This window comes from Ammospiza nelsoni, chromosome 2 (assembly GCF_027579445.1).
Source record: "Ammospiza nelsoni isolate bAmmNel1 chromosome 2, bAmmNel1.pri, whole genome shotgun sequence".
NCBI classification, from domain to species: domain Eukaryota; kingdom Metazoa; phylum Chordata; class Aves; order Passeriformes; family Passerellidae; genus Ammospiza; species Ammospiza nelsoni.
In genome coordinates this window covers 51,119,090-51,242,960 of record NC_080634.1, presented here as the reverse complement: position 1 = coordinate 51,242,960, position 123,871 = coordinate 51,119,090, and the positions used below count along the sequence as shown (strand labels likewise).

The following is a 123,871-nucleotide window of genomic DNA, read 5'->3' as shown; positions in this document are numbered from 1 at the left end:
TCCTTCCTTTCATGTGTGGTTTGTCTGGAGTTGCACACACAGTGCCAAGCTTGGCTCTATGTGGTGTACACACACTGAGAGGTGTGAAGCCAAGCAGGCTCCAAGAATGGAAGAAACCTGCAGGAAAACAAATGGTGATGGCAAAACCATTTCTCAGTAACGGCAGAACGTGAGTCTGTTGGAAGGGGAGCACACAGGGGCTGAAATTAGAGTTAGAAGCAGTGATCCCAAACCTCCCTCCACTGATCAGCATGCTTACAAGGTGTTTATTTACTAGATCTCCCTAGCACACTGCCTTTATCAGTCTTACCATCCACCTCAAGTATTCTCTGGGTGTCTTCTAAGAAATTAATTTTTTAATTCAAAACTTTATTATTAAAAAAAAAAGGGAAGGGATTGATAAAATAGACATATTTGATGAAAAAACCCTCAACCTTAAAATAGATAAAAGACAGTAGAGCAAGTCCTGTTATCAGGGAAAAATCAGAGCTCTCTTGGATCACTGTGTCATGGCAGGGCCAGAGGCCCTGCAGATTTTGCCCCACAGGAGAGGTGTGTGGCACTGTCATGAAATGAAGAGATTTGTTTCAAGATGCTGCAATATCAATAATCTGCATCTACATGTTCATGAATTAAAAACAGAGGGACAGGGAAGAATAATTGTAACTGCAAACTGAGAAACAATTCACAGTTTTCAAGAAACACATAAGCATAGTCTTTTTTTTAAAAAAAAAGCACCACATACAGCACACAGCTGTAACACATGCTGGGACATGGGCAATAGTCTAATGTTAACTCCTGCCTTGAGGCCCCCTGGAAATGAAATTCACTGCTCCAGACCCCAACTCAGCCATGGAAGCCTATAGAAATATTTCTTGGGTACAACCTGTGACTGCAGCTTGGAAAGCAATAGGAAGAAAAAAACCTGTATGTCCACTGCAAGCCTGCTAAAGTGTGAAAAGACATGAGAACTACTCCACTTGCAGCATTCAGAGTTACTTTTCTTTAACAAATGATGTTAAATGAATAAAACACATCATGTTGACACAGCAAGATGTCCCCATTAGTGTGTTGAAGGTAAAGTAATAAATCTTTTCCTGAAGCAAGTGGTAATGCATTGATAAGCATTTCTTAGAGCTCCCTTCACAGCCTCACAAGGCCACTGCTGGCATCAGATATCACCACTGACAGCTCTCAATAGGACTGGTCAAAGAAAGCTGGAAAGATTTCACACCGGAAAACCTGAGTCAAATGCAAAACAGTCTTCTGAATGATGGATTTTACTAAGACTTCAGGGCAAAACCTTTGTAGATTCCAGCAAGCCTGGAAGAGAGGCTGTTTAAGCATTTTCAGAACAAAGCCAGTTTTGTTTTCCTTCAGAAATACACTTCAAATTAGTTTTGTAAGAGAAATATGTGGCAGAAGCAAACATACATGTCAAACCCAACCATTGCAATCTATCTTAAATACTTTTCTCAATGTTTGTTTTGCAGAGATTTTTGGCAGCTGGGTGACATTTATTGTTTTCCCAAGCAGCACTTGCCTTTTCCACCAGCAGTCAGTGGGAAGAAGAGTGAATTCCATGGCAGCTACATCTGGAAGTCAAGATCCAAAGCACAGTCACCTCTGTAACAAAGGGAAGCCAGGAGAGTGAGTGGCTATCACACAGGATATCTCCTTTGTAGCTGTGAGGCTGGATGGAAGCAGAGAAGAAACACAAAACAGTGTTTGTCCTCCTGTTTCATTCTTTGGCAGGCTCTCCAGCTTGCTCAGACCATACACATAAATCTGACCTTGCCCCCAGCTTGGTGGGGCCTGATTTCCACCTCCCATCTCAGTTCACAACCATGCAGTTTTAACAGCCTGGCCCTTCCTAGGTTTTTATTATTTCTGTCTCTGACTTTTCCTCCTAGACCTTATGAAAGGCAGGGACTGAGCATCATGCAATGCTATGATTGAATTAACATCTTAACACAAAAATCTCATTTGCCTGAATTAAATCAAAACCAAGTTTTTATCTGTTGTGCCCTATGCAATAACTGCCTTACCCTATGCAATAACTTATTTCTCTAATTAAATAATCCACTCAAAATACTGACCCAAGGTGGACCCTTACCACATTGTTCTGCCAAAGGGCTGACACTTCTGAGCATGAATGGACCTCATCTGCCAAATCCTCATCCACAATTCTGCATTCAGAGGACAATAAAACCTCATGGTGTTTCTGCAAAAATGTACAGACACACCCAGCTCTCTGGGCTGGTTAGTCAAGCTGGCCTCAACAAAATTGCTTCCATCTTCCAAAGTCAGCCCACAGCCGAGCAACTGGGTGGCTTCTCAGTGGGGCAGAGAGGGCAGATGGACAGTTTAGCACCACTTACCCTGGGGAAAGATCCCCGAGGCTTTTGTGTATCTTGGGCACAGTTTTGGTTTCTAGCCCAAAAAGCCAGTTCTACTGGTGGTAGTGATTTTTCATCCATTTCAGTTTTACCAAGCCCTAAACACCAAGTTTGGGTTTTAATTTAAAACAATTTTATATTATTTTATGCTAATAGATCATATCTTTCTTTCTACTTAGAAAGCACACATTTGTTTCCACCCAACAGCCACAGTACACCCAGAAAAACATTCAGGACAGACAGAGCTCTGGATGTCTTTGATTTACCAACATACTTTTCAGAAATTAGAAAGAGTTGTGGTACTTACACATTGTTAATTCAAGTACTCAAACATGAGCAAATTTACCTACTGGTCTCTAAAGGGATGGAATAGTAATAATTTTCCATTCTGGAATTAGTGCTCCTCTTGGAAACTACAGAACCTTATATTGATGCACTTAGTCCTCTGCTTAGCACTTTTGGGCTATTCAAGACTAAATAGCACCAGTTCAGCTGTCTTTAAAGGAAAACAGAAACAAAGAAAGTTTGGATTTTGGAAAGTAGCACAAACTTTCCACTTAAATGTATAGAATCATAGAGATGTTAAGGTTGGAAGAGACCTCTAAGACCATTGAATCCAGCTGTTAGCCCAGCAGCACTGTGCTTACCACTAAACCAAATGCCACATCTACCCGGTTTTTGAATACTTCCAGGGATAGTGGTTCCACCACTTCCCTGGGCAGCCCATTTCAATGTGTGACCACTCTTTCAGTGAAGAAATTTTTCCTGATATCCAGTCTGAAACTTCCCATGTGCAATTTGAGACCGTTTCCTCTTGTCCTGTCACTTGTTACCTGGTATAAGAGACCAACCCCCACCTGGCTACACCCTCATTTCAAGCAATTGCAGAGAGTGAAAAGGTCTTCCTTGAGCCTCCTTTTCTCCAGGCTAAACACCCCAAGCTTCCTCAGCAGGTCTCCACAAGCCTTGTGCTCCAGACCCTTCCCCAGCTCTGTTGCCCTTCTCTGGACACAATCCAGCCCCTCAATGTCCTTGCTGTAGTGAGGGGCCCAGAACTGAGCACAAGAATTGAGGTGTTGACCCACTGTGCTGAGTCCAGGGGGACCGCCACTGCCCTGGTCCTGCTGGCCACTATTGCTTATCCAGGCCAGGATGCCATTGGCCTTCTTGGCCACCTGGACATGTTCTGGCTCATGTCCAGCTGTCACCAGCACCCCCAGGTCCTTTTCCACTGGGCAGATTCCCAGGCACTGCCCCCAGCCTGCAGCACTGCCTGGGGTTGTTGCGATCCAAGTGCAGGACCAAGCTCTTGGTCTCTCTGAATCTCACACCACTGGCCTCAGCCCTTTGATCCAGCCTGTCCAGATCCCTCTCTAGAGCTTTCCTGCCCTCCAACTGGTCAACACTCCCACACAGCTTGGTGCTGTCTGCAAACTTACTTCCCACCCTCATCCCCATCTTCAAGCCCAATAAGTTTTGTTTTCTGTTGAACAGCACAGACAATTCATTTTTTCAGAGCCGTGTCTGACTTGCACACACTCTGTGGGTGGGCAGAGCCAGCCATGGGCAGCCTCAGCCTGCTTAGCCAGGCTGGGCATCTCCCCCTGCTTGCACCACAGCTCTGCTTGGGTAGATTTCTGCTTTCTTTCCAAAAGCCATAGTAAACATTTCTTTCTGAGGCACACAAATGTGACTAATCCCTCAGGAATGTCTCAGAGGAGGAACCTCCCACAGAAAGGCACAGTTACTTGCAATATGAACTCCCACCAGATGCATCTGACCCTGAGACAAGACTTACACAATGTCAGGGAAAACTTCACTTCTGTTCACCTCTTCATAGGTGCAGTCACAGATCTCATCACACTTCCCTTCTGCAATAAGAAGAAAAGCCCAATCCACTCTCATTTATGTCCTTTAAATGATTTTGAGTTTTCCAGAAATTTGCTAACTGCTTGCCCCTCTTCAGAGCATTCAGACAGTGCCTATTGTTGTAACCCCCTCTCTCCAGGCCTGCATCTCTGCCTCCTGCAGCCAGCCTAGCACAGGGTGCAAACACAGTCTTCTCTGCTGCAGGCACCAGCTACAGTGCCTACAGAGGTGTAACCAATGTGAAAGGAAATGTAGCTTCACCCACTGCTACCAAGTCAAACAGGTGATTCCTGCCTCTCTGTGAGCATCAGGAGGCTCAAATAACTGCTTTCTTATTTCAAAATCCCACATTTCAGATGTCTTTAAATAAAATTTTAAAAGAAATTGTAGAAAGTTTGGACTTACAAAGGTATTTCAAAGGTTCTGCTGAAATTCTCACTGCTTGTCCCCACTTTCATACAGTGGCTTTCTTTTCTGTTGAACATCTTGGAAAAGGTGTGTCCATATGTCACCTTTGCTCAGATCTCTGGTCCCTGACCAGTGCTACAATGCTGGCCAGAAGGTGAATAGGATTGGATCTGTTTGTCTAGAGGCTACATGTAAGCAGGCACTGCTGGGTGGACAGGCTGTATCTCCCTGGACACAGTGGGTATCACTGGTGGGTATCACTGGAGAGGACACCCATCACATAATTTGCAAGAGCTGCTCTGTGACTGTGCTCAGAGCACATCCCACCCTCTTCCAGTGAGGGATGGAGACAGTGGTGTTGCTAGCTAGTTTTAAATCTGAGTCCAGTGATTTTCCACAGTCCCTCCTACAGAAACTGCTCCTATTTTTGTGGGAGCTGCTCAGCTGCTTCAGAGGAAGACTGGAAGTCAAGTCATCTCAAGGCGTGGGGACAAAGCCACCTTGCAGGGATGTGAGATGCCAGTGAGCAGCATGCCAGACCCTCTATCCTGTTGGCAGTCCTCCAGGGTTAATCTAGTGGAAAGTGCTGTGGCAGTCTCCAGCACAGCTGCTGGGTCTTATTGCCACTTGAGTCATTCACCCAAGGGAAAACCCACAGTAGGCTCTGGACCCACACAGCGGGGTGGGAGTAGGAGCAGCATAAATAACAGTCGTGTTCCTGGGGGCAGCTGCTGAGAAGATGCAGCTAGAGAGTGGGGTGTTAAATAAGCACAGCCTGTGCCCCCACGCTCCTGAGAGAGGGGGGGAGAGAAGCAGGGAGGGAGGGAGGGAGGGAGGGACTGCAGGCCATGCTGCACATGCCCCAAGGAAGACAGGAGCATGTGGAGCTGCTCAGCAGCAGTTTCCCAATACATTAAGCAAACAGGAGAAAGAAAGACATGGGGCTTCAGTGGCTCTGAAAACTGAGATAAGGGCAATGAGGCTTTCAGTCCTTGCAAGCAATGTGGCCCTTATCTGCCCCTGATATGACAGTCCTGCTGTCATTTTTGAGTTGTGCTCTCACAGGCCTTGCACCCGCCCAACCGCAGGCTTCGGGGGAAAACCACAGTGCAAAAACACCCTCTCTCAGCCCTTCTCCCCAGCTGCCCCTTTTCCTCACTTTTAGAAAGTGAAGAACAAATGTATCCACAGTAACACAAAGGGGTTGCATGCCAGCTGCATAAAAGCAAGCACAGAGCTCGTCCCTGCTTGTCCTTGTGCAAGCTGAAAGCAAGCAGCTCTGGAAGTCCACAGAGAAAAGTGAAAAGAGAAGGAAGAAAAGCTCAGCCTGCCTGGGGAGGGAGGTGGGAAGTGGAGCAAGAAACACTCTGTTCTTTGGAGCATTTACAAGATAAAACTGCAGTGATAACTTCAGCATCTCCCTATTGTGAAGTGTTTGACTTCAGCTCTGCAAATACTCATCTACTGCCAGCAATGGGCATGTGCTTATTTTTTACAGATTATATTCAAATTACACATTCAGATATTAAACAATTTCAGGAAATCTGCATGGAAAAAAATGGATTGTTGTAGCTTTTACAGACCTCAACAGTGGATACATACAGTATTTTATGCAATCAATTTATGACTATATGATTTAGTATCTTCAGACATGTGAAGGGATCTATATGGCTTCTGAACATGCCTGCACATTGGCTGAAGTTAAGCAAAGAACAGCTTCAGGTTAGACAGTTCTTATATAAACCTGTGAGTTTCTTACCATGCCAAGTCAAATGTAATGGTCCCAAGTCTCTCAACACTTGTGTTTTAGAGAGTGAAGTTGTGATGCTTTCCTCAGGAAGGTTTAGCCACTGAAGGAAGGCAGAGGAGCTGCAAGTGTCTGCCTGAAGGAAGCAGCTCTTCCTGCTGGTGAGTTGTGTTCTGTGTCTTCCTTGTGCCTCATCTCTGCCTGCAGCCATCTCCCCATCAAACCTGAAGTCACCCAGGCTCCTGGCATCCCCACTCTGACTGGGACCCAGCAGATTTGTATCCAGGTTTGCAATTGCCCAGGGAGAATGCAGCAGTGCTGCAGGACCCTGCACAGAGCTGAAAGCCCTGTGTACCTTGGGGGAGGGCACCTGTGTGGAAAAAAATGCTGTGGAATTGAAAGTTTAGGGATGAAAAAGAGTTCCAGGCAAGCTCCCACTGAAAAAAAATTGTGTTTCTGCAAAACTTTTCTTTATAGGAGTGATTTTATTCTGGGATTTGTGTGAGCAGAGGAATTGCTGTGTTGAGAGCAAAGAGCTGCTGTGCTGTGCTCTGGGGGGTCTGGCCATGTCTGAAGCAGTGCAACAGAGCCCTGGCCCTGAGCTCACATCAGCACAGACACCAGTGACTCCCTCCCTGCACTGGCAGCCAGGCCACCACAGCTGTGCCCCCAGCTCTGTCCCCAGCTCTGTGCTGGCACTCCACAGCCCCTGGCCCAGCAAGGCAGGCACAAGCAGGCCATAAGCCTTACTGAGCACAAATGCTTTTAGTTCCTGGGGGTTCTAAATACAGTCTGGTCCCCTACAGCTCTGCTTGGAGGAGCTCTCACAGCCAGCCTCAAGGCACCCCTTTTTCCCTTCCTCTCCTTCATCTGCAGCTCAGCATCAGGACACCAATGGGAAACACACCCTGGAAAAGCCTGGAAGCCTCCCTGAGCACAGCCAGGCAGCTGCAGGGCCCAAGCCCCTGCAGTACCAACCACCTTTTGTGATTCCAGCAGTGTGATCCTGAGTCACTACACATTCCTCCTTTTAATTTTAGAAGTAGTTAACTCCTCTCCTTTTTATTATCTCGATGTATTCCTCCTCTCATACCCATAGGATTTCAGTTACTGAATTTCCCACCAGCTGGCACAAAAGTCTTTTGTCCTTCCCTAATATGTGACCACAGCCTCAGCTTCCTGGCTCTTTTTTTACCTTTCTTTGAACTTCAATTTTGTTGAAGCAAGGTGGACTGACTGCAGTTTTGTTGGTGCCTCTGCACATGCAGAGCAGGCACAAACTTGCCTTCTGCCAGCAACCCAGCAGCTCTGGGCAAGGGGGAGCAGCTGGAGACACTGTAGGGACCAAACCTTTCTAGAGAAAAGTTAGAAATTAAGAGAAAAACAAACAAGACTCTCATATCATGCCAAAACCAAAATAATTTTCCTACTACAGAGAAAGAGGAGAAAGAAAAGCCCAGAACAGCTAGAAAGCAGCACTACAGACAGAGCTGAGAGCCTCTCTTGCCCTGTAACCTGGAGGTTGCACAGAGGCAGATATGATATGGCTGCAACCTGCTGCTACCAACAGGATTCCAGAAAACACTGCCACAGAGCAGAAAAATTATCTATAATCTATCTTGAATTAGGCACATTATAACCTTGAATTCTTGTGGGGGGTGAGCAAGTGTATTGTGCATCCCCTGTTTTGTACATGTTATATTACATCATATCATATATTATATCATATATCATATATCATATATCATATCATATCATATCATATCATATCATATCATATATTTTTATTATATTTATTGCTATTAGGATTGCTGTTACTATTATCACTTCCTCTTCTGTTCTATTAAACTGTCTTTATCTCAACCCATTAATTTTACTATTTTTCTCACCCCAATCCTGCTGGAGGGACAGTGGGGGAGAATGGCTTTATGGCATTTAGCTTCCTGCCAAGTCAAACCATGGCATCAGGAAGAGGAACTTTAAGACTAAAAGCAATGGGTGTTCATGGCCAGATCATGAAGTAAAAGTGTGGTTGTGACTGTGCCAGTCTCAGTTCTACAGAAAACTTCATGTGAACCTGCTGCCTGGTGATAGAAAACTATAGGCAATGTGGTATCAGCCTTGTCTCCAGTTACCACATTTAGTTGAAAAAACTCCATAAAATTTTTGACATTTATTGGTTTTGGAGTGTAAATGGACCATTACATTGTGCTGCACCAACAATAATATTTAAGTAATTCACAGGGTTGCTGTTAAGTAACGTTGTAGTTTGCTTTGAGCTGACTGAAGGGAAGCTACTATTCTGGCATATTATTACAAGAAGAAATTTGAGGTATCAAAACAACACCAATTTTTTGTGCTGAGTGCATGGGGATGGAATGGCATAGGGAAAGGGAAGGGAAAGACTGAACTCCAGAGATTTTGGGGTTTACCATGCTCCTCATGAAACCCATGGTGTTTAAGAGGCGTTGCTCATGTGGTTAGTCAGCAAAGAGGGTCTGAAACAAAAGAACAGTAGCCTCATCATAATTGTTGTTCCGGATGACAGTAAAGGATAGCTTAAAGGAAAACATATAAGAAATATTGCACTACTAGTTAATTTGCACTATTTCCAACAATTCAGCTAAGCCTAGAGAAAATAAATATATGGGTTTAAAGATGGTTGCTATAGAAACCAGAGGAGATTTTATAGTTGCTTATGAGAGTAAAGAAGGTTCTGATTGATAAGACAATCACATTCAAATAGTCACTATGGAAACCCAAGGTGACCTGGAGGAAACGTGATTCCTCTCATTTTGTTCCTGTGGGCAGATGAAGACAGCCTGGATGGGGGAAGGTCTGGGCTGAGTGATAAAGAACACCACAGCAAGGCAGCACTGACCTCAGTGTGGCGCTAGAGGTGCTCAGTGCTTCACATCACAAGGCTCTGCGAGCACTGACATCTAAATCTGTGAAATAAATTTACTTACTTACCCATAAACAGTGTTTGCTTCCCCCCCCCCCCTATTGAAATCAATAAGAACTCTGTAATTGATTTCTTTGGGGGCAAAGCAGATTTGAGAGACCTTTCTATGTCTCCAGTGCCTCAAAGCAAGGAAGGTCATTGTCACATCTCCTGTGGGGCTCAGGAGCTGCCTGTGCTGTGCAGAAGCAGGGCCACGGAATTGCTGAGCACTTTTTGCCTTTGCTAACAACACCTTCTCCCAGAAGTAGGACAGAAAAAAACCTGATTATGCAAGCCTTTTTCTTGTAGATAGATAGGTTATTTAAGGATCAAGGTGGGTCAACCTGCACATGACATAAGCCAAAAACTGAGTGGTAGCTTTATAATGCCTCAGTAACCACTTGTCATTTGCTTCCAATATTTATTTTTTCTGACAGTGATAGAATGTTAGTATGAAGGGCAGGTGCTCAGCACTCCTGGACACAGATGGAAACTGAAGTTATCTCAAGAGGGGGTTTTTATGGTTGTGGGTTTTTTTTTTTTTCCTTTTTTTTGTTTTGTTTTGTTTTGTTTTGTTTTGTTAAAGCCATGGATATCAGTTCCAGGTATTTGAAATACACCAATTCCTCAGTTAGGATTCACAAGGGGCCAGACCCTGCCTGGTTCCTCTGCCCAAGCTTAGCCACACTCTTCTCCTCTATTGTTTAGAAAATCCTTGATTCACGCTACCCACATTTGATCAAATCATAAAGATATTAATAATCAGAGATTTTTATCTTTTATCTTAATAATTGTCAGTGAGATAAAAAGAACTAGCTGTCAGCCTCAGGAAAACACCAGTATTTCTGTAATTTCACCAAGTTTCCAGTCTAAACATGCTGGTAGGGAGGAAAAACATATTTTGGAGAAAACCTGAGGACTGAAAGAGTAGAGCACTGAGCAGCACAGCTTCCCTGAAGCTCTCATTCTCGGGGGTTAGCTGCCAAATCTGGTAAAAGTGGTCAGAAAATTCATCCAGACCAGCTGTCAGATTGCTGACTTTTCTAATAAGCTTTGCTGGGTTTGGAAATTGCCCTCCCATGTAGAAAACCTAGCTGGGTTTGTACATCAGGTAATCCATAATGAAAAAGAAAATTAAAAAGAGAGTACTTCAGCATGCATCATCAAATGAAAGGTTTAAACCTGAGGCTGCTCCTAGAAATGCAGATGGCACTGACAGACACTGTGCTGGGGCTGGAATCAGGAAGAAATTGGACACACATTATCTTGAAAGAAATTCCTACTGCTTTTAAACATAAGCAAATTTGTTACCTGTTACTAAAGCTGTTGGCTGGTGGCTGGAAATAGAAATTACTGCTTTAATGTAGACATAACGATTCAGCTACAAGGAAGAGAATGAGATTAATATTGAATAAAAGATGCTCACAGAAAGATGCAGTCTGCCAGGTAAGTTCCTGTTTTGATTTGTAGACATAGAAAGGAAATACATAGGTGAAATACAAAGGTAAATAAAATGTACAAGTGAAGCTCTTTCACAGAAGAAATGAGTGCAAATGTGTAACCGAGCCTTTTATCCTCAGCACTGCTGCTCACACTCTCCATCACCACATAAGAGAGCACCACTGCTTTTGGGGTTTTTCTAAACCATGTAACTAAACCTCTCTGCACCTTTCAGCAGATATCAGCCACACTGGCAGAGAGAACAGCTACAGAACAGCTGTTCTGGGAAAATATTCAGGCTGTAAAAGTCTCCCAAAGCACACGTGGGAACACAACACTCATCAGTGGGGATAGATAGTGCTTCTTTACCAGTGCTGGGGATGGGTTGGGAAGATGCTTTTCTGAGAGCTTATTACCCTTTTTTTCTGGGCTGAAGAGGTCTCAGAGCACCCCTCCTGGAAGCACACACTCCTCAGTATTCCCTGCAAATCATCCCAACTTGAACTGGCTCCCCTGGGCCTCAGCTACCCTGTACCATAGGCATAACCTGTCCCTTAGAGCTTACTTCTCCAAGCTCCACTTTAAAACCCCTCCAAGGAGATGCTATGACTCATTATCTTCCTCACTCTTTCCAATTTTAAGGAGAGAAAACTCCCAACAACAACACAAACTGCACCAATTATTGTGATAGCAGCAAAGCATCATTTTGAGAAAACAGTTTGTGAAAACATCCAAAATCGTAGGGAGTTGAAATTCTAAAGCTCTCAACATTGTGGGATCTGTCTTGCTTTCAGAACCCAATTCTCCATCTCTCAGAAAAGTGACAAATGGCTCTGAGCCTTATTGCTGTTCCCTGGTAAATACCATAAACGAGCTGGCAGATAATGTGGGGCTTCTCCAAGAAATGTGCAAAGGCAGTAAGCACCATCTGCTGGCTTCAGCATGAAAGAAAAAAACGGGAGTTTTTCATCCAGTTTCACGTCTCTTCAGCTCTTCTGCCTCCAGTTTTAGGGCAAATTCAAAGAAATTGATCCCACAACATCAAAAAACCGAACCAGGATGGGTATAACTAACCAGAGAAAGACTGCCCAGGGAACATCAGTAATCCTGCAGACAGATTAAGGTAAGATAGAACAAAGATAACAAAGTTAAATGAAGTGAAAATTCACAATAATTTTGTCAGTATTCAAACTGAGCCTTAACTTTTTACCTGGCTTTGCACTGTGTTTGAAACACAAAAGCTTACCCCTGTAGAGAACGTGAGCCAAATGTTAACACAGCCTTTAAAAAACAAACAGCCAGGAAATGTTTTGCAAGAAAACCATATATGTAGATATGTTTTGCCCCCTCAGTCTCTGATCTCAAATAAGGATGTGGGGATTTGGCACAAATAGAGTGGGGCAGCATTTTGCAGATGGTTAATTCTCATTATAGATGTTTGTTACCAAAGGACGAATTAAGCCAGTGAGAGCTGAAGTTTTGCCACTGGTTTGGCAAAACTTCTCAGCAATTTGCAAAAATTGAACCCAGAGTACCAATAAAAGTAAAAATATATGAGGACTGCCCATTTTCAAATAACCAACAGTGCCAGCCTCAGCCTTTACATTCAGAGCAAGACAGAAGATGCCACATTTCTGGTTAATTCACAGGATGGCCCAGTCCTGCAGCACCAAGACCATGGCATGTGCCTGGCAGTGAGCATGCAGAGTCCCTGCCTGTCCCTTGGCTCGACCTGAGTGGCAGCAGTGCCCCTCTGAGTGAGGTGCCTTGTCCCCCTGCCATGGGTTTGAGGTGCCTTGTCCCCCTGCCATGGGGCTTGCACATGCCAGCCAGGCAAGCAGGCAGAGCTCAGGAGAGATGAAGGGCACCTGTGTGTATCAGAGGGGTATTCCCCACTCCATCCCTCCCCAGCAGTGCTGGGCTATGTGCTGGGAGCACTGATGGAGCAAGGCTTGCCCAGGTGCACCAGAGCAGTCCTTCCCACCTTGCTCACCCTGAGCGCTGCACACTCGGCTTGCTCTGCCAGGCAGGGATAACAGGAACATGACACCTATTTTGTTGGCTCTAATCAGGGATAATTCTTCCTCAGAAGATGCTTCAGTTAGTATTTGGACCCTCAGACCACAACTGCCATATGAAAATGTTGAGTTTTAGTTGCTTTAACCTACTCTACCTTTGACTCCAAGATGAAGCTCATGAGCAATCCCATCCTGACTAGGTTTGTCCTGACAGGCAGCCATGGAAAATGGGGCCAGTGGGCAGTGGCTGTCCTGTGCTTGCACAGCAGGAAAATTTAGGAGATGACTTAGCTCTCTGCATTGCTGTGGTCAAGTCAGTGATCTTTGTAACATCACTGCTCTCTGGTTTGATTAAAATGAATCTTTCGGAGTTCCTTGTACCTACAACCTCTGACTGGTCGATGACAGTATGAATGACAGGTGTTTGAGATTTCTCCTCAGCACAACACCCTCAAGCCCCTTACTTTAGTCTTTAATCTGCAAATTAGAGAATTTAATGGTGAATGTTGAATATATTCGTGTGACCAAAGTCCACTGAGATAGCCTTACTGAGATCATGAGCCATTATTTCAGTGTTAATCCCAGCACTCAGGACATCTAAGGCATCATTAAATACAGCTTAACCATACCAGTATCTTTAAGCACCCTTTGTCAGCAAAATCCAGCTTGATTAAAGTCTCTGCTAAAGCCTCCTCATCACTCCCTGACTGTAGCTCCGCCACAAAGTGTTCATGCACTGCGAGGTTTATTGCTTTATCATCCCACTAACCCAATCTTTTGTTTGGCAAAGGTCCTACCCTTGCACTTGTTTACAAACAAATAACACTAAGCTTCCCAGGAGCTTAATTGCTTCTCTTTGCAATACTACATCTTAATATGGGCGGTTATTTGTAGGTGCTTATTATGTCTCCTCATAGTACCTGGTAATAAACCATGGAACACCATGTGCACAATCAGCTGGAACGCGGCTTGTTAATTACAAAAGGTGTCATAAAGTACATGTTTCATTTAACAAAATGATTAGTTAGAAATATTTTATTGCAACAGCAGGCTGTTTGGTGTAGCACACGGTAGTTAACAGGGATGTTTTCTTGTATTGGGTCCAACCCTGTTTTTTGTCATTTGAAAGAAAACCCACTTACCCACTGCTCTCCTCAGGCAAATGGCCTCCAATTCTCACAGCAGAAGGCAAAATGCCTTTATTTGGGAGAGGTGAAACATTTTCCTCCATCCCCAGCATAAAGCAGGGAATGGCTAGGCACGAGGAAACTGGTATTGTCAATCAGTGTCACTTCCCATTTGTACTGAACATGCCTAAGTGCCAAATATTTTGGAGGCAGGCCCTCAAAAGGCATTATCTGGATTTCACATTCACTCACATCAAGGGCAGGATGCAGCCATACACTACCATTTAGGTCTGACTTCAAGGTCAATAAACACCCAAGCACATAATGTGAGTAGAGTGATAAAATTAAGACTATAATGAAGAGAGACAAAGTGACCTATTTTATGCTACAGCTTCATACATCCAACAGCATATTGTGGAGGAACATCACGTAAGACCTGAATTGATATCAAGGCCAGGGGGATCCAATAGTGTCACTGTCATATTTTCTAGAAAAATCCCTTTGCCCAGGATTTCTCTCCTGGGAAGCAGAGAAGCCTCAGAGAAAAAGGAAAACAATATTATCTCATTTGCTTCTCCTGTGTTTTGCTGCTTTGGAATGTGGTTGGAGATTGATTATCCAATATGTGAATTGTTTTTACTTATTGGCCAAGTGGGGCTAAGCTGTGTCAGTATCTGAAGAGAGAGTCACGAGTTTTCCTTAGTATCTTTTAGCCTTCTGTCTGTATCCTTTCTCCATTATTTAGTATAGTTTAGTATAGTATTCTTTAATATAATATAGATCATAAAATAATAAATTAGCCTTCTAAGAATCTGGAGTCGCATTCATCATTTCCTTCCTGCCACAATACCACACAATAGTGCAAGCACAGACCACTTTCTCTCTTCCCAGAAGGAGTTTGCTGCACTGTCAAACAGTGAGAGCCAACACCCACTTTGGCTTCTCCTTGGCAGCCTCCTAAAACAGCACATGAGGAGTTGCCACCCCCATGCTCCATGAGCAGACAAGGTGCTGCTGCCACCTCAGGTCTCTGTGTGTGGCTGTCCCCTCACATACCTGAGGGGACACCCCTGACACCTTGCAGAGGGGGAAGGCAAACAGAATGTAACCCTCACCAGGCTGAGTGCAGCACAGCAGCTTCCTGTTAAATACAAGGGAGAGGGATGAGACATCAAATCCACCTGGGATCAGCATCCTGCTCATCGCTTATGGCATGGACAAATCAAGGGATAATTCCAGGGATAATTCCACAGCTCCCTTTTCTGGCAGTGAAGCTGACCCTTGCCTCAGGTCTTCACAACATATGGCTGCATTTGGGAGTGTCATGGAAAGGCTCCTGTGGTTTTTAGAAGAGTGTCCAGCAAGTGATTATTGCTGCACAAGGAAAGAAGCAGGGACAGTGATGTGGATCCTGCCTTTGAGCCAGTTTGAGGAGGATCAGGAAATAAGGATAATTTTCCAACTATATTTCTCAATTTGTACAAAACCCAAGCAATATCTTGGGTAAAATAGAATTAATAATTCCATATTAAACGAGAATTTTAATGTGAAATTTGAATATCATGTAATACTTCCTCTCTTTGATATATTGCAAACCTTTACTAAAATCCTATTTATGAACTTCTGAGGCTGCAGCTCTTATTCCTGTTTTTGCTTGAAAGACTTGTCCTCCAAATGAGAAAAAACAAACTACAAGACCCCAAAGCTGTCCCACATGCATACACACACTGAATTCTTCCTGTTGCAAAGCAGAATTTTCCATGAAAACTTTTTCAACTTGACTATGACTCTGAAAAGTGTGTATGATACAACTTTGACACAGACATTATGTCAAGAGTAATTGAATTAGAATGTTTTATTTTCAGAGCAGATTTTTACTCAGCTGGAAATAGTATGGTTTCACAGTCTTTGTCTTCATGCTAATGTCTGTACGAGTATCAGAATTTTAGGAATTAATTTTTCCCCCTAATATAGATCAGATTAGGGTTCATTTTACGTTAAAATGTCATATCTGTCATGACAAAGTAAATACCAATGTATCTCAATTCTGTGTAATACTCTTTGCAGAGTTGTCCTATAGCTTTTACTTAAGGCAAACACCTCACACTCCCACATTCCATAACCATAAAAAAGTAACCACTCTGGACATGGAGAGAAAATCTATGTTTAAAATATACTCTCTCATATTTTTAAATTGCTAATATTCTGGGGTTCAGAGCATTCTGGGCAATTCAGTGTCTCCAATATTGTACTGCTGTTGAAAGATCTCCTGTCCTCAGGATTAGGTGCACAGAACAGAGCTATGCTTTAGCAAATAGCAGTCCTGCTTTTTAGGCTTTTAAAAATTGTAGTTCACAGACAGTGCTATGTGGACTCATGCACTTCTTTATTACCCACTTGAACTTCTCCACAGGCACTGACCTATAGCTTTTTTTTTTCCAGCTCCTGGGAGTGGAAGACACATTTCTGAGAAAGGTTATTTTGGGTTTGCTTAAGGATCACTCATAAATGAGTGTGTTAATGTGAGCTTGCACTTCTGAACAATTCTCTCTAGAAATACAATAATTTTATTAAATCCATCATGAGTTGATTATTACAGTAGTCGATAAATTCCAGCTTAGTATTACCTTAGGATATTGCGAAGGATCCTCTCACCTGACTCCAGCAGATCATGGCAACAGGGCTTAATTCCCTTCTTCTTTTAACCTGGTTATACTATTGAATAAAATGAAAACCTGTTTGGCTACTTTTTAGACATCTGGATACAGTAGTATAATTATTGCTTAATAATGATGGAAAACAAAAGCCAGGAAAGAAGCCCAGGGCTTTTTCTGCAGTACAAAACAAATTACGGTAGTTTTGGGCTCCTTAGAAATACATTGTTGAGAAAAGCATCATTTGCATCTTGTGAAAATTCTACACAAGTATGGTAAAGTGCTTTAAAGGTGTCAGGTGAAGTTATGGATCTTGTGTACACAAGAGTGGGACAATTTTTTCTGGATACCCACAAAGCCCCTCCTGGGACTTGAGAGCAGCTTTTGAGCAGTGGTTGGCAGGTGGAAATGTCCCCAAGCACCTGGAAGTGCAGAGCAGTGCTCCACTGCAGCCCCCACAGCCCTTTGAAATGTGCAAATGTCCTTGTCAGGACACTCTAAGCTGAAAGTGGCCCACTTGTTCACACCTTTGCACTCTTCTGACACCTCTGAGGCTGGCTTTCTGGTTTGGGCTGATTTTCTTCCTTCTTGCACATCTTGTTTAACTCCTGACTTTTCCTCCTCCCTGGCTCCTTGCACTTGCTCCTTTCTCTGATCTCTCTGTTCCACATTTTCCCCATTCAGGTCCTCATTTCCACTCTTTTCTCCTTCCTGAGGCCCAGCCTGTTGCAGAGTCCTGTCCACAGAGCAACTTCCATGGAAAAAGTGGAGAAACTGAGCGAGCACTGCATCCTCTTCCCCCAGTCCTGCCCTCTGCCCAGGCTGTGTCACCTTCTCAGGCAGCCCTTGTGTCCTCCTGTCTTTCCTGTCCCTTGTGACCCCCAGGGCAGACTAAACCATGACTCCATGTGCCAGTTCTGAGAGATGTGATCATGTCAGGTCTCCCAGAAACCAGGGCTGTCTGTTTATTATTTAAAGGCTAACAGCACTGTCACTGTCATACTTTCTGGAAAATCCCTTCACCAGGATTTCTTCTCCTGGGAAGCTGAGAAACCTCAGAGAAAAATGGAAGCAATAATTATCTGATTTGCTTCTCCTGTGTTTTACTGCTTTGGAATGTTTGGACATTGTTTACCAACTGGTCATTGTTTGATTGGTTTCATGTGAATTGTTTTAACTAATGACCAATCACAGCCAGCTGTGTCAAGGCTCTGGAGAGTCACGAGTTTTTCGTTAGTATCTTATTAAGCCTTCTGTCTCTATCCTTTCTCTATTCTTTAGTACAGTTTTAGTATCTCATTCTTTAATAAAATATAATATCATAAAATAATAAATTAGCCTTCTAAGAACATGGAGTCAGATTCATCTTTCCTTCCTGCCACAGGGGACCCTGAAAGTACCACACAGCACTATCCCCAGGACTCCACAGCAAGAAATTTGCCAAACTAGAACCTTGCTCTTTTCATTTTTGCCAAAACTGCCATGCTGGATCAGCATCCTGAGCTGGGGCTTGGTTGGGAGCACAGGCAGAGGTTTTGATCACCCCTGATCCTCCCCACCCACAGCCATGTGGGAATCTCCCAGCACAGCTCCAGCTTTTCATCTTGCCAACAGCAGCAGGAAAAGTGATGCATTTTGCTGCCTAACTTCAGTTTGGAGGGGGAGCAAAGGAATAGCACTGCCTCTTTGGCAGTATTGCGGCTGCTTTGTGTAGGCTGCCCAACCTGCTCCTGCCTTTCCAGGCAAGTGCCAGCCTTCCAGCTCCAACAGAACAGAACTTTGACAGCTCTTTTCTCTGTCCCTCCTTGGCCCATTCTGGGCATTTTTTCTCATGCTGTAATAGAGATAGCCATTTTGCTGGCAAACCCACACCTGAAACACAGAATTCAGCCTCTGAAATACTTCAAGAGTAATTTTTTTGTCCAAAGTTGCAAAGTAACAGAAGAAAGCAAGTGTTAAAGACAGAAGTCACCCATGGGGCTGCCAGTCACACCACAGTGATGCTGTGCAGTGCATTGCCCCAGAGCCTGGAGCTTGTGCTTCTAGAAGGGGCAGCTCTGGATCAATCAGCAGACAATTCTCTTCCACTCAGATTATTTTCTTAAATAAATTTACTAAGCTTATGCAAGCAAGATCCCATTTATACATACTCCCCAAATAAGACAATGAGGATGCAATGCTTTGAAGGAAGCATCCTATATTTAATCCACTGCTGTCTCCTCATTTCAAGCTGAGTGTCTCCTGATAGCTGCTGGGAGCTCACTACCCTCACAGAATCACAGAATGGGTCAGGCTGGAAGGGACCACAGTGGGACATCTGGTCCAGCCTCTCTGCTCAAGCAGGGCCATCCTGGAGCACATGGCACAGGATTGCATCCAGGTGGTTCTTGAGTATCTCCAGTCAGGGAGAATCCACAACGCCTCTGGGCAATCTGCTCCAGTGCTCAGTCACTCTTTAATATGAACATAGCTCCTAGGAAAATCATATATGATCAGAGAGAAGCAAAATATTTTCTGTACCTTTGCAGTAACCTAAGGAAAGTGCTTTTGTCTATTTTTCCCTCCCTTTCTTCAGGTCAGGGAGACATGGTGTTCGCTGCAGGTGTTCATGCACTGTTATTCATTCAGGAGAATGACACACAAAAATTTCAAATTTTCACAGAGCTGCTTTCAACAATAATTTACTGCACAAATAAGCTCCTTGAGCAGTAGTAATTAAGAAGATTGCTGAGATGGTAAGTGATGGGGGCAGAGCAGCACTTTGCTTCATTATCAGCACACACACTGCAGGTGGCATCAGCAGGGATCGATCCAGAGCCACACTGTCACATTTGTAATGTTGCACACACAGCCCAGAGCCAGGATCCAGCTGCTGAAGCAGGAACTGGGTAGATCCTGCAGGAGAGGCAGCAGGATGAAAGCAGCAAAAGGGCTGGCCACAGCAGACATTTTTGTATTCTGCACAGGAAACCTTTGGGAAGGGATTTGAGGAGAACAGGAAGTAAGAGGGGCAATACTGAAAGGGATGGAAATTTGCTCAGCTCTCTTGGCCTTCCAAAGGCAGCCCCAGCAGGATTGTACAGGCATCTCCAAGTGACTGCAAAGCCCAGCCCTGACAGCTCCAGCTGCTGCTCCTGTTAGTGTTATCTCTATCTCCCCTGCAGCAGAAGGTTCCAGCCAGACTTGACTTTAACTTTCTTTTAACCCCAGGTTATATCCATCCCAGTCTTGACTCCTTCTCTTGCTGGTGCCCTGACGAAGAGCTGCTGCCTGGCCCTTTACCTCTCTTTCTTGCACACCTGACTGCATCAAAGCCAGTTGTTGGCAAGGCAGGGCCCCACACCAGCAGCAGCAATGCCTACTCATGCAGCCATTGTAATAGGAGCATGCAAAATCTTTATCTTAAGAATTTTGCCTCATGAGTAAAAGACAAATTAAAATTAGAATTTTACCCTTGAATTCCAATGTCTGCTGGTATTCTTTCTCTCACCCCATCCTGCTTTCATGAAAGTGAATAAATAATTGGCTGAAGAAAGAGATGACATTTCTTTATTCAGAGAGATTTGACTTGTGGAAATCTGTTATTCATGTCATGCACGCTCAGGTTCTGCACACAGCCTCAGCATTGTCTTTCCCCAGGAAGCAGCTCATGTCACTGTGTCCTCTCAGAAACCCAGCCTGACTCAGAAGACAAAGCAGCCAACATCCATGGGCAGGAATTTCTTCCAGTTAGTAGATTCTCCTATGCCTGTCTAGCTGCACTTGCTGCCAGAGGATTCGCATCCTCAGCAGCTTTTGTTTTCTTCAAACAATCCTGTAGGCTCCAGCATCCCAGCTTCCCTTCCTCAGTGTTACATTCTGCCCATCCACACATTCTTTCATTTCTCCTCCAACACTTGGAGGCTGAGCTCAGTCAGGAAAAGCAGAACTTCACCTCAGCTCCTGACTTGGTGGGTTCACTGCTGGCTTGTGGCCTGACTGACATGGGGAAGCGTCTGGGAATGGCTTGTCTGAGCAGCAACCCCCCTTTTGGGAAGCTCATACTGTGAAAATGAGAGGTTTGATTCCTCTGTCAGATCAGAGCTGCTCATTGCAGAGCCAATATCCAGGGCTATGTGGAGTTAGAACTGCAGAACCATTTGGATGTTTTTGGCTTATACTCCATCTTCCATCTGAACAGCCAGCCATGTAATTCAGCATGCCAAACCCATGGTTTTTTCACACATTACTGGTAATTAGGTTCTCCCAAACTGCCTGTGACAGCTCTGTGTCTGGCTGTGTGGCTCCTCTTTGCCAAGTCCCATTCACAGAAGAGACATTTAGGGGTTGAGGGGTGTACAGCGCAGCATTCATCACACATTTCCTTTCCAGAAGCTCTTTGCAGGCTGGAAGTGAGGCTGAGCACTTGCACTCTCTGATGCATTTACCATGAGAGACAATTCACAGGAGCATGTAGTGACAAGATGAGGGAGAGTGGTTTCAAACTGAAAGAGAGCAGGCTCAGACTAGATATTAGGAAGAAATTATTTACTGTGAGGGTAGTGAAGCACCAGAACAGGTTTCACAGAGAAGCTGTGGATGCCCCATCCCTGGAAGTGTTTAAGGCCGGGATGCATGGAGCTCTGAGCAACCTGGTCTAGAATAGTGTCCCTGTCTTGGGGGAGGTTGGAACTAGATGATTTTTAATGCCCCTCCCCAACCAAGCCATTCTATATTCACTAAGCTTGTTTTATTTGTATCCCCTCCTTTACCATATTCCATAGACTTTCTTGTACTCATGTATTTGATATGTACCTATTGCACACACTTCTGGTGTAAACTCCCACGGTGTAGCTCATCATTTCCTGGGTTTATGGAGTCACTACCTCAGTGGGAACCTGCTACAGATTCAGGGCTCCCACCTGTCACAGCAGCTACTATCAACAGGAGCATGTTACTAGTGAAAGCAAAAGAATGATGCCCTGCTTGGTGTTTTTCCAGCATATACTCTATCTGCATCTATGAAAAACACAGGTGGAAGCTACATTAGGGAAAGAAGAGAGCTGTAATACAAACCACAATCCTGAAGAATTCGTTTTCAAGTGACAACAATGTTCATGCTGTGAGACTGCAGAAAAGGATCGGTTTTGCCAGAAGAAGAGCTGGTGATTTCTAAAATGTTAGTAATCTAACATGCTGTGTAACTGAGAACAATATGCATGTAGCTCCAATCCCTATAATCAAAAAAACAGCTTGTCTCACCCAGGCTCCAGCATGCAGAAAAAGAAAACCCAAACATCCCTGCTACACACTTGAGCAGAGATTACAACTAGCAGCACACTTGCAATCCCTGCCTCCTGTAAATCATGCCCGTGAGCATCCTTACAAAATTGTTTGATGGAGCAGTGGTCCATACTCCAGGTCATATGTGAGGCCATCCTGGACACAATGTCACTGCTGAGCTTGAATCGGTGAGGGGTGCCTGGTTCATGCATTGCAGGGACTTTTTTGTTATCTTTTGTTATCTAGCAGCCACAGAGTGAGAATTATTTCTCCTAACACACCAGCAGTGGGGGAGGAGGTGGAGGAAGGCTGTACGTGACTGCCACACTGAGTTGTTAGCATGAAATTCATGCACAAGACTACAAGCAGGGCAAAAATCCTTGAGTCTTAAGCTGTTGTCACACAGGCTGGAATTTGTGTCATGTCCACACAGAAGCCAAGTACCAGAGACTGCTGTAAGCCAAACTGAGTGGTACCAGGAGCTTTATTTTGTCTTTGAGAGTCTGTATTGCCTGAGGTGTTACAAAGAGCTTACAAAATAAAAACAAGGCAGGACTATGGGGACAAAATAAGGGAGAAGAAAGCTGGTCCAATATTAAACTTTTTAGTGTTATGAAGTTAACCAAATAGCACAAAACCCCAGAAGCGCCTACTATGAAGTGTGCTTGTCTGCTGCTACAGTGCTTCAGCAGAAGTAATGGCCTGGAAGGGTGAGGAGAACATTCCCTATCAAGTTAAGCACTGGAGAGCAATATTTTGTCCTGTACACATCAGAAATCCTTGCAAATTTAGGATTTTGAGGAACAGAAGAAGCTACTTGCAAAGTCTCTGCATACCTTTCTTCTGTCCCAGTGCACCACTTCATTTCACAGTTCTTTGGTGTGATCATACGCAGCATAATATTTCCATCTGAATAATTTACAAGCTAAAAGCACTTAAGAAGAGTATGACAACATTTGCAGAGATACAGATGCAAAAATGGTTTTCACCTGGTCATTGCAAAGTACTTTTTTTTTGAACTTGTTGCCATAGGAAAGTATATCTTGCAATGAATAGCTAATTTGAATGTAGATCAGTTTAGTGAAATAAGAAGTGTATTTCATGCTTTGTTTGGACCTCCAAATCTGCCTTGCTGTTTGCTTAAATCTTCAGGGCATGGGAGAAACAGGTGGCAAAATGTAAAATAGCTTCAGATCAAGCAGTCAGCATTCATGATAACTTCCAGCAAATGGCAGAAGAATCAGGGGAACTAGGGGAGACACACTGCTGCAGCCCAAATGATCAAAAAGCCACACTCTGACTGAGACAGGGAGCACCAGGTGGACTATTTATTTTTGTTTGTTTGGAGGTTTTCTGGGGTTTTTTTTGGTTTTTTTTTTGTTTTTTTTGGTTTTTTTTTGCTTGTTATTTGTTATTTGTTTGTGGTTTCGCTGTTTTTTTATTGTAACAATTTTGAATGCAAGAAGAAAAAAGAACAGGCAATACATCCGGGTATTGCCTTATGTACTGTATTTTTTTTTTTTTTATCTAGACATTTTTAAAGAATACTAATGGCTTGCTTAAAATTATTTTCTCTGTAGTCTTCATACCATGGGAGGTGGGCAATAGAGCTCAGGTAAGCAAAATATCATTGGTACTGCTATCAGCTATTGCTTTGGAAGAGAATATTTTTCTAGGTTTCAGGGTGTGGCTATTTTTGTTTTTTAACAGGGGTTCATATTTTATGAAAAAGGAAAAAACATATAGGTCAGTTTCTGTTACCTAAAGCATCCCTCAGCCAAACTCATACAGAAATAAAGAGGCTTAAAAAATAATTTAAAGTTACAAAAGTATTCTTTCCAATTGTCAATACAAGAGCTAAATAGATGAATAAAAGTCTTTTGATGAAGCTGTCTTCCAGCTTGATCCATCCGCCCTTGAAAATCTTGACAATACTGTTAGTTTTTGTTTCCAGCTCTCAGGAAGTTCTTGTTAATATGCATGCAATGTATTCAATTTTTATCCTTTAGTATCAAAGGAAAATGGAATAAAACTCCACTGCTTCCATTGGAAAGCAAGTTCCTTGTCCTTTTACCTAGAAGGAAAAACCTTTAAGCATGATCCAGATTACTTTAAAAGGAAATAAATTTTCAGCCTAAATTATTTGGAAGAAATTATTTTTGATCCAGTGTTGTGATTTCTGTTAACTAATTCATGTTGTAGAAGAGCTGCCACTGTCATTACCAAGTTTAGTTTTAGATAATCCAATAACTCTTTACAAAAAAAGAAGTTCAGCTAAAATGAGGGCAGTGCGAGAAAACTTTCTCCTTTTCCCCTCTCAACAAACAAGATGCAAAAATGAATCAAATAAGCAATGCTTTAAATGTAAAAGATAACTGGCAGAAAAAAAGGCTTGATGGCTGAGACAATTTAATATAATCCTATCTATTGTATTTTACTTGTAGCTTATAGTTCACTCTGAAAAAAAGGTTGTAACTGTTTCTCCGTATCACTCCTGCACAGACTGTTATTAAAGCCAAACAGAATAAAACTTCAGAAAAAAGCCTGTAAAAGTGCCTATACTAAAACAGTCTGCTAGTCTCACTTTGAAACAAATAATACTGATAATGTCATGTGCTGTATCATTTGTTCAACATTTTCCCAGCAATGTACAAGCTTATCATGATAAGCAGTGATTTTTGTAATAGTATGTTCTATAAGAAAGAGTAAAATTAAAGATTCTTGCCCATAAAATACTGATGTGGTGCAACATGTACACCTTTCACTGACAAACCTGTAAGAGCACAACTGAAAAAACACAGATTTCCTGTGCAACACTGCCAGACTCTCTCATTTCCAGTAATTCCTTAATGGTTCTCTGTAAGACCAATTTCTCAATGCAAGGAAATTTTGGTGGTGAGACAAAACCCCAAAATAACCTAGATTCTTGGAAAAATCATCTAGAGAATGATAATCCTCCTAATGAGACACTTTTATTTAAATTGCTGTTGAATGGTGGTAGAATATTGACTCCTTTAAGAAGAAGGCTGTATTAATGGGCATGGGGATACTCAACAGTGAAACTGAACCTGTAAAAGCTCCACTAATGATGACTCACACTTCTGGAGCACTTTGCTGTGAGACTGTGGCTTTCAGGAACCAAAGCACCAATCGAGGCTGCTCGCCTGTGCACACAGAAAAGTGATTGCATGTTTAGGTCTCTTCAAGAAGCGCCCTCAGTTTCAGGACCCAGAAGTGCCCTTAAGGCCTGAGTGCCCATCACAGTCACATCCTAGAGTGAGCTGTACTGTCTGACAAGTTCTGGACAAAGGCAGAACCTCTCCTGACTTGGGTGAGGCTCCCACCAACCCTGACCTCCTGCTCTTCCTCCCCACTGTGTGACTTCAGGAAATGAAATCCATTTAAAAAGTTATTTACAACTTGTTGTAGCTTAAAACAACTGGCCTGACCTTGCTCTGTGTAACTGCTGCACTATGATGGCAGAATTAAAACACAGCCTGCCTGCTTCCCTTCTTTACCACTGCTAACAGAAGCAATTTTTCAGGATGTGAGGGTGCCACTGCAGAAGATGGAACACAGAAGAGGAAGCTGGGATGAGTAGTGAAGCACAAATTGCACGTAGATTTGCACAAGTAGAAAATTCCTCTGACCATGCTATTTCTACCCAGCTGCCAAAGACAGGATCCAACCAAGGGAAGGGGCAAGGAATTATTTTTCCTTTTGAGACTTCATTATATCATTGCTTGCAAGAAACTGCTGCTGTGCTCATACCATACAAGGCACAGATATAATGCCTAAACTAAACTTGTACACCACAAATCACATCTATGAAAAAAGCAGAGTCTGAAGAGCAAATGAAAATAGCAATTATAGGTTTAATATAAAAGCATTTAAATATTTCATGACAAATTGAAGGAAAACAAATCAACCTACCCCACTCCAAACAACTCTGTCTCTCTAGCAGGATCCTAATGCCAAATGTGAGTGATGAAGTGCACATTTAGGGGCCGGATTTTCAGAAGTACTAAGAAGCCACAAATTCCATTAAGTCAGAGGTATGTAACAGCTTTGAAGATTAAGCTACTTGTATTTAAGAGCTTTAATGGATATTTAGCAACCTAACTTCATGAAACAAACCTTGAAGGTTTCATTTATATACAAAGGGCAAACGATCCCAGTTTCAGGAAGAGAAAAGCCTGGGCAGCAAGATGATAAAGGAGTTGCTCATCTCTGACCTGAGCAGATGGAGTGGCCAGTGCAGGGCCCTCGGCTGCCCCCAGGCATGGGGCTGCCTGCATGCAAGTGTGCAGCTGCAGGGTGCAGTGGGTGAGCAGGAGAAGGGGCAGGAGAACAGCTCCTCATCAGAGAAGCAGTGACAGCCCTGAGTCTCTGAGCATGCTGCAGCAGAAGTGCTCTGTTTCCCTCTACTGGTAAAATTTTAAGTGATCTTTTAAAAATTATTTCTGCAGGAGGTTTTCTGCTGGAAGTGTCCCAGGGCCACCATGGACTTTTTTTGCTTGTGAGCCCTACTCAGACTCCTGTTGTTCTTCCTAAAATTCCCCCTTGGCTGGTGTCCTTCACTGAGCTCTGTCTTACAACCATGCCTGTTTAATGTTGTTAGCTTCAGTGGGGTTGGGCAGGAGTTTAAATTATTGAGAAATATTTCAAGGTGATTTATGGATATTTGGAAAGGCTTCATTGATTTCTTAGCTCGAAAGCCATCCCACAACACTGAAAATATTCTAGTCAACTTAACAAGTCCTTTAATGAATTGCTGCTCTTTGGCTGTGTTCAGAAGCCAGAACAGAGGTTCTGTTGTTGGAAAGCCTCAAGATTATGAGGTGGTAAGAAGATGCAGTAATTGTACACTGAGTGCATTATCCAGGTATTTCAATTGCTGAGCTGAACCACATGGCCCTCAGCTGGCTCCAGTAAGACTTCATGCATGATCTCCTATTTGCAGCTGCCAGAGAAAACATCGGTGTTCACATCCATTAGTGGCTTCTGGAAGTGTGCAAAATTAATTTGAGAAGGAGTTTGCTGAGCTTTCACAGAAAGCATCTTAAAGAGGTGCAGGTTTCCCATCTTACAAACTTCTGCTGCCTTGGAGACTTCCAGGATTTTCCTTCCCTTCCACACAATTTCCCTGATGCCAGAGGTTTCCCATGTACTGTCCAAGCAAGTGCAATTTTGGACTGTGGTAGCAGTAGCAAGGGTGGTGTTTTAAATTGAGAATACACTTCATGTGTAAACTTCAGTTTGTAACAAGAACAAATGGAGAATTTTAACTCCAGAAAAATTAACTTATGGCTAAATTTACTCAGATACAGAAATGCCAACACTGCTCTTGAAACATCCAACCATTCATGCTCAAGTACTGCAATTTAATGTGACTGACAGACTGATAGAGCTATTGGACATGTCTTGGCAGTATGTTTAAACCAGCTTTGGTTTGCCAAACTGGCAGGTGCCTTGAGTAAAACTGAAGCCAATGCCATACCACCTTGTGGATCTTGTGGGGAATAGGAATTCAAATTACAGTTTGAGAAAATTATGGAACAAGGAGAGGAACTTGAGGGCTCTGGGACAAAATTAGCCTGCAAATGCTTAAATACCCAATTACAACTTTCCTGATAATTTATGAACATGTTTCTGTTACAGCAGCAGTTGGAGTTCTATGGAGATACATTTATAGCTTTTTTGTGCACACTGAAATGTTAAAAATGTATCATAGGTTTTAGGTTCCACTGATTATCCCAGTTTTCACATCAATTTGTAGTTACTTTATTTTTTCTTTTTGATTTAATTGGGATATATAATTTAGGAGTGCAAATTACCAGCTCAGATGAAACAGCAGTTTAACCTAAAAAAGGAACGTATTTAGTGGTGAGCAGTGTACACTTCCCTGCTGGAACTCCAGTGCTGTCCTAGGAAGCCTGCAGCTGAGGGTTGGGAGGTACAGGCAGGTGCTGGGGTGGGAAGCCTGAAGTCTCCATGCATGAACAGGCATTTTTCCGATCTGGGGTCACTTTTGGAGGCTGTCTGTAGTTGAACAGCAGTCTGGAGCACTGCATTCTTGCAGCTTCATGAAGGAGGATGGTTACATCTGAGCTACCCCCACTTCAGCACCGAATTTTTCTAAAAATCCCATGTGCCGGGACCTGACTGATCTAACTGTTAGAGCTCCAGTTTCTGGCCTTGCTCATGGTCAGTTTTGATCTGTCCAGTGATGGCTTGTATTGACCATCTTCAGACAGGTACTTCTGCACTGCTGAAGCTCAATGGAAATGGATTTTGTCTGCTTGCATTGCTGTCAACGCCCCACCTCTGGGGTGAGCACACGTGTGCAGTGCCAATGTAGCCAGGAAAGCCAGCACTTCACTGAGGCACTGAATCCAAGCTGTGCTGGAAAGTTGGTAACACTCTATATCAGCCCTGAAACTTCAGTACATGGTAGAGGAGGAACTTGATAGCAAATAACTGCTTAAATCAGCCTAATCTCTACTGCTGAAGATAATGGGATTCCAGTGACATTAGTCTGAGATTAGCTGGAAGATCATGGCTGCCTGCAATAACTGTGGGCACAATTTAGCTTCCTTCTGCACTGTTGTTAATGTGCAGGAAAGCGTGAGCTCAGATGGATGAGCTGATCTCTGTTTGATTTGCAGAAGAAGCCATTAGAAGAATAAACAATGATTTCATAGTAAACTGAGCACAATTAACAGGCATTTGGGGACAACAGACATTTTTCCAGAGACCCTTCTGAAAGCAAAAAGGGCCACAATGGCAAAATCACATGATTTAGAAATTCTCTAGGGAGCACAGTGTGAGAAAGAATGGTTCTTTTTGTTAACCCTCGGTAAATGACGAGAAAATGGGCAATTTCAGATCTCATTGCAATTTGGAAATGAGAAAGCTGACTGATGCTGGATCATACATCTCATTACTCACAAATTCTCAGTATTTTATAATATATTTTGCTTGGCTGGAAGCCTCCATTTTTGTGCTTTTTCCCCACTGTGATGTTAATGAACATGAATGCTTTAATAATGGCAGAAAGACTGTTACCTTCTTGTCTGATTCTGCTCCTTTTGGGGGTCAAACATTTGCACAATGTGATCAAGCCTTATATAATGAAAGGGGGAAAGGAGACATTGGGTCTTTTGCATTTAACATGATCTGATCCCAAACATGCCTAAGTGAAGTGTCCAGAGCAGGATCCCCGATGAGAAGTGCGAGACAATGGTAATTTGAATACACATGCAGTAGCTTATAACTTATTTTTCTCCACTCTTTTCTCTTTATTGCTTCTGTGTTTTGGTGCCTGGTGCCTCCATTAAATTATGCAGATTTCTATTAGAACAGGAAAAAGACAATTTGCAGTTAAAATTTGTCACAGGACATCAAGACCTGGTGGGTGGATATGACAAGTCATGCGGTCTTGCTCTCAGTTTTGCACTGATTTTCCATGTATCTGTTGTCTCTATTTTGGTGTCTGGAGAAAGGCAGCATTACCTAACCCTGTCTGTGAGGTGCTTGGTGCTAACGGGGAGAAAACAAGTAATAGGAGCTAATATTCTCCATTTGTCAGTAACAGTAGAACCATAAAATGAACCAAATGAAGGAATTTTGTTCCCAAGAACTTGAAGGCCTCTTCCACCATGAGGAATAGGGCAAAATTCTTAATCTCTTTCATGGTTTGCTATTGGACCTAAACTACTGAATATCAAAAATAACTTCTTTAAAAATTGGCTGAAATATGATTCACTAACTCTTAACTAAGAAAAAAATGTGGGGGTCTATGTGTGAGACAGGAATCTCAGCTCTTATTACAGCTGATGGAGATTGCTTGGTACCATCAGCATAGTCTAGACAGTGATGCAAATGGCCGCAGCTGCAACCTGCCTTTTTTGCCAGGTAGGTTTTTTGGGTGAGTGCTTGGTGCTGCTGTCAATTAATAATGAAAGAATGCAATGGACTTCGGTTCAGGATGGGCAGCAGATGTCCTACAGTCAATTTATCTGCTCATTTGATGAGTTAATCTTTTTAATTTCAGCCTGATATGCCATCTAGTTATTTTTACACCTTTTAGTCACAATTTCATTTAGTCCATATTTTCCTCTCCTGCCAAAGAAAGTTACACATAAAACAGCTGAGATTTTGCTGAACTCCAGATGTATAACTTATGTTATGTTTCTCCTTTACTCACAAGACCTATCACACAAAAGTGATGCAGTATAATTTGACAGATTGTCCTTGACAAATTCATTTTATCTATTACTCATTTTCATATTTACAAATCGTGAATTTGTTCCAGAAATTTTTCCCCAGAATTCAAAGCTTAAAAAACTCTGTCCTATTATTCTAACTTCAGCTGGGGTTAATTTTCTTCACAGTATCTGGTATGGAGCTGTGTTTTGCTTTTGTGCTGGAAACAGCATTGATAACATAGGGATGTTTTTGTTATTGCAGAGCAGGGCTTACACAGCATCCAGGTCTTTTCTGCTCCTTATCCCACCCACCAGTGAGTGGGCTGGGAGTGCACAATGGGTTGGGAAAGGCCACAGCTGACCCCAGCTGACCAGAGGGATATCCCAGAACACGTGGCATCATGCTTAGCACACAAAGCTGGGAGAAGAGGAAGGAAGGGGAGGATGTTAAGAGTCATAGCTCTTGTCTTCCTAAGCCACTGTGATGGAGCCTGGCTTTCCTGGAGATGACTGAACACCTCCCTGACCATGGAAAGCAGTGAATTAACTCCTTGTTTTGCTTTGCTGTGCTTGCATGCACAGTTTTTCTTTATCTAATAAACTGTTTTCATCTTAACCCACCATATTTCATTACTTTTACCATTCAGATTTCCTCCCTCCATTCCACTGTGGTAGTGAGCGAGCAGCTGCTGGGGCTTAGGTGCTGGCTGTGGTTAAACCATGACCTTTATAATTCTGTGTTCCTTTTCCTTGCCTTTTTTCTCTCAATGACAAACCCATATAAATCAGGATCTACCCTACTGAATAAGTATAAATAATTGGGGAAGTGGCTGTGTGTGTACCCTGTCATAATTACAGCAACTGAAAAAACTTCACATGAAAAGCAATTTACTGAAAAATCATGATCTGGAATACTTTACAAGAAGCTTTAACAGAAATGAATTTGCTATATAATGTGTTAGGAGCAACAAGAAAATGCATAAGCTCAGCTGGCTGCTATCCTACAGGAAATCCTGTAATGTTTTTAATGGGATCAATGTGAATACAGGGTGCTGGAGGAGCAAAACACAACTGGGCTTTCTTTGCCAGCCATTTTGCACATTTTAGTCTTCCAGTTAAAAACCCATACAGTTTTGTTCACATAGATTGTAGGATGTACCCACAACAAGGTAACTGCTAGAAATATTTTGTTTATACTTATTATTCAATGTAAGTTGAATTTGTGCTAAAATCACAGTTCAATCCCATGGTGTTTTTGAGATCAACCATTCCAAGATGGTGCAAAGTAGAAGACACTGGGTGTTTTTTCACCCTAACTTTGATGGGTATTCTTTTACAATTTTCTGTGATTTGAGTAAAGCAGCTCAAAGTCTGTACCTAGGAATATGAGACCTTAGGGACAAATGTTCCATTTCCTCCTTTGCATGGTGGGTCATGGGAACAAGAAGGACTTCTGAGTGTTGCTGTCATCATAATTGGGGGCCAAAGCCTGGCCCCTTCAAAGGGATTCCCTCTGCTCTGCTTGCTCAGAGCAGCCTCACAGGCATCACTCACTAGGGTGTATAAACATAGAATGCTGTATGTTTTCATCTTGGTAGGATCTATGAGAGACATGTTTCTGCGTTAATTTTTCATAAGGGAAGGCTAAGGAAACAACATCCTCCAGCTCTGGAACTCTCGTGTGGGTGAAACTGCAGCAGTTTTTGTTCATGTATCCCTCCTGCAGAGTTCTCACTACATAGCAGCATGCTGATAGCTTTCTGCAGGTGTACGCAAGAGAGGACAGATTCTTTGAACATTCAAGAAAATTTTATTTATACTGAATATTACAAAGTATGCTCTTATATGTTTATCATTGTTAACTCATCTTGGGGGGGGAAATTACAAAATAAAACCACAAGAATATAGAGAAAATATTATCTTTTTTATTTTTTTTTCTTCATACCACAGGAGTTTGTCACCATGGAGATCCTCCTGTTTTCTTCAAGAGTGATTCAAATCTTACAGATGGAGCATATGTGACAGCAGCAAAACAAAATCACCAAGAATTCACATTAAACATTTCAGAAAGAGGATTTGAACATCAACCAACATCCACAGACTGTTCATGCAGAATAAAATTGTGCGTCCAATTTTTTTCTTCCTAATATTAAATAACTGAAAATTTTCTTTCTACTGTTAAATAACTGAAAATTTTATTTCTAAACATAGCTGAATTTTAAGGAACTTGTGATACATGAGCTAAAGGCTGGAGCACTTCACTATTATGTTGTGGTTTTATACAAAGAGCTACTCTTTCTAAGAGCAAAATACCTTAAGGACATAATGAAGCTAAAACTCCTTGGAAAGCTTGGTTTTAGTATTGCTTATGTAAGCAGAGTTTTTAACTGAAGGCAATGAGAGCAGGCATGAGATGGGGCCAAGAGCAGGACAAGGTGCCCCTGCAGCAGCTGGGGGCACCAAGCATGGGGAGGCTGCAATGGGCTCAGCTCCAAAGCACTGGCAGCTCCAAAATCGTGTCCTGATGGTCAGGAACAAATCTACAACTCCAGGAGCACCTCTGGGAAGGAAGAAAAACTGGATACATTCCTATTGTCCTGCCTCCTGCGGCATATCAGGCTGTGCCGCTCCACTTTAGTCACCGCTCAGCCTACAGAAATGTATTTTTAAGTGAGCGTGGAAGGCATTGCAATGACAACCAAGGACAAACTAAATTAGTCTGAAAATGCAAGGCAGACTTTCTCCCTAGCCTGCCTTTCTGCCATGCTGCCCACCTGACTTTCTGCTCTGTGGCAGAGGTAAAGCTGAGCCCTCCCCTTCATTATTTCCTCCACCAGGGTTGCTGTGAGGCCGAGCTGGGCTTAGCTCTGGTACTGCCACTGGTGCCACAGGGCAGTGAGGGGAGCACAGGGAAAGTGCTGCTCAATTCAGGGCAGAAAAGAGCCCACTGTGCCTTCCAGGTCAGAACTGCTGCTCTTACCCAGATTCCTGAAGAGAGTAACATCCTATCAAACATCACAATGTGTTGGTGGAGAGGGGGAGAAAATGCAGTCACACACTGTTAATCAGAGCAGTGCTGCAGCTCTAAGAGACATAAATCTGTGTTTAAATGGCCCAATAATGAACCAAAACTCCTGCAGTCGTTGCACAAGGAATAGCGGTGTGCACCCACCCTGATGAGAGTGCACACTTTACACGTGACAGGGTTTGCTGTCAGCCACTGTAATTTCATGCCAGAAAAGGCATTGCTTGTCCTTCCACAGCACACCAGAAGACTGATTGAAGCATAAAGTCAGATCAAATATCCTGATGGGCTCAGGATAATGTAATAGAAGGGAAACTGGGTATTTAGCTTGAATCAGGATCAGATTTGTCCTGCTGGACCATGTAGCATTAACCAGTGAGGAGGTGCAAGAATAATAGCGAGATCTACTGTCCCAGTCCTAGGGGAAGCCTGGGCAAATCCATGGTCCGTGGAGCTAGGCAGCCTCACAGAGAACAGAAGAGTGCAGGGCATCATTCAAGTGGGACAGACTTTTCTGCAATGGCTTTACCCTAGGAATACCCAGGACACAGTCCAGATGCTGAGATGGGACTCTGCTTGGGTTTTTCCCCTCTTCGTCCTCACTTATTTTGATGATAATGCAAAGGAAAGGTTCAAGATATTTCCATTATCAGTGAACAAAACAACTTTCTGGAGAAATTGAATGCCTTTGAATTCACAGTGTTGCAAGCAATCTACTGACGATGCAGGCAACTTGAGCTAAACTTGTGCATGCAAACACTTGTAGCATACATACATTTTGAAAAAAAAGTGAACAAAAACCAAATCACTGCAGTTAAGAGATTTTTTATAAAATTTGTTAGACCAAACCAATGCTTTCTCTATTTTCATGAAAGTCATCTTCATGAAAGTGAGTAGTCTGGTTGTACTGGACATGGTGAGTGAAAACACTTAATATCTTTTTCATGAGTCCAAGATTTTTTTGTGCTTTGCTCATTGGGTTGAAATACTTCAATAGAAAAAAAGTATCAACATGATAGCTCTATCTGACATGTAGTGAAAGCATGTAAAAGTGAATATAGTGTTTCTTTTACTGGAAGTGAGCCCCCTTACAATCGGTTTGCATAGTTTTATTTGCACTGATGATACTCCTTGCTCTGCTGCAGCCAGTGCTCTGCCCTTGCAGGTGCCAGAAATGTACTGTCTGCAGCATGTCACTTTCAGGAGTACTTTGAAAAGATTTGCATGAGCTAGGTTCAAAATTACTTGATCTACTTTTTCTCACTACCTTTTCTGAAAAATTCTTACAGGATCCTTCTTTTGCCCTCAGATATTCAGCCAGGATTCTCTGGAAGCCAGTTTCCCATTTAAAAGAGCCCTTCTCTCTCTTTCTATTTATACCCTATACTTACTTCATTTCAGATGTTGCCTGAAGCTAATCTGTGGGTATTGTACACTGTATACCAGATAGTTTCTGAACACAAGCCTATAAATGGGCGTTCGTTTTGGATGCTATACATGGGTAGTCTCTAGTCTTTATCCTGTACTGATTGTAAATAGCTCCCTTTGCTCTAAGAGCTTTTTGCCATATTTTTTGTTTTGTTGTCTTGTTTCTAACTTACTTTGATATTTGTCAATGCTTATTTCTTCCCAGTACTTCTTAACCAAGAAGAAATGGCATGTTTTGTTGTCCATGTCTTCCTTTCACTCACAATAGGCTCTTTCCTTTTTCCTGGTGGTTGTATTTAAAATTATAACTTTTCATCCTGTTGACCATGGTGATCTTCCTTGTGCTTAAAACAAGAACTCATCATAGTTAATGCTCACAGTTTTCATTTCTTTAGAGTAAAGATAATGCCAGCCTTTTCCACAGTCAAGACCTTTAGTACTTAAAAGCATCCATTAACTCCTCATTTTATCAAAACTTATCCTGCTGGAATTAATGGCACTACTTGTGTTCATACATCCCAAAATTCCAGCTGTATCAGTTCAAAGTTATTTGCCTTGCCCAGGTATTCTGAAAGGTCCCTCCTATTTTCAAAATCTTTATGTTGTTGGAAAAAATATGTTGACTAGCACATCTTGGAAAATAACACACCTGAGTGTTGCTAGCATTTTCTCAAGGGACTACCTCTTAAAACTGAGAGTTGTGGGAGACAGTGATTTCAGCTGTCCTGGTGTGGCCTGAAGTAGAGTAAGAGTGCTTAGTGACGTCAATAATTATTAAACTGTAATATCCTATTTCTGCCTAAACTCTGCTCCTATTGCCTGTGTGAATATTTAAATTCTTTCTCAGAAACCTGGACCAGTTTGGGCTCTATCACTTTTTTTATCATTCTGCAGAGAGTTCTGGGATTTCAGAGGGATATGTACATTAAAGGCTTTGTTGTCCTGCTGCTGCTTTTCCAGCTGAGATTGAAGACATTGCAATGACACCTACTGACTTGTTTGCACAGATCCCCATCTCAGGGCAGTCAGGAATGACCCTTCCTAGAAACATCCTCATGGGAGCTGTTTCTAGCTGACTTCAGTAAGGGGAGCATTTCATCTGCTGGCTTTTCCCTACCCTGCCTTCTTTTTTCTAGGGCACTAAGATCCTCAGCACTTTCTTGTGTTGTAGCCAGGCCATTTCCCAGTTTTCCATCTCTGAGTGCAGCTTACCAATAAAAAGCCACAATCTTGGCGATCAGTCTTAGCTGTTGAACCTGACATTGAAGATAAAAAACCATGGACTAGGATTTAATTAATTGCTGAAATATTTTGGTTTTAGAGCTCCTTAGGGCATGAAGAGTGTGAGGCATCTTCCAATCTCTTCTGCTGGCCAACTTGTATTAAAATTCCTGGTGTGCATGGTGTTCAATTGCAAGATACAACAGGTGAGCAGCCACAGGAGATGGGGTATGAGCAGGAGAGAAGGTTCTGAGTGCAGCCAGGATGGGAGCTGGCCTGGGATCAGCAGCAGTGAGGTTCACACATGGGCAGGCTGAGGGCAAACTTTGGCTGCTGGGGCTTAGGCAGCAGGGATGAGAGATGCAGACCAGCAGTACAGGAAGGCTGATGTCTGCAGACTGAGGCTGCTGAATCATGTTTCCCACTAAAATCTTCCAAGCAAGAAGGGTGTTCATGGGATCTAGACAGCTTTATGATGGGGAAATGCAGACACAGGCACATAAGGGGTTGTCTTCCTCTTCTCCCAGCCTGCCCTCAGACATTCCCAGGGAGCCCCAGCTCTCAAAGCTCCACTGCTCTGAAGCTGACTTGAAAGACGGCTTTTGGGTGTTTTTCGATCAACAATATGCAAAAGGGACTGAGGAAAGGGAAGCAGAAATTCCCCTAGTCCATTGGCTGCTTTAGGCTGAAGCTGTAGCAGTGAAGCCCAGGCACTGAGAGTTAGGAGTTAGGCCATTTCGGGACCTGTGCTGGTAGGTGGGTGTGGAGAGGCAGGGTCCTCCTTGTGTAGGGCCCTTCATCTCCTGGGGACATTGAGCTGGGTATTTCCCAGAGGGTTCTGACTTGGGAAATGTCTGTCTGGCTCCCTCCCTTTTGCAGATGCCATCTCTGTGTCCAGCATCCCAACCCAGCCATGACGAGGCTGTCCCAAAGATTACTGTCACCTATGGCTGAGGCTCATGCAGGGCCAGTGTCCCCAGGAGCCTGTGCTGGTGGCATGTGCATGAGCACACACTCCTGTGAGCTCTGTTTTTAGGACAAGCTGCAGCTCCCTCTCCATTGGCAGGGCTCTCAGCTCCTTGGGTGGGCGGCAGTGACAGCTGTGCTGCCTGACTCATTCCCTGTGGGCATTAACTGGGCTCTGCAGGCACTGCCCAGCCCCCACAGAGCAGCAGCCCCAGTGAAGACCCCAAAAGGGGGGGTTCCAGATAAGCAGGTGCCATTCTGGGAAGGGGCTGGCACAATCGTCCTGCAGGCAGAGCTGCAGCAGAGTCCATAGCCAGGCTGGGCAGGCAGGCCAGGCAGTGTGGTTGCTCTTGGGAAAGATGGATGCAGCCACAGGTAATGTGAGTCAACTGGTACTGAGAGGTGGCTGTGTTCTGAGTGATGGGCAAGGTGTGAAATAAGGACAGTTTGCACCACACAAACCATTTTCAGCCAGGACTACAGCCTGAAAGATCTGCTGATAATCAAACCAAATTGTTCAGCTGTCAAAGAAAAAACACAAGGTACCATTAGGAGAAAGCAGTGAAACAGTTCATCACTGTGGGGAGAGTCTCTCCCAGTGACTTATTTTCATACCATGATCAGACTTTAAAAAAAACAGTAGAATTAAACTGGCACTTGAAGCTGCTCTCTTGAGACTTTATTTGAATGTAATATAGTTCAACTATTGTGCATTCGAAGTTCCCATGCTAATATACAATCTGTGGAGACTTATAATGTGTGTTGGTTGAAATCTGAGCTAAATTAATATAATCGTTTCATTAAAAAAAAAAAAAAAAAAAAACAAAACGAGAGAGATAATCTACTTGGCTGCAAGTTCCTCAAGGAATATTGAGCAGAAAAGAGACAGAATAACTGGGGAGTGATTTGAAAGGAGCCCTCACAGCCAATTGCTCAGAGCTAGTGCCAGGAAATAAGGGAAACCTTCTTTTATTAAACATGATTGGTGTGACCTTCTCTGGTTAACCTACAGAGGGGGAAATGAGCTATACACTGTGCATGATTTTTTTTTTTTCCAGCTGGGCTGCATTTCAGTGACTCTGTGGAAGCTGGGATGTTTATTTTGATTTATTTTTGCCTGATTTTTGCTCAAAAGAGTGAAACATCTTCTAGGGCTGCACATTTCTCTTTGAGTACTGTGACTGCACACCCATTTCTCTTTGAGCACCGTGACTGTGACTGCGAGCCCCGCTGTCACCTTCCCTGTGAGCATCAGAGCCGTGCACATCCCTGGCTCCCTCCTGCCAGGTATGGACAGCCAGGCCCTGCCATGGCCCCTGGGCACTGTCCTCCTCTCAGTGCAGAGGTGGGACCTGTACCTGGCCCTTGAGGGAGGGCTGGTAAGGTAAGTTTTCTCTTTTCTTTCTTCTGAGGCAAGCACCACTAGTGCTCCCCTGGGGATTGCATAAACGAGATGGAGAGCAGCAAGCTGGCGTGCTTATGTGCAGCAGAGTCAAGAGAGCCCCTTTGTGCCTGGGATACTCATGAGCAGAGCTCCAGAAGGGTCCCTCGCTGGGGCACACAGGGACAAAGCACAGGCCAGTGGTAAGAGCAGAAGGACAAGGACAGTGCTGTCGTGGCCGTGCTTGTGTATTCTCGTCAGCCTCCGAGGTTTTTGCAGGGCTACGCCAATGTATGCAGCAAAATCAAGAGCGCAAGAAAATTCCCACAGAATCCAGACTCGGTGAGCTAATTATGGATTAGGTCATCTTCTATGAGCCTTCCAAAATGACTGCACATACCTAATTAAGTTGCCTAGTGTATTTTGTTTAGCCCAAATGGTGATGGAGGAGGAAGGTTATTGGTCTGGTGTCCGGGGTATTGGCAGGGCTGACTTTTATGTGGACTGGAATTAAGCAGGCTTTCAGTTTCCAAGGAATAAAGTTAAGAACAAGGCTCAGTCACACAATTACTTTAAGGAACAGTGAAATTACAGAAAAACATTTTCTGAAATCATAAGATTCCACTGATTCATCTTTCTGTGTCATTCCTTGGCTTCGGCTCTCACTTCAGGAAAAATATGCATTTGACTTTATTTTAAAACAAGGTTATTTAAAGAATACAACAATCATAGAATGTTTGAGAATGGAAGGCACCTGGAGATTATCTAGCTTGAGTCCTTGTCTTGCTCAGGCAAAACCACTAGAGATGGCTGCCCAGGACCACATCCAGATGGATTTTGAATACCTCCAGTGACAGTGACTACATGACCTCTCAGAGTAACCTGTGCCAGTGTTGGATAACTGTTGGATCGTAAAAAGAAATGGTCTGTATTTCAAGTTGTTTACATAACCTCCCAACCATTCATTTACCACCAATAAGAAAATCTGTCTCTGTCTTCTTCACTGTCTCCCAACCTTAGATTTATAATGGCCCCCTAAGCCTTCCCTTCTCTGGGCTGAACAGTCCCAGGTCCTTCAGCATTTCCTCATATGTCAGATGCTCCAATCCCTTAATTACCTTCAGGTCCTTCGAGGGACTCTGTCCAGTGTGTCCATTTATCTCCTGTACTGAGGATCCCAGACTGGGACACAGCAGCCAAGATGTGTCTTACCAGGGCTAAGCAGATGGGAATGTTCACCTCCATAGCCCTACTAGGGACACTCTTCCTAATGCAGCCCAGGACGAGTCTGGCCAACTCTCTCACAAGGATACACCACTGGCTTATGGTAGGCTAGGACCCCCAAGTCTCAGGGCCATTATTCTTGCCAAGGGGAAAAGCTTGGTGCTCCTCTTTCCTGAACTTGGTGAGATCCCTGCCCCTGAACTTGGTGAGATCCTTTTCTTCATCTCCTGAGGTCCCTCTGAATGGCAACACAGCCAGCTGGCATTCTGTATCCTCCGTCCCATAATCAAGATCATTAATGAAATTGTATTGGACCCAGTAGGGACCCTGGGGTACTGCACTAGGCCCTGGCCTCTGACAGGGCTTCATGTCATCAATCACATTCCTCTGAACTCAGCAGATCAGCTGGCTTTCAGTCCAGCTCAGCACTCACATACCTAGCTTGAACTTCCTCAGTTGATCTGTGGAGAAAGACTTGACTAAAATCAGGGTAAAAAAAGACCACTGTTCTCTGCTCATCCACCAGTCATCTCATCTTAAAATGCTCTTTGGCCAGCCAAACATGATTTCACCCTCATAACCCTCATAAATCATGCTGACTTCTTGCAGTCATGGTTTTCTTCCTCATATATTTGGAGTTAGTTTCCAGGATTATTTGCTCCTTTATCTTCTCAGATATTAATGTGAGGCTGACCAGCCTGTGGTTCCCCAGACTTTTTCATTGCTCTTCTTAAAGGTAGGAGTCATATTTGCTTTCTCCTTATCCTTAGCTACTTTCCCTGGTCACCACAACCTTTCAAGTATATTTAAGAGTGGCCTTGTAGCTACATTAGCCAGCTCCCTTGGCACTTATGGGTGCTCCCATCAGATCCCACAGACTTCTATATGTCTAGTTGATTTAAATTCAATTCAGTTCCCTAAACTGTGCCTCCTCCAGAGAGAGTAACTCTTCTTTGCTCCTGACATTCACAGGAGTCTCAAGAGCCTGGGACTGCCGAAGGAAATCTGTACTGGAATCACCAGGACCAAGTCAAGGATGGCATTGGGTATGTCAGCATCTTTCATGTCCATTGTCACCAGATCCCCTTCCCCCTTCCGCAGCAGGCCCACAGTTTCCCCTTTGCTGCCTCCTCCCAGTAGCATTTGTCCTGTCCATCCCCATGCCTACCCTTTCACCATGAGATGTGCAGTGACCACTGCCCCAGGAGAGGCACGTCACCATCACAATGCCATCAGGAAGAAGAAAGAGAATTCAGCCAGGCACAGTCAGCCCTGCAATACCCAACTTCTCAGATCCACTGGATTCCTGTCTCAGTGTAGTGTGGCAGGCCAAGGAAATATTTTGGTACACTGTCTCTAGCCCTGGGGCTGTATGTTGCACATACAGCAAAATGTGTACAAGATGGGTGAGGACTGTTGCATAACCACAAAAACATTGCTTTTATATCACTGGTGTGCATGGACAACCTAACTACACTTGTAAAATAAAGAGCAGGTGTAAAATGTGAGTGCTCTCAAAGAAAGAAAACTTTCATGTGAGGAGATTGAGTTTCAAGTGGTTTTTCAGAGGGAAAAGCCTGTGGCAGTCGTGAATGGCCAAATGCTTTTACATGACAAGTGGCAAGGAGCCAGTGGAAGTGAGAAGTGCCTGTGGTGTCTGACCGAGAGGACCACCCACACACGTTTTGTGACAAGTGCTGCTCTGCAAACACGGTGGAGGCAGTGCCTAAATAAACGTTACATAAACCATGCAGAGTTCAGGTATGAAAAACAGTGATGCTGAATGTCAGCTGCTATGCAGCTTGTGGGGCTGTGCTGTTTAATGTCTCTGACAGAGCTCAGCTGTGCTTTCTAAGGCATATGCAATCCCATTTAAGTCATCCAACCCCTAAGCAGTGGAGACTGCAGCCAGTCAAGACTTTTTGTGTTTCATGGCCACTTGGTCTGTTACAGGGGCATTTCTTATGCCCTTCTGGCCACCAGGCTCATCAGTGAGGTCGGGAGCATCCCAGGGAACCTGGCGACCATGTGCCTGGATGAGAACAAAAACTGCATCAGTAGTGCCATTATGAATAGGGCTGCTGCCATCTGTTGGTTGAAATCTCATGGGGAGCTGGAAGAATTGATGATGCCATATCTAAGATGTGGATATACTGAGAAAGGACATTTTAGTTTTTATGATAAGAGTAATAAGCTCATGTGTTGGAAGTTATAAGAAGGGGACAAGATTCTTGGTCTGCATCACTTTACGTACCTGCTGACCTGCATATCAGTTTAAGTCCTTTGCTGAAGTACTGGCCAAAGTTTTAACTTTTCAAGATATGGGTATACAAACATTTCTTACTGCAGCACTTCCACCTTCAGCAGCTTCTGCTGCTAATTGCTTGTGGACTTTCTACAGCTGAATATTTATTGACATCTCTGTGTCAGCACACTGATATGGACCAGGAATAACCTCTTACCTCTTTTTTCTTAAAATTATTAGTAAGCTGGATCAGTTTCCAGGACTGGTCTCTGCATCCTGCCACAAACGACACAGCTGAGGGAAGAGGCTGCCCATTGAGGCTGCTGAAGGATGCCCTGCTAGAAAATCCTGCCTGTGTCATCAGCGCTCTCAGCAGAACAGAATTCTGTAGACACTGCCCAGATTTGTAAAAGTTTGAGACCAGCCTATGAAATGGCTGTCTCTCCAAAGGCTGCAACTATCCAGATTTCTGCCTCTCTTTCTCCCAAGCCCAGAGCAGCTCAGTATTAACATTCACCTCACGAAGATCTGCTCTATTCTTTGCCTGAAAGTCACAGCTACAAAATAACTGTTACAAGTAAATCCTATAGATTGAGCAGCCCTGAGCGATGATAAATGTTCACTTCTCAGCTTTCCCCACAAGTTTGTTAAACAAATCGACATGCAGCAAACATTTCCAGAGTGAGTGAAGGGTTTTTGCAGTGAGTTAAATTGAACCTGCAGTCTCCTGTGTCCCCAGTGATGTGAGTATTAGAGGTTAATGCTCACATTAAACATCTTGAGCTGTACAGCAATTTCTCCTCTCTGCATTCTGCCAGCTCCACTTGCAGCTCCATGCAACCTGCCTGTACCTCACCCACAACAAATTTCTTACAGTGTTCAGGAATAGCTGCTGAGCATACTGAAAAGGCAGGATAATTGCCCCAGGGTGTTCCTAGGCCTTTCACTGGAAATGTGCATGAGTAGAAGCACTAACATTTCTAGCAAACATGTTTCCTTTAGGCTTGACAAATTTTTTGTTTGACTTGGAGTGGGGGGTGGTTTGGCAGTTTCCAGATTTCTATCCATGTAGGTTGGAAAGAACCTTGAATGGAAAGTGGAGTTCCCAAACCACTCCAGTGGCTGCCACTAACTTGGGTGGATGAGGAATTCTTCCTCATACATGACCTAGCAACTGTTTCTTCTCACTGCTCGGGTCACACTGCAGCTAGAGGTCCAGTTTTTTTTGCAGTCAGCTGTGCTGGTAGATTATTGCATCAGTGCTTCCCACTAACTTGCAATGGCTACAGCATGTTCTTGAAATTTTAGGAAGTTTGTTTCAATTTCTGTGTGATCTTGGCAGAACTGGTGGAAACCAGACAAAGAATCAACTCCCCTCAGTAATTTGAAACTCCAGCTGAACTCTTGTTCAAATTGTAGGAAATACTGAAGAAAGGCTCACTTTCTGGAAGCCTGCCTGTGGCTTTCAGCAGAGATTTAAAGAAGAATTAGCTGGCTAGGTTAAACACTGCTTTACTCACTCTTGTAAATCACAGCTCTTAATTCTTATTTTGCTTTCTATGCAAGAATTACAGGCTGAGGATGTGTTCTTGCAACAAGGCAAATACATGAGTGCCTACAAAGCTTGTATAAAATGTATTGATGAATATACAGTTGAGATGTACATATGGTTATGATTAACAGAAGACGAGATAATGGACCCTGACCTTCTCTGACCAATGCACTGCTCAGTTTCTGGCTCATTCCTTTGTTCAGTTTTGCATGTGGTCCATCCAGCTCTTTCCATGAGGAAGCTCAGAGAGGGCTCTTAGGACGGCTCACTACCTTAAATGCAAAGAAGCACTTCTATCTATCTTAGACTGATCTACCACTAGTTTCATCATGCTTCTCCGAGCTCTAGGGATGAATAAGCATTCTGCAATCACCTCATCCACTGCCTTCATGATTTTGCAAATGTCAGTCATAACCCACAGTTTCCTTGTCTCCAGAGCCTTCCTTAGAAGTTGCTTCATTACCTTGATCAATTTACTTGTCCTCTCTGCCCTTTCTCTTCTCCCTTCAAGTTCATTGAAGAGGACATGGCTTAACATCAGTAGGAATGCTTCCTGTATGGGTTATGAAGTGGAATTCCCTAACTCAGACACAGTGGCACTCTCTGAAATGTCCTTCAGCCTTTCTGTCCCACAGGCCACCTCATCAAGGAACAGTTTGTCTGTTCCCACCACATTGTCCTGATAACCTCTTACTGCTCAGGTCTGCATGGGCCAGCATGGACCCTACGCAGAAAGTCCTTTAAACCGTGTGAAAATTTATGATAAATATAGGTGAGTTCACCCCCCTTATTCCCTTCTGCATGCAGTGTGAAGTGACCCACAAAAACACCCAATGGCATAGAAAATAGATTGGCTTTCTTTCAATGCCTGTGCCTTTCTGTGAGTGCAGGGCAGTGGCAGCAGTGTCTGTCTGGTGGCTCTCTGAGGAATGCTCCTCTGAGGGCTGTGCAGCAGCAGAGCTGTGCTGCATCCACAGGGCCATGGGGACAGCTGCCTGTTCAGTGAGGCAGAACAGGTTTGGCTGCTAAAGGCACAGGTTTTCTGGGGTGTTTCACAGAATCAATTATTTTCACAAGGTAGTATCAAAACCAAAAGTCAACAGGCCAAAGAAATGGGAAAAAAAATTCCAAAAAACAATGAAACAAAGTCTCATAGGACCAGGAAAGCACTTGGTGGTTACTGAGGATTTTTCTAGTAAGTCGAATGACTAATGTCTTTCCTGAAACTCCTGGCCCCCTTCCAGCAGCCAGCCAACTACCACGACCACTTGACAGCCCTGCCTTGGCTCTGGGGGAGCAGCTGCTCCACAATGCCCCTCAACAAAAGCCAGGGACAAGTGGACCTCCTGCCAGCCAGCAATATGAAAATGTTCAATTTTGCAGAGAACTCAGAAGCCCAGCGTGTGGCTGGGGTGGGGGCAAGGGGAAGATGCATTGCCAAGCCTGGTTTGCTGGCTCCACTGTCCTTCCCCTTCCTGTGGAATTCCAGCAGAATCATATTCATTTGTATGCATGAATCCATCTGTGCATTTTTAGAAGCTTCTCTATTACCCTTGCTGCAAGGCTTGAGCCCAATGGAGAAAAGAAAAATGTGGTTAGGAGGAAATAGTAATGAGTTCCTACAGATTGCTTTTGTCTGACTCAGCCCATTAGAGTCTGTGTTTAACAACTGAGTGATGCAAAATATGTCCATCAGTAGATTAAACAGGAAAAGCAGTGCTTCTCTACCTGCTTTACTATGGGAACTTGCTGGTGTTCTACTAAAGATCTTCAGAAATACATTAAAGGTCTTTAAGAAATACATCTTGCACATCCTGTGTCTGTCACCTTTGCCCTGGGTCAGAGCTGAGGCATGACATGTTGGGCCAGAAGCCAGTGTCTTTATTTGCTTCTCTGGCAACACAACCATGAAATCAAGTTTATTGATACAGAAGTGAGTTCAGTTTTCATGAGAGAGGTCAGGTGGACTCAGGTCCATACTGCTGTACCCAGTCTTTGTTGTAGGATTCAGTAATGGTCACAGGTCTTGCCCATCCCTCTTGGTGCAGCTCCATTGCTTTTAGCTCACAGCAGCACCCAGCTGGCACACAATGGAAGGAGGATCAAGTGTGGAGAAAAGAGTCTTTTGGGTCTTTTGGATCTTCAGAGTTTATGTTTCTGTTTGAGTAAGAATCAGTCTGCTCCCAGACAACACTTCCCTCCACACATATCCCAAGGAGAGGCTAATTACTGTGGGCTGAAAACTTCCCAGAAGAGACTTTGGCTAACGTGGGAGAGGAGTGAAGACAGGGAGAGAGGGTAAAGCTGCACCAGGGATTTGCAGTGGTGGAAATTAAAATGGGGCCAGAAATGAAAATGGCTGCAGCGCTGATGAGGGGCAGTGCATGTGCTGTACAAGGCAGCAGAACTGGGTGGGGGAGAGCAACAGCCCTGATGGCCTCCCACGTCCTCCTTCCCACAAATCTGCCTCAAGCTGATGGAAGGAGATGTGCTCATCTATTTCCAGTGCTGAGGGTGCCTATCCTCTTATAAATCTAATCTGATGTCTCTTGTCCTGTCCTGACTGTAAGTAGCTGTGCAACTTCTGGGCATGCCAAGAATGAAAATGGGAGTGGTGTAAAATTCTGAGAGGTGAATATATTGCTCATGCTGCTCCTTGTACTTCTTTATCCCTCACTTTCTTATATGCTTAATATATGTCTTCTAAAACCAGGTCCTGCGAGGATGCAGTGCTGCAATAGCTCTTTCTGTCTTCCTATAAATACTGTATAAACATTAACCAACAGCTCTTCTGCAGGGTTTGAGTTTGTTCTTGGGAATCACTGCTTTTGCTTTAAAATGCTCCTTCACTGGGACAAGACAGTCTGCCATAGCTCTGCCATATCCCAGCATTCACTCAGGGCAATCAGATGCAATTTAGAGCAACTTCATAATTTCATGATGGGTTTCTGCCTTGAGCTGACCCGCTTCTCTGTTATTCTTTTTGTATGTGTGTTTGTCTCCTGTTTTCTTCTGGGATATAGATAATTTTTTTATTAGTAGCTGGTAGAGTGCTGTTACAATTTTGGATTCAGTATGGGAATAATGTTGGTAATACAGTGATGTTTTGGCTATTGTTAAGCAGTGCTCACCCTAAGTCAAAGACTTTTCAGCTTCCCATGCTCTGCCAGTGAGGAGCTGCACAAGAAGCTGGGAGGGAGCATGGCCAGGACAGCTGAGCTGAACTGGCCAAAGGGATATTCTTGGAATGGATATGGAATGGATATTCCATACCATAGAACATCATGACCATGACATCATGACATGACATCATGTATAAACTGGAGGCTGTTGACCAGGGGACAGACTTATAGCTGTTCAAATATGGGCTGGACATTGGTCAGCAGGTGGTGAGCAATTGCATTGTGCATCACTCATGATTTTTTTTCAATTGAGTTTTATTTTCCTTCATTGTTTTTGTTACTGTTGCTGTTATTGTTTTTGTTATCATCATTATTATATTTTACTTTGTTTCAATTATCAACTGTCCTTATCTCAACCCAGGGGTTTTTTTTCCCTTCTTAACTCTCCTCCCCATCCAATGGGGGTAGAGAGGAGTGAGCAAGCAGCTGCACGACGCTGGGGTTAAACCACAACAGTTTGTGTATGTGAAACATCTCCAACAGAGTGATATACACCTATACAGATGGAATAAGTGTATTTCTGATGAAAGACAGGTCTGATAATTGCAAAAATAAAGTACAGATAATGGAAATGAAATCAATGTACCCAGGCAGTAAATAAGCAAGTGTGATATGAAATGCACATTACACCACCGACAGGTATTTTAATATAGCTTGTGAATAAGGGATTTATTTATAAGGAAAAGCTAAGACAAAACCTCAGAGTCTAATTATTTATCCAGCTATGCAATTATTAGTTATAAATCTCTAGAATGGCTGAGAAACTGTTTGGGGAAATGCCAAGTCTGGCTCAGTGTGAAATGCTATTGCTAGGAACTGTGTTATTCCTAGCAATATATTATGGTCAAAGACACCAGAGACTTTCCATTTTCTGGGAGCTCTGCCTTTTTGCAGCAAAAAATGTGTTTTCAGTGATGGCTTTAATATCATGTTGCAGGCTTCAGCCACACAGGGGAGGAGGAATGGAGGCAGTTCCATTTAATCCAGACCTTTCTGGATTAAATGTCTGTTATGTGGTTGTAAGGGACAACAGGGGACCGGGTTTAATGGCCCAGGTGGTCCCTTCATATTCTGTACTCATATCCTCTGCTATTCAAATGGTTCCTTGGGGATGTCTGCCTGATCAAATATGAATGGCACTAAATCCTGAGACCTGTTGGAAAGCACTGACCTGAGTGATATAATATGTGCTGAGGCAGAAGAGGAGCGTGTGAGTTAGCCCAGTTTGTCTTACCCCAACCCCAAAACTACAGTGTTTGAGGCGCCAGACAGTGACAGATCCTCAGGAACAGGGGACACAGCTCTGCTTCCCTCACAGCTACTGCACAGAGAGGTCCTTTGTGAGAAGCTGACTCTGTTTCAGTGCTCTTTGCACATTCCATCCAAGGCACACCTAATCCTGTACCTAAAATCTCAATGTCACTAGACTTTTGTTAGTGGTAAAGCAACAAATGTCATCATGTAATCAGTAGGGTCTCCTGGCGCACTGAGCACAGTACTTTGCCCCCAGAACTTCGGGTATGTGTCATAATTTCATCTTTACCCACATATATGATGAGTATAAAGAATGAGTTATGTACCCTTGTATAGTTCTGACAGGGCTACACCACGACTGCACTTATGGTAGGGATGGATACCTTAAGCAAATCTCCCACAAATTTCTGCTGTGTTTTATAAGGAAAGACCAAGAAACTGGACTAATAACCAATGTTAGGTCTCTTTTTACTGTAAAATCTATCACAGTATTACAGATATTACACTAGCCAAACGTGGGGAAAAGCCAATTGGAATTTGCCATCTGGGTTAGAAAACCCCACAAAGCAACAGTAAAAAACACTGACATGTTTGGAAACTTTTAGGAAAAGTTCCCCAAATGACCCTGGCCAAAACCCAGTGCAGGCTGGTTTGAACTAGGGTTAGGGAGCTGTCCACACACAAAGATTTCCTGGGGTGTGCTGCCTTCTCAGGCTTGGTACAACGAGCTGCAACACAGGCTGTGCTGAGGAAACAATTGCTGCATCACCCTCTGGATTCTTTCAGCCCAAAAGGGAGGGGATGAAGCATTAAGGATCCTGCCAAATGTTGTCCCAGGCTACAGCTGCTGGAGCCACACATCTGACCTGTGTCTGCCCTGAGCCTGCCTGCATTTGGTGGCATTTTTGCTGAAGGAGGCTGAGCACAGTTTGCAGGAGGTGTGACTCTGCAGGCTTGTGTGAACTTCCTCAAGTGGACAGGGGATGACAATGGGATGCTTTACTCTGTGGGCTGCTGGTCCCATCACCACAAGTCCCAGGACATGTCCCCTTCACCCAAGCCTTGAGGAGAGTGTTTGCACCCACCTCGATGCTGTTATTGCCCTTGGGGCTGCAGCTGTGTGGAGCTCCTGCACAAGAGCTGTGGCACACCCCAGGCTGCAGAGAAGTCTCATCCCCTGGGAAATGTTAGGACATGACTACTTCTCCACTGCAAGCTCTGGAGCAGCTTGGCACCATCTGGGCTTGAGGCTTGTGTGTGACTCATGGTCATCAGATGGTGGAGAGAGAGAACAGGCTATGGTTGTGAGGGCCTGTGGACTAATCTTTCTCTCATTTACAGTGGTGAATTTTTCATGCTACACTAATAAAAGCCATTTGTATCATCCTGTAGTCATTTGCTGAATCGTTTGACAAAGAAACAAATTTGGCAGGGTGTCTCTTAATTGGTTAGCAGTGTGCTTGTCAACGTGATCCTACCTCTGCTGGTGGCTGAGAGTGAGATCGCTGTGACTAAGTGTAAACACAAGGCAAACAGAATGATACTCCCTAGGCCTCCTATTAATTCTGGCTGTATTTAAAAGCAGCATTTGAGCCTGCACAGGATAAGCCTGTGCTGATCCCAAGTTCAACACCATCTTCAAGTGCAACCTCTTCAGCTACACTGAGGAGAACACACTGCACAGAGATGAACACAACTCCCCACCTTGCAATTACCCTAGCAGAAGATCCAGTCTCTCAGGCTCCTTCTGCAGACAGGTGTAACCCACAGAAATTAGAGGTCTTCTGCCATTTGAAGGGATAGAGCAGTTCAGGGAGAGATTTGCTGACTGCTGGTGCTGAAGCAGAGGTGGTGATGAGACACTGGGACCTGGACTGGGAAAGCAAGGGTTGGGATAAGCACACAAAGTTATAAACCCCTTCCTTCCAGTGCCTGCAAGATATCAAATGTGCTCAGTGGCGTGTGAAACCACAGTGTTCTCATGTGATGTGCAGCCTCACAACTCAACCTTCCTTACCCTCCTAATTTGCAGGGTGGCAGCATGTGGGAGACCCACCCAGATCCCCTCACACCCACCCAGCAGTGCAAGAGGTCTCTCTGGGGCTGCTCTGTGCATCACACAGCTGTTGGTGGGTCTGCAATGCCCATGGCCACAGATGAGCATCTCTGTCTCCCACAGGAAGCAAACACCCAGCACATTGTGCCCAGCGCCCGATGAGTGCTGGGAACACAGCCCTGGTGGGACCCTGATGCTCCAAATGAGCACGTTGACTATGCTGTCATCTGAAAGCTCCTCAGACCTCTCAAGGCAGGGGAAAACCAGAACATGTCACAGGGGATCTGAGAGATAAGAGGGAAGAGAGGCAAGGGGTGATTCAGCATGCCAAATCAGCCCACCACAGAGTGAGTGGGGATGCAGGACACTCAACACCTTGGAAACCAGGTCAACCTCTTCCAAACACATTTCACAGTGAAATCCTGGAGGTAGCTATTACTGAGGTGCAAATGTGATAAGTCATGAGCTCTGGGCTTGCAGCATCTGAGAAATGTCAGGTTTGGGGAAGCACACACAATCCCAGAGAGAAGTGGTGGCTCTGGTGGGATGGGGACTTGTCACCTCATGGGAGCAAACAGCCTGCTGGCTCAGGGCACCTCACTGGGATGGCTGGGATGGCTGTGAACAGGTAGGAGTGTGTCACTGTTTGTCCCCCTTTCTGGTTTTAATTTCTGCTATAAAAGACCGTTTCCAAGGCCGTGTGAACTGTGTGTGAACAGGAAAAGTTCAGCTGACTTTTGCCAAGGAGTTGGAGCTAATGTGTTATTGGTAACCTCTAAATTTGAGCCAAGTCTGTGCTGCTGCCAGCCCTGTCAGAAGGGCTCCATCCTTCTACTTCAGTCAGAAAAGCCCCCACAACCTTACAAACCAAAGACCCTGTTTGGGAAATTAAAGTACTCTTCTGAAATATAGCAGCCTACAAACAAAGCCAGCCATGGGTGGGATGAGCAATGACCAGCAGGGTTTTGGTCCCCATAACAAGCTTGGGCAGAGTTTCCTGCTGCTATTTCACACCTGTGAGTAGTGTCACTCACTGATATGTCATGGGTCTGTGCTGCCAGGGATCTGCAGCAGAAGTTGCAAGCTGGGCAAGAGCCCCAGGTCAGTGATGTTTTCTGTGCTGTGTGGGATGCTGTGCCAATCCTACAGTGTGAGGGGAGACAAGGAAGGTTGGCCCCTGGGTGACTCTGTGGTGACTTGGTGTGAACCAGGGGAAGGACAACCAAACCCCATAGGAGCACCTCAAGACTGATTCAGCAGCACAGCATTTACACTGTGCAGAAGGGACACACCGTGAGCCTCACAAGGACCTCTGTTAAGGTCTCCACATGCAGAAATGGGGACCAGAGAGTTGAGGTAGGCTAAAAACAAACCAGTAAAGGGGGGGAAAATGTTGTTTTCAGCCAGATCAGATCCCTGTATGGCTTATCAGGTGGCTCTACCAGTAGATGCATTGATTAGGAGGGATATGGAGGGGACAACAAACACAGAGGGGGATGAATGAGTGAAGCAGGCACTGAAAGGAATGCTTGGGATGCAGCCTGAAGGGAGCAGGGAGAGTGGGCACATGAGATTTGGGGAATGAAGTCAGAGCTGTACCAAGCAGTGGGGTCATGCCATGAAAACCATTATTTTCTGCTCTTCAGCAATGCCTCTGCTGAAGGCAAGTGGAGCAAGACACACTCCAAGAAACCTCAGTATTGTTAAACATAGCTCAGGACTGAGCTGTAGCTTGAACTGTGACAAATGACTGCCTGCTTTGGTTTATGTCTGAAGCTGCCTGGGCTGAGAGAAGGAGGTAAATCTGTCCACCAGCAAAGGTGTGGTCCCCACAGTGGTGGCAGAGCACAGGGACACACAACTGCAGCCTCAGAGCTGCTGGCAGAGACTTCCAACATCCCCTCCCATCTGCTGAGGGCAATGGGAAGGCTGGCACTGCCTTTTGAAAAGAAATTCCTTTGCTGCAGCAAAAGGCATAGCAAGAAGCAGGTGGCCAGGAGATACCACGCTGTTCTGTTCAATCCCAGAGGATCAAGGGGACTCTTGCTGGATCAGACTGACACCCTCTGAGGTGCTGTGCCAAAAGCACAGAACACATTGTTTGGGGATGAAGGCAGCAGTGGCACTCTCTTGGGCAAACACAGGAACAATGAATCAATGGTATGCTTGTACAAGTGGTGGCCAACAGCAGCACAGCAGGCAGCAGCCTGCTGCTCTGAGGCCTTCCAAAGCCTCCCCTGCCTTGCAAGAGGTCATGGCACACAAGCAGGTCCCTGCCAGTTCCCAAATGGCAGAAACAGCACTGCCATAACTGCAACATCATCATACCTTCATTTCTTTAGGTGGAAAACACATCCCATTTCCTCCCTGCACCCCGTGTCACAGCTGCCCCTTTGGTGTCTGGTTCCTTTCCCCTGAGGATGAGCAGGAAGCTCCAGAGGACAGCATCTGAGCAGCTCAGTAGGCAGCCAGCACCAAGCCCCAGGAGCTTCTCTGTCTGATGAAATCATCTCACAGTGTGAAGATCCTTGCAGATGAAATTGAAAAGTTATTTATTTCTCCTCTAAAGGGGAATATCATCTCACTGTGGAGGCTGTTTGTCCTCTGGGGCAGAATCTCACTTTTGCCAGCTTCTGTGTTTCTGTGTGCTGGCTGGGAGCAGTGAGATGTTCTGGCAGGCAGGATGGAGCAGAGCTGGTGCTCTGCTGCCCACAGCCTCCCTGTGCCAGGGCAGGCACAATGAGGAGCACAGTTCAGCACTGCTCTCTCCATGGGGATCACAGCAGTGCTGCTAAGAGCATCTCTTGCTCCACTGCAGCCAGTCAGCAATGCAAGGGCTGATTCTCCACCCTCACCCCCTGAGGCATTGAACTGCCTTGATAGGAACCACGGCTGAGGTGTCCTGCATGCTCCCTGGAAGCTCCAGAGATAACAGTCCTCTTCACCCAAAGGGATTGTGAAGAGCTGGTATCTGTCCCCCACGTGTTCCAAAGGAATATCATGGTGTACAATGTCCTTCCCTCTCCCAGGAGTCCTCATGTTCTCTGCAAGGGTGCTGGTAGGCTCTGCTGGGCTCTGCAGAGCCCCTCAAAAAGGGTTTTTTTCATGGGAATGCTCATCCTGCTCACTCCAGCAGGAACATGAGACCAACTTAAAATCACACAATGCATGGGTTTACCACTATTTTCAGTTTTTTACTGCCCTTTCACTTATCATGGGTGGACTATTTCCAAGCATGGCCTAGTCTTGCTCCCAGTGCCATCTGCAAGTGGCACTCCACTGCTTAGGCCCAGTGCTCAGTGCCTTGCAGTATCCCACCCCAACAGGACATTGGAAAGCTTTCTGTGAATATTAAACCTACTACTCAGCAGGTGAGAGTTGAAGAAAGTGTCCAGTGCCAGTCTTTTCTCCGTGCCAGCAGAATTGCTTTCCCAATCCTCACACATTTGGAAACCTCACCTGGCAGAGGTGTGACTTAGACCAAGCTGATACTGCACAATATGATTTTTCAAGCTCTGGGAAACTAGGAATATAGGAACTACTGCAGGAAATCCTTGTGGCTGGTGCACACAAATTTCTTATTTCACTTGGATTTTACCTGCTTGCTCAGATCCTGTACTAAGCAGGACTGCTTTCTTTGGCACGGGTAGGGGATGGGTCCTGCTTCAGGGCTGAGCCTCCTATTTAAAAGAATAATAAAAACCAGCATTCACTAGAAACAATACACCTGTTCAGAAATGTGGATGCTTTTGCATTGCTGTCAGGCCTCAAACCCTGAGGGAACATCTCATGCCAGGGCCAGCAGCACCAGCGTGACGATGGGGCCGAGTTTCCACTAGAGGGTTGTAGTGCTGTAAGGAAGCAGACGTGGTTACTGTGGCAGAAATATTGCAGTGCATTCCAGGCCTTTGTCAGCAGATCAAAAGCAACCTGCCATACCCCGGCTTCCAGCAGGCTCTGCAGTCTCTGATGTGCACAGCCAGCAGGCTGGGAGAGGGCTGCTGCCTGAGCAGCCTGCTTCCCTGCCTTCCCTGAACAGCCTCAGCACCTACAGCATGGCTAGAGACATAGATAGATAGATAGATAGATAGATAGATAGATAGATAGATAGATAATAGAGAGAGAGATGGTAAGCAAACACCCTGTGCCTATGCATTTGCACTGATGGACAGAATGTTTGTTTGTGCATCTGGGATTCTGATGCACAAACAGCCACGAGGTGTGGCAGTGGCACGCCGTGGCAGTGAGTCAGGCACCACTGGTGAAGCAAAGCCCACAGCCTGGCAACACTGTGAGTGGGACAACTAGCAGCCTCAGCACAATGAGAGAATCACGGCGTCATTCAGGTTGGAGAAGTCTCAGAAGGTCTTTGAGTCCAACAGTTATCCCAGGACTGTCAAGTCCAACACTAAACCTTGTCCCTCAATGCCACATCTCCACAGCTTTTAAATACCTCCAAGGATGGTGACTCCATTGCTTCCCTCGGCAGTCTGTTCCAATGCCTGATCACCCTCTCAGTAAAGAAATTTCACCAAATATCCAATTTATATCTCCTCTGGTGGAACTTGGGGCTATTCCCTCTTGTCCTATTGCTTGGCTGTTTGGGAGACCTTTTGGGTAGCTGTAGAGAGCAATAAGATCTCCAATGCCGCATCAGTGCTGACTACATGGGGTTGATAATTTCCCTGGTCCTGCTGGCCATGCTGCTGATGATCAGCAGAATTGGGAAGCATTAGCTCTTCACATACAGCTGTGGCTCCAGGTCAGGATCTGCCATACTGTGCATTGCACAAACATGTGCGCTCGCCCCTGGAGTTTTCAAGCCAGTCTTAAGCAGGAGCCATCAGAGGGGACTGCCACTTCTACCACCAACCACATCCCCAAGTCCAATGCAGCTCAGTAGGTCCTCACAGGTTCTTGTGTATGTAACCCCAGCATGCATGTTTACAGTGGTGTTTGTATTTTTGCATGTTTATCTGTAGAATCATAAAATCATAGACTGGTTTGGGATGGAAAGGACCTTTAAAGGTCATCTAGTCCAAACCCCTTGCAAAGAGCCTGTGTGTGCAGCTTTCTGAGTAGATGGTGTGCTAAGTGCTGACAACTGTACCAACAAGACCAGGGTAGATTTGATGCTGAAAACAAAACTTGGAGCTGTGTAAGACTGTAAGAAAAGCCCAAATATCACTGACATCGCCTTCTTTTCACAGAAAGAGTGGGAAGGCAAATGCAACCACAAGGCCTGCCTGTAATATGGAAAATACACCATGATATTCACCAAGAATTTACATAGTGATCAATTTATGTTGCCCCTGTTTGTCTGATACTGTCACTATTTCCATTTACAAATAGATGGAAAATGGATTTTGCCTACATTTAAATCTCTTTCATTATCAGAAAGGTTTTGAGGAAGCAAGTAGGAGACGAAGTAGGAGACGCTCTTGCGAAATAAAACATTGCAGCAAAAGATAGGCTTTGGTTCCTCTGATCTGATCATACCTAAGTACAACTATGTAAAAACCAACCATCAAGTTGACAAAGAATCACAGAATATCTTGAGTAGGAAGGGACCCACAAGGACCATCAAGTTTGATGGAAAAGCCACAGAGTGCTATGATAGCTTATCTGACCCAAAATAGACACTTGAATCTTCTTCCCTTTATAGCTGGCTGGTGGAGAGTCACTTCTCATGCTAACAGGGGAAAGTAGAACTTCAAGTGAGCTGTTTCTTGATATAGAGGACAAAAAAGCCCCAGGGGAGACTCAGCCATCTGAGGAGACCTGCAAAGTGGACACACAGAGTTGGGAGAGTCACCTCCCACAAGTGATGGTTTCCATTAACAAGTCCCAGAACTCAGGGAGACCAGGCTGGAGAGCAGGGACTGGTGCTGGTGAATCTTCTCCTGCTCTGAACTGGCTAAAGGTGGTGGCAGCATGAGCCCTTGCTGATCCCAGCAATGCAGAAGAGCTCTGTAGCTCCAGAGCCCTGGGGTTACCCCTCTCCTCCTGAGGTGCTGCCATCCCTTGAGGGGTTGACGCCATGGGGCAGAAGGGTAGTGCGTCTCCAGCATGGATAGGCAGCTGGCATCAGCTCTGAAGAGAGCTATGGCAGAATAGCATGATGTGAGGAGTATTTGGAATGTGTCATGAGAAGGATGGGAGGAAACAAACATGAGTGCCCTGCCTGGGAATAAGGTGTCTCAGCAGCCATAGGTTGGAAGGCTAGATTAAATAGTTTTAATTACCTATTCTAACCAGTGAGAACATTTATAATCATCATGCGATAAATGTGTCTGTTACTAATCTTTCGCATCTAAGATTCCTGTATAACACAAAAAAAAAAAGGAAAAAAAAAAGAAAAGGTGTCGAGGAGATCAACCATGCACAAGCACCTTTGCCCCATGAGACAGCACCAAAACCCTCCAGCCTGGTGTAGTACCAAGGCAGATGGCTTTCTGCACCTTCTTTTTTGAACAGCTCTGCTAATTCTCTTCTCACATAGCGAGGCGTCTCATTCCCTCCCGAAGGAGTCATAAAATACAGTTTTATCCTTCCTGCATGCAGCAATCAGACAGGCTTAAGCACTTAAGCACTCAGAGGGTAGCAATGTTTAAAAAGATTGCACAGACCTGTTTGCCTGCCTCGGTCTGCACCACTAATCAAAGCTCTCTTCCTCAGCGTGGACCTGTGGGGCACACGGTCAGAGCTGGGAGCAGAGCACAGACCGTGCTCATAGAGGGGGACTTGTTCAGCTCGGTCCTCTCGGGGCGATCAGCAGCTCGCACAAAGAGCCCAGTGCTCCTGCCCTGGCTCCACTCTCCGGCTGGATGCTGAGCCACGGAGCGCTGGGATTGCGCACCAAGCAAAGAAGACAGCAGCAGACACATTTCATTGCTTTAGACTGTTTTATTAAACAAAGCAAATCAAAACAAACCCAACCCCACCGGCGATACACCAGCTCCTCATTTACACACCACTCCTTTTCCCAGTTCTGGGAGAACAAAGAGGCTGAAGCGCAAATGAGATCAGCGTGGTGAGTGTTACGCACATGAATATTTATTTATCAAGGAAGACCAGAAAGGGGCCAATTTGCCGCCCTCCTGCACCAGCAAGAGCTTGGTCATCAACAAGTCGGAGGGAAAGGGTAGGTGAAGAGGCTGGTCCATGCCTTTGTGTGGGCAGGGCTGTGGGGAATGCTGGTGAAAGGCTGTTCTTGCATCTGAGGGTGACTGGGGGAGCCACCAGACACGAACGACACCGGGAGGATCCTGGGGTTTGGGACAAAAGCTAAGCACGACACAGTTATGAAGCAAGCATACAATGTCCCTTCCAGTCATGCAGGCAGCTTGCAAGATGCCCTTTAGGGAAAAAATTCTAAAGAATTAACTGAAAAGTTGTTACCATTCCTTGGGTGTGCCAAGTGCTCATGATAAATCTTTTTGCCAAAGAAAAAAAAGCAAGGCTAAATCAAACTACAGAGCTTGTCAAGCATGAGATTTACAGAAATCTCACTGGGTTATGGATTCATTTCTTAAACAGTTGAATTATAGCAGCTTTTGGGCATCAATATAGGAAGCGTGCTGACCCCCTCAGTGCTCTGGGGAGTTAGGGTATGAGCAGCAATGGAGAGATCGCGCTGGTTATTGTCTTAATGTGTATTTCAAAGTCACTTCCAAAAAAGAAGACAAGATAGTAGTTGAGTATTCCAGCCACAGACATGAGGAACAGGAACAAAATTATGCGCTTTCCAAACAGGTAACCAGGAGTGCTGAGGAGACAGAAATGGGGGAAAGCAATTTGTTATTGTGCATCATCTCACATGAGAACCCTCAGACTTCGGACTCTATTGGTGAGACCAGCTGAAAGACCTCAGGGGCTGTGAGAGTGGGGAAAAATTTCTTTTCTGTCTTTCATTCCCAGGAAGTTGAGAGGACTTAAATGTAATTTTCAGGATCCATTTGGATCTGGATTTGGCCTTCTGTTTTCAGTGTAGGCTGCTGATTACAAAAGTGTCTGTTTGGAGGTACTTGAATGTGCTCTTGTCCATTACAGGCTGTGGGACAACTCTGTTTCACATGTGTGTAATTTGCTTTATTAATATAAATAAAATATAAATATTAATATGAAAAGGCAATCTTGTGCAAATAGTGGCACCAACATGCAAACCTGTGTTTCCAGAGAATCCTGTGAGCAGGAGCTGCAGGCCCCTGACCCCAGTGCTGCTGCATATCCAACATCTCCCACAGCAACCCTCATTCATCCAAAAGAGAGGGGCTTTCCTGCACTACCCAATACCAGCAGCTCTTGCAGGCAGCACCAGAAGCCAGTGGCTCTGCCTATGGAAGTGCAGCATCCAGCTGTGCTGCTATCACATCCTAGATTATTTAAAGAGGCTCTGCAAGTCCTTACCTCTGAGTTCTCTCCCCGAGGTAGCCCACAAAGTACTTCTGCCTCACAAACAGGTACATCAGGCCAGCAAAGGCAGCAGGAGCTGGGCAAAGGACAAAACAAGGCATTAACAACACCAGCCCAGCTCTCACTGTACGCACTGTCCCCATCTGCTGGCAGGGCTGGAATGGAAACGGGAATCTGCAGTCTTGGGTGATAGGACAAGCACTGGAACTGGGATAGAGACCTCTGCATGGGAAACAGCACTTGCCTTGCCTTCACTCCAGCTTTTCTGAAAACTTTGTGGGTGTCATCCTGCACACAGCTGTGCCCACTGCAGAGCACTCACTCACCACCATCCTTCCAGTACCTAAAGGGAGCCTACAAGAAAGCTAGAGAGGGACTTTTCACAAGGACATGAACTCACAGGAAAAGGGGAAATGGCTTTAACCTGAAAGAAAGCAGGTTTAGATTACATAAAAGGAAAAAGTTCTTCACTGTGAGAGTGATGAGGCACTGGCACAGGTTTCCCAGAGAAGCTGGGGATGCCCCATCCCTGGAAGTGTTCAAGGCCAGGCTGGAAGGAGATTTGAACTACCTGGTCTAGTGGAAGGTGATCCTGCCCGGGGCAAGGGAGCTGTAAAAAGATAATCTTTGAGATCTTTTCCAACTCAAACCATTCTATGATTTTGTGAAACCCAGTATGGGCTGCACCAGGCTCAGGAAAGAGAGCCCCAACTCAGGCACTGTTCTCACCAGAAACGGAAGGCCGTTGGTAGATGTACTTCACTAGGAGCAGGTGGAGGATACATTATGGTCCAATGCTAACTTTTGAGCATTAAAAAAGGACCTTTCCCCCATAATTCTAGGCTTTCCCACCCCCCTTCTTCTCCTGGTTAAGAAATTCAGGTTTTTTTCCAGAAAGAATACACATGTACCCCAGGTAAGCACGCATCTCCATTTTATATAAACTGACATTGCTGCATTGGAGGGGATAACAATTAGAAATGCAGGTCAATAGTCCCACGTGGCCCTCAGCACAGGGGAGAGGTGGCAGGTCTGGCAATTTAATAAATTGAGCTCATTTTCTGTCCCTAGATGGAATAATGTGGCAATAATCCAGCAATCAAGTACTGAACCCTCCACCCAAAACAAAGGGAACTCATCCATAGTGCCAGTATGGGAAATGTCCCTGGCCTGGACTACCTTGAATTAGGTCTGGGAACACATCTGTTGACATAAGCCAAGCCATGCCACGAGTGTGCTGCTACTCCAGCAGCATGCTTAGCTCCAGGACAGGGGGGTAAGAGAGGCTCCCCTGCTGCAGGAGGCTTGATTCCTGAAAGTGTAACTTCCACAGTGCTCACCATCCTCTGCTGAATGTGGTGCCAGGCTGAAGGAGGAAAAGAAAACAAACAAACAAATAGAGTGTTACCTTGGCTGCAGAGAAGGCCAGCACACCAAAGCACAGCGAGGAACGTAGGGTATGCATGTCCACAGTTCTGACTGGAATGGAATTTACAGGAGAGAAATCAGAGCACAGGCAAATAGAAAAAAAACAGTATGTTTCACCAGAAGAGACTGGTGGCAGGTGAATTTGAGCTGCACTAGGGCCCTTGAGAGCAGGCTGTTACCACAGAGCAGTGGGAGGCCCCTGACTGCCAAGGGCTGGGCTCCTCACCCAGGTCTGCTTCCCTGTTTTCTCACTCAGATAATGGATGCCTTTGTGCTGCCTGATGAGGAAAACAAACCATCCTGCGCATGCCTGGCACCTGTGAAAGCCACTTTCTCCCTAACCTGTTTGATCATGATAGACGCTGTGAACTTTACTGGACTAAAGTCCTTTTAACTGAGTCATACTAATAAAGTTATAGGATGAAATCAACAAATGTAGAAGTGCATCACAACTAAGAGTGTCTCACAGAGTTAACACGTGTCTTTGCAGGGGAACAGGAATGGTGTCCAGCTGCCTCCTTCAGCTGTGAATGCTTTCTGAGGGGGAGAAGTGAAGAAGCTGAGAGTGATTCCATGTGGCCAAGGAGCAGAGAAGTGGAGAGCTGTATGCCAAGGGAGGTGCCAGAGACCAAGGGATTTGTGTCAGCTCTGCCACCTACCTGCTCCTCAGCAGGCTGATGTCTCTGCTGGCCCTTTCCTTTTGAGCCCTTGACACCCTGGCTGTGCCAGGGAAGAGTGAACTGGTTCCCAAATGAAGGGACACAATACTTGTGATGGCTGCAAAACCTATACACATGCAGCACATGGTGGCAAGAAGGGTGCTGGATTCAGCCAGCAAATATATCCAAAAACCTCATGTCTGAACACTGAGCACAGCTAGGGATTAAGTATAAAGCTCTCATCTGAGGCAATCTGGAATCCACCCCTGGCCCTTAAAAGGGTTTGGATTTAATTTTAATGCACAGCATGATGAACCCCACTCTGCCCACACCAACTCCTCAGTTCTTGTCTACTCACTTGGCAGTGTAGACACGGTCGAAGGAGGAGGATCCCTGCCGCTGCAACACCTTCCCATTGCAGTGTCTGCTTTCATGCTCCACTTTGTTTGCAAAAAAAGCTGTTAAAAAACCACAGAGTATTCAGTCTGAGATGTCACCTGAAGATATTGCAGAAGCTGGGCATTGTGGGCTCAGCTCTGTTCCCATGGACAGATGGCAGGAGAAGACAAAGACACAGGTGCATGAGGGTGCAGGATGTGGCCAGTGTGCTCGCTCTGTCACCCAGGTTTAACCAAACCCTCCATGCATCCCCACATGTCTGTATGTCACAGGTAACAGGCTCTCACCTCCAATCCCTCCCTCATCCCAGCTTTACACTTTGGGCAGTCTCTGCACCTCTGCTGCAGAAGCACTGCCCTGACCCAGCCCTTTGACCTCCCAGTGGGAAAAGAGCTTTCCAGTAAGAGCTGCCAACCCCAAATCTTGCTCTCCAACAGAGTAGGGAGACAAGGGAGTCTATTCTCTTTTAGTGAAACCCATTTGCCAAACCAAGGACATCCTTCAGGGCTCGTTCTTTACCCAGAAAGGCCCAAAGAAAGCCTGGTCTTAATGGCTGATTTCTGTGTATCCTCCTTTTAGGCAACAGAGTTGTGTCAGAATGTTAGCTGCTGCAAAAATGCAGCACCTCAAGATAATGCATCATGCACTTGACAAACACGTTTTATCTGATGACACTAAACCAGAGACCATCAATCATATGTTTAAGTACACCAGAGAGAGCTCTGGCAGGCTACAAGTTGCAAGCTTTCTGCTGTCGTGCACCCCATCTCAAGTGCTTCCAAATCACTCTATGGCTTGGAATATTAACCTAATATATACACATGAAAGATAGCCCATCAGGAAATACATTATTATAGCAATAAAAATTTAGCTAGATAAGCTGCAGGATTTCATCCCTGCAATCTGAAGAGTTGCCTCTTTTTTCCCCCTTCATCGATACTGTAAATAGGTCCTTTGTACTTTCACTGTCTTTAACAAAAATGACTGGGTTTTTCAGTTCCCAGTGTTGTGGGATCCCCTAGGTACATACAGCCCTTCTGCAGAAAAACCCACAGTGCTTTAAGCCAGCACCCCTACTCTGAGCCAGGCTGCAAATCCTCCCACAGCCACCAGCACAGTGCACTGGCTCCTGGGGGACCCAGACCAGACATCATCCGGTGGCACAGAGTTTTCAACATCTCCATCTGCACACCAGCACAGCCTCTGGCAAGAGGTTACCCTGCCTACAGCCACTAAGAGGACCTAATTGAAGAGGACAGAGTTGATCAGCACTTTTTTGTCAAGTGCTGAGCTGCAGCAATGGACTTCCTGCAGGTCTGCAACCCCATGGACTCACTGGTAGCACACCTCTTCCCTTTCTTTTATCATGCTTGAAAGTCTCTAGAAAATACCACATACTTGGCTTTCTTTTTTCTGAGAAAGCCAAGTAAGCTATTTATCTCCCTCTCCACTGCTGCAGGTCCTGCCACTTCCCAAATATCAGCTTGCTGCTGCAGAGAAGTTCCACTGTGCTGGGAGGCAAGAGGGTGCTTTCACAAGCCATCATGAGGGGAGTGAGCAGAGCAGGGCTGGAGTGGAGAAGTTTAATTCACCTCAGTTATCCCAGGAGATAATTCCCTGAGGCTCCAAGGTTCCACAGACTGCCCAGAGGCTGAACAGTGGCAGTCCCACTCTGATCAAGGTAATGTGCAAGTGTTCAATATAAGCCTGGTTGTTTCACAAGTCCATGCAAACAGAAGCTGGGAGCTGATGATCCCATATAGCCAGTGCTTGCAAACATGCCCCTTATTTCTCTCCACTCTGCTTTCTCTGTCCTGATCTGCTCATCAATGACCCCTAATTTGCCCTGAAATTATGCTGGATTGCAACATATCTCCGGTAAAAAGAGCAAAACTTCAGGCTGCGTGCGTCACTCAGTGGTACGCGGCCACCTGAGTCATTCTGTAGGATGTAAAGATTACATCATTAAAATGACAGTAAATGGACACCAGACTAGGGCAGCACCACAGCCCACCTCCATCTTCAGGAACAGCAGCATTCAACCTGTTTTCTAGTCCTGCACCCTTTGCAGAGAAGTATTTAATCACAAATATACGTGGTACTGACTTCATGCGCTCAGAGACAGTCAAGCAGAAGCCCAAGTGCTTTGCTGAATGACAGCCACAGCAAGAGTTCAACATTCCTGATACCCCTTGACAAACATTTCTACTGCTTTTATAATTGCAATGTGAAGCATAATTCACTGCAAGACTGCATATCAGGTCTGGTCTTTCTAGAAAGAAAGCTTGGGAAGAGGAAACTGGATGACGCGAAGCTTGAAATCCTGGTTTAGGGCTGTCAGCCTCACGTGCTTGGCAGACTCTGCCAAGCATCCTACTTCCCCTTTTTAGCAGTTGGGTCCATAATCTCACAGACAGATAAAAGCACATGGATGGAAGTCTGACATGTCCAAGTGAGAGAAAAAACCCTGTCTATAAAGTCATATGATTACATAGCAAGAAATGTATATTTGTCACATTTTCTTAATTACGGTATGTGCTCTGGTCTTAATGTGCCATATTCTGGTGATGTCACACATTGTTCATTTTCCAGAGAATAGCATTGGGTTGAATGATGTGGCATTTACTGCCTATGTTGAAACTAAAGCAGTCTGCATCTACGTTTTTTTTTTTGCTCCTTGGCAGCTAGGATCCCACTACTTCCCCCTCTCTGCAGCAGCCCAAGAATAGAATAATAGTTAATTTCCTAGGACTTTGTGTTCAGTGGGAATCTCCTATTTGTAATAAGAAGCCTTCACTACAGATTTCTGGAATTTTCACCAGCTGCCCAGCCCACTGCTGAATCTCCTTGAACCTGGGCAAACATAGTGCAGCTGAGGCAAAACTCAATCTTTTCTTTAAATTCTGGGCAGAATTTCCTTCTAAAAAAAGTATTTGTAAGAGAGGACGAAGAAGTTAAAATCAAATTTGCACAGGAGAGATACTTGTTTTATTTAAAAAATCTTGAAGACTATACAAGGGTCTATGCAAGGAAACTTCACCATCTCAGGAAATGTACAGTGTTCTTGGGACCACAGTAAATTGAGATTAGTTATACTGCAGGACTTGGAGATGCAGGAAAGCAGGAGAGCTGCCTGCCCACAAATAGCCCACACAGACTCCTCCAGTTCTGTTCCCTTCACCCAGCTCCCCTTGCCACCCCTCAGGGACTCCATCCCTGCCCATGGCAGCATGGCTCCAGCTTGAATGCAGTTCTGCCTGACCATAGCAGGGACCTAGGTCAGAAAAGGAGGTCTTAATAATCAAATCAAAATGCATATTGCCACAGGGTATCCTAGCATATTAGTCCTTACATTAGCTGAAAACTCACTCCAGAATGTCAGAGAGTAAGATGTGACTGTCAGGATACTGCCACAATGTCATACAAAATTTCATGCCTAGATGGCTGTTTCTAAAGCCAAAGCCATGCCTAAGCATGCATGCACTTATAACTAAATATTATCAATCCAAAGATCAGCTCAGCATACATCATCCTGAACTTTCCTCAGCTCCCTTCTATCCCTTAAAAAAAAGTTCAGTTTTGTCTTACCATTCTGGATGACACTGATCAGGGTGACGATGACAAGCAGGACAATGCTTCCCAGGGTCTCCTGGTCCATTTCGTGAGAGGGCTCTCGGGGTGGATGGTGCAGCCTCAGTGGCAGCTCAGTGGTACAAGCACAGAACGAGGAAGTGAAGGTCTTATCTTGAATCATGAAACACTTCCTATGGTTTCACAGGAGAGTGGCAGCACCCTCTGCTCTGGTGCCTGTCAGACCAACAACCGCAGGCTCACTCACTCACTTGCACAGATGAAGCCCAGGGAAAAAAAGAGATTACACGTCTGTGATCTAAGATGATACATAATGTGGAAAGATACCTATTGCCCTTCCTACACACAAGAAAACCTGGATATCTAAAGCATGTCTGAGCATTTGGCTGGCTGTGTGGAACAGCAGAAGGCTGGAAGAAACCAGTCAGGCTACCATGGCATTGACAGCAAGTGCCTGGACACTCCACAAGCAGCTGGGAGGAGAAATAATGTGGACAAGTCTCAGCAATGGTGCTGCTCTCATACAGATACTCTCCCTGGTCACATCTCCATCAGTCCTCATCATCATGCAGATGCTCTCCCTGGTCATATCTCCGTAAGTCTCACCAGTGAGGAGACCCCAGGCCTGCACATCACAAGCCAGAGCTCCTGAACTGCCTGGCATTTTGGAATGGGCAGTACAGCAGTGCTGTGAGCATTGCTGCTGAGCACAGAAATATGTCTTTTGTTACCAGGCATGGATCCTGCATCCTGCCCCCTACGAATAACTCCTTGGAAGACAGTGACAGCTACAAGTATTCAGTGTTTTACAGGCTCAGACTTCACAGTTGTGCCCCAATTTTAGTGCTTGAAGCCCAGTATACCTGAGTACAACTGCTGCAGCATGTTCACAGCCCAGATCCAACCCCTCCATGAAGCTGGCACAGAAGCACAGGCTGCAGTGCTGGACAGAGGGGTGGGCTGACCTTGGCTGAACATCAGGTGCCCACCCAAGCTACTCTATATCTTCCCTCCTCAGCTGGACAGGGAAGAGAAAATGCAACAAAAGGCTAAGGGGTTGAGATAAGGGCAGGGAGAGATTACTCACCAGTTACTGTCACAGGCAAATCAGACCTCACTCTGGGTGGGACACAGCCAGGCAGGAGTTCCAGCAGGAGCCAACCTGCATTACTTATCGTTTTCAATGGGGACACACTTACTTACAATGGTGTTTTTACCCAGTCTCTCTATCATGCAAATTTTTATCATCCATAGTCTTACATATGGAAAACACTCATACACTTTGGGTATAAACAAATACACAGAAATGAACTGGCAGAGGTAGGTGATTAACTGTGAGCTGTGACATATTTATCAGCATAGGAAAAGGCTGTCTTTCTGGGATGCCTCCCCTAGAGTCCATACAGATACAGCTGCGTGAGAAGCAAAACCATAAAGAATATCAAGGTTTAGATTCAGCCTGTGATTTTTTTCTTCAGATTTTTAACTTTTGCCAGATTTGCTTTAGGAAAAAGCCCAAATCCAAGAACATAAAGAGAATGACAACAGCTCTTTGTGAATGCTTTTATTCAGGCTAAAGCTCTCTTTTCCCCAGAATATGATCTTTTTCTACTTGAACATCAATGTTTATGTTTTGTGGTCTATGGAGCACAGGTATTTAGGAATGGTATTTAATGTAAAGCATCTACTAGTGCTCTGAGAAGAAGAACCCATCACCTAAAAGCCATGATGGAATGAAGTCAAAAGAAGAATATTGCCTAAGCAGAGATCAGTGCTATGACTGTAAAGAGAGGAGCTGTGCATGGGCATGGGCAAGCAGGGGGAGCTGCTGACAGGAGAGGGCAAAGGGGACAGCAGAGGTCCTCAGGGCATCTGTGGTAGGAGGATTCCCACTCGTCCTTCTGCAGCAGGCATTCTCCTTCTGCTACCTGTTTTGTGCTGGTGCAAACCTAGCAGGCAGCCTGCAGCTTGCTTTTGATTTACAAGTGGCAGTACAAGCACATGAGCCTGCTCCACCTTGCCAAGGAAACACACACACTTCCCTGCTATAAAAGGCTTCCCAGAGGTGACTTCTACTCAGCAGAACTCTTGTATAAAAGAGGGTAGGAACCAGGCTGCTGAGGTGTGAAGTTGCCATAATGCAAAAAACCCCACAAGACACCAGGAGTTTGTGCCAGCAGGCTTTCCAGCTGGCTGACCCAAGCTCCCATCCCTGTGCGCTGGCCACATCGTGAGAGATGAGCTGCTGATGCCTTTGCTTTCTCCTTGTCCTGCTCTTTGTTTTGCAGCTCTTTGCTTTGCTGCTGCTCAGTGCCTCTCAGCACAGACTCATCCCCACTTTGCTCTTCTGCTCTGCCCTTCTGATTTCCCCCTGTCCCTTGGAACTGCTTTGGCATTTTGGCACTTGACATCGCCAGAGCTTTTATGGAAACCCAGCCTGTTCCCTCCTCTCACCCAGGTTTGCTCCAAAGCCATCCCATATGTATGTGTGGAGGAAAGCAGGGTTTCACACTCCTCCCTGTAGTAAAAAAAACCCCATAACATCAACTCCAGGGCTTGTTAAAATGATTTCTTGGTGTGCAAGGAGAAAAAAGCTTTGCCAGCAAGAACCACTTTGGTATGGCTGCCTTAAGAAAGGAACTGCAGGGTTTTGTTTTGTTTGGTTTTTGTTGTTTGTTTGGTTTTTTAAGTCAGCATCACTCTGAGGGCTCTGCTTGAGGAAAAACAAGGAAATTAAGATGGTACGTGAGACATTGAAGAATAATTCCCTTTATCATGGCAAGGCAACACTGTTGTGTAGCCAGACTGAGCAGAAACCTCTTGTGGGAAGGAATATTACCTTCCATACCCCTTGGCTGGGGGTAATAGCTGAAGGGTAATAGCTGAAGGGTAGAAGGAGATTCTGGCAATATTTTTGCAATTTGGGGAATTGCCTTGGCAAGGGAGAGCTAAAATGACTCTGCAGCAGCTTTTTCCATATCTACACACTAAATTGTTCCCTCTCCCTGAGACCTAAACACACACGGGATCAGTGTCTGGATGAGACAAAGTTGGCACCACTGGAAAATCCCATTCACCTGGGAGAAACAGCAGTGCAAAACACCTCCATCATATCTCACTTGGCTGCTTGAAATAAGGAATTCTCCTGAGCAGACAAAAAAAAAATGAAAAGGGGGTATGAGGGGAGGGATACACACCTTGGGGAACTGTGCCTGCACCTTCTGTAACCCCCAGCTGTGGCCAGACTTCTTCAGGCACAGGCAATTCAGCACTTCAGCAGCTGCTGTCAGATGCCAGCCCTTTTGCTTGCTGCATGGCTCTTTGACATCCACATCATCCTGTCCAAGGAAGATAACCTTGACACAGTGAGCCATGAAGCTCACGAAAATGTGCAAAGCCAGCAAGCTTTTCCAGTTGCACTGTGAGGCTTCCTGCACATTAATCTCCTCCCCTGGAATCTTGAACAGCCAGTCAAAATAATCCCTTTGTAGAATTGCTTTCATGGTGAAGAGGAAAGGAGTGGGAACGCAGATCTATAAATACCTCTGGGGATGCTCATCTCTCCTCTCATGCACTCTGATCAGAGCTCAGGAGAAAGGAGTCCAATGAAAGTGTGCCTCTTGATAAAATAAAGGCTGCTCGTGTGAAGCTCCCACATATGAAAGCCAGGTGACACTCAGCTGTCATGCTTTGTCACAAATGCAAGGGGACACAAGCCCCTTGGACTGTCTGGTTAATACGAGCAGTGTGCTTTGCAAAGATAAAGCGCCGCAGCCCCATCAGCTGTAGCGCACAGGCACACGTGTGGGTGACTCCCTGCCTGCCTCAGCATCCCATCCTCACTGAACCTGACAAAACCCCAGCAGAGAGCATGAACAGAGCTGGAACTCTGCAGCACAAAGAAAAGGGCAATGCTGCAGGTTTTAAAATGCTGCCTTCATTCTGCACAGCCAAGAGAATGAGCCGACAGAGCACCGCCTCAAAAACCCCTCCTTCTCCGCATTTCACAGGCTTCCTCCTTTCACTCACTGTTTTCATATTCCTTTGGTACAAATTCAGCTCAAAACAGAGCTGGAAGACAGAAGCAGTAGTCCCTTCAGGTCCCTTGGCACAGCCTCCCCCTCCTCACCCTCTTTGTCCCTTTGTCACAGTTCAACCGCAGCCACAACTTAGCCCCACACAGCCACTTGCTCACTCCCCACCAGTGAGATGGGGGAGAGAATCAGGAGGATAAAAGTGAGGAAAGGGTTAGGAAATTCCACACATGCAGGCAAATAAAAACAATAAATGCATTCCCCTCTTCCCACAGGCAGGCAAGTGTTCAGCCATTTCCAGGAAAGCCAGGTTCCATCACACATAATGGTTACTGTGGGAGACAATGCCATCACTCCAAATGTTCTCTCCTTTCTCCTTCTTCCACCAGCTTTATATGCAGAGCATAGTTCCATATGTTACGGGATAATCCTTGGATCTGCTGGGGTCAGATGTCCCCGCTCTGTCCCCTCTCAACTCACTGGTAGGGTGATGTGAGACACAGAAAAGGCCTAGACTTTGCATAAGTCCTGCTCAGCAGTGACAAAAACAACCCTTTGTGATCAGCAGTGCTTCCAGCACCAGTCCAAACCAGAGCTACATGCCAGAAGCTAGGAAGAAAATTAACTCTACCCAGAGTATTTCAGATCTGGCCTCACCAGAGCTGAGCAAAGAAGCAGAATCACTTTTCTTGACCTGCTGGCAATGCTTTGTCTAATGTGACCCAGGGTACCACTCACCTTCTTGACCACAAAGGCCCACTGCGGGCTCATGGTCAACCTGCTGTCCACCAGGACAACCAAATTCCTTCCTGCCAGGTTGAATTCTAGACGGGTACCCCCAGCATGTCCTGGTGCATGATGGTTTTTTTTGTCTACTTTGCACTTCTCCTTCCTGTACTTCATGAGGTACCCATCAGCCCATTTCTCCAACCTGTCAAGGTCCCTCTGGATAGCAGCATCACCTTCTGCTCTGTCTGCCACTCCTGTGGGTCTGGTGCTGTCTGCAAATTTGCTGAAGCTAAACTGTGGCCCATCATCCAGATCACTAATGGAATGTTGTGCAATATTGATCCCTGATGGCATCCAACTACATCATGCCACCATACTCTGGACACAACAGTTTGGCCACTTTTCAGTCCACCTCACTATCTGCTTATTGAACCCACACATGAACAGCTTCTCTGCAAGGATCTCATGGGAGACAGTGTCAAAGGCCTCACTGAAGTCCAGGCAGACAATACCCCTGCTCTCCTCTCCTCTACCAGGCCAATCACTTCACCATGGGGGTTTACCAAACTGTCTAACATGACTTCCCCTTGTTCAAGCCATACTGACCAACTGCTGGCACTTCCACTGTCTTTGATGGGCCTGAGGATGGTTTCCAGGATTAGCTCATCCATCACCTTCCCAGGCACTGAGGTGAAGCTGACCTCAGTCAGTAGTTCCCCCAGTCATCCTTCCTGCCCTTCTGGAAGGTGGGGGTGATATTGCTTTATTCCCGTCCTTGGGCACTTCCCCTCATTGCCATGACTGATCAAGGCTGATGGAAACTGCAATGGATCTACCATCTGTCTCAGCACCTGTGGGTATATCCCACCAGGGCCAATGGATTTATGCACATGCAGGTTGCTTAAGTATTCCCAGACTTGGCCCTCATCCATCTAGGATATATCTTCCTTGCTGATTTGTTTTTTGTAACTCATGTTTGCTGCCATTATCACCTTATCACCTTTTAGGGGGCTGCAATTTGATTAATAATTAGTTTCAATTCATTTTATAGAGAGGTGAGGCTGCCTGGGCAGCAGATGCACAGGTCTTTCTCTCCACTCTGCTTTGAGAAGACTCTCATCCTGTCTCATTTCTGTTCCTGCTTTCCATTGGCTCTTGCAAATAATTATCAGAGGACTATGAATCAAAAGTCACTGTGGAGTTAATTTTGTCTTCTGTTCTTCAAGTTGTGAAATATGCATATTTTATGATTGGCTTTTAGCAAATATTAAAATGAATATTATATATGTTGTATAAGAAAGTTATGCTGTATTAATTTTCTTAAGTAGTGTGTTAAATATAGTTTTAACATAAAGTTTTAACATAATAACATAATGTTAAAATAGAAACTATGCTGTGTAAGTTACTTTTTTTTAAAGGAAAGGACTCACAGGGAGATAGCAGCCACAGTACACCTAAATCTTTCAGAGAAAACAAATTTATTGCTCTCTTATCGAGTTCTTCCCACCTAGCTCATCCCTGAAGATGCCATTAGGATTAAGAGGAAGTTGACACTGACCAGACAGAATCCTTTGTTTGAATGGAATTTACGCGTCATGTATGAAGTGTATGAATATGCAACAGGCTATTGCTTTTAAGGGTTAATCCTCTATTAACAGGTGTCCTTTTTTGGGCTTATGCTGCCCAGAAAAGGTACCCAGACATCCATAATTCTTTGTTTTTATTGTCTCATATTGCCCTAATCCAAATTGTCCAAATTATTATTACTCTAATTATATTGTTATTTTTATAACCATTTTATTATTATTAAACTTTAAAAAATTTAAAAACAAGTGATTGGCGTTTTTCACAAAGTCTGTGGTCACTACTACTCCTTTTGGAATTATCAGAAGGAAAGATGTTGGATCCCTTGACCACCTTAATAACAGGGCAATGCTAATTTTTGCCTTCCTCATCCCTGGCACATGGTGTCAGAGTGTCAGAGCTTCCTCTTGCCAGCTGAGCTGTCTCGGAGAGCAGCCTTCCGGCTCCCATTGGCAACCGTCCCACCAAGAGGCAGAACTTCAACCGCTACATTTTTCTGCTTGTCCACTCTTCCCCAGTCTCCCAGGAAAACAAAGGGAAAAGGCCACGGAGGAAAAAAAAAAGGGAAGAAAAGGAAGGGCCGTTTTTCAGATTAAAAAACCACTCAGGCCCCACAGCCGGTGATTAAAGCCCAGCCCAGGCCGCCCCCGAAGGAGCGGGAACGGGAAGGACGCGAAGGAGCGCAGAGGCCGCCCCGGCCGCCGCGGGAGCCAGGTGTGGCTCGGCGGCGCGCCTTCACAGCGCGTCTCTGTGGCGCAATCGGTTAGCGCGTTCGGCTGTTAACCGAAAGGTTGGTGGTTCGAGCCCACCCAGGGACGGAGCGCCTCTGTTTTGTGGCGTACAGTGATTTTTTCCTTCCTTCCCACAAGAGGCGGCGGCTGTAACCGGCCCGCGCCGCCTTTATAGCGGCGGGAACTGCCCGAGACCCGCTTTTGGCTCCGGGACCTCGCTCCTCATGCTCGGCCAGGAGGAATTCCGCCCACACCGCGTGCTCACAGCAGGGTTGCGGGTGCTCCGTTTGATTGGTCAAGGGGGACTGCAGGACGACAGTCCTCCAACGGGGTTTCCGTAGTGTAGTGGTTATCACGTTCGCCTAACACGCGAAAGGTCCCCGGTTCGAAACCGGGCGGAAACACGAAGTTTTTTTCCTTTCCCGTGTCACCGCGGATGTGTTTCCTGGTTTCCTCTTTAGCCGCGGGGCGCATCCCCCGCCCCGCAGTGGGAGAGGGCGAGCGGCCTCCTGGGCTGCCGGGGACCGCCAGGGAGGAGCAGGGGCAGGACTGGGGGCTGTGCTGAAGCTCTGCTTCATTCCCATGCCCGAGCTCCTCAGCAAACGTGTTTTTTCCGGAAAGATCGCCCAGAGGAGGGGAAAGAAGCTTCAGCTGAAACGGTCTGAACATCAGAAAACTTGAGACAAAAACTACAAACACTCGCCGTGGGCATTACAGAAGGCCCATCAGCTATTAACTTACATAAAAAGAGTAATATAGATCCACGTCGGGGGAGAAGCTTCTTCTGAGGGTTTCTCCAGCCTCTTCCTCAAAAACATAGCTGGAGACGCCCAGCCCCTTCTTCCCTACACTCCTTTCCCAGCATTTCCTCTCTTTTGTGAGCCCTGTGGCTCCCCCGTGTTCTCTTGGGCTGTGCAGCATCAGCATCTCCCTCGCAAACAACCACAGCGTGTTTGTGCACAACAGTGTAAAACTAAAAATGCTGCAAATTCCATCAGCCTTCTTATCCCACTAAACTTCTCTTCTCTCTTGCTCTGCCTGCACCCTGTCTTAGATCAATACTTAGACTGGAGTTTCCTTCCACTCCGAGACCGAATCCTGGCAGACTTCAAAGGACAGCACACACTTTTGAGTATAAGCTGCTCAAAGGCAATGTGTTTTGCTCTGGGCACGAAGGGGCTCACACCAAGAACAGCTCTTTAGTTTTGCAAAAGGAACACAGACAACACACAATGGCTCTCGCGGATATGTTGTCAGGAAGTGAGTAATTCTTTAAAGCAGAAAACCAGTGATGGAAGAATAAATGGCAATACCCAGCCATGAAAAACATCAAGATCAAAATCATATTTGTAGTCGGCACCACAATAGATTTCTTGAACAGTGCTCTAGCAGGTATATGGCTAGAAATACATCCAGGCAGCTCCTATGCAGATGTGTTGGTTTATTGTAGGCAAGATGCTAGAGGGCAGCCCTGTTTTTCACCCTTTACTGTGTTATAAGAAGTGTTTGAATGTATCATCAAGTAGTCAGATCTGAATCACAGCACCTTTTCTGCAGAGCTGATTCCACACTCTGAGTGCCACGATTATGCCTTTCCCAAAGCAGAAGACACTGACTAACAAGGCTCTGCAGAGGGCTCTGGACAGGCTGGGTTGACGAGCCAAGGCCAATTGTATGAGATCCAACTAGACCAAGCACTTGGTCCTGCCCTTGCGTCACAACCCCAGGCAGTGCTGGAGGCACTGAGGGCAGTGTCTGGAAAGCTGCCCAGTGGAAAAGGAAATGGGAATGCTGGCAATGGCATCCTGGCTTGTGTCAGCAGTAGTGTGGCCAGCAGGAGCAGGGCAGGGATTGTGCCCCTGTACTCAGCACTGGTGAGGCCACACCTCAAGTTCTGTGCCCTTCTCAGTTCTGGGCCCCTCACTATAAGACATTGAGGGTCTGGAGTGTGTCCAGAGAAGGGCAACGGAGCTGGGAAAGGATATGGAGTGCAAGACTGATGAGGAGCTGCTAATGGTGTTTAGCCCGAAGAAAAGGAGGCTCAGGGGGGATCTTACTGCTCTCCACAACTACTTGAAAAGAGAACGTAGCCAGGTGGGGGCAGGTCTTTTGTCATGGGTAATGAGACAGGATGAGAGGATATGGTTTCAAGTTGTGCCATGGGAGGTTAGATTGAATGTTAGGAAAAATCTCCTCTCTGAAAGGATGGTTAGGAATTGGAAGAGACTGCCCAGGGAAGTGGTGAAGTTATCATCCCTGGAATTGTTCAAAAAATGTAGATGTGGCATTTAGGGATATGGTTCAGTGGTGAAGATGACAGTGCTCAAAGCCCTTAGACTTTGAGAAATCTATCCTAGAACACTAATAAAACCTCCATAATACAGGGGCCAGTTTCTGATCACTACCTCTACTTCCAATTGACAAAAGATGACTACAATACTTTGTATTCTCTTCATGGCAAATTAAGAGCTGCATTTAAAAACTACTCTTAATATAAAACAACCAGTAACATTTCAAATTCCAAACAATTTCTTTAGTCATAGGATTTTCATTCAAACTCAGCTGAATTCTCACTTGCACAGGATCAGAGGCAGTAAAACATTTATGGAAACAAGCAAATCTGCACTGCGTCATCTTTAGTTTTCTGTTTCAGAGAAAAAGGCAGCCAGGAACATGCAGCACCAACAGATTTATTTTCATACCTTCTTTAATCTCAAGTGCTATTTGTTTGCTCTTGGAGCTTCTATATATACCTGTACCCACACTGAATCCCACGCAGCTGCAGACCAAACACTCCCAGCTTCAGTTTGTGGAGGGGGTGCCAGTGGTGACCAGACGTTCTTGCTTCTGTCTAGGTGCATGTGTACAGCAGGTGTGCCCCCACACCCTCCCTCCTCTGCCTTGAAGCTCATTATAAATCTCTCCACCAGGATCTCCACATCTTCTAGCAGGGTTTCTTCCTCCTGTTTCGCCCCCCTGTGCATTCTGCATCACCAACGCTGGGCACACTGCTTTACTCACCCCTGGGTCTGTGTTTGTGTCCCAAGCCAGTGGTGAAGGAGCTCCCATGTCACAGCTGCAGGTCACTGCAATCCATTCATGGATAAATCAAACTCTCATTTTGGTCAGCTCTTTTTTTTTTCTTTTTCTTTTTTTTTTCCTCTTTTTTTTTAATTAGGGAATTCATAAATGGGCAAACATTTCACAAGCAGTACACCAGCCCTTAACATTCAGAATCCATTCGTTTTCTATTTTAACATTACCAATTACAGTATTTAAAACAAAGAAGAAGCTCAAGTTCTTCACAATAACTTAAATTTCAAAAAATTCATTGCCTAAAGTACCAGTTTGATAACAATGTATCAAATTGCAACAAGTTCAGGGCCAATGATAATTTTTCAAACACTAGTTCAAACAATCCAAAACCATTAGAATCTGTAACCATGCCTTGTAATAGCATCATGTTTAATTGCATCTACTGGAAAAGTAAGACTGAGCATTTAATGTTTTGAGCTTGGAATCTGAAACAATGAAAAAATGCAGGACAGTTCTAATATATATAATAATATATGCCTGATATAAAGACTTGCTGATAAAATCCTTATTTCCAAGAACAAGAAAAGTGTACAGCTAATCTAACTTGGCATATAATACCCTCAGCTTTGTGGCCATGCATTTAAAAAAAGACTCCAATCTGGCAAAATGAAAGCTATACATATCCAGAAACACCAAGGTGTGAATCCCTCTGCTTACTCACTGCTGTCTTGCCACATTTTTCCATTACTTTCTTCCTACTGACCTTGCCTCTTCTTGGCACCTCACATACAGTCGGGGGTGCACTGCCTGAGTCATGAAAAACTCCAAGTGACAACAGTAATAGGCATTAACTTACAGTTAAATTAATTCTAAGAAACCTCTAAGTTCATATCAGAGAATGCAAAATTCCCTACTTACAGAAGGTACTTAATTCTTTTTTTAAATGTTGGACAAAACTTCAGGAGTTGAGTGGTTCTGTAAATTCATTACTATATAAATAGTATTTCTTACACCATTACATCATCAAGACTACAGAACTTAATTAGTTCTCAAACACACTAGAGTATGGAAGATTTTCATATTAAAAGCAGCAAAAATTAAGACTCTTAGGAGCTTTTAATTAAAAATCATTGTCATATATGACAGCTAAAGTAACTGCTTCTCAGAAGAATAGAATACATTAAACCCTGATTTGCTTGTTACAGTAAAATATTAAGGAAAAAAAACTCAAATGTAAATTGTTCAAGTACAGCCAGTGTGCAATTAAACTAGTTATAAAATATAATTTAGTAGTGCTTTGTTTCAAAATATACATAATACTGAAAAAATACTTAAACTCAAGAAACTGAGTATTTACCAAGTTTCAAACAGAGTTTCATCAAAATGAGGTAAATCCATGTCATCTGCCATTGAGCTTGGTGCTGAAATGGAGAACAGGTCTTCGAGGATATCATCTCTTGTAGGACTTTCAAAAGAAAGTTTTTTCCCACTGTGTTTGTTTATTGCATCAAGCTCCGAAGTGGTGTCCTTCACAGGACTGTAGTAATTGTGGTCCTCACTTGTCACTGCTGCCTGTGGCACAGTGGTGTTCTCCTGGGGCACGGTCGTTGCCGCACTGCCGTGCACCATTTCCATGTACATGCACTCATCTCCGCTCTTGGGCTCCTCCAAGGAGGCGACAGTGGAAATAGGGGACAGTATTTCTGCCAGTATTTCATCAGCGTTATCAGGGCCAGTGCACCCTGGCACAGCGTTTGCATTCAATCCAGGTCCATTCCCTGTGACATCAATCTGATACTGCAGCTCCCTTAAGCTCTGCAATAATTCACTGTCATTCTGAGATTCAGTCGGCAATGGGGTGCTCACGTCTCCACTCACAGGTTTTTCCTGTTTCATCTGTTCCACTGCTAATCTATCCAGTGAAGCCAACTTCTTCTTTTTAGCATTAAGTTTTTTTAACAATTTTAGGCGAAGTTTTTTTGTTTTGTCACTCTCTGACTCTTCTGCCTTGCCAGAGTTATAGCCAGGTGAGGGGAACTGAGTCACTTTACCTGAGGTACCCAACATACTTTGTGACTTAAACCAAGTTGGACCTACAATAGTGGTATGATTTGCTGTTGGAAGACAAGTGCTTTGAGAAAATCCTTTGAAATTTGATAAAGGATGAGTATTATTACTCTGAGGAGCCAGTAACTTTGGGGTCTCAGTTGTTTTCTTTGTACCTCTGCTCTGAAAGCCACCGAAGTTATTTGCACCCTTAACTGGCAGCCGAACTTCACTTATTTTTTGCAATGAGGGAGTTTTGCAATTTCTCTCATTCTTGAGAGCTGAGGCACTTGAAGGCATAAAAGAAGTACTCTTGCTTAATTTCTTTACCCAGCTTCCTACAAATCCTCCTTTTCGGTCTTTGTGCGAGGACTGAACTGAATTACTGGCACCAGAAGAACTGCCAACTTGAGAATTAACTACAGTTTTGCTTGCATCTCTCAAGTCAGGTGGTTTCTGTATAGTATTTTCTACTGCTAACCAATTCTTGCTTAGCAGTAGTTCTGAATTTAATCCATGTTCTCTGTTAGCTAAATTAGCTGTGTCATTTAATTGAGAAGGTGATGAGTCAGATGAATCAGGGTCATGTTTTTTGGGCTCAGGAGCAGTAATATTTACTGGGTTCAACTCTTCTAGAGGAAAGCAAATACTGGAATTTTCATACAACATGGATTTATTGTTCATAGCTAGACTAGTTCCAGCAAACTCTCCTGCATAAGGAGTGCTAAGTGAAAAAGCTGGTTCCAGCTGTTCTGGTGTGCCCCATCCATCAAGAAGGTTATTTCCCACCATCCATCCGTTAGGCAGCGATTTATCTTCTGAGTCAACCAGAACTTCTTCAGGCATCAGTGTTACAAGATCACCATCTGCCAGATTTTCTGAACCATGATGAACAATACTTTTGTCCTCAGTTACTTGCTGCTGTTTCTTCTCTGGAGTCCTCACAGAATGCTCTTTGTGAGGTTCTGCAGGTGGTTTGCCGACAGTGTTATCAAAACAATTCAACACCGTGGAATTTGAATGTACATTATTAAGACGAGTATCTTCACTATTTTTACTTTGGAACTGTGAATTCAGCTCTTGTGGCACATGGGATGCTTTCTTTTCCCAGATAACAATATGAATCTCTGAAGGGGGAACTTCAAATCTTTTACGTCTTTTGCAATACGGACCCTTTAAATCATCGCATTCAAGCCAAGTTCCTGAAAAATAGCAATCAGTGCAGAGACTCAGAGACTTTTAAAATTGAAATCACTATCCTCACACTTGTCAAGTATTTTTATTAACCCATGCTCCTGGCAAGCAGAAAATAGAGTTTGGGTTTTTTTTTCTCCAGAGAAAACTAGGAGACTTCCACTGTAAAAAGAGCAAATACAAGAAGATGCAGCAATATTATTACAGGTCAGAGTAGGTCAACCATAAAACAAAGCTAGCTAAGGGATTTTTTGGCTGAAACATCTTGTCTGAAAATACTCTCACAAGTCTGAGGTAAGAACCACCTCTTAAATTAAGTTTCTCTGTAGACTTTTTAATTGCCTGGGTAAGCACAGGAGCTAAAAAGAAACTGCTTATTTTAAGCAGTCTCATCACCTGCAAACTGTTCATAGATCATGAAAGAATATTTTATAGCTTTAGGAATTTTAAAACAGATATATATGGCATATAGGAGCTTCTTAACTAGGCATTTCCCAACTGCTTCCTCTTCCCATTTCTTTTTTATCTCTGGCAGTATGACTTAGACAATTTTCATGTTGTCACAACACTTCATAAGACTGTACCTCATGCTCTCTACAGAGGCATGATTATCAAAATATCACCTTTTCACCTTCTCTATTTATGGATCTTCCATCAGTGGTACAACCATCATACCATTAGTAATATTTCCAACATGGATTTCTGCCTCCCACCCCTGAGGTGCCATAAAGTTCAGATATAAAAAATAACTTCATTAATTGCTCATAGTACCATAGGTTACCTTGTTTCCAGCCAAGAATGGATGAATCACTGGTTTAAAAATAAACAATACTATTTGTTCCACAGTCATGGTCAGACTGCATTTTTTAACTTTTACAAAGTTATGAAGGGAAAAAAACTCTATAGCCAAATTACTTTTTCCAGTAAGTGCTCTGTAAGACAGTACAGTGCAGTAAAACCAACCGAAAACCTTCACTCTGAGAAACCCAATTATTTGCAACAATTTAATATGAAGTTTAGATTGCAGACAAAAAAATCTTTGTTATTATATATCAATGGTTGAGACTACTGCAGTAACCCATAAAACGCATGAAATATTATGGTAGATAAGAACCATAAACTTTATCTTATCTCTCTCTTTTATGAGGAAAGACTAAGGGAGTTGGGCCTGTTCAGCCTTCAAAACAGACAATTGAGAGGGGACCTCACCAGTGTCTGTAAGTATCCAGAAGGAGGTGTCGGAAAGGCAGGCCCTGCTCAGCAGTGCTCAGCAATAGGACAGAAGGCAAAAGGCAGAAACTGATGCACAGGAAGTTCCACCTGAACATAAGGAAGGACTTCCTTACTGTGCAGTGACAACACAATGGAGCAGATTGCCCAGAGAGGTTGTGGGCTTTCCCTCATAGGAAATATTCAAGAACCATCTGGATGTCATCCTGTGCCATGTGCTCTGGGATGGCCCTGCTTGAGCAGGGAAGTTGGATGACCCCCTGTGGCCTCTTCCAACCTGACCCATTCTGTGATTCTTACCATCAGGATTCAAAGACCAGCTTATGAAGTGCTTCTTATCTGTTTGATACTGAACAACAGATGTTATTTGGTAGGTATCTTCCTCAAATTGAAATGAGTATTTCTCCAGGTTGTTATGTGGCAAGCCTTCCACAAAATGTAATGTTAATATTGAGGGTACTCTGACAAAGAAACAATAAAGAACGAGTTTATTACAACAGAACAGTGGCAAAAGTTCCTAATGAAAAAGTAAGACATCTCTACGAGTATTTGGTTCTGCCCTTACTATTCTACTTCCTCACAGACTCTTCAGATTGCACAGTAAGCAGAAAGGAAAAAGAATATCCCAACTGGATGTTTCATTTAATTATAGATTGGGGGGGGAAAAAACCCAACACCAAATAAGAGATTTGGGGAGTGGGGAAAAGTTGAGAAAAAAAACATTCCTATGCCATAAACACAGTAGCAAGGGACATTGTTCCCAGGTCAATTAAGTAAACAAATGATCAAACAACTTTTATCCACAGCAGGAGCTGTGAAAAGGCTGACATTGGATATCAGTTGTCTGTATTTACTACTTGATAGTTAAGTATTTATGACCTAGTTCAAACACATGCTGGTCAGCATGTTAAACACTGCTCTGTTTCATCTTTAGTAAACACTACTTGCTATTTCAGCTTATAAGAATGATCTAAAAATCTTTAAAAGTAAGTAGTGATCAGAATTTAAGGTTTAGAATCTCTGCAAACCCACAGTAATAGTTTGGTTTCAGAAGTCATAGGTTCAATAAATGAAGTCTCAGAACTTTATGTATTTTACTTTCAAGTTCACATATTCAAACTTACTTTTCCAAGATCATCTGTTGTCTTTGAGACGTATTTCCGCAGTTAATACACGGTCCAATATGAACAGCATTGAGAGGATGCCAATCAGGGATTACATCTGTAAACGTTGTTAGGGTTTTCTTCAATCTGGACACACACACACAAATAAAGAGTAAGCTGAGTTGGTGATCAGAAAGCCATGAATATACATACTTTACCAGGAAACAAGTTATAAAAACATTATAAAAACCCAAATACTATTCATGCTCATGCCATTTGTGTGGAATTCACTGTGACAGCATCACATCCAAGTCAGCCCTGAATTCAGTTCTGTCAAACAGCGTCAGTCACAATTTGTTTTCAGCAGCCCTGTGGCCTTCAGTTTCACAATATTTGCTTTTTCTTCCTTCTAATGTTATCTCTGTTTCCTTTCCAACATAAGACAGAGCTTGTACCAGGATCTGCATAATTTACTAGGTAATACAGATGTTTTTCAAATAAAATGAGCTGTATTCTGAAGGTATCTTTCTTTACCTGCTGACTCTAAAAGGAGCCTAAATTACAAGCTTGTACCTGTGGCTACACAGAACTAAATCAATTCTCAAGAAATTACTCCCCTGTAAAACTATTTTAAAATAGACAAACTATGTTAGAGAATCTCTGATTCTTTGTAGCCCAAGTGAATATTCCAGGTATTTCTCAACAGCAAAAGTGTTCTAGGCATACATTCTTTAGAACCACAGCAATTTGCATACTCTCAGCAAAATCTCACAGTAAGTATGTCCAGACACTCACGCAGTTACCTATTGTTTCTTTCTTAATTAATTGATAACATGGTTGCTTAAGACATGGAATAGCAGTAAACTATTTGCAAATGAAAAAGCAGATGATGTAAAACTTCAACAACAACCTTAAACCTGGAAATCTGAAGAAAACCAACTATTATATGCAGATTTAAAAAGGTAAGGTAGAACAGCTATGTAGAAGCTATTTCTATAAAAATCTCACCGGTCCTGGTATTTATGGCCACAATGTACACATTCAAACTTCCATGAAAATGAATGCAAGAATAGTTTCTCAGCTTGTTGATCCACTTGTAGGAGTAGCTGAAGTGCAAACACTGGATTCTTCATATTACCTTCAAAGATGGGGCAGAAAAAAATGGCCACTAAATATCTGAAATCACCTTTCAGTACCTCAAAAAGGAAGTAATAAGAAGGCTTATTACTTCAATTTAAATGTCAGTTATTATTTCGAGGCTCTATTTGCAATTCTCACAGGAAAGGGATTGATCCATGTTATTAGATGGTTATCAATGACAATTTTATGACTACAGCAGAATTACTTGCTGATTATCTGCTCTCTAAAAAGTCAAAATGGGCAAAGGACAAACCAGCTGATCATACTGTAAAGTATGTGTAAGTCACCAATAGAAAAAAATGTATTTCCAAACTTTTTTGTATGCATTCCTACACACATACTTTTATGTATGACATAAAAGGCTTTATATCTAGGGTTTCCTGAAAGTAATTACTGAGATGCTGCACTAATTACTTACCCAATTCACATGTCAGCTGAGGCTTAAGTTCTGTAAACATTACGTTTCTGATTTCATTGAGCTGAGATTCTGCTTTTGGAAGAACATCTAAAGAAAAAAATACGTATGTGTTCATGTAGTCATGTGTAATAGCCCCACACCTTTTCACACACATATGTACCCCCAGCATGCACTCCCTCTCTGCAAACCAATGCCTTTCATATTGACCCATACTTGCCTAAGGCTTGTTGGTAGAACAGCCAATTCTTGGTATTAATGGGTTTGAAAATTGCAGAAGAATTTACACAAGTTACTCAGTTTACTGCAGTCTGCTGACTAAGAACTACTTGCTCTGACTTATGACTAAGAGCCTGCACCAACAGCTATGTAGTAACAATTTTTAAGGATAGTGTGACCACACATTACAAATCCTGAAGACTCAGAGATTAAAAGAAAAATTTAAAACTTAAGCATTAAGACCAAAAGCACAAAAATTTGCTTACATGCATTTTAAGGCTATACAATTCAAATAATAAAACACTTTAATGTATTGTTTCAGATTAAATACCAATTCCCTAAGTGAGCTTTTCAAACAGTAAAAATAATTTTAAATTTAAAAATAACTTTTTACTTTATATATCTTAGTATTTTAATTTTGCATGTTGTCTAAACACAAATACATTCCTCAAACACAAGCAAGAACATAACTTCTACTACACAATCATGATCATAACCTGCAGAAATTAAAGGAAATATTTAGAATAGCCATTGAAACGGCTTAATACATATAAACCGTGTATAGAAAAAAGAAACAAAGTTTCTTGCAGCTATATTGCTTTGGATTGTTTTTAAAAATAGCTGCATGCAAAAGATATGGTAAAATTACACAAAAGAACAGAATGAATTCTACACCTATTCTCCACAAAAATACTCTTCACCCAATCCCCTCTCCACTGTTACCCAAATAAACTGATTTGTTTTGCAGCAATTGAAATGAAAAGGTTTAAGTACTTTCAAACCAACACTGTATTCCAACACTTAACATTCCCATTTAAGGGTTACTGCACACCAGCAGAGCTCCTTTGCAAACCCAGCCCAACAAAGATAAACATCTCAGACAGGTTCTAGGATAGCAAAGGACTTCCCAGTAACAGCTGAACTCCTAAACTCAAGCATCCTGACTTCCTGGCAAGCACAGTACATGAACTAATTCAGAATATTTGGGGGTTTTCTCCCCGCTTTGTAACATGGATTAAAGCACTTCTGATGCACATTATTTTTCCCAGTAAAGATAGGACCTTTCTCAATGTACCTAGGGCTGTTCTGTGACTGTGCTTTTTATATTCAAATACACATAGTACAACAGAGTGTCCACTGAAATTCAGGAGAGGTACTGGCTAACCAGAGAGCTTTATTCCTTCTGTAACAGACCATATCTTAGAAGTTTAGACTTATGACACCAATGGTCCAGTTCAAGAGAAATAAAAACCCATGATCTTAGTTTAGGAGTCTTAAACAGAATCCACAGAACAGAGAATGACTAAAGGCCACACCAGCAGAATACAGTGACACATCCTCCTCAGTTACAATCCTCCAACGTGTAAAGCTAAGCTGACCTGCTAACCCCTTGTTAAGGGTTACTAAGTACTAACTAATCCTTTCCAGATCATAGGATCCAGGTTCATGTGTTTGACTACTTCAGGCTGAAGCAGGTTAGGAAACACTGTCATCTACAGCAGCTTGCAGACCTCAGGGGAAGCACTCCTCCAATGAGCACAGCTGGAGCCAGAAAAGAACTTATGTTCCCAGCTTTACTATTTTCAGTGTGACAAGGCAACTGCCCATTTACACAAGGATATAAACCACAACAGAAATTGTTTCAAAGATCAAGCTTATAACAGTATCCTAATATGTTAACCTACAGAGGGGAAGGAAACAAAGTAAGGGTGAATTACAAAAATAATTCATAATATCTTTATGTTGGATATGACAAAAAAAATTAAGAGATGCTTGGTGTTTGATGTCTTCAGCGTGCATGTTTGCCCAAGAAAAACAATTTCAGATGTTACCAAGATTTTGCTAGAGAATGCACACTATTCTGCAAATTCATGGTAATAGTTGTATTTTTTGCCATCTTGAAATAGAACAGAGGCATATATAAAAATTCCACATATTTGTAGCAAATCAGTATGACTATAGAAAACAGCAGCTAAATTTACTCACCTTTTACTTTACTCCTTTTACAGGTATTCAGAAGAACAGACGCTTGATTATACTTTGTTATAAGTTTCTGGAGTAAACATTTTCCATTGTTACATTCTTCTGCTAGAGCAGATTTTAATGTTTCTAAGTGTACCAGTGCTGACAAAATACAATCTAACCAACAAAGATTATGTTTGTTTCTCCACTGAAGACACAAATCTCTGTTATTAGTAGAACCTTTATCCTCTTTGAGTGAAATTTCAGATGCTGTTGACAAATTCTGAGAATTTGGCAATAGTTGTATTTTGGGACTAGAAGTCTTTGGTGGACTTTCTTGGTAGTTGTTGGTCTTGGTGGTTGTTTCAAAATCCACGTTCTGCATGCAAGACCCCACATGATTGCCAGGGTTTTGCTGGTCATTTTGTAATACACTGTGTAGGCTTGCCTTGGGAATACACAAACTATTCTGGCAGCCTTTCACAACTGAGTCTGCATTAATGGCCTGCTCAACATTGAGCACGTTGTTATTTGCTTTTTTTGGATCTGATCCAACAGCAGAAAAGTCACTGATATTACCAAATTTCCTCTTCTTGTGAGTAGATGGAGCTTGATTATTTTCTGAACCCGTAGAAGTAATTATGCTGTTTAATGGTTTATAACCAAGTGGGTAGATACACTAAAGGAAAGAAAAAAGGTTACAGTGAAATCTACAAAGCAATTTCAGGTGAATGAGAGCTAAAGAAAGTGCAAAACATATTTTTAAAATGGAGTTGAATCACAAATCATAAAATGGCTTGGTTTAGAAAGGATGCTACAGACCACCCAGTTCCAAACCCCCTGCCATGGGCAGGGACACCTTCTACTGGACCAAGTTGCCTAGACCTCCATCCAACCCAGCAATAGGGACTCCTGTAAAGTGATTTTTTAATTAAATCAATACATATATTCAACATAGGTATGACAGAAAGGGCGTGTTATGCCACCACTGTCTTATAAGCAACTATGAAATAAATACATCAGTAGTGATACTTCAACACTACTTTTCCAGTAAATTCTCCCAACCTCTGCAAACAACTTAATTTTGCTAAGGAGAGTCCTCTTGACTTATTCTGCTAAATCCACTCCTTTAGGGTACAGATTTGACATTATTATCTCATGCCTGAGAGACTACTGGCGCCCAAATTGACAAGGTATTTTTCAGGCTAGCTCAATGAATATAGACAAATCCCTATTACCAATCTCCAGAACTATACCATAATTAGTTAAAAGCAGGAAAGAATGGGAAAATCAACTCTGAGACCCATATCTAGTCAAGTTTCTACTAATTTAAGGGCAATTTAAGTCTGTTTGCGATTGCTATACCCTTCCCACATACATGGAGCAGTGAAGGGAGAGGTAGCAAAATCACAAGTCAAATATTAAGCAGCACAGAAATCCAGCTAAGGTTAAAATTAAAAATGGGGGAAAAAAGAAATAAAAGCATAGTAATTACAATTACAAACCTATATGCATTACCCAGACTTATAGAAGGGAAAATGGGAGACTCAGATCTGCTAGTTACGTACTAGTTCCATGGATCATCAAATATTCACCTTCTAGTCTGACTTGTACAAAAATTCATTTAGTACCACTTGTGATCCCTTGCTATCGAGAAGAACCTTCCTTTATTTCATTATTTTTTTACTCTTTTTAATCCTTTAGGGGAGCTACCTATGCCTAAACACTGCATATACACAGGTTAGTTCTGTTTTTCCCTATTTGCAAGCAAACATCCTGCAGCATACAGACTCAGAGGGGTCCTATTTCAACAGTCTGCTTACTACCAACAAAATCACAGACTTAGAGAGGTGTAACTGCTGAAGGTAAGGGCCTCTGCAGGGCCAAATAAAACTCTTTATTAGTGTAATACCTGAGGATTTTCACAAAGGAAAATGGACTCTTGAAAATTAAGGCGGTAAGTCCGTAAACCTTGGATCTGACCCTTCTCTTTGCAGACTGGACAATACCCATGTGCAGTTGTTTCCACAGGATTACAGCTCTAAAATAAAAACAAACCAAGAAAGATAAAGCAGCATAAATTTATGCATTTCATACATTATCCCAAGGTAAGACATTCTTATACAAAATCACTGTTCAATTTCTAGATATAATACAATACAATATAAAAAGCAAACTACATTGGTTTCTTTTTAAATATTTTAATATATTTGTATGGTAGCATGATTTAAATAAATTTATCTTTTTAGTTAAATATTCAAATAAAGTGTCTTTAACAATACATTTTATTTTTGCACATTTTATGTACTTTTATGCATGTTTTATTTTACTTGAACTAAACCACAGGACCCTTATTGCCAGGGAACATAAGCTCAGATCTTTGAAAGGCAAATCAATTTTCATAGGAATGCAAACAGTTGTAAAAATAGTGCCAGTAAAAAACATAGGCACATATTTACTTAGAATAATCTTTCGCCATTGTTATAGATTTCCGTGGAAAATAAATTTGAATTTTTTGGGGGGTAAAATTAAGACCAATTAAAAATTTCTCAAAACAGAGAAAAATATGAACTTTGCACATATGTAAAACAAGTTTCAACTGACTTTTCCCAAATACCCCACCATGTGGAGTGTCGATTTCCCTATACCAGTCCCTTCTCCAATCACTTGCAAACCATTTGTAGTCTTCTGGGTATCCATCATTCTGAGCCACTGGCTAATTTATGTCACTTGTAACAATGTCATGACCACTAAGGATTTTTCAGACTCCTGAAAAATAAGAAGTGAATAAAACAATTAAAGAAAAATTAGACTGAAGTTTGGGAAAAAAAAACCAGCAACAATGCAGCTTGCATAGTTTGTGGAAATTAATTCAGAAGAGTATTTCCTAAACTGAAAATACTTTTTTTTGTTCTAGTGCAGATTGTGAACTCAAAACTTTAAACTAAGAACTACAGGAACCCAATCCTGCTCCTGTGGACTTGAAACTGACTAGAATAAATATACATCTCTTCAAGATGCATGATGAAGTTAGGTTGACTTGCAAAGTCATCAATGTAGTATCTTTCCTTCAGCCACAACTGCTCCCTTTTCATTACTTCAATGAAAAACATTTTCTCCCACACCATGATGTCCTTTCAGGCCTTTATACAGTACAGCAACAACTCCTTACAAAAAAAAAATTTCTCCAGGCATTCTTGAGACCAGTATAAATACTCATTCAACCTAAACCTACTTACAATGCTTGGCAAGAAGAGACCCTACAGAACTGCATGGAATGCCAAAAACCAACAGAGCATGAACTAAAAAAGTGCAACAGAAAAACACAACCACTCAGATTTCAAATCAAACCCCCATGGCAACTTAAGAGTGGGTCAAAATGAGATGATATCCTATCTAAACCTTCAGTGTGTCCAGCAGCCCTTTTCAGAATTATCAGTCTGCAGCATGTAGAGGCAGTATTCCCTGACTGATGAAACTAATGGTTGTAATAGAAGGCAAGAGCATAAAAATAAAAATCCATGTCCCTTGGAGCACATTTAGCTTTCCGAGTAATGTTGTAGTAGGGTGCCCATGAAACAGCATGGGCTCATACAAACTGAAAATTAATGAATTAGCTCAAGGTATACAAACTTGTTGGAGTGTAAAGGAAAGACAAGCACCCCAACTTTTCACACAGCAGCAACAGCACTATCACAATGCAACTCAACTCTGTTATCATATATTTAGTCTAGCCAGGAAGTTGACTTGTTTTATACAATTACAAGCTGTACAGATAAGAACTTTTATCATAGGCTATATCATACTATAATACATAACTTTATTTTTCAAGGGACTTTTAGTTGATTCCTTGGCATGAAGCAGTCTCAGCGCTCCAGAGTAAATAAAAAACAGATCACATGACAGAAACTCCTGAGAAATTTCTCACCACAAAAATTCACCACACACTCAGAAGGTTAGTAACACTAAGAACCTGCAGGTTATTCTGTTTTAAGCATGCCCCTTGGTTTTATAAAACATATGTATTTCTTTGCAAGGCCCTGTTTATGCTACCAGCTCTCTCAAAAGGAAATCAAGTTGCTTTTTTCTGGTTGTGTTCAGTTTCTGTTTCTTCTGCTCTTCTTTTTAAAGCTTAAATACTGAGTTTATAAGATGTTCTGAGACGTACAATACCTCCCTCAGCTATAGTCACCCAAACAATAGTACCACAACATTGAAATAAAGACTTTTATTTCTTACTAAAATAATAACATTTAAAGAAAATTAATTATCCTTTTAGTTCAAAGACCAACACAATGAGCAAATAAAATAGGTCTGCCAGTGCTAGATATGTAGAGTGGTACCAAGAGGCCTGCCTTTACTCTTCAAAGCTTCTAACATTAGAGGAAGGTACTGGTGATCTTTGCACAATGTACAAACACTGGGCTTCAGATCAACCCTGCCAAGAAAAACAGCCAAGTAAAGACTGCTGCATCAAGTACTGCAACAACTCATTGCAGCCACGGGCAATAACTGCATTACAGATGGGCAAGTGCAAAGGAAGGCACACTCAGCTTTACTAGGGCATGTTCTTTCCTTCTTTAAGTCTGCACATTGAAAAATGTTATGCAAAATATGCTATGGATGTGACTAAGTTATCATCATGCTGTGGCTACACTTCCTTGAGTAGATCTAACAACTTGCTGCTGCAAAATAGGGGCATCACTTTTCTCTTTATTTCCCTTCCCCCCACTTTTCCTGACAGCTCACATCCTAATCAGACTTTTTATGAACTAAATAAACTCACAAAACAGCAGTAAACTTAGTAAAGAACAAGTTTTTTTGCTATTCCATGGAATTAAATTGGCCTGTGAGAACTCCAACGACCTAGGGAGGGCAGAAGATGGAAAATAAGGAAAAGATGAAGTAATAGAGACACATGGCCTTGAAATAGAACTGCTAAATGCCTGAGGAACTGGCTGGATGGCCACATCCAAACACCTGCAGGTCAATGTACCAAGAACAAACCTGTGGTGTCCCTCAAGGACCAAGACTATTTATTATCTTTAGCAGAGACACAGACTGTGGGATCTAGATTCTGCTCCTCCAGCCTGCTCTGGTGAGACCCCTACTGAAGTGCTGGGAACTGAGTAATGATGTCGACCAGTGGAGCAAGTCCAGAGCACCGCTCCTATGCAGAAATGCTGTGAGAGCTGAGATTGTTCAGCCAGGAGAAGAGCAGGCTCTGGGGAGACCTTACTGCAGCCTTTCAGTAATTAAAAAAAGCTTTTGAGAGATAGAGGCTTTTACTGAGATCTGTGGTGATGGTACAATGTGCAGCAGTTTTAAATTTAAAGAGGGCAGATTTAGATTGGATTAAAGGAAGAAATTCTCTACAATCAGGATGGAGAGACACTGGGAGGGGCTGCTAAAGAAAGATGTGGATGTCTCATCATCGGAAATGTTCAAGGTCAGGTGGGACAGAGCTTAGAAGAAACTGGTCTAGTGCAAAGCATCCCTGCCCACTGCAGGGGGGTTGGAATTAAATGATCTTTAAAGGTCCCTTCCAGCCCAAACCATCGCATCAAACAATTCTACAGAAAAAGGGACCTGGGCCTTATGAATTAGAATCAGTTACCAACTCCAAAAAGCAGGCAACAACAGTGGTTACACTACAGTGAAGAGGACATCTCCTTGTTTACAGGCTAAAAGGACATTTAAAAATAATCTTTTTGTAAATCACCTTACAAGTCTTTTTATCTTCATCAATGGGACATTGAAAAGATTAAAAGAAACAATTGTGAAGAAAAAGAAAGTGGTGTTAGTTACCCTTCCATTCTTTACACAATAAGAAATCAGAGTACTAAGGTTTTTCTTTATCTGACATCATAACTACAAATATCCAAATTCCAGTCCCTCGCTCAAAAATTGACAGCTTTGGCCACAAAATATATTTTGTTAGATGCAACAGTAACACTGTTCCTGTGAGAAAGCAACTCTCTCTCCAGCCTAGCCTGTGAGTACTGGGCAGAACTGCAAGGCGCCATGGTGTAGGGGAAAACATGAATTCCCTTCCTGAAAATAGTCTAACATAGACTAAGCAAATAAAGATAAATCTGATAACATTGCAAAACGAACCAGCATGCAACATCATTATTCCACTGTTCTAAGAGTTTCTTCTGCAGGCAGACTTCTCTGAGATGCCCACAAATTAAATGGGTGTATGACAAGGAACAGGGACTACGTTTTGCGGGCAAATCATTCAGTCCTTTCGAAACAAAAAATGGGAATGTACGAAAAACACAGCCTGAACTAGTGCAGTTTATTCTAGCTGCAGCGAAGAGGCAAGATTTCAGGAAGGCAGGCGATCTGTGTCCCCAGGCAGTGGAAACGAGAGGCACGGGGGTGTGGATGCCACTTAACGAAGTGTCAGGGCAGAGCCGGCCCAGTGCGGGGCTCCCTCCCTCCCTCCCTCCCCGAAATGTGCTCGGCTTTTTCGGTAAACCTAGGGGTAAACTGCCTCCTGAGCTCTTATTCCACATCCAGAGTGATCCACACGCTACTGCAGAGGGAAAAAGCGTTCAGAGTTAATCGCTGAGCACCAGAGAACCGTGCCGGGGGCAGACGCGAGCGGACACACACACGCGGTGCCTCCCCGGGCGCCTCTCTGAGGAGCGAGGCGCGGAAGGCCCGCACCCTTCCTTCCCCGCCATGCTACTGACATGAAATACTCAGTCGGCATTTCGGGACCCGCGAGATCCCCCCGCCCTGCGCCCCGCTCGCACCGAAGGGACCGGGACAGGCCGGGCCCGCCGCTCCCGGCGCCAGCCGAGCCCCGGCCCGCTGCGCTCGGCGGCCCCGCTCTCACCTGCGGCCGCCGCCACTCCCGGCTCCCGCCGCTGCCCCGGACCCCGTCGCGCGTGGACCTCCGCCGCCGCCCGCCCGGTCGCGGCCGCTGCGCAGCTTCCGGCGCGCTCCCGCCTCCATGCGGGCCCGGCCCGCCCCGCTCCCGGCAGCCAGCGCAGGCGGAGCCACCGCCGGGCGGGCCCTGGGCTGCGCCGAGCGGGGCCGGCAGCGCCCGAGGTATTTCTCGCTCCCTCCCCCTCTCCTCCGCGTCCTTCCGCCCCGCTCCGTCACTCACGCGGCGCGGTGGGAGGGCCCGGCGGCGAGGGCCGGTCCCGCGGCGCCTCCCCAGGCAGGGAGGGGCTCGCTCCTGCTCCTGCTCCTGCTCCCCCCCAGCCGAGGCCTGGGGGGCGGCGGCCCCGCGACGCTCGCCCCGGTAGCGGGAGGGGGCGCGGTGCCCGGCGCAGGGAGTTGATGATTAACCTGCGGGCCATTGAGTGCCTGCCTAAAGTCGCGCCCAGGGTGGGGTTTAACCTTGTCCGGGGCTCGGTGCCTCCCGTGTGACTGCCCGAGACCCTGGGGCGGCCAGTTCTGCTGCTGCCGCCGAAGCGCTACAGGGATGCGCAGCTCCCTGTTGAAAATCTCTGCTCTAAATCTCAGCCTAGAGCGCGCCTCGCAGTCGTTTTTGGAAGTTTCAGGCTCAAGAGGTCGAGGTGATGTGGGGGTCTCGGCGAGCGTGTGTGCAGCAGCAGCCTCGGGCTGCAGGAGTGTTTGTGGCTGGCGCTTGAATCCCTGCCGGCCCCTTTTCCTCGGGCTGGGCCGCAAGGAGCTCACAGCTGCGGCATTTAGGTCAGTGCTCCGCGTCTCTTGCGTCAGGAGAGCTGTCAGTGCGGCCCCAGGCTCTGCTCCCCGCGGCTGCGGAGCCAGTGAGTTAGGAGATTGTTCCAGTGATAGCACAGAATATCCTTCTCTCCTCCTGCCTCTGCTGTCCTGACACGCTGCTCCTGGCTGCGTTTTTAAAAAGCGCTTAGCCCTGTATGATTTGCATTGCGAAATGATGTGTTACTATAACGGGTCCGTCGTAACATCCGTAATCTAATTTTTTGCTGTAGTTATTCCTTTAATTTATGCAGCAATGTTCTCAAGGTTGAATTAATGGTTGGGAGTATTTTGTTCTATTTGGAGGAAGTTTTATGCCTGACTGGAGAAATACTGCACTGAAATTTGTGAAGAATTATGTCACGAGTGCTTATTTTTTAGATTGATATTGGGGTTTGCTTCATTAGTGCTTTGATTTTAGTGCAAGTTTTACCTTTTCCCAGGACTGGCTGGAGTCTGCCGTTTTGTTTCCTTCCACAAACTTTTGTTTCAAGTGTGTAAAGCCTAAGAGATAATGTGGCAAAAGGTGTTAACTTATGTGTATTTGTGCTCTGGAAGGATTAAATAGATGTTTTTGCTGCTTGTTAGCAGGGGCTGATTTTGAAAAAGCTCTAGTGCTAAATCCCAGTTCTCTGGTAAATTAGAATTCATTACTCAATACTGTTAAGACTTTTTAAACTGCCTAATGCCTCCATTCTCTGCTTTGTCTCCTCCCTTCCACCTCCAACTTTCTTGGTCAATTAACTTATATTTGGGGACAGGCATTTTAACAGGGTCTAGGAAGAAATACTTTACAGTGAGGGTGGTGAAAAACTGTCAGGTTGCAGAGAGATGGTAGATGCCTCATCCATGGAAACATTCAAGGTCATTTGGGCCAGGACTCTGAGCAACCTGGTCTTGTAATGTCTGTGCTCATTGCATGAGGTTGGACTAGATGAGCTTTAAAGGTCCCTTCCAACCCAAAGTATTCCATTATTTCAGGCGTTTTTTAAATGGTACCACAGTAAGATTCAGGTGTTTTTTACTGGGTACCACAGTAGGATTTCCTGTTGTCCTTTATCTTCTTTCCTCCCTGACGTTCAAGTTGATTAAAGGAAAGCACAGACAGAATCCAGAACCTGAGTTTTTCCATATGCTTAAGGAACAGAATTTGTGTGTTGGCAAAGAAAAGAAACTGATGTTTTCATCTCATTTTACCATAGAACTTCATTTGTCCTGAACAAAAGAGTCCTATAGTAATAGTTACTATGTGATGCCAACTCTGCAGTCACAAGGAATTGATTTGAGTGTTCCAGATGTGGACTGGTGATGATTTTGGGATCTAGTTAGACTGCTGTTTGCTCAAATGGAGTTTTGTCTTGCATGTTGTGTCAATTTGACTAGATTTGGTTTCAATTTAACTAACAGTGCATGAGCACATGGCTTGTTTCTTGTTTTATCAATTTCTATCTGCCTTTTGAAACTTTTTTCACAACACAGAAAGAATTAGGAGGGTTTTAAGGTACAATTTTTGAAGTTCCTTTGGTTCAGGCAAGTGAATGGGCATCCATGTCTGATTTAACTTCCTGAATCAGGGAATCATCCTCTTGTTGCACTCTGTTCAAGCATTGTTTTCCAACTTTGTGATTACATGGACACAGGGAAGACTCAGTCTCCCATCAAACCCCAAGATGAACTCTTGAAATGAACATTGTTTAAGGCTTTATTTATTTTTATATATATATATATATACACACATGTGTATGTATCTATGTTTATATGGGTATATATATGTCTGGTGCTTTCAAAGAGTAACAAATCTGTATGAGAAACCATTATCTGGAACATAGTTAAGAATGTTGGGAAAACAATATTCAGGGCATTTATTTAGAAAATTGTACTTGGGCTGAGAGCATATGCTATTCATGTGTGTCTTCTAAAAATATTTTCACATGCAAATTACACACCCGCTGGCTGCTCAGTTCTAACCATGTTGTTGCTGCATGATGATCTCTGAGAAACTGAGAATGGAGTGGGAGGAAAGAGCTGAAAACTTTTGCTTTAAAGGTTTTGTTTCTTGGATTTTACTTCTGCTTGACTTTCCCCCTTTTTCCAAAACCTAACATAAGAACATTTCCAAAATGGCACTTTGCAAGTTTAAATTTTAATGTAAGAAAAATAAAGTAGCTAATTATATATGTGCCTCTTTTTCTCTGTTTAATTGCTTAAATATATTAATTATGTTCTGTTTTTCAAGTACAGGTCACAAGAAAACCATTGTTTCACTTAGATTTTTTTTTTTTTTTGTATATGAAGTCCAGGTGACTGTGATTGTAAATTTTTTTGCATTCCTCAACTATTTTTAAGCCCAAAAATTAGTAACATTACTGACTATGATATATACACGTAGTATCCTTTTGCTATTGCATTGCAGTACTTTAACCAAAGGGAAGGAGATCTTTTCTAAGAGAGAGATTCTAAAATAAGAGACCAGATTTTTTTTTGTCAACTGCTGCCTGTTTAAACCCTTTATTTTTTCTGGAGTAAAATCCTCTTACATTTTTATGACTCATTTTCAAAAGTACAGGAAAAAAAAGAAGTGCTGCATTTTTTCCCTACTATGGTGCCTGTAGCCTTGACAGAGCAGGAGAAATCTATATATTGCTCTGAGGTAAAGGTAGATTTCTTTTTTCTTCTTGGATCTTATGAGAGTGCCTCTTATTTTGTCATCCTTAACAGGAGTGTGTTTTTTGCTGTGTAGAAAGAGAGAAGCTTGACACCTGATGCAGTGCTTTCAGAAATCACTGCAAAGATTTCCATTTGGGAATTGCAGCTGGCCTTCAAAATAATTTCTTATTTTTCATACTATTCTTGAAGTTATTTTACCTCCATTTTCTACAGCCTGTAGGCTTCTGACCCCCTTCTAGTAGGAACAATGGCCAAGAATTAACTTAGTATCTCTTGTGTTTCCAAAAATTAATTATTTTCAGGAATCTTTCTAGTGGGAAAATACCAGTTATGAAATGTTGTTACTGAAACCGTGGAAAGCTGATTGCTGTCTGATATGATCATGGTGGTTATGTTGTGCATTTGTGTCCTTAAGAATCTTCCAGTAATTAGGTTTCTGTGGTGTTGTATTGCTACTCTTGTGAAAATCAGCAAAAATAGAAAATACAGCTTAATGTTGATGGAAGGATTTGGATGGGACTCAGAATGAGGTAATATAGCAGTAATCAAACAAAATTCATGTCTCTGTAGGGACAAAGATATTGGCTAGCTTGATGTTAAAGACTTGAAAAACTGATGTGGAAGTTTGGAGTTGCATTGGTTAAAAGACTTACAGAGTAAGAAAGGATTACAGCAAGCCAAATGCTTTGAAATTAAATGAACAAATAGTTAACACTTGCCCAGATGTGATATGCTGGTTTCTGGTTTCATGCATTAATTGCTCTTTTAAGGCAGGTTGTATTTGACTCTCCTTTTTGTTTGGCCTTTGTACTGTTTTTCTCTTCCTCTTTATGGAAGTCTGGAATTTCTAAGGTGGTTTTAGGTTTAACTGATTGACTTATAGCAGAATTCCAAGATGTATTATCAAGTAAAGATTCATTCATTTTGAGAATAGTGATTTTCAGCAGTAGTTGCTAAAGATGGTATTGAACAGGAATTTAGGAAAACTGTGGTGATGTAAAAGGTGCTATCACTCTTTTGGGTGTGTTTATAAAAGGGAAATCAATACTAAGTTATATCTATGCAAGTAAACAATAATTGATATAACGACACTTTTAAAAAGAATCTTAGTTGTTTCATTCTGTTTTCAAAGTAACATTAAAGGCTGTTTTGTCTTCTTGAAAGAAGTAGTGGTAATCAAACATATATTAGTTAAAGTTGAACCTTTGTGACTCTTGAGAAAAAAATTCTAAATATCTTGGCTGCAGCACCCAGTTCCTATGTTAGCAGAGCAAAGAATATTAAGTAACACACTCGCTGTCCAAGAAATTGGCCTGTTATTTTTACACTCCATAGTGTGCTTGAAGGTATTTTTCATGTATTCTGGTACTTTGAGAAGGAAGAAGTCTTTTCAAGTGGACTGATCCTAAGTTTGTAAGATGTCAGTTGGTACTGACAAAGGAAAAAGAACAATGATCCATTTTGTGAAATTTGAAAGTGACAGATGATCCATTCTTACTTACTATTTAAACTTGCACTGATGTAGCATTACCTGTCCATTAGAGACTTCAAGTACCCTCTGGTACTTGAAGCACTTGAGCTACATTTTATCACCATTATCTTGTGGTTCTTTTCTTATTTAGTCTTGGAGGTTTTTGCTTTCTGCAGTCCCATTTGATTAAACATGCTGTGTAAGGACCCTGGTATTGTTACAGCCACTTTACACTGTGTGTGAACAGAGGCTCCAGGTTCTGGCATCTCTTTCCAGTAAGTGCTGTGTAAATTCAAACAAAGACTGATGCTTATTCTGAAGAGTTTCAACTGCTTGTCCTGTCTCCTCTTTCTGGAATTGCTAGAATATTGCATACTTCCCTAATATTTCACAGAGTTGCTTGAGTCTAAAGAGTTTGTTAAAGTTGGTGGAACTAATTTTGTGTGTGCTTAAAGCCCTTGCAAAATCTTTCTTGTTTCTGAGTTATCCTGTGGTGGTTTTGTTTGGCTTTCTTAATGTCTGAAAATTTTATTTGTATATTAAGTAATTCCTTAGGTAGGGCTAATGAAAGAAAAGAATGTCTTTAAATAAAGTATAGGACCCAGATATTTTTATGTGACAGTTTTGATTTGCTTCTGGTGCTGAATCACCACATGATTTTGTTATGCTAGTTGCTGTAAGAATGCATGTAGCTCTTCACCCAGGAGACGTTTTGGGCCTGGAGACCACTACCCTTTTCTAAATATTTTTTTTTTTTAATCTCCAAACTGTTTTTAGAGCATTTTTCTGTAATTCTTGGATCCTGGATTGACAAGGGGTTTAGGGAGTGGATGAGTGGGATCATGATGGTAACAAAAAATGATTACCTTTTTTCCCTCTAGCCTAAAATATCAATAGTTCAACTTCTAGCTGAAATGAAATATTGCTGAGTTCTGGTTCGCTGATGTAAATTTAGCACTTCTTTCTTCAAGTGTTGCAACCCATTGGCCTGTTAAGTGCATCTAATTGCATGTCCTCTTCCCTGTCAGTCTCTCAACCTTTCTTTGTACTTTAAAATTAGAGAGATGTTCCAAAGCTATGGTAGTGTTCAGTACTTGTTCTATGTAAAGCATCATTTCTACCTTTGCCTTTAGAACAGAAGGGAATGGCTGTAATTGTCCTTTTCAGCCTGATAGTGCTTTTTCTGTATATCAGAAATGTTATTAACTAGGCGGACTGGTAATTTTTATATAACCTGTGTGCTAATGGAGAAGTTTTGAGGTGTGCTGATGTCATTCTCTGTACACAATATGGTATAATTGACAAAACTCTTTCTCTCTCTCTCTTTTTGTTTTGGTTGCCTTTTACCTAGTTAAAGTTTTCAGTAAAGTAATTTTGCACCTTGGCTAAAACTCAAACCCAATCATCTGCTTTTTACATGGCAGCAGCACCTAGCAATGTGTGGGCATACCTGTGTTGGCAACATACCATGGAGCATCTCCTTGCAATTTATTCTCTCTTCTCTCAGACAGGGTGCCAGGACAGGAATTTGTTGCTTGATAGTCAGGTATTGCCCTTCCTTTCTCAGCTAGTATGCCAAACACCACACTTCTAAGAAGGGTTGCAAACCTGGAATGCAGTTAGTTTTGTTGCAAACAACTATTCTAAAGTAATTTTTTTTCTTTCTAAAACACAAAAGCAATTGAGTTTGTTGTTAAAAGGGAACTTAAATGTTTAGTAGAATCAATTACTCCTCTCTATTAATCAGAAAAAATATTGAAGTTCCTTAACACAAGTATAAAATAAAGATATCTAAGGTAGGAATTTGCTGGTGAAGATGCTCTGTCAGTTTGAGAATCTGACTGACCTCTTATTTTTGGCTTTAGAATTGCTGGCTTGATTGTTGTCTCTTCCTACCTGCATGTTTGAACCATGTCCCTTACTTTCACGACCTTGTGGTTGATATGGGTGCACCATCCTGTGACCTAACTTCTGCCCCTTAAATGCTGGTGGGAAATTTAACTCCTTCCGTGGATGTTGTTGGAGTGAACTGTAGTTTGAGTGAGTGAGGTCAAATAGGGACAGGCCCTCTATGCAACCTAGCAAACAGCAGTGGCTACTAATGAATGCTTGGAGAAGGCATGTAAACAATGTCTGGAACTGTAGAATTTAAACATTTTTCAGTGTATTTAAAAATACCCTAGAACCCAGTGTTTTAAAATGCCTTTTGAATGGTCCTAAGACTGAGGTTAGCAAAGCTGCTAAAGTAAATTTTTTTTTTCTACACATTCTGCTATTTATTTCTTGTTTCTGTTGTTACCACTTAAATAGTGCCTATATTGTTTACAGTAGTGCCCCAATATTAATATTTGAAGTTACTTACAACATCAGGTATTAAATGTTCAAATGAAATAATTATTTAGAAGATTAACTTTTCTTTACTTAACAGTACTGATTAGAAGACATTTGAAGTGAAAAGCAGGGGTGGCACTGGTTCTGAGTACAGCTGGAAGTGCTATAATGTTCCGTGCTTAGGAGTAGTGTGTGGCAAGTGACTGGTCCCACAAACCCTTCTGCAGATAAGTAATCCTATCAAAGGCAGTTGAGTGCATTTGATTAAGGATTACATGTGATTAGTGGCCTGCAAGGTTGAGAGTACAACTTGTATCATTAGTGAGTATTCACATATTAATGCTGCTTTGAGCAGAGATTGAACTAGATGACCTCTGAGGCCTGTTCCTACTAGTATGGATTTTTGATTATCACACTTGTATTATGCAAATAGATAATTTCCTTTATAAAAAAAATCATTTGTTGGATAAGCTAAACTCTAGTAAGTCACTGCCATTATTTTACCTAATTGCATCATGTTGTAGCATGGAATTGCAAATTGGATCAAAAGGCATGAGTGTATTCCTCTTACTATTTTAAATCTTAAACAGTAAGAGGAATACACTCATGCCTTTTTTGTGTATTGGTTCAAATTCTTTGTATACAGTTTTATGTCAGATTGAATTCGGTTGACTTGTTCTAGAATTAGTCCAGAGAAGAGTGGCTGAAAATTTGGTGCTTTATTGTGCAATTGAGGTGTGTGAATGGATTTAAACTTACTCTGCCTAATTCAGGTACCACTAGTACTGAGACTACAGTAACGAAGGCATCAGTGCATATTAGCAGCTTAAGAAAGGCTTGAGACCCTAAAAACTTTCCAAAGCAAGGACTCGGAATGTGAGAGGGCATTCTTATATTAAAAAAAAAAAAAAAAAAAATCCCAAACCCACTAGCACCCCAACAAACTCCCCCACTGTATGTAGAATCTGAATATATCTAGATGTTGAGACACAGCTAGTTGAGTTTATTAAACAATAATCCTTCTCAGGTGCAGCGAATCATATGGATTTTCTTCCTGTGTCTGGATAAACTTTATACCCATTGATACTTCTATAACTGTTCTCATTTGGTATTGTTAATTACTTACTTTTAAGCAAGAAGTTGATGATAAGAGAGGAAATCCCTTATCTGCTGCCTGTAAAAGGCCAATCACTTTCACTTCCATGCAATTAGAAATGTTTTTATGTAACATTTTAAGCCTCCCAATAGTTGCATTAATCTCAGTAACAGGCTATGGTTGTTGTCATGTCTTATTGGTAGCAGTGTATTTCAGGAAAACACGTTTGTGTGCTTTTATTTAAAAATACAAGGAGTATGGTAACATCTCAAGTAATGTGTTAAGGACCTGGCAGGTCTCTTGGGCTTTTAGGGAGTATAGAAAGCAATTAAAAGGAATAAGAGGTGCTAGGAAGGAGTGGAGTTATTTCTTTATGCTGCTCTTCACCACAAGGATGTTGTGGGCATTTTATTCTTTTCAAATAATGGTGATTGGATGTTATCTGATTATGAGATTAGGAAAGACTGAATGCTAGAATGAAGTGCTAAAGACTCCTAAGTCACCAGGACTCGATGCTATTCATTCCTTTAGTGGTTCTAAAGGATGAAGTGGCTGATCTGCTAAGAAGAATGCATCTCGTTAGGATGAGATGCTGTGCCAGGAGACCGGAAGCTGTCAAGTGCTGTACATACTGTACTTCCAAACTGAACACAAAGAGCAGAGCTGGAATTTGCAGACCAAGGACTCTTATTTTAATGCCACTTAAGTAGCTTTGAATTCTGCATGGGTAGTCTAGTAGTTCTGTGAGCACAAGATACAAGAGCTTTCTATGCAGTTGTATCTTAGAGGTAATGAAAAATACCAGCTGCAGCTGGGTACTTGTCATGTGTCCCTTGCTTGTGTGTTTGTTCCCTAATAACAAGGGCATAGATTGCGGTCTGTACTTCACTTTGGTCTGTTTGTGGGTTGGTCTTCTGTATCTATCTGCCCAGTACTGGGATTTCTGAAATCTCTGAATTCTTATTAAACTATAAATAACTTTTCAATTTTCCTTTTTGATAAAGTTTGAAATCAGGGAGTGGATTTGAAAGTTAGAAAATGCCAGGCCTAACCTAAGCAGACATGTTTAACTGCATTAATCTCTTCTGTGTTTAGCAGTCTAAAGAATGACTAAGTTGCTTCTGTTATTAGTAGACGAGAGAGGGATGAATCTATATACTGATACACTCACACACCCTGTTTAGTTCATCCCACCTTAAACTTGCAGTGTGTGGCCTTTGGCAGGAAATTGTACCCCACGCAATTTGGGTGAGGCTCTAGAAGTTGTCATTTTTGATGTCATTGTGGGGATGATGACCAGTGATGCAGAGGTGGAACTGAAAGTTAAAGCAGTCCAGGAGTATGCTGTGCTGCTTTCAGTGGCAAAGCTGTGATGTACCTTGTAGTTTACACTCAGGTGACAACAGCAGTTTTTAAGTACTGACTTTTGTAGCTGCAATTAACTGTGTGGTCTTGCTCCCTCAATTTCCCTCCTGCTGTATTAGCACAGTGATTTGTGCTATCATGCAGTGACTTGAATCAGAAAATTGATCCTGACTTCGAGGAGTCTGTGGCAAGCAGCAATTTCTGACCCAAGCTAGTTCCTCACTCTGGTCTAGTGGGTGGCTCCACCAGGAGATGAGAACATGACCTAAGGATCAGAACAAGCAGCAGGAGGGTCCTCTCTTTGAACTGGCATTTCACCAGAATAGATGCTCATCAGATTATGCCTCTAGAATCTGTGACTCATCTTGCCCTCAAGTAAGCATCCCAAGCAGTACAGAATACATTCTGTAAAATCAGAGAAACTTGAAGTTGTGAGAAACTTGAAGGCAGTCTTCTAAAGCTGTCTGTATTAGCACGATGGTGGTAGATGGCATTTGGTAGTTTTAGTTACAAAATAATTCATGCTGGAAGGGGTAACTTCAACTACTTGAAGATAATTCTATATTACAAGCAAAATATTCTGCAAAATACATGTATCATTATAGATACCCAGGTGAAAGCCTCTTTGAAGAGAAGAAATATATAATGTATAAAAACATCTTTAAAATGTATGGAAGTGGTGCTCTGCAGTAGCATTAAATGGAAGTTCCTTATCTGGGCATCTCTGCTTAGATGAACTGTCTGGTTTAATGAATCAATTTATACTTTATCAATCACTGCATATACATATCCTTTATGTATTTTAAATGCTATTGTTACGTAACAAGTTCTTGAAAACTAAGTAAAGTATTTTCAGTAAGTTTAGACCAAATCAAGTTGCTTCTTGCTTTCAGTTCAATTACTTCAGATGATCTGTAAATTTTCAATAATGGCAATACATTCATTCTGCCATTTGGAGGAGCCTGTGCCACAGAATAATGATCTGAGGAAAGCTCACTCATTTGCAAGGAAGAGTCTTCATTTGGGAATTAGCACTGATGCAGCTCAAGGGTGCTTTTTCAAGTCCAGGTACGTTTTGTTTAATTATTCTTACTTGGGTTTGGTATGCTGGCATTTCATTTACATGAGCATGTATGCTATGTCCTGTCAGAGCCTTTGTGTTGGTCATTTGACACATGAAGTGTGTTGAAATTAAAAGGCACATGTAGGAGCAGACATACGAGATGAGTAGAGAGAAATAGTCTGGAAAATATTTCTGGCACCATTTATTATCCATGGAGTAGCTGTCAATGGAGGTTATGATCTTAATGACACAATTCCCTTTTGCTGCATGCTTTTTCAGACTTTTTGTATGTGTTTATCATATAAATTCAGTACTTGCTAAGCCTGAGTTGTTGTTTTGTATCAAAATGTTATTAGGTCTCAAGTCACTCAGAGGCAGTAAAAAGGAAGGCGCAGTTAGGTTTTCACAGCTTGGAAAATTTTCTACTTTAAAAAAATCAGCCTTGGAATTTTAAAAAAAATATTTTAATTTTATTTTTTCTAAAGTGTGTTATTAAATCTTGGCGTTGTAACACCTGACCAGGATTTAATTTTAGACTAATGGTTTCTCTATGCAGTGTTTAGTTTTTTTCAAGACATCCAATTATTTTAATAACTTAATCATGACGTCACAGCACAAGTTGGTTTCTAGTAATATTCTGTATGAGAGCTATATGCAATGTACATTCAATAAGAACTATTAGCAGTAAATTAATAAAATAATTGTGAATATTTAAACAGGCACTTGAATTTCTTGTGTTCTCATTGCAAACTGTGGGGATTCTTTAATTGCTGATGGGTTAGGTGTTCCAACCAGCAGACAAATAAATGATAATGTGGGAAAAAACCCAACAGCAAATGCTTCTTATCAGGCAGAGTACAGTTAGTGAGCCTTTTCAGTGGTACACAAATCAAGAATCTTTTAATGATATCTGTCTACTCCGTTAGTTAAATTATTAGTTTAGTTAGTTAAATTAGATTTATTAGTTAAATTACTCGATCGCTTGTCTTTTCTAGATGCATATATGATCTGAGAAGCCTTAACAATATAATTTGTCATGCTAAAAATCCTGCTGAATTAAATGGATTTCAAATTTCTCAGGCATATTGTTGTGGTATGTTTTGGGTCTGGAAACAGAGGCTCCTGTTCTGCATGTTTTCATGCACGTTTGACTTCCTGTCACTGCCTTCCTGGTAGAGAACTGATGCTGAGAACTTCAGTGACATAGAAAGAGCATTGCTTTTTTTAAAGTGTAAGCCTTTAGTTTAGTCCCCTCATTCTTGTAGGAATCATGAAGATGATGTTTTAAATAAATGCTTTATAATGTAATGGATAATTAGAAGTCAGAGACTAGTTTAAAATACCTTTTGAATTGTTTGTGTACTCCAAACAGGAATAGCAGTAGTGAAAAGGAGGCTGTTGCTTCAGTGTACTTCTAAAAATTGAAATACATGTCAATATAATCCCCACAAACCAGAATTATCTGGTCCTATTTTGCAGTATGAATGCTATGAATAGTGTTCACTAGATATGATTTTAATTATTTTTTTTAATGACACAGAATTATAAAAACTGAGGGCTTTGGTGTATCCAAATTTATTTTTAAGGTAATTGAAGGACAATATTTATTCTTAAGCTTATTAGGTCCTGTTGGTGAGAATCTATTCCAGCTGCACATGAAGTCAGACTTTATTGGAACACAGTTCCATTGAACCCAAAGTAGGACAAGAGTAAAACAGAAACTAAGTTCCATATTATTCATAATAATGCTTATGGTGTCTGTAATATGGATATTGAGAGCAGCAAGTGTATTTTTTTTTCAGACTCTTTCAGCAGAACTGTTATTTTCCTAACACAACCTCTGGTACAAGGATAAAATTGGGTTTTTGTCAAAGAACAGAGTCCTGTATCTGAAGATTAAGAAGGTAAGGTATTTGAGATTATATCATTTCAGCAAGCAGTTAACAGTAATTTTGGTTATTTGTTACTTTGCACAGAAATATACAAAAATACTTGATTCATCATGCATCAACAAGTCTCAAGCATTTTATATCAGTTCCTTTTTGCTGGCTGGGTTTTTTTCCCCTTTTTATCTCATCAGTGGAATTTCTGAAAGCATTCAGCTCTGCTTTCTAAATGTGTTTTCTGTGAAATCAATGAGCTGACCTGAGTGGGAATGAAGGTTGGCTTATCTTTGGTGAGTCAAAGTTAAGTTGTCAATAACTGATGTTGAAATACCATCCTTCAAATGCTAGGTCCTTGACATTCAGTGGGATGAGAATCTCAGAACTGACTACTGGGGACTCCCAGGCTACAGATCAGGTAAATAACTTCTTTGGAGGAGGAAATTAAAGGTGTCTTCTTTTTAAAATTATGACAATTAAGTAGCAAAATGTGCAACTTAAACTATAAATATTTCCCACTTAACATTTAATTTAAAATAGACATGTCTATATTTGTGAGAGGATTTGTTAGTTGCAGTTTGAGCCTTATATAATTATCTAACATTCCAGCAGTACTGTTTCTAAAGAGGACTTCTATACTGACACAGAACATAAATGTCTAGTTCTAATCCCATTTTCCAATGTGAACCTGTGTGTAGTTGGTTCAACTACTGTGGTTTTTATTTTGCAAAGACAGAGATGTCTTCTCATATTGAATGTATGATTTAGAACTAACAGCTTCCATATTAGAGTAAGTGATAGGGGCTCTGTTCAGATCATGGGATTAACTTGGTTTGTTTCCTGCTTCGGCTAGTCCCCACTTTCTCCAAGAACAGGGTAACTAAATTTTGTTGTGACAGCTCAGTATAGTTGGTAACAAAGAGCTTTAAGGTCCCCTAGAACTGGTGCTGCTGTGGTTTATTTCTGCTCTTGGAAAGTACAGTGGTGCTGCTGCCTCAGTACTGGGAGCAGGAAACTTGGAGAGGAGCCCTGTGCAATGGCAGCAGGAGCTGTTATGGCTATCTCTGGTGGCTTCTCCTAGTTCATCTTCCAGGGTCCTCTTTTGCTCTGCTTTTTGGGAGGGATGGGCAGGAAAAAGGTGGAAAATAGTTCTGTAATTGTTAAAAAAAGCAGTAAGTTTTCCTTGTTAAAAACCAAAAAGTTTTTCTTCTGTTGTTTCAAAGAGAAAACATGACAGATTTGGGTATTTGTTTTTAAGACTTACCCAATTTCAACTATAGACTTACTTCCTTGCCACCTTCAAAACCAGAAAGATAATATAAAAGTGTCAGTATTTTGAGATCAAGAATAAAAATTGAGAGTATTTTAAGATAAAAGATTACAACAAATCAAAGAAATACATGTATTACTTTTAAGAAATTTAACTTCAATGGGCTGTTAACATCAATGAGATATATTTAGGGTTTTCTGTGTTCAGTTCTATAGGCAATATAGAATGTGAGAGAAACAGCTGCATCTGAAATAGATCATCTACTTTAAAAAGTAAGCAATAATTCCTTCCAAGCAATTGGTTAAAAAAACCTATTTAAATACAAATGGCTCTGTAGTAGCTTCCTAATTCATTTAAGTAAGTAGAAGGAGAATTGCATGCTTGTAATAAGTTGTGTGTTCCTAAGTGGTGAAGAATACAAGGTTTGGGGTATTTTTTCCCTGTAGAAATGAGTAATCCCTGTAATTTTTGCCACAGGATATACTAAACTATTGGGGGCAAGTTCCTGTAGCTCTTGAATTTGTAAAGTTATAGAAAATCTGATCAACAGTTATTAAAGGTTCTTTATAATTTAAAAAAAATCGTATAGCACACAGCACATTCAATCTTAGAGAAGTGACATGTTTTAAGAGACAGTTCATACCACTGTAGATAAGTTTGTTAGCATTTTAAAATAGAAGTCTCTGAGCAACACATCAGCTGTGCATGTACCTCTCTCTGTGGGTAACCCACTGATATATTAGTTTTATGGAATATCTTTGTTCCAGTGTTCTTTAGAACACAGCTTCCTGTCTGCTCAGAAGGACGTATCTTAACTTGTTCTTGGGACTTGTGTTCCATGAATGTCTAAGAGAGGACTCATGTGGGAGCTGATGTGTAGCTTACCTTAGGGCTTAGCAACAGTGGCAGGACTGGATACCACCCATAGTGCTACACTGATTTTGGGTCCCAACCTCAAGCCTGTTTTTTGAGAGTAGGCCCAGAAATTTGTTATCCTGATCATGAACATCTAGCTTAAATGATCTCTTCTTGGATCCCAGTCTTTTATTGTTGTCATATTGAACTGGTTGATTATATTTTTGGAGGAGGAGAATCTGTTGCCTTATCTGCAGTATAGCTATGGGAGTTTCAGGGTCTTCCAAAAGAAAGAGGATATCTCATTCCTGACATGCTTACCAAGAGGAGGTGATGAAGCCTATGCAGTGCTTGGACGATTAACTTCATTATCATGCTGTGGAATGGTAATTGTGTACATTATGGAATACTGTCAAAAAGAGCAGTGAAGTTGATTTTTAAGGAGTAGATTAAGTATTGCATCCTTCAAAATGCTTTCTGTAAGTTAAAAGTATTTTAAATTAATTTTTACAGAATTTCAGAGTATTGAGAATTGATAAATTTTGCATATAATAGACTACATTTACTGGCAGGTCTTTAAAGTGTTCTATTAACTATTTGCAATGAGATTTTTTCTAAATAGAGACAAACAAGTCTTGTTTGTTTAACAAGATTTTCTATATAAGTATGCCCTTCCCATTAGTTTATGATAGCATGCTATACAAGAATTGTAATGTTGAGTTTTATTTTCAACTTTTTTCTTCTTGCTGAGGTTCATCAACTAGCAAACAAAAACCCCCTACTTTCAAGCACCTCACTTTTTAACACAGGTCGATCCCTGGATGAGAACATTCATGCTATTAAAAGTCAATATTTTACTATTTTTTAGTGACTAATGTACCTATCAGTACATGTGCTAGATTATGGTTGCTGCAGTTCATGTTCTTAGTGAGGCACATGCAGTTCACCTTTGATAGGTAAGTTACAGTTGTAGATATTTCACTTTATTCTAAGATTCCTGAGAGCAGAGATCTTATTTTAGGGGGAGGCAGAGATAGGGAGACAAAAACAATGCATTTCTCTTGAGTCTCTTTTGGAAGCTGTCATAAAGAAGTCACAAGTAAAGAGGAAAATGCATTCTTGTTTTATCAGATTATGCTGGTGTCTCAACTCAGTTGTCTGGGAGTTACCATTCTTAGTGTCCCAGGGACAACACAGTAGTTAAAACTTTTTTTCCATTTGTTTTGTCCTTTAAGGAACACTGGGATAAATAGCTAAACTTTATTCCTTTAGAAGCAAAACATTTGCATTTTTGTTTGGTTTTTGTTTTTTTTTTTTTAACAGCACAGCTGGAATTGGCAGATGCTGTTTCAAACAACCAGGTAAAGTGCAGGTAGTGTGGAAGTACTATTGTGCAGCTGAGCTAAAGGTATTTTGATGGATAACTACTTGCTTGTTATTGTCATTGGCAAGTTACAGGTAATTTCCAAAGCTGTAGTCTGGCAGAGAAGTAATAATTGCTTTTATGTGTATTTTTCAAGCCAAGATACACACTTCACTTTTACCAGTGTTTTTACAAAGATTCAAAATTACCACAACATTGTTGCTTAAAAAAAAAAAGTTTGTTTTAAAAGAAAAGGAGATAGGAAGAGAATAGTGACACTTGAGTGGCACGGAGAAAACTTTTGTCAGATGAACTCCTGACAGAATCTGGCAGTAATTCAAAGTCTGGTTTGTCTCTAGTAATTCCATTAGCATTTCAAAGGTTGGTGGTGTTCTGAGAATGACACAGGAGGGATTATTTTTTAAGTTAAGAATTAGTACTCCAAAGTGTTGCCTGTGCTAGGAATGTTGTTACTCTCTTGCAATAGGTAAATGGACTATATCTGAGACACCTGGTTTTCTATCAGGCGTTTCTCTTCTTTATCTGTACTGGCATAATTAAAGTATCAGCCACCTTTCCCCAGTGTGAATAGAGCTGTATCAGTATAAAACTGTATCTATTAGTAGCTTATTTCCACACAGAAGGAAACAACCTGGCAGCACTGGCCTAATTCCAGGAATTGTTTTTAATTATATTGCAGTTGCTATGCCAGTATAAATTATTCTTACTGGGGATCTTGCACCAGATGAAAGTGACTTCAATCTAGTTTATTTGCCCTTATCCATACAGCCCCATAAAAAATTACACCACTTCAGTTTCACAGGTTTGATTTGCCTTTGTAGGCAGACTTGCTCTTTACACTGACTTATCTCCATTTATGCTAAAGGATATAAACAATGAGTGTTTTGACAATGAAAATGCATCTTCTGTTCTGATATAAGCCTAATCTATTCAGTTAATGCTAGAACAAGTACAGTTTACTGTGAAGGTTAGAATATTTCCATCTGGCTGTGCGCACCAGAGCCTATAGAGCAGCTGTCCCCATCCTGAATCCTAACAACTCTGTTTTCAGCATGAAGTACAATGTTTTATCAACTTTCAACTGCTCTTTTATAGAACAGTGTCTTGCCTCACTTTTCTACTATCCAGTATGTTACCTAAGAAAGAGTTAGGAAGGTTGAAGTCAGAATATAAGAACTTGGATCACTTGCAAATAGGGCTGATCTGCATGTGCTTGTTCTATATAGATACTGTTGAGTAGATTCAGATCATCTCTGTTTTAAAGCTACAAGTAAGGGAGAGGTCTTTAATATGTGGGGAGGGGATTGTGATGGGGAAAAGAACTGAAAATAAGTATAAAATAAGTCTAAATATACTGCTCTAAGCCTGGGAGCAGTAAAGAAGGGACCTTGCCAGAGACTAACTCACAGAAACAGAAAGAGCCAAGAGCCCAGGGACCTTTGACCATTCAGAGAACATTCACTAACTTTAATTAGCTGTTCTCTGTCCTGTGCTTACTGATTGTTTTTTCCACCTCTTGCTGTCTGTTCTACCTCTTCACTTCTGCTTCGTTCCTGCATACTACATATGCTTCCTCCCACCCAATGTGCCCTCCTTACCCTGTACCTCCTTCTATGTTGTTTGCAAGCAAAAGCCACCTGCAAAGTAGAACTACTGTTACATTTACTGCAGTCCTGCTGTTTGTGCTGTGTGTGGACTTTTCCCCTGTGCTGTCCTACCTGTTTAGACTTGTTCTTTTAATGTGGTTGGGGACCTTTTACTGTTCTGTGTATTTGCTCTATCCAGCATAAATGGAACTTCAATTTTCATAAGTCCTTAGAAAACCTTAAGTATAGTTTAAGAATAATGTTCCTTTATCCTGTTCTTTTATAAAAATCATTCACAAGCAAAGGACCACCCTTAATGAGATGAAACATATGAAATTCCATGGGATAAAAAGGAATTTTGCTCTTGCAGTTTTTCTATAGGTGAACCATGATTTAAAAGTATAATGTTACAGCTGTGGTTATATTAGTGTCCAGCATAATAGGATGAATGTTTCAGAATGAATTTTCTATTTGCTGTGTTTGCATTGCACTTGCAGTGGTTTGCAAATTGCTGGTTTGTTTTCCATGTCTTACAGCTATATAATTTGCTTTCTAGAAACCGTTTTGGTAGGTGTGGGTTGCTTGTCAGAAATCCGTTCCGAAGCTTGAGTGCAAAGGAAGCAGGGTACTAATGATGAATAAGAATGGATATCTTGAGGATAACAATGGATATGGCATCTTCAAAAGCAGTGGCATTCTGGTAAGAATTTGCATGTAATTTATTGAACACTACGTGATAATTCTCAGTAAAATGTGTTTGTGTCTCTCTCTGAGGATTTGTCTGATGAAATTTTCTTCTAAAATGTGAAAAGTAGGAGGATTGTTCTATATCATGAAGTATTTTAAATTCTGAAACATTGTACAACAACTTTACTTAGCATTGAGTTCTTGCATATAAAAATAGTGAAAACATCTTTTTAGAAAAGTTATTTTAGAGAGGGAGTTAGTGGCCAATTATGGCTCACTGTTTGTGAGCCTCTTTCTCTGAATATTTAGAACTGAATATTTTTGAACTGTCATTTAAAAGAAAAACTGCTTTTTTTCACTCAGAGTATACTCTCTCATGGTATATTTCACCACTATACATGAGAATGTTCTAACAGGAGTTGCATCCAGCTTTGCAGGACATACAAAACACATAATTATTGACAAACTAATCATAGCTGGAAACTTTTAATCCTCATATTGGTTAAAAAAATATGGCCGCATGCTAAGTTACTGATTGGTACTACTTTGTTGGAAGTTTCACACCATTTAAATAATGTACACAATTAGAAAGTGCAAGTAAAAGCACCAATTAAAGTTTTACTGTAACTGCAATGGAGTACAAGTGATTCCTTTAAGTTTAGTATTTGAAATAACTTAGGCCAACAATTCCCTAAGCAAAAATTTTTGTTTTCACCAAAACAAAGTATATTCTTATCTTTGTAGATAATGACTTCTTGAAATTAACAAGGAATTTGTGCCTCTTTTCCATCCTATTTTTTGAATCCCACTGGTGGTTTATATTGAAGTGGAACTGTTCTGTGGCAGCTGGCAATTCTCAAAGCTCCTTGGTTAAGGGTATTTTGAGGTGCTGGATGTGCCTATGCTCTGTAGTAAAGAGCAGCACAGACACTGCACGTTCTTCTGCTGAGCCAGTTTCATAGCTGAGATAGCTGTTCCAGAGCATGCTACTTGCAGCGAAGTCAGGGTTTAGACACACCTCAGGAACTCTGAATTTTGTCATGCCCTGCAGCAAGCAGCGGTGGCTGGGAGCCGATCCACAAGCGGATTAGGTGTTAATCGGATAGTCTGTGTTGGGCAGAGGGTTGGTGGCTCATGTCTGAGTGCTAACAGCGGGCCTGGCAGAGGCCTTAGCCCTGCTCAGAGGCAAGGATAAGGAGCTCAGACACATCCTTGTGCCAGCACAGATACTTCCCATGCACACACAGTGAGAGCAGGAAAACGGGTGTGTTCTCATGGGGATGAGCGCCAGCCAGGCTGGCAGAGCCCAGCTGCTCTGGGCTCCATTGCACAGTGTAGATGTACATCATAACAGGTACCTAGGGCAGCATTCATTGAAACAGAGCATCCTCACTGAGATACTGAGGGAGGAAGGACAGAGAATGCCTGGTAGGTGAGCTCCTGAAAGGTCTGTGGCCACACTCCAAAGGTCTCATATAAGTACATAAGTTAGACCTAAAAAGATTAATGTAAACAGTCTCCTTATTTGAAATTAGATTGGCAAGCAAGGTGACTAAGAGTGACTATTTAATATCCCTTTCTCTAACACTCAGTTTTTCATTCTTATTTTTGAGGTGGGAGTGAGATAAAATCTGGCCCTCAAAGTACTGTGTACTCATTCCAGTGCCAAAACATGAAGCACAAATCAGCACCTTAAATTTAGGGGCATACCAGGTTCCCTAGTGCACTTGGACAAATATGCATGTTAGACATATGAATGTAAACTTAGCTGCTTTGATGTACTTATAAATGGGTTTTTTTTTGGACTGCTGTGATTCTCTGGGCTAATGTAGTAAGAAGCTAATGGAGAGGAAACTAGGCTGCTCTACAGCTTTTATTTTTCTTGCCAAGCTAATCTTTCACTCAGGTTCATTGCACATCAAGTGTTTGGTTAATTATTTTATCTTATTTATATTTTAAACCAACTTTTTTCAGGGGGAGGGGTGGAGGGAGAGAGGGCTAAGGGAGTGGTGTGAAGTTCTGAGTTTTAAATTCCCTCAGATTCTGAAGGAGGATACCAGTGAAGAAAAACCTACTTTGCAATTTCCCTATTGTAGAGGTACCTTATCTGTGGGTGCAGTAGTTATAAAAGTCAAGTCTGGAGTGTCTTTTTTTGTTGGTCTTTTCTAAGATGACTGTGCTGACTGGTATGGTTTCAAATAAAAACAGTTAAGTTATTGACTTGTAAAAGAGTTGACTGTCATTTTCTGCTTAATTCCTCTTTTGCTGAATAATTTCTGTGATATTAACTTCATTTGTGACACTTTACTAGGTGCAGGCCTGAGGGGGAAAATGTTATAGTTCTTTCACAATTCATTGGTTTGTGGATATTTCTGTTATGTTGTTTCCACACTGAATGACTCATATGTTAAATGAACATGCCAGCCCCAAGGCATGCCCTCGCTATTGCAGCCCACAGTGAAACTTGATGCCATTGCACAGAAAAATGTGGAAGATGCTCGTATCCGTTTGAATCCTTGGGAAGTTCTCTGCACTTTGGACATGTGTGCTAGCAATTACTCAATGTATGTCCTTTCAAAAAGCTGTGGTTTACCATGTCTGATTGCTCTTTTTCACACTGTTGATTTGCTGAGTTTGTAAGCTACATCTGTCTTGCGAGCTCAAGTTGGAACTGAGAAGTGGTATTTTTTAGTTGTTTTTTTGTTTCTTTTAACAAGGTGGTACAGTTTCATTGTATTCATTTCTGGACTGTTTGATGAGAAGCTACAGAAGTATCTGATTTGCATTGCCACCTGTGCATTTTTTAAAGTATTTTGACAGATTCAGAAATTGTTTTATTTTGGAAGTTGATAGCGCAGATCTAATGCTCTCCACATTGTGAAAACACTAAGTATTAGTTTGAACAAGCTGGACCTGATTACCTTAGCTCTCTTTGAATTTTGGCTTTCTTACCCATTTGATTTTTCATTGTTTAATAAGAATGCGAAAGGTGAAACAGATTTACCTATTGGTGAAGTCACAAAAATTATCACATTACAGAAGCTTCACATCAGAATATTGCTAGGAGCAGGCTCTGTGGTATCTGTAATAGGGAGAGATGTGCACTCACAGCAGTGAGAGGAAAGGCTTTGAAAAGTATATGAAGTAAAACTTTTTTGATACTGTTTTGAATCTTTAGGACATTTGGGCTTTTTTTCATGTGCCATATAGTGGTGTTAACTCTAAGTCTTCATTGATTCATGTAGTGAAAGTATGTGTATGGCTCCAGAATTTTTGTTCTGTGGTTTTGTTTTGTGGTTTTGATAGGAGTAAGACAGATTGCTGTGACAGGATAGATAAAACATATCACAAGTCAGGTATTTTGGCTTTTAAATAATGATCTTGTTCTGTCGTGCATAGTATGCAGTGGAGGAGTTCATGCCAAAGTGAACAGATACATTTATGGGAAGACCACTCTTCAATATAAATTTTTCATTCAACATTACTCATGGCTGTACTTTGGGTGCAACTTTTTCTGTCTGTGTCCCTGCTTGTTTTCATGAGGAGGTTGTCACTGCCCACCTAACTCTACTTTCACTGATGGGGAGTTTGTCTGTCCCATCCTCTGTCAGCTTTGGCAGCAAGACCAGGCACGTCAATGAAAACTATGTGCAACTGTTAACAACATCGATCACAATTGCACAGGAAACACTGGAAGGCAATAAAAGCAACTGTTTCAATCCTGTTTGCAGTTCTAGTGCCCCCAGACCAAGTCATCTCAGGTCACTTAAGGATGTCTCACTAAAATGGTATTAAAACATATAAAGTTATAACAAGTCTACTGTTTGATCTTCAAGTGGTGTTGAGGTATAGGCAAGAAGGAGGAGGTAGCAAAGTGAAAATACATCAGAAATTACTGCTCTGGCCAGCTGATATGTTTGAAAGAACGGTGTGATGGCACAGAGGCTGGTAATCTTGTACAGCTGCATCTGCTTATAATAGACCATAGTAACAACAGGAAGCCAGAAAGCAGATGTGCTGGTGTATTCCACATCTATAGGTGTAAAAGCTGCCTCGTTGGACTTCTTGCAGTCTTTGGCTTGTCAAGAGCCTTCTTTGTTTGCCAGGAGAGATCCTGGAATCGTGCTGGTGTCTGCTGCAGCATGTACAGTTTTAGTCCTGCTCTCTCACTTTCCCACCTGTTCCTGTACTGCATGATGATGTGCAGCTCTCAGGTAAAGCTCAGGGGCTGAGTTTTGACTAACAAATCAGGGTTTCTTACAAGTACAGAAGGAGTGTCGCTGTCAGGGACTGGTGGTACCATCCTTTTCGTTTTCCCGTGGAATCCTTCAATGCTTTTATCTCTGGGGGATGGGGAGGTGGCTTCACCCGTGGCAGTGCTCAGCTCTGCCGGTTACCTGCCCACGGACCGTGTTGCACATGAGCACGTCCGAGTGGCCTCAGGGTGTTCCCGTGGGATCTGTTCTCGGGCCAGCGCGGCCAGAAATGTCTCCATTGGGATGGTCCGGGCATGGCCTCGGTGCCTTCAGCCCGCCGGGGCGGGATGCGAGCGGCTCCTGCCCGGGCCGGCGGCGTTAGGACCCGGCAGGTCGTGCCTCCCTCTGTCCCGCTCCCTCGGCAGGTCGCTGGCGGCGGCGCCGGGAGCGGCAGCGGCCGGGACTGGGGCCGGGGCTGGGGCTGGAGGGACCTTTGCCCGCCGAACAGCCGCTGCACCGGGCGGGCGGAGCGCCCGCTCCACGCTGCCTTCATGTCAGGTTCCTTTTGTGCACTTATAGCAGAAACTTCGCTCTTCCTTCCGTGGTTATGCAGGGGATTGTGGCACTTGTTCTTCTTTGAAAACGTGCTTTGGCTAATGTTAAAATACATCGAATTTAATGCCTCCATGATATTCGCACTACAAGACTTTCACAGCAACTACTATGTATCCTGGTGAACTCTTTGTAGTAGCATATTTGAAACAAGACCGTAAGAATAAGAGTTCTAACCATTAAATTAGAATTAGACTGGAGCAGAAGTTGATATATTATCTGACACTTGGCTTCTGTAGTGCCTGTCACAAAGTAATGGCTCTTTTAAACTGCACATTAATCATCAACAACAAGTTCAGAAATGACTGTTTCAGTCCAGAAACTCTTATTACCAAATAAATAGCGTTGGTACTGTTTATTACCAAATAAATAGCTTTGGTACTGTTGGAATGAGCAAAGTGTCTTAACAAGAAATTCCTTTACGTCTAGGTGTAGTAAGTTTACACCCTTTCTCCCATGAGTTTAGTTTATTGCTCTTGCCCACCTTCTGCTTAAAAGGAAAAAAGCATGGGACAACTTTGCAGGTAAATGTCCAATGAGGTATATTTCAAGTTATGTACATTCAGAACATACTATCAAGCATATAATAGCTTTAGAAAAGCAAAATGTCACTTTTATTTCAGAGTAATTTGTTAATGGGATGTGTTATTAAAACAATCACAGGTAGAAACTATACAGCTGAAACGTAAATCTGCCAAGTGACAGTTCTTGCACTCAAATACACGGCCCATGAAAACAGCAAAACAGTAAGTCACCCAAGGAGAATAATTTTTATGTTCTTAGTATCCTGGTGGTGGATGATCTGCTTTCAGAACACAGATTGCCTTTTGGGTTCAGAAGTTTTATATAGCCTTTCTGCAACCTGTTGCATTGCTTTTATTCCAGACAGTTTTCCTATCATTGCTGGCAGTAAGGTCTTCTCAGACCCGCAGCTTCCCATGGACTGAAATTCCCCGCTCTACCAGAACCAGAGCCTACACTCAAGTATCACCACATGAAGTTCATATAGCTTTTTAAATCTCTCCATTTCTTGTGTCCTAGTACAAGCTGTATTCTCTTTATCCAAGAAAGAATTCCCAGGCAATCATTTTGGTTCTTTGCCCTCTCTATGCTATTGACGTGTGAGTCTTCACTTTTACTGTCTCATGTACTGTGTGATGCTGCAGCCTTTTACTTCTGCCCTGTTTACCTGACCCAGCCCCTGACTAGGTCCAACCTTGCATTAACAGTGCTGGCAGCCTCTTCTGCTCCCCCACAACCAGACAATATCATATTCTCTTTACCTTCTCAGATACAATGGGAAAAATCAACCAAAATATATGAAGCCACATCTTTATGCTCTCTTTCATTTTTGCCTATCCTCATAAAATTGAGACTCTGCTCCTTGATAAAAAATTATAATGCTATATGTTTTATATAGGTTATAATGCTATATATGTTTTTGTAATTGCCAATACAACAGGGCAGCGTGGGTCTCAGTATGTGCAGTGACAATGTGCATTTCAAACTAAACCAGGATGATCTTATCAAGATAACCAAGCAGTATAGTTGTGGCATGCTAAGGACTCAGTGCTTAAGCTAATTCTAGCTGGCTTGTCTGTGGGTGAGTGGTATGTAGTCAGTTTTTGGGTGCTTGTTAGCAAGATTTGTGATGAGAATCCTTGTTAAAATAATCTTTTAAAAAAGTGATAAAGGGAACACTGTTCAGTATCACGTCTTTGAAAAATAGGCAAGCTTCTAAGAAACTGGCTGTGATTGGAAATGAGGAAAAAAGATGTTTTAGATAGAACCTGCAGTGATGGAGTAAACAAGTTCATAATCATGCAATTTTTAATTTTTCATGTACTTGACTTTACTGCTTACATAAAAGTTTAATGTGTCCAAACTTTAGTTGTTTCAAAACCTTCTAAAGACAACTACTGTTGTTAATGAGCTATTAATAGTATTTAATGCAAACTGTAGGAAGAGTTTCTGTGAGATTGTGAATAAAATTTCAATAATTAAATCAATCTGCTATTCCTTTTTTAATTTATATTTTACATAGGCATATCTGCTTATCATATTTGCTTAAACCATAATACAGTTTCCCATTTGGTAAAATACCTCCTAATGCTTCAGTAGATGTTGAATGTGAGTAATGCTTCCTGATTTCTCTATGTAGTAACTGATTTAATTTATACTGTCATTGATAGGGACATTGTGTTAAGATTAATAACTTCGTTTCCATGATAATTAATATGAATTGGTTATATATGATGTGAAAAAAACATTTCTTCTGCTCAGTTTTGAATTTTCCACACTTTCAGTGCTTCTTTGTATTTTTCTTGTGTTGTAGATAGCAAGCATACAAATGTCAGATCTGACCTCTCTAGAGCAATTACTTTACATGTGCATGCATAATATTTCTAATTTGAAACGTTCTAATTTCTCTTCATAGGATATTTTCTATGTTTAGTGCTGTTCACACTTGAACCCTGTCTATATCTTTAGTATCCTTTTGAAGGGAGAGTGACCTGTACCTCATACAGGATTTTTTTTTCTGGTAAGGTCACGGCGCTGATTTTTATAATCCTGTTACACTGGTTTTCTTCTAATTGTCTTGCATTGTTTAAGCTGCCAGTTTTATTTTTTTTTTATTTTGGTTGTAGTGGTGTGTTTTCATTTTCACTAAACTGCTTAAATGGGCCCTGGTTCCTTCCTGAGGCTAAAGCAACTGGTGTGTTTTCCCAGTATGGGATAACTGATCTAATGATTGACTTCCATTAAAAAAAATGCAATCCTACCAGCCCCTTGCACCTGACACTGGCATGTAGTGATAGGACAAGGGTTAATGGCTTCAAAGTGAAAGGAGATAGATTAGATGTTAGGAAGTAATTCTTTAGTGTGAGTGTGGTGAGGTACTGCAACAAGTTTCCCAGAGAAGCTGTGGATGCCCCATCTCTGGAAGTGTTCAAGGCCAGATTGGATGGGTCTTTGAGCCACCTGGTCCAGTGAAAGGTGTTCTTACCCATGGCAGGGAGAGTTGGAACTAGATGATCTTTAAGGTCCCCTCCTAACCAAACCATTTTATAATTGTATGACTTGTCTAATTGAAATTGATAATTAAAACAACTCCTGAAATGGGGCAAGGACTTTATAGCTGATGGCCCTTGTCTTTTGTTTTTCATGGAAGTTATCTTGGTTAGACCTTTAAACAGATCTTTAAAGTGTCAGTGCTTGTGAGTATGTGAACATAAGACTGTGAGTAAATTCAATCTATGAGAGGCTAAATGTTAGTGACTAACATCAAATTATCTGGAGATTTTGTAGGTAACTGTTACCCTCCCTTTGCCTAACACATTGAGTTTTATTGCACTGAGTTCCTTACAGTTGTGTCTTTAATTTGAAACCTCATGAAACACAGACTTTTTTTTTTTAATGGGTTTATTTTAATATGTGTCTGTTATCTGTCTGTCATCATTTGAACCTCATTTAGTGTTTCTGGGTCCACTTATTAATTTTGGTTAGATTAATAATTTTTCTTCATTCTGAGTAACTGAAATGACTGCAGATTTTCTGCCATGATACTTGCCCCAGTTGCTGATTTATTTACTGTAATACAGGACCAAATACGTCCCTTTCAGCATTTTGCGGTTAACTCTTTGCTATTAAAGACATTTATTATTATGAAATCAAATCATTTAATTCAATATTTTCCCTGGTTAGATTTTGATCAGATTTTCATCTATGACTGACTGTGTCCTCATTTTTTGTTTGATTGCTTCAGGAGGCATTTTTCTCTTTGGGCTTTGAAAGAACTTGTTTTCTGTTATCTGGAGCAAGAACTAGATTATCACCAGTAGCAGTTTTCTATTCTATTTTCTTTTTTACATGGTGCCTGGTATGACTTTTGATTATTGTTTATGCAGCCCATTCCAATGTCGAATCACCCTTTATATGAATAAATTCTTCTTGATATCCTAATTCTTCCTAATATTCTTCTTTTCCCTTCTCTGTTTTTTTAGCTGTGTTGATTTGTCTTGAGGATTTGCCCATGATTCACAGTGGGGAGAAAAAAGCCAGTGCCAGATATGAATGTATTCCAGGTCTTTATTATAGGATTGAGGAATTTAGTAGACATCAGGGTTGAAGTTAGTGCACAGAGCTGTGCACCATTCACCAGGCATATGTGTGTAATGCTATGATAATTACATGATCAGGATCTGTCTAATGAAATACTGTATAGTGTTGTAAGACCGTTTTTGTATGATTGTCAAATAGTTCCTGTGATGCTTTGCATCACGCAGATGTGTGCTGGAAAGGATATCTGCAATTTTAAATTCTAGCAGTGTAAATATAATACAGCTGAAAGTAGCAAATACACAGAGGAAAATGGAAATGCTAGTAGTCAGGAAACATTCAAACTTTAGGGATCCAGCTCCTGTAACTAAATCAAAAGACTGATTTCCTTAGGCCATTGCCACAGTGTATGCAGAGATTCCTTCACAGGACATTTTGTAGCATTTCAGGAGTTCCTTCAGCCAAATCTCTCTCAAGGAGCCTCTCTCTATTTACTGTAGGGTAGGATCTGTCTCCTACATACCACTCTTGCTTACTTTTGACATTTGAAAACAGGTGATGTGTATATAACTACTTATCACACATTTTGCTCATTGGGGCTGTAGGGGCAGGTTAGTAAGCTGAATTTCAGAGAAAACTTTGAACAACAGTAATGCAGTATGTTTTCAGATATTTAAGGGAATTTCCATAAAGTGTAAGGTGTAAGACAGAAAAAGGCACAAGAAGTTTTTTTGAAAATACACCATGTGTGTGTGAGAGAAGCTGGAAACTGGACTCCTGACACTGAATGGCAGGTGGGAGATAGGAAGGGAGGAGATACAAGAAGCATCCCTGAAATTTATTTTTGTATCAGTAAAAAGTGGAGGGCTTTTAAAGTGTTTTGGCCAAAAAAAACATAACAATTAAATTAGACAGCATGATCTAATGGTCTTTTGAGCTATGTTTTATGAAAATTGGCCCGGTTTCAAACATGAGTAAACCGCAGTTGTCTTCCTGAAAAAGATTAAGGAGTAATAGGTGTGGTGGTGATCAGCAAGAATGGACCTTGAAAGTGAAGACAAGTGGCAGATGCTGCAGAAATATCCAGGGAGAGCTGTGGAGATAGTGATGTGCTCTCCAAGTGATTGACAGGAAAAGGGTTTTTGCAGCAGTTCTCTGAGTGAATGTGTGTGATATGAGACTGTGTTTGTCAAAAGCAAAGAGAAAAAATGCTGCTGAATCAAAAAACAGAGAGCAAAATCTCGCTGAATGAAAACATCATGATGATGATTAACCAATTGAATACTTTAGCTGATTGGGAGGATTAAGAAAAATACCATCTTGGAAATGTTGCATTGAAAGTATCCGCAAATTATGAATATGAATCTTGGGATTTGGAGTATCTTTGGGATGTAAGGTGATGCTAGAGTTACATGTCTGAGCAATAGGCAGGATGATGGTGTAGCTGTGCAGCTTTGTGTGTGTCACCAACAGTTAAGTCATTCATAGGAAAAACTGTAAAATCTGTCCTCAAATATAATTGTATTATTTGACGTTCTTCACTCCTACAACTGCTTCCCACATAATATTGCTTAGAATATTTCCCCACCTGCCACAAAGGACTGGTCATTAATTGTTGAGTTTGATTAGTAATGTCACAGTGGGATGCCTAGTATGAAAAGATGTATTTTGCATTTGCTGGGAAGGCACTATCTTTTCATTTGGTTTATAGTAATGGTGAACACAGATGCAGTAATTTCCCTACAATTAAATTATGAAGTCGAGCCTTCTAATAACAATACTCCATAGTATTTCTGTAATAATTAATTGATTCTGTTCCTCAGTCTGATTCTGCCTGATGATACAAGAATTCCCCCCAGGAGGAGGAAGCTTTCAGCTTGCTTGAGAATTTTATAGCCAGGTCCCATACCAGCCACAGTCATTTTTCCCTTACCCCTTCAGCATGTCCTGGATCTCACAGGTTGAGAACGGACAGAGGAAATACATCTGCTCTTGGCTAACTTTCCAGTGGTGTGTAGTTGTATGGACATAGTAGCAAATAGGTGTGAGTTAGAATTTTTTCTAGGCTTTTCTGACTTAAACCAGGGAAGAGGCAGCTTTAGCATCAAGGAGGCATGGTCTGAAGAAAAAAAATCCAAACAGCTTTTTTGTTGTTGTTGTTTTTCGATAAATTTCTGCCAGGTGTGGAAACTAAACTGTTAGTGTATGTTTGCAACAGCAAGAAGAAAGGTTGTCTTAGGTGTTGAGTAGTTAGGTGTCCAGATTAAAAAGATAACGCTTCAGGAAAAGAAAACCTGCCTTTCTTTGGAAATGTAACTCTGGCTAGGAATTTGATATTAATGGCCCATCAATAGTTTCAAGTTGTTCAAAGAAAGATCAGTGATAGCCAGATAAGGCAGTAGATTACTCTCTGCTTGATGAACATTTGTGAAATCATAAATCCATTGAGCAAACATACCCCATGGGCATACTGGGTCCTGGGGCCTCTGCCTGCACCAGGCCGAGCCCTGCCAGCTGCATCTTCGCCCCAAGTCCCTGTGTGCCTACTGAGTGACCCCAGGTTTGAGGCTGGAACTCTCTGGAGATAAAATAACCAAAATCTGACACTTCATTTGAAGTCCAGTGTTGTAGATTCTTTACTATGTGCCGGTTTCAGACATACATGTGGGATATAACTGGGAATTCAATATTAAAACGGGAGTAAAAATTTTGTTATCTGTCCTGAGCTAACACCAATTCTGAAAAGATAAACACATCATTTCTTCACAAATTTTGGAAATCTCATCTGCCTTGCATATTTGAGTTTACGTATATATAAGTGGTCTAAGTTAGTGTGTCATCTTGGCAAAAAGGCTTCTTAATGTCCCTGTGCATGGAAAACTTTGTATATACTACTATTTTTTTCCTATCCAGAAATAATAGCAGTTTGAGTCCTTATCTCTCTATGAGTGCTATAAGCAAACCAATGTCTCAGTGAATTTAAGATGTTCATGTCCTCGTGTATCTTCAGTTAATTTTTAAACTTACTAATTTTTTTTTATGTAAAGGATCTTGGTGCAGCTTAAGCCATCCTGTAGGAGATACAAAAGTAATCAGAGATTGTTGATTGTCTTGAACATTTTTTGGGTAGAAGGTGTATTTAAATTAATTTGTCTGGTTACATGGTGATCTCTGAAGGTGTAATTCTGCTCTAGTAATAGGAAGAATGGTATCATACTCCTGGACAATTCATTCTGTCTTTGGTCTGGCTGTCTCAAAGAGGTCATGCTAGTGAAGGTACAAGGTGCAGTGGTGACATTTACAGGCATGTGAATTGGCCATTGTGGCCTCCCAGGCTGAGAGAGAGCCTCAGGCAGAGAGGAATCATGGACACCTTCCTGGGTCCATGGGGTGGATGGTAAGTGCTGGTGTGGAAGTCTGGATGACACAGCTCCCCATGGTGTAGCCTGTGGGGATTCCATGTGCTTGTGCCACCATAAATCTGATATTCCTGTAGTGTCTTCACTGCTTCTATCATACTCTCTTGTTGTGTTAAAGTCTGTATTTCAGTGGGCAAACCTCATTATGAGGTAGGCATTTTTTTGCTACTCTCTGCTCTCATTAGCAGTTGAATGATACTAGGTGCTTGCTACCATGGGGCTTTACTGAAACCCTGGGGAGACACACTGCCAAGCTAGAACTTCTCACAACCTTCAGATAGTCATAACAATGACAGTTCTTATAGAAATATCATTTACTTTCTGTCAGTTTTACAGTGTTTTAAAATACAGGCAGATATTTTAGTTTTGTCCATCGTGTTACTAAGAGGCTGAAAATCTCCATGAAGAGCTGATGAAGATAAATCACCTTTATTGATTTTAGACCACTCTCTTTTATTAAAAATAATAAAACAAATTACATATAACAACAAAAAAGCAGTAGCACACAGGAGGTGAGCAAACACTGCAGGTACTTGTGTTTGCCTGAAGGGGAATGTGCTGTGATCAATTAATGCTCTATAAATCTCTTGGCATAAGAAATTACTGTTGCCTTTGCTGTAGCTGCAGCATTTTAGGGTAAAAATAGAGATCTTGTCATGGTCTAGGCACTCAGATTATTTTCTGTGATTAGTTTGGTGTCTCTTTAATTAGAGCTGTGTGCTGTGTTACCTGATTTCATTCTTTTTCTCTTTACATATTTAGGTCCTAGTCCTGTAACTGGATTTGTTCAAATGGACCTCAAGAGCCTGGGGGCCTGATGAAGTCCATGGGACTCTGGTGACTGCAGGTTCTCACTCTGAAGATCTGATTGTAGGCCTGAACCTTAATTTCTATTTTGTTTTCCTGTCTGTTTGCTTCTTAAATGATGAAAATTATCCTTTGAAATGGTGTTGTCTTTGAGTCTCATGCACATCCACTTTAGTAGTGTTCAGACACTGTGTGTTTGGGATGTTGTCAGACATTGTTAAAATATTTCTGTTCTGTTGTGTGCCTAAACCTCCTGATTGCTCTGATTATTGTGTTAGATTTTTCTGTTTAGTGCCTTTCTACCTAAAATAGAGAAGATCATCACCTGTGTTTTCAGTCGTGATATTTCTCTTAACTCAAATTTTTAAGTCAGAGTAACTGTTGAAACTGTTCAGGTTATTTTTAAAGATACAGGTAGATTTGTTTATTTCTTGCTGAACTCAAAGTATAATATTTTATTTTGCAAACTTGGTAGCCTAGTATTATTAAAAGCTTACAGTACGATGATACTCTGATGTAATAAAATAAGTAGGAAATGACCCTTTACTAGCTCTCCTGTTGCTTTTCTATTCCTGTGGCTGTGGTTACACAACATACGACTGAGAGTGAAGATATTTTTACTTTTTGAGCCAGTGTATACCTTTTGTTGACAATAAGTGCTGTTCCCTGTCCTATTCCATATTGCAGTTTCACTGAATAGCCTTGGTAGAAGCTGTAGAAAGGACTTTGAAAAATCACATGTAGAGTGTGATCACAAATAGAGTGTGAGAGAAAAAACAGATGTGTTCTATCTCTATACATGTTAGTACTTATGTTCTATATATTTTTAAAGCAAGTGTGTAGCAGTGTAGGATAATTAAGAGGTCCAAAAGATCCAAAACATCCTTTCCATACAGAGAATCAGAGAAACTTTTTTGGTTTTTGTAGGCTAATTACAATGATATTAAGGAGCTTCACAGAATTTGATTAATTTTTGCATATTCCCTGAACAGAAAAGCACCATTGTCCTGTTAGACCAAGGAGAAAACTGAGCCACTTGTTTAGTCAGTGGTAAAGTCAATGATATTAAATGGATTCTCCTGCCTTTTAACCTTGTGCCTCCGACTCCATTTTTCCCTCAAGACCAAAACCTTCCATTGCCATCATCTGCTTTGCATTTCTACATGAAAGGCCCAAGGTGTTTGTGTTTGGACCCCCAGAAAATGAGGAAGACAAGGCTGGTTGGCCACCTGCCAGGGCACGAGGTCTGACTCGCTCCTCACTGCCGGGGGCTGCTGGTGAGGGCAGAGGCAGAACTGAGTGTTCTGTGTGGCGTTCAACTGCCTTAACCACATGCCCATTGCTCTCTTCCTGTAGTTGTCTGTCTTGTTCTCAGCAGAACTCCTAAAGACAACATGTATACCAACCAATAAATGATCCAATTTGATGCACAGCCATGATTCACTTCCTGAGCTGTGTCCTGCACACACAGAGTGGCTGCAGTCCCATGGAAAAATTCAGCACAGTGCACAAGGCCAAAGAGTAAGGCTGTTAAGCGTCTTTAAACTTTGCAATGAAGCAGTGTTCTTTTAATGTCACTTATTATAGCCATAGCTCAAAGTATTTTTAACAAGAAACAAGAGGAAAATGAAAGCTTTTAGAACTGATTGTAACCAATTCCCTGTGTAGCCTGTGAACGTGAATATCCAGCTCAGTGAAACACAGAACGTCAGCCGATGGGAGGAGGCTGGCCACCTCCAGGGAGGAAGGGAAGGAAGAAGGATGGGTGCTTAACACCATGGCTGTATCCAACTTGCTTCCAAGTCTCAGGGACTATTTGTGGAATGTTGACCCTAGCTCTTTAGCTTTTGTTTTCTCTTCAGCATTCCCAGCCCAAAAATTAGCTCCTCCAG

General features: G+C 42.4%; 2 protein-coding genes, 1 long non-coding RNA gene and 2 other non-coding genes across 7 annotated transcripts; 3 read left to right on the top strand and 2 right to left on the bottom strand.

Moving 5' to 3' along the window:
- Nucleotides 1-56,498: 56,498 nt before the first annotated feature.
- ALOX5AP (arachidonate 5-lipoxygenase activating protein) lies at nucleotides 56,499-71,501 on the bottom strand. The gene is made up of 6 exons (XM_059466197.1): nucleotides 71,448-71,501; nucleotides 64,102-64,320; nucleotides 60,473-60,572; nucleotides 59,436-59,506; nucleotides 58,022-58,103; nucleotides 56,499-57,380 (listed from the first exon to the last, which is right to left on the bottom strand). Exons 2-6 carry the CDS (start codon nucleotides 64,265-64,267, stop codon nucleotides 57,218-57,220), a joined length of 582 nt encoding a protein of 193 aa, XP_059322180.1. The 5' UTR covers nucleotides 64,268-64,320; nucleotides 71,448-71,501; the 3' UTR covers nucleotides 56,499-57,217.
- On the top strand, nucleotides 71,196-71,269 carry TRNAN-GUU (transfer RNA asparagine (anticodon GUU)). Its single transcript has one exon. It is a non-coding gene; the product is annotated as a tRNA-Asn (tRNA).
- Nucleotides 71,502-71,513: 12 nt separating the features above from the next.
- Nucleotides 71,514-71,586, top strand: TRNAV-AAC (transfer RNA valine (anticodon AAC)). The gene has a single exon. It is a non-coding gene; the product is annotated as a tRNA-Val (tRNA).
- Nucleotides 71,587-73,756: 2,170 nt separating this feature from the next.
- Nucleotides 73,757-89,924, bottom strand: USPL1 (ubiquitin specific peptidase like 1). 2 transcript variants are annotated; one of them, XM_059493601.1, is made up of 8 exons: nucleotides 85,440-89,924; nucleotides 83,552-84,206; nucleotides 81,350-81,436; nucleotides 80,800-80,929; nucleotides 79,813-79,938; nucleotides 78,989-79,149; nucleotides 75,576-77,466; nucleotides 73,757-74,268 (listed from the first exon to the last, which is right to left on the bottom strand). In XM_059493601.1, the coding sequence occupies exons 2-8, from the start codon at nucleotides 83,910-83,912 to the stop codon at nucleotides 74,253-74,255; spliced, it is 2,772 nt and encodes a 923-aa protein (XP_059349584.1). In that variant the 5' UTR covers nucleotides 83,913-84,206; nucleotides 85,440-89,924; the 3' UTR covers nucleotides 73,757-74,252. The 2 variants fall into 2 exon arrangements, with proteins under 2 accessions (XP_059349584.1, XP_059349585.1); XM_059493602.1 differs by lacking the exon at nucleotides 73,757-74,268 and having other exon boundaries at nucleotides 75,316-77,466; nucleotides 85,440-85,568; nucleotides 86,132-89,924.
- Nucleotides 89,925-90,803: 879 nt separating this feature from the next.
- On the top strand, nucleotides 90,804-123,069 carry LOC132069533 (uncharacterized). Of its 2 annotated transcripts, none has more exons than XR_009417799.1 (6): nucleotides 90,804-91,198; nucleotides 101,052-101,226; nucleotides 103,024-103,125; nucleotides 103,456-103,522; nucleotides 108,756-108,899; nucleotides 121,935-123,069. It is a non-coding gene; the product is annotated as an uncharacterized LOC132069533 (long non-coding RNA). The 2 variants fall into 2 exon arrangements; XR_009417800.1 differs by lacking the exon at nucleotides 90,804-91,198 and adding an exon at nucleotides 100,298-100,533.
- Nucleotides 123,070-123,871: the final 802 nt, after the last annotated feature.

Excerpts from the sequence above, each read along its gene's own strand:
- ALOX5AP (XM_059466197.1), bottom strand. The coding sequence starts at position 64,267 with ATGATTCAAGATAAGACCTTCACTTCCTCGTTCTGTGCTTGTACCACT. Across the intron at positions 59,507-60,472 it reads GACCGTGTCTACACTGCCAA|TCAGAACTGTGGACATGCAT; the intron begins GTGAGTAGACAA and ends ATTCCATTCCAG. Across the intron at positions 57,381-58,021 it reads CTCGGGGAGAGAACTCAGAG|CACTCCTGGTTACCTGTTTG; the intron begins GTAAGGACTTGC and ends CTGTCTCCTCAG.
- USPL1 (XM_059493602.1), bottom strand. The coding sequence starts at position 86,230 with ATGATGGATACCCAGAAGACTACAAATGGTTTGCAAGTGATTGGAGAA. Across the intron at positions 84,207-85,439 it reads TCCTTTGTGAAAATCCTCAG|TGTATCTACCCACTTGGTTA; the intron begins GTATTACACTAA and ends TCTTTCCTTTAG. Across the intron at positions 80,930-81,349 it reads TCAGCTGACATGTGAATTGG|GTAATATGAAGAATCCAGTG; the intron begins GTAAGTAATTAG and ends CCATCTTTGAAG.